Raw genomic sequence first — 142,556 nt, forward strand, 5'->3', positions numbered from 1 at the left:
CCCAAGGGCCTGAAAACATAACTAGTCAAAGTTCATGGCCAATCCATGGATGAGAGGAAGAAACTGCAGAAAACCTGCCAGACAGCATAACATAATAAAGAACCTGAGGAAATTTCAATCTTCTCTGGGTTACTCCAAAAGTAGAAAAAGAAGTGAGATTTGCTGAATAAACAATTCATTGCAAAACTATTCACTGAGATTAGGAGCCAAATAAAAGGAGGGAGAAGGATCCAGAATGGTTTTCAGTACTAGAAGGTATGATGGTATTGGCACAGGAGGAAGGTACTCCCTAGGAGAGATGACAAAGAGGATCTGTCTCCTTATTGGCATTTTCAGAAGCACAACAAGAGGTAAGACTCTAGAAGAAAAATAGAAGCCGTTTTTATCCACAACCTATAGATCCTGGGGCCCTAGAGCTGAGCTGTCACATCTTATTTTTATATCCTACTCCCAGTGTGTGAGTGTTTTACCAAGATGTTTTCTTTTCTCTCATTCCATATTTCCAGCAATTGCTATTGTTCTGCAGGCTCCAAACGGGCCCTGGGAACCCAAGGACGGCATGAAAAGCTGAAGTATGGGAAAAATTGTACCCGGAAAGGGCAGAGCAGGAGGACTGATAGAGGTGACAGAGACTCCAAGGTCTTCTGGAAATAACTATCCCTGATGCAAGAGCTGTACTCAGGCGCAGTGGCACTTCACAGTGAGTTCAAAAAGTGTTTATAACCCTCAGGTACTGAGTGGCTGTGGTTTCACATGCCTGTAATAAGCAGGAGCTAGTGTTAGCCTAGAGTGAACAGAAAAAGGGATGTTTTGTAATTTTTTTTCTCTTTTTGGAGGCTGCTAAGCACACACTGAGTGTTGGGGGTCTCCACTGCTATCTACTTCTTCTCTGGCCATAAAGAATGAGCAAAACCAGCAAACACATGAGAAATTATGTTACTTATTGCAAAGGCTAAACTGAAAAGAGATGATCCAGCTCCAACTCATTTGTGGGGAGCCTAGAGAGTTTAAAAGGGAGACAATTGTAAGTTGGCACAAACTGGGGTATCTTAGAAAAGCATTTGTAGTTTCCACATGGCTGATATATGATTATGTCTGTTTGAGACGGTGTGCTTTAAAAATATCAGATAGCAAAAAAAGGATGATTGGTGTAATCTATTTTAATTATGCTTCATATTTATAGTTATTTCTAAAACTCCATAAAAATTACCAGAAAACAAAACAAAACTGAACTAAAAAGGTTGCTTCCTGTTAGCTGGTAATTAAAACATCCTGATTTGAAACTAAATATAGCCTTTCCTCTAAATTTAGTAACTTTTTGCAAGACTGGGCTCTCTGCACATGTAAATAGAACAATCTAATTGCTCACATTTATTCAAATCCATAATTTGCATTTACTTATGTTAGAAAATAGCAAATGGTTTTGCTTATTTACATGATATATTTTTTAAAATTTTGATTTGTGTCAAGCTATTTTTGGATAAGAATTGGAATTCAATTAAGATGCAGAAAGACAGCATTTTAATTCTACTTTTTATTTGATAGTGGAGCTACCCAGTAGTTGTGCAGGACAGAGAAGCTGATAAAACTGATTTAGCAAGGTAAGGACATAGTATCTGTAGGTGTGAATTGAATTGTTTCTTTTTGGTTCACGTCTCACAAGGTTTTAGAGCTAATAGATCTCAGCCTTTCCAGCCTCACAGTGAGACCAAAGAAAAAAATCTAGTCTTCCTTGGTTTTCCAACTTGCTATGGACTTTGTAGTGCTGTAAGAGCAGTAGTTATTGAATCAAAAGGATAATAAATAATGGATAAATTTAGGAAAACCTCCCAGAACTTCCAGAAAAGGCCGCAAATTGTAGGGAAAGGAGATCTTGGACTTCTGCAAACTTTTTCTAGTCTTTTCACTGGTGACTTACCTCACTTTGCTGGTGTGAGATTCGGCCTTTACTACACTGTGTCAAAACTTCCCATTGATTTCTCAGCTTCATTTTCCAAAAGGAAGGTCCATTTAACTTAAAAGCTAAAAACACAATTAAAAAAACCCCAAACCAGCTATGATTGCACCCCTAGCAGTCCTCCCATTGCTCCTACTCATTTCACATTTAAACAGAAGTTTCAGCAAGAGGCTCCTCTCAGAACAGGACCCGTTCTGAGATCACCAAATGCAGGTTTTTGTTGTATGTTCCTCAAACAATTAGTACCACCTCAGCAGCCATTTCACTGCCCTCCCTGAGCTTCTCAGGATGTCATTAATCCACCTTCTTCTCCTGATTCTCCCTGCTGGCAACCTTTTCTGTTTTATGTTCAGCTGGAGCTCAGGATTTCTTCCACTGTGCTGCCACAACAGGTCACAAAAGGATCCCAAGGGTAAAATCTCCTTGGCCATTTAAGCAGTTGCCCTGTAGCTTTCTTATAGGTAAGGGGCTGCAGCACTGTCTTGGAGAGTCAGAAAAGGATATGGCTGCAGACCAATCCCTCTCACGTCTCCTAAGCAACCACTGAAATAGATGAACAGTTCTTTTCAAAATGGCATAATGATAAAGGGATTTGGCAAAATGCAAATATAATTTCCTGTTGACTGTTAAGGCTCCATAAATGATCTTTAGTTACTGAGCACAGTGGATATGTGTTCTGCAATAAACAGCAAGTATGAAATAACCTCCTTCTCTACTGCAACACAAACTGAGATCACAGATTTCTTGTTCAGCCTGTGTGCACTCATCAGGAGCTGCTATAGAGACAGGCCTTTGTTTCTCAGCTTGACATCCAAAATTTTCTAAGTTTTTAGGGTTTCCATCTTTAAAATTTCTCTGTACACTAATGATGGCTATAGCTTTTTTGGTAGTGGTTTATACTGAAATCTGAGAGTCTTACAAGAAACCCCCTGACACCAGGAGCTGGGATTTTAAGGCAGTTGCTGTGTGTGACAATAATATTACAACCCAGAAAACCCAACACACATTGGGTTTTCTAATAACTCCCTGATCTCCTATGACAAAGGCCATTCCAAATTGACTCAGTTTTATTAGGGACCTTTGAGTTACTCAAATTGTCTTCTGTGATATGTTGAAGTGCAACAATGTAGGGTCTTGCTTGCCATATCCTATAGACTCTGCCTGCTAGGGGTCAGTCTGAAATACAGCCTCTCCTTGCTGCATTAATTTCTCCCTTTCACTGATTTACATGTGAAATTTGAGTTGTAGCACTTGAGTTGTTCCCTGTACCCTCCATTCATCTACAGTTTCTTCCTGAGACTGCCGTCCTATAAAGCCCATGAATCAGTGTTGTGTGCCCATGGTGTCAAAATATCATTATCTACTTACTTTTGCCCCAGCTGCATTCTTCCTGACAGCATGCATTCTCCTAAGCTGTTTTAAAAAGTTGGTTCCATTTTCAAGTTGGAAATACTTGGTATTGTTACAAAAAGATTCTATATAACTATAACTCAAACCATAGGATTTGTCCCAGCATCTCTTAAATTTGCCAGAGAACTGTGTGTGGGGTGATCAGTGGAGTGTGAGCATGGCACTGGGGTCACATGCACTCCTGCCCTCCTCCTCACAAGAGGTTTATACCCCTCTTCTCAGGCAGGACTAGCAGATGTCTGTGTGGTTTGGGCAGATACTTTCCTACGTGATCTTTCTCTTTCCCTAAATTTTTCTGTCATTCTGGTACTCAGCGCCTTTCTTACCCACCCGTAAGAAATGTTGGTGTCTATTTTTTTACATATCTATTTACCCCCCCACCCCCCGCCCCTCCCCCTCAAAAAAACCTCTCTAGTCCTTGTGGGTCTGAAGGAAAACCCAAACCTGATCCAGTGGAAGGATGTTCCTGGAAGCTCCCTCAGGGATACACATGTCCTTTTCTGGCTAGAGATATTTAGGCTCAGAGGGCCAGAAGAAGCAGCAAATTTGGAACTTAAGGTAATGGAACAAATCCATTTTGGATACAAATCTGTGATTTCCAGGCTCTCATGATTTAGGCTGCTGTGGATCAGGCAGACCTTTCAGTCTTAAAAGAAACCTCTTCTCATTCTCTCTTCTCTATGTATGGCTTTTTTGTTTGCTTGCTTGCTTGTTTGTTTGTTTGTTTTCTCCCCCTCTTTGTTTTTTAATTTGGCTCCATTTGTTTAAAACAAGCAAAAGTAATCTTAATGTGGTTCTTGCTCCGCACACCAGTAGGGCTGGGGCTGCTTTTTCTCTCCCCTTACAGTGCTGCCATTGCAGAGAACGGTGGCCAAACACCACAAGAGCACAGAAAAGAGCAATGGGGTGAGGGAGAAGGGCATCTGGCCACACCTGTAACCCTATATGTACATGAACAGCCTCTACTACAATCAGGGTAGAGATAGCAAAAGCTTTCCAGGAACAACCTGCTGGTAAAATGCACTCTGGCAGGAATACAGGATTAGGGGTGAGGGAGAACACAGAGCAGATCTTACATTGCTCCTTGCCATCCTGATTTGTTGCCTCTTGGCATTCCCCCCGTGTCTTCTGACACCTCTTCAAAGACAGTCCCTAGGGCAGGGCCACACCACAGAGCTCTTAGCATGGGGAAAAAGCCCATGGTGGAGGTTGAAGTGAAGAGGCACAATCGCTTCCCATTTCCCAGTACAGTATGTTACAAGGGGCCCTTGCAAAGCTTGGCTGCCTGACAGTTTCATTTGCAAGAGCATTGGCCCCTTTCCAAGCAATTCTTTCAGGTCTCATTGTTTGGGAGGAAACAAACAAGGGGAACAGCACTGGGTGGGCACACCAGAAGAGGGTCTAAATATAGCAGGGCAGCATTAGGGAGCCAGGCTTCTTCGCCAAAGCTTACTCTAAAGATGACCGCTCTGCTAGTCTACAGCAAAGACACCAGTTCTGCTGTAGGCACCCCAGTTACACAGGAGAGGGCTCTCTAGATGTCCCAGTCCTGTTGGCCAGCTACAACAATGCTACACTAACCATAAAAGTTGAAAGCAGCCTGTTAAGCTGAGTAAGTAATTGCAAAGCACAGAGAGAATATAACTGGTTCCAGCCTGAAGTCTTTTGAGTACTTTCTGCTATAATTTACACCCAGTATAACTTCAGCATGAGTCAGGAAATAATGTGAACTACAGATTTAGACAATGAGGTGCCAGAATGAAGGCAAGCCAAGCCCTTTCGACCTATGGCGGAAAGAAGATAACTTTGTGCCACCTTTGCCTGGAGGTGTTGAGACTCAGTAGGATTCAAACTAAATAATTTTGCTGACAGCACTGCAGAGCTGTTGACATTTCTGAAAGCAGAGGAAAAGAGAAAACAAGTGTGCTAAATAAGCTTAAAAACATCTTCTGTAACTGGGCGTATCCCCATAGAAAACACAGCCCACTAGAACAGCCAGGGCACAGGTAAGGAAATGTTAAAGGAGAAACGTGGCTTTTCCTGAGGGACCATATGGAGAGCTTTAATTTTACACATCCTGAGCAAGGGGACACTCAAATCTCAGGCAGAAGGAATTTCCCCACAGAGCTGATTTTCCTGCTCAGTACCTTCAGCATTTGAGAGTACAGTAGAAAAGCAAGTTGTTTTTCCACTTCACCTAGGGGCATGCCTGACCATGAAGAGAGATGTGGCGTGAGGCAGGAAGAAAAAGCCTAGAAGGAAGAGGGGATATGATCAGCCTTGCAGAGAAGACAATAGGAGATCATTTCTGCAGACCCACCAGTGCATTTCCTACAGGGATTTAGCTCAACGAGCAGAAATAAGAAGCAACAAATGTGCCAGAGCCTGCCACTTGCAGGAACACCTGGCCTTGCCTGACACAGCTGCCAGCACTCTCTACCCCTCACAGCTGCCAGCCCTCTTGTTAGAGGTGTTTACAGAGAGGACATGTGGCTTTTGCAAACTTGTATTTCCTCTCTTCCCCTTTTCCTGCCACCAAATCATTCTTTGACCTGTCAGAGAACGAGAGAAGGTGTGAAGCAGCAGACTGTGCTAGCTGAAGACCAGCATCATAGCTGGTGATTCTTCATAGGAACTCTTCCTTGTGCTGGATGTTCAGGCACAATGAAAGGAATCTTAGTTGAAAGCTTGTGCTAAAACAAGATAAGTCTCTCATACAAAAGATGATTCATGCAAGTGATCAAGAGAAGACCTCAGAATAAAGGAGTCAGGTTTTAAGTGACTTTTAAAAATAGCATGTAACAGGCTAGCTTTTATCTCTAAAATAGTAAGCATCCCCTGAGCTATTTGTTGGGGGTTTTATTTCCAACAAAAAAAGATTATTATGAAACAGCCCTTATCTTCTACAGAAAGTGACCAAAATGGATGATTGCTGGCGTGAACCCCTAAACCCACTTCTTTTCTCCCTTCCAGGTTAGTCCTTATAATAGAGATTGATTCTTAGCCCTTAACCTTGAATCACCATTAAAATAATGCAAGGCTGCTGTTTTTATGCAGTTAGGTTAACCTACAACTTCCTTCTCCCATGGCAACATGATTAGCAGAACGGATGATAAGAGAGGCACATTTGGAAGTGGAAATACAGGCAGTGAAGTGGGTGCTGGTGTCAGTGTCCTCTGAGTGGTGGTGAGCTGGGCTAATCAGAAATTATACATGTGGGGTCTTTTACAGAGTGCTACCAATGCTGTTGTTTGGCGGAACTGAGAATATGAGAGACTAATCAGTTTCTTTTTTTTTTTGTATTACAGGCCTCCGGCTCAACAGATTTTTCATTACTCTTAGAACAGTGTTTTTAGGCTAAAGGGCAGTGGAAACTGCAACAAAACCAGCAGGTTGCAAATGTGGAGGAAGAGATTGATACTTGAAACTTTCCTTCTATCTCTCAGGCTGTGGTAGTAAAGCTGCCACATAGTGACAAAGCAAGGGGTAGATAGATCTTCCCCAACTGAGTTTTCTCAGCTCCTAGAGAACCTGTCTGTGCTTGAGAATTCTGATTATCACTTGTATTCACAGGCTGGTAAGACATGAGAAGAAATGGGCTTATGGTTAAGACATTCCCTGTGTTCATAGGTGTAGTTGATGGGGCTTTTTGCTGCGCTATGCAGTCACAATGTAGTTTTAAGAAAGTTGCTTAATTTCTGTGGGCCTCTTTGGTTAGCTGATCAGGTGGAAAAAAGCAGGCAAAACCATTTCCTGGTTTGGTGGGAATCCTTATTGTTGTTATTTACAGTGAGGCAATGTGTTGAAGAAATCACCTCTGTGACACACTACCTTGCTTGTACTCAGCATAAAGTTGCCAGCTGTCTCTTCGAAGTTATCCAAAAAATTGCTGGCAGGATGCTCTCAAAAAGGCCTGTGTGACTTTGGAATGTCTCCATCGGGGAAGGTTTGTGGTCTTCCTGCCTCACCAAATGGGTCATCCCACTGGTAAGATGCCAGAAGGAGGTTCAGACCTTGCCTCTGAGATGAAGGAAGCTTTTGCTAGCTGTGTGGCTTGTCCGATAGATTTTCTTTCTCTGAATGTTTGTTTTACAATACTATCATATATTACTGAGCCATCAATAGAGTTTTACACATAAAGCCTTTCTAAAATGGTCTTTATGTTGTTTAAATAATGAACAGTTGGAGTCCCCAGTCAAGAATTAGAGATCCTCTGTGCTAGATGCTGGACAAACACAGAATTAGGCAGATGTCATGGTTAAATCAAGTTTATGCTCTGAATAAGGGAATGGAGATATGTTCCTCATCCTGTTTCCTGTATGCGAGACATCTCTGAAAGGGCTGTGAACAGTGAGAGAAGGCAATCTGCTTAAAAACAGTTGCATGTTTTGTAGTTGTGCTCCGTATGGTCAGTACTGAATATCATGTTATATCAGCCTACTTAGAATAATTTAGGTTGGAAAAGACCTTTGAGATCTTTGAGTCCAACTGTTAACCCAGCACTGCCAAATCTACCACTAAACCTTGTCCCTAAGTGCCATGTCTTATGTACCTCAGACTTCGCTGCACCCGGGACAATAACCAGGCAGGTGGAATAGGTGGGTCTGCTTGGGACTGGGAGAACAGTCTGCTCCCAATATGTCAGTGACTACATCTAGTCCTCTGGCCCTATGCCCCAAGCTGCAAAGCGGGAGAAGGGTACTTCTCTGGTAGAAGGGGTGTTCCATTTGCTCTCTTCTGGCTGCCTTCTACAACGTGGCTGCTATCACATCGTCATGCAGGCTCATAACTGGAAGCTTCTGGGCAAAGGGCTGTTGTATCCGTGGTTACACTGTCATGTCATGGACAGGCAGCCAGCAGCAAGGAGACTTGGTAGCATGTGTGGGGTGCCCCGTTTGTTTGTACCCGAGGTGCTGGCACCTGCAAAGTAGCTGACAAAACAGTTGCATGGGGCAGAGACATACAGGACAAGGTATGGCAGGATGTAGGTCAAGAAGGTCCTATGGAACGCAAAAAGGGAGGTGAGAGCTGAGGAGGCAGGGCTCATGTGGCTGGGAATGGGTGAAATTAGGAACCAAGAGTGGTAGGTGCCCTGTGACAAGGACCAACCCCATAGTCTGTGGTCCAAAATGTACTCAGAGAAACAAAAGACTCCACACCAGCCTTTGGCTTCACAATACACTCCAGCTTTGGCCACAGAGATGGGAGTAGACAGGAAACTGGGCCGGAGAGGGGCAGGAGAGGAAAGAGAGTATGCTGAGGGGTGGGGAGGGAGGGTGAGCTGGCGTGTCAGAGTCTAACAATGAACCGTCTGTGTCAGGAAAACAGACGTACTCGGCAGGGCTATTTTTAGGGGTTCAGATCTCTCCCTCTCTGAGACTGCCTCCCCCCCCTCTTCTGTGCTGAGTGGCGCCTGGCAGATTGGTGGAGATTTAAAGGCCACAGATAGGAAAGAGCTCAAACACAATGAACGAAATGCAGCAGGGAGGGGAAAGATGGGTGCCCAGAAATAGCCTGTGCGATGCCTCAGCCACGGCCCCCAGCTCTCTGTGGAAGGGGAAGAAATACTTAGACCTAATGGCCAAAGTTTATTCCCCAGCTCTCTGAGTGCTTCTGGTGTCACTGACACCTTTTCTGTGAGAACGGAGAGAACTGTAAAGAACTGTAAAGTCATTACCCGTGCTGTGTTCGTTCACACACAAGGCTGGCTCGCCACATCCGTTCTCAAGCTGAAGGGGGAGCGAGGCATCGCCGATCAGCAGTGAAGTGGGGTGGGAAGGTGCCCCACCTTCCTGTATGAACCTGTGGCCCTTGCTGACAGGGAGGCCTTTGTAACTAACTTAAAATCCTGACCTATATTTACAGGTTCAAAGGGAAGGAATTAAAGTAATTATCATGGGTCATGGCTTCCAGACTTGGGCTGTGGCACTGTGGGGCCACTGGCCATCACACTCTGCATATGGTAGCAGAGACGAGGAAGGAATCTCTGTGGAGAGATGGCTGCTATGAGAACTCTGGTTTGGCTTGGTGTTGCTCTTATTCTGCAGATTCACGTTTTTCTACTTTTTTTTTTTTTTTTTAGGAGGGAGAGAAATTCCCCCTTCTTTTCCAGCTGTTTCAACTTTGAATTCCATTTTGCTTTCCATACTTCTCGCCTGAGAACTTTTACTCTCCAGGTTTGCCTGATCTTGTCTGTGAAAGCTTTTGCATACGGGACACTGGCTCACTCCTTAGCCCTGCTCAGTTGAACTAGTACGGAGACCTGCCCTGCCTCCTGGGTTGCGCAAATCCAGACCTCGTATTTTTTCCTCTCTGGAGAACATCCCCCCTTTCCCTCAGAAAAATCCCTTGGCTCAGCACTGATTCCAGGCTCCGATATGAAGTGCTTTATTTGTAAAGCCTCCCTTGTTTGGCTCCCACTCACCTTGCCTGACCTTCTCCTCCTCCTTCTCCTCCACCTCCTCCTGGCCACATGCTCCCTGGGCAATCCTGTAGCGACCTCCCCTCTGTCCTTTTGCTGAACCTTATCCTGGCATGGGAAGAGCCACCCCTGTAGCCCAGCCTGCCTGGCAAGACCTCTCCTGGAGCACCTCATGTCATCTTTCTCTTGCTGCAGCACACACCTCTTTCACCCTGCTTGCCATGCCATTTCCTTTCTCCAGCTCTCTCTTCCCTCCGTGGGAACGAGAAGCTGGGCAGCAGCACAAGGCAGCAGGGCAGCAAACCTTCAGCATCTGAAAGAGCCTCTGTGAATAAAGTGGGACTACTCCCTGGTTTGTTTCTAGCTTCTCTGTACTTGGGCTTCAAATACTGTTTTTTCAGTTCATGGGTGTGGCAGTCTCTCTGCTTTCCCCACTAGGGTACCACGGTGGTGATAGCTGCTGGTGGGTTCTGCAGCCTGGCTCTGGACACTCAGGGTCCAGGGTCCTGGCTGGGATCAGGGCAGCAGAGCACAGACCCCAGATAACCAAAATGAGATGGAAGCACTCAATTTCTGCAGTGTTCATCAGCCAGCAGGAACCACTTCCATGGCTTCAAAGATGGCACCTCCCTCAGCGGCTGCAGGCAGCTCCTAGAAATGGTGCTTCCAGCTGAAAATGCCTAGTGGCCTGTAATAAATGCCACGGGGCAAGGGTGATGACCCAGCAGTGCTGCTGAGTGCCCATGCTCTGGGCCTGTGGGCCTTGGAGCAGGGCTGTGCAAGGGAGGGGAGGGGGTCCATGCTGCACAGGGTTCTCCTCTGCCCCTGGGGCCAGAACTCCCTCACTGGTGACATGAGGAAGCTTTACTCATGCAGGGTGTGATTTTATTTATTGAATTTATTTATTTATTTAAAAATAAAGCCACCCTCTTTTGAAGATGTTCTGTTCGGATAAACTTGCAAGAGAGGAGTGGAGAAACCATATTTAAGATGAGGGAGGGCAATGGAGATGGGCCAGGAGTGTGATGTAGTGGGTCACCAGGAGAAGGTACAGGTGGACACAGGCCCTGTAAGTGGTGTGACCTCTATCTGATGCAGAGCAATAGAGGAGACCAGCACAGTGAGATTAAACATCTTGTTTGGCTCAGGGAAGGAGGGAGAGAGGGGTCTGCAGCAGGGAGTTCAGGACTTCAAAGAAGATGGTGTGGTTACTCGCCGTGGTGAGCTTGTTCTCTCACCTCTGGTCCAGTGTGGGGACTCAGCCATGTGGGAAAGGGCTGGCGAGTGCAGCAGGACATGCCTCCTCCCTGAGGGGGCTAGGACAGGGCTTTATCTTCCTACAGAAGGCAGCCAGCCACCCAGACAGTGGGAGGATAGCCTGGCAAGTCATCCAGGTCTGAGCGCCCTGTTGTCTGTGTGAGCCGTCTGAAGAGTGGCCCTTGGCAGGCAGGCAGGATGCGCTGCGGCACGCAACGGCTTTGGCAGCACGCCGGTGCGGGGAAGGATCCTGTGCGCTGACTCGACATCAAGGTGCTCTGAGAAGCCCAGAATAAATTCAAGGAAGTTCTAAGTGTTTCATGAGGACTGAGGGTTCCTGAGAACAACCACTGGTCTGGTGGTGAGAGCTCAGTTTTCCTCCTTAGCCTGTGAGTGGAAGCAGAAAGTGGGGAGGTGACAGGCCAGACATCTCTATGACACCTTCTGCATATCATTTCCCCTCAACCCGCCAGGCATCAAGCTGTAAAATGGGGATAATGATGATAATTGCAGTGATAAACTGCACAGTCGGAGTTATAATTGTGCAAGGTCCTTCACTAGGGCTCTTGATGTTTTTTCTTATGTGTGAAGAGGTGCCATCCAACACTGCTAAAGAAAAAAAAAGTCACCATACCAACAGACAGGACCTGAATTGATTTTGACAGTGGTCAGATCTCAGACAGAGGTTTGATTTCTCTGAAATATTACTCTCAAGTGAGTGAGGTGGTGAATTTGCAGAGGGGTTCCTCTGTCCCATGAGAGTACAGAGCCAAGGGTTTTGGAGGCAGGTGGGTTAAAGGAGACCTTTGTCTTATTTCCTGGCCAGTTTTCCTCCAAACCAAAACTACTTTCCTTGTCTTTGGTCTGATTTTTGGTGAAAAGCTGCAATTTCCTGATTTTCTTTTGTTTGTTCATTTTTCCACCCAGACCCATATAGCCACATTTGGCACAGAGTGAGAGAGGGGGTCAGTGAAGCCTTGGTAGAGTTAATTTTGCCTCCCTGGGTATGCTGATGGGCATAACCAGCCCTGTAAAGAAGTATGAATTTCTGGGATAAAAAAATGTGAAGTAAGAGCAAGAAACTGCTCTTATGAGCCAACATGTGTGTGTATTGAAAACTGCACTAGGAAAGCGTTTGTGCGGTGAAAGGGGTGATGACACAGACAAGGCTCAGGACCTGAAGGCAGACCTGGTCCCATTTCCCTTCTTGCTGTACTGAGTCCTTTCAGCTCCTTATCTAAACCCCTTTTTTGGCCAGGGGGAGACTTTTTTGGGAGCTGACTCAAAAGTATGTGAACTGAGATGCCCGGACAGCATCTGTTTCTGCTTGCCGGGGAGGAGGGAGCTGAAGGTTTCCCTCCTTCCCCCTCTCTTCAGTTTCCCAACTCTGCCCCTTTCCTGCACTTCAGCAGCTCCAGCCTGCACCTCTCTATAGGAAGGCAGATCCCGAAGTGACAGAGTCATGTTTGGGGGCAGGAAGGCGCCTTGCAGCGAAGGACTCGGCGAACAGAGGTTTACTGGAGAGGCTCCCGGTCTCTCTGCTCCTCGCCGGACCCTCCCCGGGCCTTTGCCGAGCCGAGGGCTGGCAGAGCAGGAAGCGCCTGCCCGCGCCACGGGCTGCGCCGCCCCGCAGTGATTTCCTCCCAGGCAACCCGTTATCTGTCGACTGTCAGGGCAAATTTTCCCTCTTCCTCCCCCGATCCCCATCCCTGTTCCCCAACTCCTCTCCCCGCCTTCCCTCAGCCTCTCGCTCGCACACACACACACGCACACACACGCACACACACACACGCATTTTACTGCCAAAAACCGTCCTCCGCCCCCCTCCTCAGCTAACTTCCTTTCAGCATTTTTTTGAGCTGGATAATCCTAGGATTTGTAAAACGGGGGAAAGGAGAGAGGCAGTGAGCGGGAGTCAGGACAGGAAGCTGGTTTCTTATTCCTCCAACTGTCCAAAGGCAGGAGGAGGGGAAGGGGGGGAGCCAAAGAGGAGCCTTGTGCATACTCTTCCCCAGTCCCTTTTCATTAGTCTGTTTGAACTTCCAGTCTCCTCCGAAAGCCAAGAGGAGGACGACAAGACTGGGACGCTTTCTGCTGGAAGTGGCGACAGCGCGACTGACGAAACCCAGAAGGTGGCTGTGGAGGGTCCCGGGACTGCGCTGAGGGAACGACGTCCCCCTCACCATCTCCTGCCCCCAACTTGCCAGCTCTGATGCGGGCACCCATCCACCACCCACTTGCCTCTGATGAGAACCCTTCTGGCCTCAGGCTATGATCGCTGCTGCTGCGGGCTGTGGAGCCTCCTCTCGCCCTGACCTTCTGCCACAGGAGCAGCCCAACATCTGGTGGGGATTAATGTTTACTTCTCTGGCTGGACGCTGTACGGGACCCCCGATGTTGCTCCCTGGGAGCGGGACACGGGCGGTGGTCTGAGGAGAAGAGCAAGATTTTTGTCGCCCAGCGTGAGGCCGGGGGGAGGGGGGCAAGGCAGGAGGGGGGTGAACCTCTTTTGGGACTAACCTCATGAAGAACAAGGGAGCCAAACAGAAACTCAAGAGGAAGGGAGCCGCGAGCGCGTTCGGCTGCGACCTGACGGAGTATCTCGAGAGCTCTGGGCAGGATGGTAAATGCTTCTTTATTCTCACTCTGGTTGCAGAAAAGCCAAGCGCGTGTCCCCGTTCTTACTGGTACAACTGCAAACCAGACCTTTCCGAAAGCTAAGGGTTAGACAACGTGGAGCTGGTTTATCCCTGGGAAGTGGAGTCACTGCCCCATTACTCACAATGAATGAACGATCGGAAGATTGCTTTGGTGATGCATCTGCATGACCCTTGCATGAATAATGCTGTGTGTGTGCAAAGGACTGGGCTGGGGCTCTTGGGCTGCCTAAGTGTGTACAAAGACAGTCTGACATTGGCTGTGATGCCCTCTCCCATCTGCCTGGCTGTGGGAGGGAGTAGCAGGCTTTTTGGGAGTCAGGTTTGGAAATCTGAACTGTGCTCAGTGTTGCCACCTCCATGATTTCAAAATCCACCTTAAGTCCATGAGACTAGAATTTTGCAGGGCTGTAGGGAGAAACTGGACTCCAGTACGGTTCCCATGTTGTCCTTGGACTGCTGGATGGAGACAGGAGGGAGACTAGGTTACGGGGTGGAGTACGGTGTGTGGTGCAGGAGGCATCTGAGCTAACATGTTCACCACCCTGCCTGTTGTCTTTCATTCCTTCTCCCCTTGACCTTCATGCTCCCAGGTATTGAATGAGAACACAGTAGCTCAGACAAGAGGTAACTCCAACGAAATAAGAGGGTCATGAGTTTGAAATGGTCAGTCCTTGATAAGGGAAGGAGGAGAACGATTTTTCTTAAAGTGGGTTGGATGACAAGAGAAGAGGTTGTGAGTTTGTCCAGCAGAAAGACCTGCAGTTTAGCAAGAGGGAAAAATAAATGCATGCCTGTTATCCCTGATGTTAGCATTATGATCCAGGTTTAGCATTATGTTCCAATTTGAATTAACCAATTTTACTGATGTCAGGTTATTTCAAGCAAAAAAAGAAAGACTTCTAGCAGCAATGTCAGCTTTGTACAGGGAGAACTGTACAATCAGGTCTTTCATTTGCTGATGAGCATGGCTGATGAAGTGCAGTGTGGAACCACAGTGGCAGAGGGATGGACTACATAGCAGGAGTACTTTCCATTGCACAGTGAAGAGGGCAGTAAATGTATCACTGAGATAAAATGTTATATATATGCATTTACTTAGGTATGGGGGAAAACCAGCCATTCCGTTGCATTGTGGGTTGTCTGTAGCAGGTCCTGTATCTTTTAACTTATATAGCTCTTAACAGCAACTGAATTGAAATGGCAAAAAATAATGGACTTAATGAGCTGATGTCCCTTTGCCTGTGTGAGGTGCAGATAGATAAATTCAGTCCAGTGCTACCATAGATCTGTGGTGGAGGAACTATTTACAGCTGTTTACAGGAGCACTGGAAAAAAACACAGGGAAGGCAGGCACAGGCAGTATATTCTTTTGAAGCAGCAAGGGGGATTTTAAAGGCAAAACCATAGTTACTGCAGTTGAAATTAGGCCAGAAGAGCAAAATCTATTACCTAAAACCCCAAAGTTTTTTAAAAATAGTTTTTTGAGAACAAGAAGGAAGGACATTTTCTCAAATCTCGTTTGTGGCATGGTTCACAGTTCCAATCTACTTATCTTTCCATGCTGAGGAGCAGTGGGGGAGCATAGGAAGTTCCTTTCCTTTATGCAGTACTACTGTTTGCTCAGTAGCACATCCCATTGCCCAGTGCTGTGGGATCTAGAAACGAAAGACTCAGTTGTTATAGGTTTATTGGTAAGTATGTAAGTTAGATGGGTACAATTTGATTCATCAGGATAGGGGGGAAAGAAATTAAAGCATTAGAGATATTTATTTTGTTGGTAGTAGGACTCTCAGGATGAATAGGAATGACCAAAAATGCTGAAGTGATGTCTTGGGAAAAAATGAAGGTTCAGATGTCACCAGGACATCACAAACTTGCCACCTGTAACTATACCAAATTAGAAGAGCATTTAGGGTGTGAGAGATGGTTGATTTGGGGAGAGTTGAATTGTCCTGCTAAGAATTATTTCTGATGACAAGTCAGTGCTCCTGTAAGCAGCAAATTTTGTAGGGACATAAAGCTGTAGCTTTCTCTCTGCCTTACATAGTACTTGTGTTTAACTGGGATGCATGCTCAGGTTGTTCCCTAGGAAGCAATGAAGTTGTAAGACTGTTCATGGTGGGTATCTGGGAGTGATGAGGAGCAGGAGAGCACTTTGGCTGCTGTCCAGCAAACATTTTGTTGTGGACCTTTCTGAAAGCAGGTTTTAAAATGTACCCAGAAGGGTTAACTGGAAAAGAAGATGCTGTGGGCCCAGCAGGACATGAGTCATACTGGTTGTGCTTTCCGTGCTCAGGTTTGCTTTACTCCATCCTGCAGTGCCGTTGTGTGTGACTGGTTGTGCGCAGGCGAGGAGAGGCAGAGGCCTGCTTTGCTGGTGCTGGCCAAGGGAGCACAGGAGGTGGCCAAGGCTGGTGTAGACAATTCAGTTTGGAATTTTCCCCTCTGGGTTAGTACATGACCTTTACAGTTAGGGGGTGCTGCACTACTTGTGCGATGCTTTGCAGAGGAGAGGCACGACTTGAGTCCCTGCATGCTTGCGGTTGTTGACGAGCAGCTTGTGCTTTCTGTAGGGACCTTAGTCCCTGTGTTGTTGCCAAATTCCAGTGGAGAGAATTATATTCTGCTAAAGGTATCAGCATTTCCTCTCCTCTCATTTAACTCTTTAGTAACTTGCTATGGTTCTCTTCAGAGACAGCTGAAGATCCCATTGTCTCCCTTACCAGACACATGTACCTAAGCCTCTGTTAGAAAGAACTTTATGATAATACAATAAAAGCTGCAGCAGAACTACAAAGTATTTAAAAACGATCAAAGAGGAAGACTTTAGCAGGTACAGTGAAGTAGCTCAGGAGCCAAAAATCTAATACAAAGGCTTTAGCCCTAAGTTGATTCTTCAGATCTGACACAGGTCAGTGGTGATGGACAGATGTGGCTGTCTGGTGGCTAGTTAGAAACTCAGATGTGTTGAATTTACTGTGTTTCAAGTCAGTTCCTGTCAGTACTGCATTTGACCCTACTTGGCCTTTTCCTGCTGGCAGTCTCTACACAGACACTGGTCACACTCCTTACGGGGGCAGACTGCTGTCAGTGCACACAAGCATTTAAAATCATGACTCAGGCCACAAAAACCACGACATAAAATCAGTGCTTTGGGTTCTCTGTTTGCTTTCTGTTTTCTGAAACTTTAGTGTGCATCTCAGTTATGTTTTCAAGTCTCTCTTTGGTAAGAGGGCTAGAAACTTGGGGAAAAGGAAACTTCTCTTCCTCCTCACTAAAATTATCAAATAATGGCTTAAATAGCAGCATGTAAGAGGACAAGGTCACATCAGACATAAATGAATGATGGCTGGCAATACCAATGAGTAAAAGGTGTCTAATTTTACGTAGTCCCTCCTGTGTCTCTGCTAGCACTGAATCCACACTGAAGGTAAGTGATCTTTTGGAATAGAAAAGCTTCACTAGAAAGCAGTGTCCATGCCCAGACTTTGGACATGGATAGGCATCCATGCAGAAGGAAGTGAGTACTAATGCCCTCTACTAAAACATTTCACTGTGCCAAACTTTATTGAAATGTACAAGCACAGTGGGGCTAACAGATAATAGTCCTGAAGGATTAACATTAGAGTCACGTTTTGGCCTCTTGATAACCAGCTTGGTTTCCAGAGGAGAAAAACGCATGGTGCCTCTGCTGAAGTCAATGGAAGCTGCACATCAGGCTCTCAGCTCCTGTAATAACAACAGTATAATTTTCTGGTGATGGATGGGCCAGCAGAGAAGTCAAGACACGAGTTTGTGCACCATCTTTAGCTGGGGCAGGACACTCTGAACTGCTTAAGAAAACAGTCACAAAGAATAGTCTTGCTTCTGGTTATATCACAGAAGTGTTGTAAGAGCAGGCTGTTGGAAGAGTCAAAGCTGTTTGAGTGAGAGAAGCTAAATCAAAATGGAGTTTAATATTCCCAGTGCTTCTAACTGTGGGAGATTCAAACAGGGATTTCAGGTATACAGCCAGGTACTACTTCCACTTTTTAAAATGGAAATGCACACAGCATCTATTGTGATGGTAAAAGATGGTCCAGTCTTTTGCATAGGAACTGCTACCGATCTGCACCTAACTTTGCTTCACATGCTTAGAGCCAGGTAGGATTTGGAAAAAGGCTGAATTGTTTGCTTTCTTTGTTTGGTATGCTGGTGTCTCGATGTTGGGCTGGGAGGTGCTACCAGGACTGTATAAAGCCAAGTCTCAGACTTGATGCCTTGTTGTTATGATGCAGGTCAGCTCTGTGTGTCTGAGATTCCCCTATTTGCTGGAGAGTTAATTCTGCTGTTGCTGTACCCCTCTGTGGTTTCTTCTACATCTGTTTCCTGCCTGATGTTGTCTGGTTGGGATGCAATGAGCTCAGCTTTTCCCCTCAGCCCCCTCCCACACTCCCCACAGCTCCCTCAAAGGCTGTCATCCTGAGCCTGCAGCACCCAAAACACTTTCTATCTCTTCATCTGATGCTGCTTATTGGCTTTGTTACTTGCTTTAGAAAAAGGGCTGCTTCATTTGAGAAGTTTTGAAGCCACCAACCCCTTTGTTCTCCCCACTTGAGGCTCCTTCTTGCAAGAGAGAGCAAGGCCAGCCAGCAGCACTCCCTGAGGCTGGGGAGAGAAGAGGAGCTGTTGTCTTCAAACATAGCACAGGGAGACATGTGCAGAAACCCTTAGAAGTCCCTTGGTTGTAGTATGGGGAAGGAGCACACGGCTAGCCCATATGACACTCTTCTATGCTGTGTGGCTGTGCAGTGGCTGCTTCTGCCTTGTCCCAACTGCATTTGAATGAAAGAATAAGGAAAGTTTTCATTTGTCATTAGTGGTCTCAAAAACGTGGTAGCTCTGTCCAGCTCTGGCTCCACAAGCAGGTTCTTAAATGCTTCTGAGAGCTGCAGCAGGCAAAGCCTTTGCTATAGCATAGGCAAGTATTTCTGAGGGAAAGCAGTAACAATAATTCAACAGTAATTTGCTGTGTACAAAGGAGAGGTGGACTTGGATACTGCTTGGCTGTTTGGTACAGCCCCTTCAGCACACTGTCTTCTGCCTGATTTTGTCATCGTGTGTTTCACTGTGAAGCTGCCTTGTCCATACGTGAACAGATAAGGTGGCCTGTCACTCAGGAAAAAAGTATCTTTCTTCAAGAACAGACTCCCTTTGGAGCCAATCATTAAACCTGCTGCACAGATGTGAAGCAGCTTTTCTGGGCCCTGTGGCTTTCCTTTGTCACCCTTGGATGTGTTTTGGGATAAGAGCATGCCGGGATGAGCATGGGGGTGCATGCAAGTCCATAGCACAAGTAAGCGTGTGCCACACAAGGCTGCATTTGAGGTCATTAGGACGTTTTTTAATGCTGCCTTTCTGTAGTGATGTTTCAAAATGAAGGCATGGCCATACTTTTGGGTATGCTTTTGGGTGCTTTTGGTTAGTGATGCACGCAGGAAGTCCTGGGAAAACTGCTGAAGGATCATTAAACGCAAAGTGGAGGAAAAAGACGAGGCTTTTTTTTTTTTTTAAAGTCCCCTTGGAAAAATGAAAATGCCACACGCTCATTTAATCTGCTGCAAAAGAATGAAGAGCTGTATTCATCCCGCTCTCAAAATTAGAAACTGTGGCACTGGGGATTTCTGTCTCAAGAACTGATCAAGCTGAAAAGAAACCTTTTTATGGAGCCAAATTGCTTTCAATCTAGATCTCTTTCCTGACCTACCTCACTATGTGGCTATGCAAACACTTGTCTCCATTCAAGGAAGGAAGTGGCAGGGGGTGGGAGGAGAACAGGACAAGAACAGCTTCTTGGGCTGGCTCAGAAATGCTTTAGTCTTCTTTTTTGTGTGTGTGTGATGTGCTGCTGGGGTCTGATCTACATTTTCACACTGCTCGTGTGCTGGGAAGCCACATGGCCTGCACTCTGTGGGGTCTGCTCCTGGCTCTAGTCATGTAGGCTGTGTGGATATTTAAGGCTGCATCCCCTCATCCTTGTGACAGGAGCAAAAGGGACAGTTGAACTCGGGAGTTTTGGGGGAAAAGAAGTGGGATTACTGTATTATTGTACAGTGAAGGAGAGCTGTGACAGCAGAGCGCTGAGAGCTGAGTACATGTGTTGGCAGGTGGAGGAACTAGGCTGGGCTTTGAGGGGAAGACAGCTCCTTGGCTTTTCAGTGTCTGCCAAAGCATGTCCAGTGGACAAGAGAGGAGAAACTTTGCTGCCAGAATGGATACTGCGGAGGAAATTATTAATAATGTAAATTCTTGCATTTTCTCCACCCTCTCTCACAAGTGGAGCATCACATTTTGAGACCCAGATACCAGCCTCTATGGCAACAAGTGAGAGCAAAAAGACACTGGGAACAACGGGAACAGAAGCCATCTGTTTGCTTCTGTTACTTTGCTGTTCCTTCTTGTTTTGGCTGATGTTTGTGTTACTTCCTCAATCTGTTTCTGGTTCCTGGGACCTGGATCTTTGTGTTTCTGTGGCACAGTGTTACTGTTGTTTAACATTCATGTTGCAAGCTCAGCTCCTTGTTCTGTATTGACTTTCCATTGCTCGCACTGTGTGATTTAGCAGAGAACTCTTGCATGTTGCCTCCTGCTTTACATTTCCCTTACTGAGCACTGCAGGAGGCAGACGTGTGGTTTGCATGCACTGAGCCCCACTTTGATCCTGTCTCCTCCCCCACCCCCTGCAAACAGCATGAATCGCATCTTGCCTGCAGATTCTAGATCAGGACACATATTTTGATTTAGGAAATGTTTTTTCTTTGTTGGTAGCAGCTGATTTCATCTGAACTTGGAAACCAAGGAGTAGGGACTTCACTGCTTGTGGTATCACAGCTCTCAAGGGTTCAGGGAAACAGCTGTAGTGGATGAAACACCAGCAGTGCACAGGGTGAATGTACCACACAGGCTGATCTAGACGTGACGAACAAGTCTTGGAGACCCCCAGGGTCTGGGGTGCTTGGGTCCCAAGCTTTGGTGTAGGCCTGGTTCTAGTTTGGAGAGCTCAGACAGCCTGCATCTGTAACTCGGGCTTTGCATATATGACGCAGTTCTACAGCAGCAACATTTGCTGGCAGTCAGGGCTGTGCCAAAAATTTATGTTCCAGTGTTTCTCCTTTAACGGTAATAAGGGAAATGAAAACAGCCTGTCAGCAATGGTATAACCAGCCCTGCTCTGAAGGACCAGGGTTGGGGTGGCTGTCAGGTTGACTGCCCACATCATGGCTTGGACTGGATCTCTTTCTGGAGGGTGATTAAAGGATGGAGAGCTACCAGCATCTGCCTCCAGTCCTACACCACCAGCAGGGTGCCAGATACACTTGGAACTCTGACATGGAAACCTACGGATACCTTATTGCCATGCAAAGGCTGCTAAATGGCTGCACTGCTGGTTGTTTCAAGGGCTGCCTACTAGTGGCTCCTTCTCATACATTCCCACAGCCTCAAGCCCCAGCTGTCCTTTGTTCGTATGCCAGAGCCTTCAGCTTCTCTGCTGATAACTTCAGTTAATGTGTTTTGCATTGTCAACCAAAAAAAAAAAAAAAAAAAAAAAGAAATCTGCTGTATGTTTACAATGGACACAGATTGAGAACAGTGTAACATAAATTGAATTTAGTGTTAAATGAAATTACATTGTGCAATTGTGCTGACCGTATTATTAACTTTCATACTTAATTCAATAATGTAGACTCTGTTTTCTACATTTATCTGAAACCACAAGCAGATTTTCTGATCTTCTGCACCAGTGTGATTGCAGATGTGAAAGTACTTAACCATGGGCTTAAGAGCTACCTTTTCATCAGATGCTGGGGCCTTTGCATATAATGAAGTTATAGACACCAGTACTAACCTTCAGCTTCACTCAAGTGCCAGATCACCGCTACCCCTGTGAGTGAGAGCAAGGAGTTCAGTCCCTAAGGCTATGAGTCTTTTGGCACATAAGTGGACAGGGAAGTCCCAGTCCTCTTGCTTCACCCCCTGCCTTGAACACATCCCTGCAGCTGGATTAGATTCCCCATTTTCACCCCCATGGAGAGGCCCTTTCAATTTTAACTGCACCAAAAGGGGCAGAACAAAACTCATGCTTTTTGCAGTTGCCTTCAGTTCTTCCACCTCAGTTGCCGCGTTCCCATTTGGGAGCAGCCACCTGGCCTAGGTTCAGACCAGCCTTCCTCCATGCTGGTGTCAGCAGCTGATGACTTGTGTGACAGACCCAGTTCCAGGCAATGTCAGGTTGGCTGACTTAGGTGAGTTAATGTCCATATAGGAAGAGTTACCTTAACAGCAGCAGAAAATGTTACAGAATCACAGAATTACTGAGATGAGCGGGGACTTCTTGAGATTAAGTAGACCAAACCCTCTGCTCAAGCAGGGTCAGCTTGAGCACTGCAGTTGCCCAGGACTGTGTCCAGTTGAATTTTGAATACCTCCACAGATGAAGGCTCCACAACCTCTGTGAGCAAACTGATCCAGCCTCAGATTACCATCAAAGTAAAGAAGTATTGAGTTCAGATGGAGTCTCATGGTTTTTAATTTATGTATCTTGTACTGTCAGTAGGCACAACTGGGAAAAGGCTGGCTCCATTTTCTTCATTCCCTCCCAGCAGGTCTTCATTCACAATGATAGATCCTTTCTGATCCTTCTCTTATATAGGCTGAACAATCCTGGCCTCTCCTCATAGGAGAGATGCTCCAGTCCCTTAATCATCTCTTTGACCCTGAGCTGAACTTGCTCCAGTAAGTCCTTCTTGTACTGTGGAGCCCAGAGCTGGGCACAGGACTCCAGCTGTGGGCTCATCAGTGCTGAGTAGAGGGGAAGGTTCATCTCCCTCAACCTGCTGGCAGCTCACCTCCTAACTCTTCTGATGTTCTTAGTAATCTATACAGTTACTATCAGAGATTTTCCTTGGTATTCCAGTTTTGGCTGGCAATACAATCAATAACTAATGTGCAATCAGGACATTGTAAAGGATCCTTTCTGCCTTGGTTAGTGCTCTTTCTGCCCTTGTTAATGCTCAAAATGAATTGTCTTTTCATAAAGAGCCCCACTTCTTTAATGGTTTCTAAAGTTTTGCTGCCAGTCAGCTCAAATAAATTAATTTATATAATACACTGCTATGCTGTATCTTCTGAAAGTTGTGCAGAGCCTTGGCTTAATAGAAAGTCTACAGAAGATGCTTTGAAGCAGCACACCTTTCTCAGGTGGTGTTTTTAAGAGCTCCTCTCTCCTCCCCCAAAGCCATGGTGCACAGAACCAGGGCATTGAGGCCAAGGTCCTTTCTGCCAAAGCATGTCCAGCAGACTGGAGAGTGAGAAACTTTGCTGCCAAAATGGATACCATGGGGAAATTATTAATAATACAAATCTTGCTTTTTCTCCACCCACTCTCACCAGTGGAGCATCACATTTTGAGTCCCAGATACCAGCCTCTATGGCAACAAGGGAGAGCAGAAACACTGGGAACAAGGGGAGCAGAAGCTGTGTTACATGTACTTCTCCAGCACAGGGATCCAGCAAGGGGAGGGGAAACGTGCATCCCTTTGCAGGATTCTCAGCTGTGTCTGCTGCTCTTAGAAATATGCCCTGAGCAGCTGACTTGGGTTCACAGCAATTTATCTCCAGCTCCTCACTGCCCTCTTCTACACTCAGGGCTCAGCTAACTAAATGCCTTTGGAAATGCTATTATCTCCTGTGCTCTCTGGGGCCAGAAGCAGCGTGGAGATTTATCATCTGGAACAGGAGGCTTTGTTTAGTTCTATAAAGCACAGAAAAATTAAAGGAAGAACACAAAATAAACCCCAAACCAAACACAAAACTCTCTTTAAATCTCATGCCCTTTCTTTGCTCTCTCCAATCTGGGAATGTGCACGTATTTTGTTTTGTAATGTCATTAAATACTGTCACATGAGGAAATTGTTAGAGGAGATATACCTCCATCTCTAAAATAGGGATTGAACATCCAAACGGCCAGGAGACATTCCTGATGTAACTAAGTTGTGTAACTTATTTTCTGAAGAGCATTAGACTGACCAGGTCTCCAATACAAACTTCATTTAAAGGATACCATTGCTGGATTTCACTAAATACAGCAGCATTGGTACTGCCTTTTTACCTGAAAGATGCTGAACACACTCACAGATTTCTATACACGTAGGATGCAAGGCTGAGAATCCAGGCTGGGTCTGTGCCTGAACTCACCATCTATATTCACTGGCTCATCAAAAAATGCTGATTTAGCAGACAGAACACTGGGAGAAAGGGTGTGTGTGTGTGTGTGTGTTTATCTGCAGCTGAATATTTCAGTTGGGATATTTTGGTATCATCGGCGTTCTGCATTTACCATCTCGGCAGTGAACGTGACTGTCAGTCCTGTTGCAGACAAGCAGCTTGGCAGCACAACAGGGCCACCAGCATGTGGAAAACCCTTTGCTCCATGTGCAACTAGTGCTGGTTTTTCTATTCCTCTCTCATTGTGGTGCCGCTGCTAGTGGTGGCAGTCACACCTCGGGAGGTTCAGAGGTGTGATCAGGCAGGGTGAGCCTCCTTCTGGAGCCCTTGCATCTGTGCTGCAATTTGTGTGAAATAAATAAGCTGTCAGTGGGACTGAATTGTTTTCTTTCCTTGTGCAAAATCAGAGAGGGAAACAGCTTCACCAGTTTGCTCTTTCTGTTTTTATCTTCTCAGTGTGCTCCACTTGGTAGTGTATTTTCCTTACCCTTGCTCTGGTCAGGTAATTTCAGATACACGAGAGGCTAAATGAGAACAAACTCTCTTGTGAGATTTATTGCATCTTCTGCTTCTAATCAAGCCAGAAAAATAGAGCAACAGACTTGCTTCTATAATCCTGTTCTCTCCATTCCAGTCCCAACTGGAAACCAGAAGTACAACAAGGAGGAATGCAGCAAAAAAAAAGTTAAGACAAATATCCTGGAATCTCTAAGAAGAGCGTGGGGTTTGGCCTGAGGTGATGGCTCAGGGGTACAGAGGGGGCGTGGAGAATTCTCCCTTCTCTTAAGTGTTTTCAGTTCCCCCTACTTAGTTGTTTTTTTTTTTTTTTGCCTCCCCCTGTCCTCCTCTCCCCGTCTCCCTCCATTTCGATAACTTTATTGCCAGGTTGGCAGTATGCATATGTTGCCAAAGTCAATACATCAAGCTCTGTGCCTAAGGCAGGCTTAGGAGCAGTAAATGAGAAGAGCTGGTCTTGATCCATTGAGTCCATCATTCTTCCCTCCTGGCTCGATAGTGGTTTACATCCTGCTGCCTAAGGCTCGCTGTGTAAAGCCACAAATGGGGGCCGAGTCAGGAAATTCAGTTCCATATCCCAGTAACTTCAGTTTGGGCTCACCCTCCAGACTTGCCAGAACCTAGATGAGGAGTGGAATCCCCTGCAGCCCTGTCTGTAGACCAGGTGGGCGCAGGTGACCCCGTGCCTGCTGTCCCCCTCGGGGTGGCAGGCAGAACATGGTGGTAGAGGCAGCCCTCCATCACTGCTCACAAACATGCTTGAGGCGGAGAGGAACTGATGTGACAAACACAAAGGAGGGCTAGGAGTCCTAATTAGTCCTCATTTCTAGCCTGCTAAAATACCCATCTGTCACTCTGCTGCAATAATGAGATTTGAGAAGATTAGCAGGCTACTATTTAGGCCCCTCAGCATGGCAGCTCAGTAAGGGTGCTGCCATTCAGCTTTAAGCCACACTTGCAGCAATTACACCCTAAGCAGGTTTATGTCTTGTTAGTGCTTGCATGGGAATGGCCCAAAAAAATCTGCTACAGGAATGGGGTGGGTGATTCAGAAGATGGCAAGTGTAGTATCAGCTCAGTCAAGTTGCTGTCTTGGCATCATTGGGGGAAATACTGCCATTTAGGCACATGGTAAAACAAGGACCCCGATACTTTAAAAAAATCCCTGGTTTATCTTTTTCTTTCCTAGGGGATAGTGTCTCTTTTACTTTTTACAGCACATGCTGTGCTGTGTCTTTTCCTTCGCAGAAGCAATTTCTGCTGGAGCTAGGATTTGTTTTTTTATCCAGTGTCCTAAACTGTCACGCAGTGTTGCTCTGCCTGGCTCAACAGCTGCCACCTCCCAGCCTAGAGGTGGGTGGAGTGAGTCTTGTTTTTGCCATTTGTGAAATATTTCAGGATGTAAGGCACTCATTAAATTATTGATGTTAGCTCTTGGGCATTAAACAGACGTGAACTGCAGCTCTGGATCCTGAGGGCTTTAGAGGCTTATCCCTGCCCTAATGATGGTTCCCTACTTGGGATTTTTCATGTATCTCTTACTACAGATTTGAACTCACTGCGGGATGGTGGAAGGATTTAGCAGGTGGACAAAGGGTGACAGCAAGGCTTTTCTTTGCAATATTATATACCTATGAAGCAAATCTAATTGAGCTTTGGTAGAAAAAGAGGAAAGACACACGCATGTTTTCTTTAGGAGAATGGGAAAAATTAGAAAAATGTGTTGCTGCCTCTTGACAGAATGTGTTTGCAGGGTATGAAAAGATTTTGAATAGTTGTGATTCAAGGAGCACTGCAGGTGCACCTGACATCAATTCTTGTGCTTAAGGAAAGATATTTTAGCTTGTAATGTGCCTTATTTCTATCCCTTTCCCCAGTCCTGCCTCCTTGAAAAGTGGCTGGCAGCAATAGTGCTGCTGACTTTACCTCATGGTGGTGGCAGGGTGGAGGTTGGGACGTTCAATGCAGCCTTGTCTCTGCTGTACTTTCAGCTCTTTGGCTGGGCTGTGGTGGTGAAAAACAGGACGTTGGCTGATGTGGGACAAGGAAGGGAAGGCAGCAAGCACGGCACCCTGGGCTGTTGAGATCTCTGGGCAGCTTTGTGGGCTGCTTGCTGGTTCCCAGGGAGCTGCAAACAAAATCCCACGTATGACAGGAAAATCTGCTCCTGGGTTTGACATGGCGTCCCATGTTTGTGTTTGAATGGAAGCGTTCAGGAGGCTTCTCCCTTCACCTCCTCTTGCCCAAGCATTCTCCCCTCTCTGCTTCGGGGCGTTGTGGTGGCACAAAACCCTCCTGTTTGTTATGGGGCAGAAGAAGGGGTGAGGACCATCCCTGACCCCCTTCTCCCCTCAGCAGTTTGCATGGTAATTAGCTCGTCCCTACGAGACAAGCCCACAGCCCAACAGAGCCGCGATTCAGAGGCTGAACAATGTCCAATTATGCCAGCCCTGGGAGCAAGAGGCCACTCCCTGACACGTGGGCTCCATGTCCCTGGCCAGATGGCTCCTCAAACTCCCTTGGCTGGGCCAGTAACGCTGCTGGGGGAATTTGACACGTGTCAGCAGTTTTGGCTGCGTGCTTTCGTGAGCTATCAGCAGCACAGTTGCCTGAAATATTGGGAAGAGCTCTGCGTGTGCCCTAGGCAGTGCTGTCCACTCCGTGCCCCATGCTGAGGCAGTGCTGGTGGCTACAAGGGAACGTGAATGTTCATGTGTGGAGTGAGATTTTGCAGCCTCGGCTTGGCTACCTGTATCCCGCCTCTGGTTTGGTGACCTGCTGGGGATGTCAGCAGCTTCAAAGCAAACCTTTTGCTTTTCCCTTTGCATTCTAGTGCTTGTGCACCAGTGAAGGCTGAATTGCTCAGACTGGAGTTTGAATTGCATGAAGGAGGTGGCAGGCTCTGCTCCTGCCACTGCCTGGCTCAGTGAGAGACCTTAGGGCATGCCTTCTTTTTCCACATCCTACCTCCCTCAGTGATTAAATGATGCTGCTATCATCTTCTTGTTGATGCAAAGCTCCCATTATTGTTGTTATTAAATGGGAAGAGTCTTAGGTGTTTTCATCACCCAGGAAAAAATGTGGGCTCTTGCAGCTCTGAGCTCACGCTGGCTGAGAGTGAGGGCAGGAAAAGACCGGGCTCACCCAGCTTGCCTGTCTCAGCAGGTTCCATACCAAGAGCCTCCGAGGGAGGTGTGAGGAGTACCAGGGTGGCATTACGTACCCAGAGTGCTTCGTTCTGACTTGGTGAGGCTTCTGCCCTGATACGTGACAATTTAGCTTTGAAGAGGACATGACAGCCATTTACCACCTAACCTCTGGTGTTAGGAAATGGAAAAAACAATGCAGCATGTATCTGAAATAGCAGAAGAGATTACCCTAGACTGGAACTTGGCCAGGATGCTTCTGCTAATCTTGCAAAAAAAAAAAAAAAAAAAAAAAGGAAACCTAGCACAAAAAAAAAAAATGCTACAAAGGATTTCTGCAAGACTTCAGTCTTCATTTTATAGTCTCTGATTTAGAAGGGAGAATATGCAATAACCTAGCTTTCCCTTTGCACGCCATGGGACGTGGTTCATTACTGGCTCGTGGATAGGACTGCCCCTTCCAAGTTGCCTGCAGCAACTTCAGTTGATTCTGGTTTTGGGACCAGGCCCAGCCTTAATTTATGGATAGAAGTTAATGATAATGCATCCAAAGAAACAGCTGGGAGGAAAGAAGTGTGGCAGAGAAATGGAAAAGGACACTGGAGGAAATGGATGGGAAAGGGAAATACGGGCAAAAGTGGAATGGAGAAAAGCGTGTGAGGAAATTCCAATATGCTTGAAAGGGAGGAGGTGAAGGTTGGAAAAACTAGTCTGAGGGCAAAACTGACTGTATTGGAACAAATGGAGACTGCTAATGAATGGTAGAAGAGAGAGGGCTGTAAGTGGGAACAAAATTCAAAATCCTGGCAGCTTTGTTAGTAGGGGTAGAACAGAGGAAGAGATACTGTTCTGGGTACAGACAGCTGAAGGATAGACAGGACTAAAGGAATATGCTCACAATGTTGACAGCTCTTGTTATCCAAAACTCCTCTTCCAGATTTTTACCCAAAACTGAGACAGGGCAAGAGATAAAACAATCATTTCAGACTCCTTTCAGCCCTTGAAACAAGCTTGGTTTTATAAAGTGCAAGGAGATGACATTGAGTTACTACACTGCAAGTGGTGCATTTTTTTTCATCAGCTAACTACATTTTTTCATTCCCCTTTTGGCACCTAAGTGATGTTAAAAGGAGCTTCAGTCTCTGATTAGTTCCAAAGTCTATGGATGTGAGCAAGAGAAGCTTTGCCTCGCTTGGATAAGCTTTCAATACCTCACGTTTGAATGTGCTCATTTTCATCACCTGCTGAAGGATGCGGTGCTTCAGCTTCTTTTGCTTTGGAAGCCAGTGCTATGAGTCCAAACTCCTCTGATTTTACAGTCTCCAGCAAGGTCCTGCTTTTAGATCATTCAGTTCATACCCCTTTGAGACACACCTGTGCAAGAACATGAAGTTAGCCTGGAGCCTCTGAAACACATCAGCCATGTACTAAAATCAGGATACAGGTCATGGCCTGAAGCGTGTGGCTCAGCTGTGTTGGCTGTGGAGAGCTGCAAAGGCAAAGAGATGACTGACTTGTACAGCAGTACTGTAGCTATCAAAATGTAAGGAAGTTTGATTAAGTATGATCTCAACACCCTTTTCCTGCAACACCCCTTCTTGTGTTTGCAGAGTGTTTGTTAGTGTCTCAAAACCCTTAGTACAGCAAGATCCAGGAGTCAGAAAGACAAAAGAAACACAGTCCAGAAACCCAATTCCTGGATATATGCCTTTGAGAAATGTATTGCATTAAAAGATTTTTTCTTTGGTTGCTTCCTCTTTCTTGCTTCCTCCAGTCTTCGTTATTCCCAGCAACGACTTTATTTACTTATTTGCTTCTCCCCAAACCACTGGACAGACGGGGGCTTCATCAGGGAGCAGTTTAGCTGGAGTGGGCAAAACAATGGGGCTTTAATCAGGGTGCCTCCCGCAGCCACTGCTGGCCAGAGGTTTCTCTGAATTCCCAACATGGAACAGTTGCCTCTTTCATGAAGTGCCTGTGGGATGAGCACAGGATTGCTACACCCAAAGCATTTTCATGCAGCCACAGCTCTCTGAAAGGAAACGCTGCTGAGGACACCGCCTGCAATGCCCCAAGCTACTGGGGTGACTAGCATGAGAGAGTCTTTCTTCCAGGCCTGGGCTGTGTTTGCCTTCCACATGCAATCTGTGAATAGCTCAAGTCTGGAAAGTGTTTAGGAAAGCATCTAACTTTTCTCTTAAAGGAGGAAAAAAAAAAAAAAGGAGGGAAAAAGAAAAAGAAAACGTCAGGGATAAAGAAATAGTTTCCAGTGACTTGATGCAGTGTGGCCAAACCATTTGTAATAATTTCCTTTACATTCCTTTTATATAGGAAGAATTAGATATGAAATCATGAATCAGGAAGCAGTCATCCTGCCAGCCAGTGACATGTACAGAGAGATCAGAGCAAAGTGAGAAAGACGCAGAACAGCAGGAGACTTGCAAAAACCTTTTTGAGCTCTCTCTTTTTCTTCCTCTTTTTGTTTAGTGTACACATTCATGTAGAACTAACATTTCTGACCCGAAAGAAGCTGCAGGGATCTCCTGCTGTTCCTTGTCTATCCAATGGCAGCCCTAAACCTTCCTGTCTTGATGTGTCTCATCTGTCTGTGTTTCCTGATGTATGTTGCAGTCCCCAGATGTTTGGATACCTGAGTAATCTCAAAAAAGACTATGAAACATTAGGTATTTTTAAATACCCAGCTTTATAGTTGCTTTGTTTAACTTTGCAACATTCTGAACTCATATAAGGCAATAATAAAAATCACTGCTGTTTTCCTTCAAAGTTTTTTGCCATTGGTGCTTCTAAATTTGTGTGCACACAATGGCTTTTGCCTTTGTGCTAGCAAGGTTGTAACATTCCTGTTTCCTGAATTTGTATTTTTCCAATGTTTTTTTTTCAAACCCTCTGTAAATGTTCCTATCAGGACTGCCCAGGCTTTTGTGTAAGAGAGGACCGAGGTTACCCACATGCTACCAAATTGAAGTTAAGAAATTTCCCCAACAAAACCTGAAGTCAGAAGAAATAGACCTTGTGCCTGTTGTCTGCAAAGGTCCATAGGCCCACAAAGTTGACTTGGGTTGCACTTGAGTTTTGCGTATCTCAGAAGCCTGCTTGGATTACACTCTGTGCTCTCACACTGGCCTTTGCTGTGTCTTGGCCAAAGCTGGAGATTAAGATGCCTGTCTGATGTCCTGTTCATTTTGAACTTATTCTTAGATTGCTCTGATCAGGGGTGAATTTGAAGTACAGACGCCTGACTTCAATTTCCCTGAAATACAGGATGTTCAGCTGCAGGATTTTTATCTGAGTCTGTCTCTAGCTTGGCTCCAAGGGAAAGGAGAATAAATACTACAGGCCAGGAGACTACAGATGCAAAAAATTATAGGCTTTGAAATGTCACTAGCTGAGCACATAATAGATATTCTTCACATTTTATGATTAGCTGTTGTGTTCTGTTGGCCAGTGCTGCCTTCCTGATGCAATTTATAAAGGAGTCTCAGGTCAGGGTGAGGCAAGCCAGATTCAGAACTGGATTTCCTGACAACACCACTATCTTTTGCAACTTTTCCTTAGTTTTCTCTGCGCAGGACTAGCTTGCCTGTGTACACCTGACTGTGACTCTCACTCACTTTGCCATCTCCCCTTCCATTCCTATCCAAACATCTGCTTGCATACTGCAAAACCAACTGGTCTGTGAACCAGGCTATGCAGCTGAACCATGCCATCATGCCCAGCATTTCAGATCAAGGGAAGTGCATTATGTGTAGGATTCATACAACTGTCTCCCATGTGTGCCCAGAGCCATCTTAGAAACTGGGATGACCTGAATGCTGCATGTGAAACCAGTCTCTACATGGGGCCATCTGTGCCCAGGGGACCAGGGCACTGGGCTTTAGACCTTGGCAGCTGTATCTGCACTTCATGGATTTGTACTGATGTGTCTCCTTGCAACTCCTTTCATCTGCTGCTCGGGTGGGCCAGAAGCTATGGAGTAGAAGGGGATATGCAGAGCAGTGTGGCAAAGTTGGATGGAGCAGGGCTGTTGGGGACACCAAATATCCAGTTAGGAACATACCCCTTGTCTGTACATTGTGCCACAAGCCTTCCCTATCATGGGCCTCTTGCCACTCCATGTGTCCTTTCAAACACTCCATAACAGAGTCTCGCCATGGGACACAAGCAGTTTAAGGGATTTTCATGCTGTCAGAAAAAAAGTGTCTTCATTTTGTTACTGTGGCACTGAAAGGTTTTTCCAGCACCTTGCAGCCCTCTGACCCCTTGCCTCCATTTCAGCATACTGCCTTTTACCACTGATCTCCTCCTGAAGCACAGCCTGCATGGAATCGGGCCAGCCTCTGACCTCAGTGACAGTAGTATAAATCTGGGTTACTGCAGCCAGCTGGTATGGAAGTACTTCAGCTCTGAATATACAGAAAGTATTCCCAGCCATAAAGGGGCTTATGATTTGGGTTAGTGAAACAGCAGATCAAAAGCAACTTCTGCGTGGTGGGGGTATTTGCAAATCTCTCTTGTGACAAAGTGTTTCTGCAACATCCGCACTTTCCCTGTTACTACCAGAGTGAGCCATGAATTAATTCCAGGGAAGTCCAAGGAATGCACCAGCACTCAACTGCTGCCAAGAATGAAAAAAAGAACCAAATTTTAGGTGGATTTGTCAACAGTAGGTAGACTGTTGTAATCTGCTGTAGTTGACATTGAAGACAGTGGTGCCGTGAGCTCCAAGAGAAGTAGGTTGTGTTGGCCTAGAACACTTCTCAGATTGCTGACAAACTCTTGGTGATGCTGGATATGGATCAGAGGAGTACTCAAGCTGAAAGCTTTGATGACAGTGTCTGGATGGGAGGTTTTGGAGACCTGGAGACAAGGCATTGTCTGTTTTGAGAGCGCTTGACACAGAATGACCTTCCTTAAATGAAACTAAGCTGCAGACAAATATCATCTTTTGTGAGACTTGCAGCAAAATTCCTCTTTGGCCGGGTTCCCTTTTTGCTGTAATTGAAGAAAATTAATTAATATTGGGAAAAAGCATTGTGATAGAAAAAGATTAATTGAACCCGAGAGATGCAGAGCGGAGAGCAGGAAGAGCCTCAGCTCATTCCTACATTGGATCACATCCGTACCATAATGGTTCCCAGGAAAGTGCAATAGAGCAGCGTTGCTCCGGCTTCTCAGGCTGAAACCAAGCACATAATTTCAGAACAACTGAGAGGCCATGACCAAAATTTTGCAGAATATTGGTAGGCAAAGCAGAGAGAGAGAGAGCAGGACAAATGCCCTGAAGCCCTTGAATATCCCCCTTGGTACAAACACTTCAGGTGGGCTGAGGAGCAATGCTAGGGCAACCCTTACTGGGCAGTGCAGGCTAGAACTGTTTCCTGTGGTGGGGCAGACAAATATGGCCCAAGGTTGGTAGTTGACTCAGCTGATTTTCCCCATTCCTCCCAAGAACTCTGCCCTGGGATGTTGTGGCAGCAGGCAGACACATTTTATGGGTAGTTCCCAGAGGTCAGGCAGAGCCTGCTGGGCTTGGCACAGACTCTCCTGCAATCTTACTGGGAACAACATGGGTCAGGAGGGTCCCAGGTCATCTCAGAGCAGTCCTGAGGGCATCTGAGGAGGTCTCTGGGGCAGGATATGCCTGTCCACCCCATCCCTACCCTGACACACATACACTTGGACTTGAGAGAAACCATTTCCACATGGAAGTCAGCAGAGTTAGAACAGTCAAGAGATCTGAGCTCTGACAGCCCTGCAGTCTGTTGGCTCAGGAGGCAGCAGTAATGCATATATCTGAAGCCTTCCTCCAGACAAAGCAGGGAATGTGTCTGAAGGGGTGGATAACCATCCCAATATCCAAGGAGAGCCCTGAGGCCCCAGCATGGTTTTCCTGTCTGCCTGGCAGCATCGGCAGCTGCTGGTTTGGAATAGCCTGCGTGTCCTTGTGTGAGCCAGGGCAGCTGGAGGTGGATTTGTTTTCTGTTGATTTCATGGCAATGTTGCTGCTTCAGGCCACTGCCTTGGTGTGAGGAACAACAACATCCTAGAGGAGACACCCAGTGAACTGCTGACTGCTCCACGGCTGCCCAATCCGCATGCCCAGCGTGGGAAGCGGTCAGACCACCCTGACGGCATCAACAAAGCCATCATGTTTGCTGACATTTCAAGGGAACAGAGAAGGGAACAAAAGCTGGGAACAAACGCTAGGAACAAAAGAATTTGATGCAGTTGAGAGCTGCAGTTAGAAGATATGGGGCTGAATTGTAAATGCCAGATCCAAGTGCCTTTTTGCTGGGGAGGGATTTTAAACCTCTGTCCAGGTCCCAAAGGTGGGGCTTGAGTCTGAATTCCAGGGGAAGAAAATTATGCTGAAAACTGAGTGCGCTGTGAAATCAAAATGAAAGGTTAAAAAAAGAAAACAATGAGTAGCTGAGGAGATGGAGGAAGTAAGTAGACAAGGAATGCAAGAAGTTTGGTGTAACTGATATGTAAACAGTCAGGGCATCTTTTTCAGGGAGTTCAGGCCTCTCCTCACCCCCCTGCTCCCAACCTCCCTTCCCTGAAATGATCAGAAATATTGCAGTTTCTCCCCAGATGACCCCTTAGTAGTGTCTTGCTATTATTGTGGTATTCAGTTATGAGACAACGTTTCAAGAGGAAAAAAAAAGAAAAGAATCATAGAAGTGACACCAAGCCACAAAGCACAGAACCAGTTCCAAACATTCCCAGGCACAGGGCTACTGAAGTCTGGTCTTTTGGCACAAACTGACTTCTAGGACAAACAACCCAAAAGGTTTATCTGACCATCTGATCAGTGATCTCTGATTCAAATCTCCTGAGATTTTAGCCTGTACGTTCTTGTTTAGGGTAGAAGTTTGGGTAGGGAGACTCTTTCTGGTTTGGTGGAAGCTTGGGGGAAATCGATTCTCTTCCAGAAAAACACATCTGTGTGAGGTTTTCAACTCAACTTTTTGGGTCAGTGATTTGGACAAACCAGTTGCAATCTGTGCATGCTTTACCAACTTCTGAATTTTTGAAGGTAAGTTTCTGTTTGCCAGGAGTTGAGATACAAGAAAACTGGCTCTTAACCTTAGGTCTTCCACTGTCTCTGTGCATGATTCAGGTGGCCAAATCCTTTCTGTTTCTCCTGTTTGCACCTATGGGATGAGAACGATCCTTATCCTCTGTTAATTCATGAGTCCTTGCTGAGGGCTTAGATTTTTGCTGACAGAAGCAAAGCACATTTTGTGAGACTGTGCTGGGGTTTTATCCTCACAATGGGGGACGTGACATACAAGCAAGATTTCAAATGAGGGTTTTTTGTGTCCTGAGGGTTGAAAAGCAAGCCATAGGACATTCACCTCCTTTTTTCTCCTTCATTGACAAGAAACACATGCAGTGTTCTGGGCTTCAGCTTGCAAGGAACAGTGCTGCTGTCCTCAGAAGTGTAGAGAGAGGAGCAAACACTAGCCAGGCATCGATGATATCACTCAATGTCCATTAGAGCTGGTTCCTGTTTAGCACTGTACTGTACTCCATCTTCCCCTACCACAAGACTTCCTTTCATCCAGAATTGGACTAAAAAAGGAGAAACTCCCCCTAAATAAAAGTTCTCCAAAAGGTTTTATTACATTAAAAATAATGATAAGGGAGTGAGCATATTTCACCTTCTAAGAGCAGTATATTTGAGTATTTGGTTAAAAAGTTGAACAGAATCCCTTCATTCTGGTGAAACATTTTGAATTTGTGAAATGCACGCTTTCCCACTGGAAAACCTTTCAGCTGGATGGTTTTCAAGTGGCCTTTCTTCCCGCATGCTTTAGTATGCAATTTAAACTCCAGCTGCTGGTTGTGGTTGTCTCTTGCTGTAGCGAGTGCTGGCACTTATGCTTTCCTTTAACACAGCTAACTCTTCCAGGGAATCTTTCTGTGGCTTAAAAGGCATCACCTGATAATGACATGGGAAGGCTGTGAGATGGTTTTGTCTTTGTCTCAGTGGCCAGTGCAGAACCATTCCACTCCGAGTAATCTTCTGACGGATTTTAAGTATCCCGGAAGCCTGCCTCCCACCCTCTCCCTGAGAAAGCAATTCTACATGATACTATGTCTCAGTCTTAGGAGGTTTTCCCTACTCTTTAATATCCTCTCACAGTTTCATTCACTCATAACTACAACGCCTTGATCGCCAAGAAAAAGCTGTTTCCCTTGGTGGTATTCCCACCCTGTGCAGACCTCTCCTGTGTGCCTTCGTTTCTCTCCTGGTCACTGGGACCAGCTGTGCCTATTTACCACCAGCACTTTGTTCTTCCTTGCTCGTTAATCCCTGTAGGTCATTAGAGTTTCTGCTCCTTTTCTCTTCCTCCTCCCCATATGCCCCATGGTATCCTGTTTTCCTTGTAACTGTAGCCACACTGCAGGGCTGAAAGACTCAAGGATTTTTCCATTAATAATCCCCACGCCCTTTTCCTGGTCAGTACACTGCTTAAGAGGGATTGAGGTAATTCATGAATAGCAGGCTGTACTTAAAGAGGGGGAGAGAGGAACGGGAAGATGTGGTGTCATCAATGGGCAGTTTTGCTCCCGGAGCAGCTCGTTGTGCCCCATCCCACTGTTGTGTGTGAGCCCTGGCACAGCTCCAGCTGCGGGGGGCACACCTTCCATGTCCAGGAATGCTTACTTCAGTGTCAGCACTGCAAGTTTCAGCAGCGCTGGCCAACTCCTGCTGTGAGAACGTAGGTGGGATTTTTTCCTTTGCGTCTTACACCCTCACCAGCCGTTAAGATTTTGCAATTGCACCTTGAGTAAGAATTTCTTCTTGTGAGGAAAACTAAGTCCCAGTTCACTCTCTTGCAGCTCTGCTGGCTTTGCCAGACTTGGGGCCACATCTGCTGTTGACTACAGTTGCATACAGCTGGAATAATTTTGTTGGCCTCTGTGCCAATCTATGGACAGAAATTGGAAGTGTAGTTCTTTGCTTAGTTACTACAGTGTCACAGGAAGGTGACTAGGCCACAGATAGGAAAAGAAGGAGAAAATTACATTATAACAATATATTTTATTGAAATATACCTGTGGTTCATCCCAGAGGAGCAGTAGTTCTAGAGAGGTCTGTTAAGGGACAGGCCCTATTCTGGTTACTTCTGTGCACCCATAGTGAACACCCTCCCCACCTCACCTGTTTGGCTACAGTGGTATGGATGTGGTATGGAAAATGCTGGGGGACTCTAACTTCCCCATCATGGGAAACCCTTCCTTGCTGGGGTTCATGTCCTAAGGGGACCCAACTCTTTTCTCTGTGCAGGAGGCCATGGGACCCTCGTGGCTGAAATCCTGGGGAGGGCAGGCAGCACTGTTGCCCTGACTGGCTGTGCTCCTTACCCTCTGCCCTGCTGTGTGTCCCTGTAGCCACAGGCTCCCTGACTGTTTCTTACACTGTGCAGCAAACTGCAGACCTCCTGGTGGGAGATGGGACAAGCCCATCGCCTCCTCTAATGGGACAAATGCAAACTTTGAATACCATGGGCTGGCGGAGGCCTGAAATGATGTCTGGTTAGGTTTCCCCCTCTCTGCTGTGGCAGTGGCACACACAATGGCAATCTGTGAAGCTGAAGTGATTCAGCTTGGTGTGAGCTGTGTTCTGCAATCGTCGCCCATTTTCTCCGCTGTTGGTGAAACAGTGCTGGCAGTGGTAGTGATTCCTCCATTTGAGAGAATAAAAAAGAAGGCAATAGTCTGGTGTAAAGGTCTTGGCATTTCCCACAGCTTATGACAGCCCTGCTGGAACGCAGGGGCTGTGGCTGTAGCTATTCTTTTGTGAGCTTACATTCCTTAGCAGTGGGAAATCAGCAGCTGTAATTAGTCTCTGATGTTCTCTGCTAATAAGTGATTTTCTGGTACTTGCAAATACCAGCATCCCTAAGACATAACTGTATTGTTTTGACCTCTTATCTCTTCTCTCTCCTCCTCATTGAGAGGGACCCCAGATGTTCTCCAAGACTGCTTGGGAAAAAAACCATCCAGCCCTGCTCCTCCCTGTTACATCCCTTTCTCCAGTACCATTTTTTTTTTTTCCCAGCCACTGTGTAGGAAAATGGTTCCTGCTAGTCCTCATGGAAAAGGACACAGATGCCATCAGGAAACCCATTTGCTTTAGGAGGAAGAGGGGCCTGACATCAACAGGAAGAGCTGTGCAGCAGAGCTGCTCCTGCCTCTGAAAGAGGGGGGCCTTGAAAACAATGTCAGCTCGCAGTTTAGGACTGGCCAGCAGGAAACGCATGCACCCTGGTGTTTGCTGTGCAGAGGAAATGATAAGCACTACCTGGCCTGACTTGGAGCAGAGATAGCATGGGGGGAAAAAAACTGGGGGGAAGGGGAGTGGGAAAGTTGTTTTTCTTCATACTGGTTCAGAGCCTGTCCTTTGCAAAATGGAAAACAAAATAAAGAGTGAAATATGGAATATATCAGGAATCCGTTGGGGGGCTTGGAAATCGAGGAGCACAATTGCCCAGTGATTAGAATTACTACTTTAGTAACTGTTTGATATTGGTTTTTTTCCATTGTTAGCACTGAGAATGACCCTCAGTTTGATAACCCCTGGCATGCATATTTATTGAGAGGTGAAGGGAGCAAGAGGCTTGTATCCCCTGTGGAACTGGGAGGATTTTTTGTGGAGGAAAGACATGGGGACAATGCTACCACTGGGAGCAGAGGGGCCTTGGGAGTACAAATAGAAGTATTGTATAGATGGATATCTTTCCTGACTTGTTCTTACTAGGTGAGGGGATAGAAGCCTTCTTGAGAATAAGGAGATACCATAATGCTGAATATTTTATTCAGCTTTGTTTCTTTTCCTCTTTTACTAGGGTCTTTAAGAGCAAAATTGTGCCTCCTTTCATCACTAACCATCTGACAGAGCTAGTTTCTATTTCTGGTGCCCTTACACCTCTGGCAGACAGTTACAGAGGTACAGTCCCTGTAGCTCAGCCTTGGAGAAACCATTCCATGTGCTCTGGGTGCATCTCAGTAGTTGTGTGCTGACATCCTGAGGTGGAGGTGGGCAGACACAAACAGCATGGCAGGAAGTATTCTAAACAATCCCAGCCCAGCATCATCCTCTAGAAGGCTGTGAGGCATTGGGACACCATCTGCAAATGTTGTTCTGCCTCCTCTGCTGTCCTTGATGATTCTCTCAGGCTCTGGAGAGCGAGCAAACTGCCCTCTTGCAACATATGTGAGCACTGATGTGCCACAAGGCTGGCAGATGGAGCAGTGCTGTGCTCCCTGCTGTTTCTGAAAGAAGCCCTGAAGGAGTAGCACCACATCCTGATTTTTGAGCCTGGCTACTCAGCAGCTTTTTTTTGAGCTCTTTGCCCTCCCTGGTGTATGGAAAGGAGAACAAGACCCTTGCGGTCACAGCTGTAAGAGTACACTTTAGAGTACTGCAGCTCCTGAAGATGGAAAGGTGTAGCCAATATGACCCATATCCCATGGGCTGCCCTTCTTCACTAAACTGCTGAGTGAAACCAATCCACTGAGACTGGTTCTGGACTTGCTGGTGTAGATGTCCATGCTTGCTTGAGGAACAGCCCCCCAGACCAACAGCTTTCCTTGGCTGTAAGTGCTTCACCCAGCAGAGCCTTCAGCACAGTAGCAACAAGCAGGGCAATGCTTCAACAAGAAAGAGCACCAGCATGTAATGATGTATCCCCCAGACCTATGACATTGGCCTAGCATGACTTTTGTGTCTTTTGACTTTGTTAGGCTTTGACTGACACCTCATTAAAACCCAGCTGTTTCTCTAAGCAGAATTTCCTGGTAATGCACATGAAACCTCTCACACGCACACAATCACAAACAAATATAGTTGTACATGTAAAAATACATTCATTGTGTATACGTATGCATACACACTGATATATACATTTATTGATGTGTAGAGTTATGTGTGTCTGACCAGGTGCTGCTTCTGGCAGAATTTTCTCCATGTTTTTTGGACACACAAGTTGAGCCCACAGACTGGGCACTACAAGGGATGGGTAGAACAGCACCTCGTTACACCAGGAAAACATCAGCAATCCAAGTCACCCACAGCTTAATCCTCTTCAAATAAAGACTGACCTGTTTTCAGCTTCTTCTGAGCAGGGCTGGGAGGAGCATTTCTAAGTGACCTTCCACTGCCAGCAGAAGTCTTAATTCTCCACTTTGTTGAACCTCACACCATCATTTTGTGCTCCTGTAAAGCTGGTGAAAATGCTTCTATCGTTCGTATACACCTCCTTTGCTAGTATATGCATGTCACAGTAAAAGGTAAGAGGGTGTAGAACAAATTGATCTTATTTTCTTTTGTGAAAAATACTGATGAGTCCAATGGGATTTTTTGTATGTTTCTTTGGGTCAGGCTCAGGCAACCTGGCAATGAAAACAGTCTAAATATATGCTCAGCAACTGAGCAAAGATGGAATGGATTTGATGCTGCTTGGCTACAAATTATAATGACTGATTATTGCTAGTGCCTTTGCATGTTTGTTTTCAATCAGATTGACATCATAAAGCCTTATTTACTCTTTCTCGAAAGTCTGTTTTCATTTGCCTTTCACTTCTCATTTGCAGCCATTACAGGATTGCATTTAGGCTCCTCATCTGTCTGCCTGTGATATGTAATGATCCTCAGCGATTTTTCCTGCTCTTTGCCCTAAATTGTTGACTGTCTGTAAAACAGCCCATTTGGAATAACCTCTGGAAATTGCTGTACTGCTCTTCACTAGGAGAGCCCTAGAGGCAAGATCAGTGAGAGGCCTGAGTGAAAGAACATTGCTGCATAACCTAGTGTCAGTCTGCATCAGTCCATCAGTGTGACGGAGGGCAAAAGAAAAAGAAGGGAGAAGATATAAGTAAGTGCTGTGAGATTCAGCCATGCCAGTTTTCTTCCACATGAGAGCTTGGTCCAGGACCAGCTTCTCTGTTACTTTGTGCCTTGCTACCAAACGATAACCTGGGCTCTCAGTGCAGTGATGGGCCCCTGTTCTCCCTTTCGTACACCTGAGCTTGTTGGCAGTGCCATCCTGAGTTAGCTGGCACAGCTGGATGTGTGCTTTAAAGCTTTGGAGTGGCTGTCATGTATGCTTGTGGATGACTTGCTGTGTGGCAGGCATGGTAGGAGAACCATGAGTGCTGACAGACCTCCATCCCATCTTTGCACGTTTGAAGGGACAACAGAAATTTCCTGGGAAAGAGCAGCAGAGAGAACTGCAGAGCAGCCCACTTTGCTGCAGCACCAGTGTTCAAGAGATAACAACCCAGTTCCTTGCTTCATCCTGTCTCTTCCCCAGCCTTCCAATAGCATTTATTTGAGAATTAGTTGCTTTGTTACCACCATGCCATCACTACGAAAGTGGAGCAAGGATCTGTCAAACAGTGAGATAACATGACAGAGCAGCACAAAAACTGCAGGCAAATTCCATGTCCTCTAGAGAATGCTACAGATTTTGGTGTATGGAGATGGTGTTTGTGAAAGGCACAGTACAAAAGACTTCAAAACTCTTTAATTAGTAGCTGGTATTTTTCAGGTGCACATCAAGATCTAAGCACTCAGAATCTCTTTCTAATAGCCCCAAAAGTCTGCCTTATAAAGAGAAACCTGGAATCCCTATTGCCTGGCACACTAGGGTCCAAGTTGAAAAGGACCAAGGGACAAACTAACGCTGACAGCCAGGTATGGAGCATTGATCCCCTTGAATTGCTGTTCTCCTGATTCTAGGATCCTAAGAATCCCATTTAGGAATCTCAAAGTGTCAAGGAAGATTTTGGTTTCTACACCCTTATAACAGTCAAGAAGCATGTATTAAAGCTTACAAGTTGCCTCTATAGTAATTTTGGGACTGTAAGAAACTGAGCAGGTGTGCATCAGCTGGCAGGCTCAGGTAAAAGATGGAGACTGTGCTTGTTTTTTAACTTTCTTCTGAAGCTCTTGTAAATGAAAACATGTAGATCAAAATGTGCTGAGAGGAGGAAAAAACTTATGGAGTCCATATATTTTTGTTGCTTTGTTGTCAGCAGTTAAGTGGGTTAGCACGGCTTACATTGGTTTCTAGGCTTAGGAGGAGAGCAGAAGAAGGAAGGAAAGGATGATACAGAAAATGTGACATAAGCTTGTTTATCGATCTGGATGAAAGACAGCAGGCTCTCAAGAGACTTCAGATGAAGTGTACATTACTGGCTTTCCATCCCAGCACCCAACACTTACCTGGACTCTTCCCTGGCAGGCTGCTTCTCCCAGCTCCCTTGAGCTGCAGCATTGCATTGCCCCACTCCTGCATTCCATCAGCTGATGCAGCCTTTGGATTTGTTAGTGTTTTTAGTACATGTCACCAGAATTGAGGTTAATGGCAGAATTCCTGTCTCACAGCTTCTGTATAATCACAGTATCTTGGCATTTACCAAGACAGAGGTCAATTCATTATGTGCAGCTTCAAAAATATTCTGATATTTTCTATACTTACACCTGAGTCCATTTCCAGACACAGCATAAATTGTCCAGTTACTCCTATCTCCAGAATTATTTGTCCTAGTTGTTTGTGCTGTGGTAAAAAAAAATGCTGCACAATATCCACCCTAATCTGCCATGGATCAGGGTTGTTAGGATTCAAATGGTTAGCTGAGGACGTGCCCAGCTCATTGACCTGCCATGCTGAACCTGAGCTGCTCTTTTCTGTGGTGGTTGTACCACAGAGTCATAAAAATTAGGAGTGGAGATATCCTGTTCTGTTATCTGGTCTTTTTTTTTGCCGGAAATTCTCAGCAGGATGTTTTCCTAACAAAACTATTCTAGTTTTTAATACAACCTCTTTCAAAAGTGCCTGCGTGACAGAATTTGCCAGCTATGTCAAGGTAAAGTCACATTTCAGAGGGGCACAGTGACCGCCGGGGCTGAGAGTCAGCATTCAGTGTCTGCTTTGGCAGTGCTTTCTCTTAGGCTTTCTTTGATGTGTGTTGTCTATGAGCTGGCCAGGTCTGCCACGGGCTTTTTCATGCCTGCTTCAAACATCACAGTTATCAGATCTGCTCTGGAAAATCAGGTGTTCCTACATGTGTTATGTAGATACGTTAGATGTAAGCTGGGTATAATATCAATGGGAAAAAAAAATCCTTGATGGTGGTGCCATTGACTTCATTCAAACTCACAGCTGAGCCTGCAGGTTGTGTTGAAACGCGTGTGTTTGAAATCAGAATGCCACATCCCAAGCAGCACTCAGTGTTTCCACTTCCCACACAGGCCATGGAGGGTGATGGCTCGCAGCATCTGAGAGATTTGAGATCTGTTTTTCCTACATCTTTGCCCACCAAATCACAACCGTGCACAGGATGGTGCTTTCATCACAGGGAATGGTGCTGTTGTGATAACCTTTGTGACATTGCAGGGGCATTTCCCACAGAAATAGAGGGGAAAAAATACATGAAATGTGTGACTTATACAGGGAATCAGTTGTGCTGTCCATGTGGACAGGATCACCTTGGTACCAACCATTCATCCTTTCAAACTGTGTTTATGGCAGCTAAGGGAGAAAAGACGAGGTGGATTGTAAGAAGTTGGTTTGTTTTTATGCCTGTTGGGTGGTGTTTAGCTGTCTCATGCTGTTTAAATACAGGTGTGTGTGTGTATGGAGGGGTTGTGGCAGCTTAGCCACAGCTAACAGCCAAATTCAACACTGGAATTTGAGAGTGAGACAGGTTTTGGTATTTTTTTTTTTGATTCTGTAAAATGAATTTAGTGAAAAGTATGCACAAACATCCTGGAGACTGAAGCTCTTTGTCCTTTTAGCAGTTATGTCCTGACAGGGCAAACCATCCCCTTTCCCAGCTCTGCCAACTTCATCTCTGAGCAGGAGAGACCCTCTTCAGGGATTTTGGGTGCTGTGGTCCCTTCCATTCCTGACTGCCACTGACAAGGAGGCAGTGGAAGGCAAAGGAAATGTTACATGGTGGGAAGGCAGGATTTATGCTTACCTGCCACTGGTTAGGGCTGTGCACTGGGAGAAAATCTGGTATCATAACTGATGTGCTGCACCAGGCCTCGGGTGAGCTGCAGGGAGGAGAGCACAGTTTGATCTGCTCTGGCATCTGTTTCTCAACCAACCTTATGCCTAGTGCAAATCAGGCAATGTCAGCAAAAAAGAAAAAAAAAATAGTGAATCAGCTTAAAAACTCGTGATTTACAGTAGAAAGTCAGGAAATGCAGAAAAATATCATATCAGAGATACTGACAATCAAGTATGTTGCCATTTGTACAATGTTGTTCCTTTCCTGTGATTAGAAGACCAGCTTAATATATTAGTTTGTTCTGTTTTGTCATTTTTTTGTACAAAATAACTCTTGCTTAGTACAGACTGAAACACTTCTTCAAAGGAAATATTTCCTATTTTAGTCATTTAAGTTGAAATGAGAGACTTTTGACCTTTATTGTCATGGTATTGACATAGCATGATAGGAAGCATGCGCTACTATTGAGGGTAATTGAAGACAATTAAAAAAAATACTAATGAATAACAAAACTAAAATGATGAAATAAAAATGCCTACAACTTTTTTTTTTTTTTTTTTTTTTTTTTTATGATGCAGGATTCATTGTGGGGAGAAACTAAAAAAAAATCCAAGCTATCTCCTGCAAGTCAAAAATCAAAAAGTTGGTGTTCCAGGTGAAATGAAAGGTCTGCATTTATCCTCCCAGAACTTGAACTAAAATTAAACTAAAATTAGAGAGGACATGAAACCTCCACCATGTGGCAGAAACCAGCTACCAAGGAGGCCCTGAGTATCTCTTGTCACCAGTGCTGATCCTTACAAGGAGTTCTCTGAGAAAATAACAGAAGGATAAAGTGAAAAATTAAGCCTGCTGCTATTCAGTGCAGTTCAGTGCAGTGTACCCTAAACACATGACCCAGTCCAGGTTAGCTAACTTACTATCTAACTGGGCACTCTTCACACTGACTGGTTAGGGTGTCTGACTTAGCAACCTCCTCCCTGGTGTCCTTCTGTAGCCCATGGAGACTCAGAGTTTCTTCTAGAAGGTGGCACTGAAAGTCACAGGATATTGCCTGCATCTCCTGCTGGACCAGCGTCTTCCTTGCTTTTTGCGGCCTTTGGTGGGAGGCCAGGTGGCCATCTTCCCACTGGTCCTTAGGTGGGGTCACTCCCTCTGTTCTTAGTGACTTCTCCTTCTTGGGGATTTAAATAGGGACATGCTTAAAGGCCTCCACAGATTAGATCAAAAATGCTCAGTCCAATGCCAGATGAAGCCTTTGTCAGGCAGGCAAAGAATGAGCACCTTGCTTGCTGGTGGGGAGGTTTGGTGGGTGGCAGCACCATGGCTGGGAAGGGACAGGAGAAGGGAGAGCCAGCAGTGCTGGGAGGAGAGAATTTCAGCACCCATTGCTGCCACTGGAAGCTGGAGGGATCAGAAGGAGGATGATGTGGTGCCTTACCCAGCAAGAGTGGCAGATGTGTAAAGAAGGTGGCATGAGCTGTTGTCTTGGAAAAGTCCCTGGTGAAGGTGAATTTCTGTGTACACTGAACTTGGAGGTGATATCCAGTGAGAGTGGAACAAGTTACTGCGACTGCCCTTCTGGTTTATTTTTGTCTAGGGGAAGAGAAGTATTGTCTTTTGTGTGCAGTATGTTTATAACTCAATTTCCCTTCTGACTGATGCCTTGCTCCACGCTCTCTTGTCCTCCTCCATCTGGTTTCTATTGTAGTTTTAAATGAGGACAGTTTGGCTGTCTGGCAGAACAAGCGGGGTCTGTGTGACACCAGCTGCCCCTTCCAGCTTCTAAGCCTTGTAGGCTTCCAGCACAGTTTTAATTATAGGAATGTCAAGATTGGACTCCCTCCCCCCCTACTCCTTTCTGTGCCTGCACGTACAGCCCCTGCTGCAAATCCCCATCCAAGTCTGATCTTCCTTTGGGAGAGACCCAGCCCTGTGATTTACATGCCCTGTAACTCCGATGGAGACCTGCTGTAAAGCACATGCTAGAGCCTGTACCTTCCTGCACTGAGGGTTGATCCCAGGCTCAGTTCATCAGGAGCCACGTCAGAAATAATCCAACCAGCTCAGAAACTCCTGGAAATGGGAGAGAGCTGCTCACTGCTGCTCTAACCTCACCACCCCCAAGAGCCCAAAAGGCCAAGCTTTGTAGGAGATCAGAGCTGCTCAGGAATGCCAGAGCTACAGGTTCTGCTCAAAGAAAACATTTATTGTGCTCTAGTTCCATACAAGCTCTGAATTTAGGGGCTTGATTTGAAGGAAGTTGATGCAGTCCCTTCACTTCCAGCGATCTGAGGTCTGTAAGTTGCAAGTGAAAAGTGTCCTATGTGGGATTGGTTTTTTTGATATCAGAAAACCACCACAATTTTTGGCATAACTGGCTGCTTCTCTTCCTATGAGCCAAAGACCTGGTGTGGCAGAAAATCTTGTACATGATGAGTGAAGGGCACTGGCAGAGATATGTGACAAGCCCAGGGCTGGAAAAGCAAGGAAGAGTGCAGAGCTGCAGTAATAGGTACTGGCAGAGATCAGTGCATATTGTCTATTTGCTGTCTATAGGTTGTCTCTGCTGTGGAGTTTTTACCCACTTTTAAACATGAATTTTATACATTTGCTACAGATTGCTCCCCTCAGGCCCCTGTTTTTTGCATACCAGTCCTCAACAGATGGGTCTAGCCTTCTCTGGTTTCTGTATAGGGGGTTTGCTTACCTGCCTGAGGCCTCTTGACCTAATTTACTCCAAGGAAATGTAGAACTCAGCCAAAAATATGGTGTGATTTAATAGGTCTTACTTTCAAGAGGTCAAATTAGTCACAACAAACATCAGTATCTGCATTTTTAGTTGGTTTTCTTATTCTTAACACTGAGGTTTTAAAAAGTATCTAATAAAGGATGCTTTGTGCAGGGACCCCATTTTTTTGGCAGCCAGGCACCATCATATGAGGCTTGTCTCCATGAAAGACTGTTAACCTTTAAACAAACCTTGTCATGTGGCTGGTTGTGATCAAATATGTTTTCTGTTCAATTAATTCGTCTTTTTTTCAGGTTGTGTGGAGTTCAGTGGTTTCTATTCTCTCACCCAAGTATATCTGAGGTGGACATGGATCTGCCTAACTTTCATTTTTCCTGGTAACATGTCATTTATTCCAAGACCCGTACCAAGAAGGAAATCTTAATATGCCATATATGCATAGCTTCTCCTATAAAGATGTTAAAGTCTGATTTTCCAGAAATGGAGATGAGGCTTGAAGTAATTTGTCTTTCCCTTTTTTTTATTTTTAGCATTCTCATCATCATACGATCTGAGTTCCCTACTGCAGTTCCAGATAATCAGAACTTACTCAGAGATAGGAAGGTCCTCTTTTTTTGATGTGTCACTTGGACTTTTCTTGGCAGGATATTAAGGAAATTTCGTACTTCTCTTTTTTGCTCTTTCTCCTTCTACACCATTTAGTCTGCATAGGAAGAAGGTGTTGCATGCACTGAAAGGAATGCTTCCCCAGTTCTTTCCTTTCTGAAAGGCACTGATGCTCCTTCTCCTCAAAAGTCCTTGAGGAGACAATACAATAACTCTGATACCGTGGTGGACAAAGCTTTGACTCTGTAGACTTCACCTGTTCTCTTGGCAATTTCATGGTTTCACGAACACTGTTGTAGGCTTAAGGCCTCTGCTGTGAGCTCCGCCCAACAACTTGAGGGGCTCGAAAATCAGCACAAGGGCTTTGAGTGTGACACAGCATGACCAATGTACCTGTGTTATGAGTCCCTGCTCAAAGACCCCACAAAGTCAATTTTTCCCTCTTGTTTTGAAGAAGCTCCTTTGACTGAGAAGAATAAGTCTGTTTGGACTGTTCGGGCTTCCAAGTAATCACTGGGACTTTGTGTACTCCTGCATTTGGGTTGGCCAAAAGACAAGAGAAGGGACACACAAAAGGACTTCTTCTTTACTTCCCTCAGTAAGTCAGGAGGCAGAAGGGCAGCACTTCCCTGACTGACTGGTTCAGCAGTAGCATGTCACCGAGGTGGGTGCCAGTTTGGAGCTGTTCTCACCAGAGCCTGTGCCCTGCACTGCTTGGTAGGGACAAATCCACCCATGAGCTGGCTCTGGCCTCAGTGACTCCCATGAGAAATAAAAGGATGTAGCAACAGTTTTTTGTTCATGCTGTTGGTGGAGTGCTGTCTTTGGATGCCATCTGATGAAGCACGTGTTAATATGTCGTTATAGTCCTGAACTCTGAGCAGAAGAACTCAGGGAAGGTCCAGCCAGAGGCATTGTCTTTAGGGTGTCACAAAGATGCAGTAATTGCTATGCCTGGCTTTCCAGTCAAATCTATGGCTTAGTTGGTTTTCTTCCATACAGCTTTTGAAATGTGCAGTGCAGCAGAGTCAGCATTTCAGCTGGGAACTTCTGACTTGTGCATTTGCTGACTTTTGTGCCTATGGCTGTGTGAAGCATTGCATTAAATACACAGTAGTTTCTAGCACCTAATAAGGAAGGGCTTTCTTACTGTTATTGTTATAGCTTGGGTTGTTATAGTACTGGGGACAGGGAGGCTTGATCTGACCAAGAGAATGGGGAGTTCTTATACCTATATAATGGGGAAAAAATAAACATATACTTTGGGTCCAAGTCTGGATGTAAATGTTGTGCCTCAGGCTCCTCTCAGCTTTAAGACTGGTTAAGTCTTTGTCTAGTTATGCTGATGGAGTTCTTTTGAAGCCGATGTCAGGTTTTGCCAGTGTGCAGATCTAGTCAATATTTGAACTTTATACCCCCTCAGTGGGATTTATGAGCACTAAACTGTGGGTATGTAGGCTTATATGGAAGTGCAAATGCTCCTCTGATTTTTATCCAAGCCAATGAGACCTTTTGGCACAATTCAGCGAGGCTGGAGCTCTATATTGGGGAGGGTGGAGGTTCCCAGGACCTCATGCCTTAAGGCATGCTTTCAATTAGAATGAAAGAGCTTATTTTCTTTTATTTTTGAAGGAAAAGAAAAAGGAAGAGAGGGAAACCCTACCTTTCTTTCCACTATGTTACTGTGACTTCAGGGTCAGTCATTGTCACATGTCAATGAGCATTGCATGGCACAAGCACAGCATATCCTCATGGCCACTTTGCAGGGGTTATTTTTGGTTTGTCCTGTATTTCTCCCATTGCTGTACCCTTCCCTGCATCCACAGAGAGCCTCTGCTGTTTTTTCATGGAACTGTCTCCTGTGTGGTGACTTGTGGAAGCTGTCAGCATGTATTCATTGGACATCTTGCTTTGCTTTCCTCTCGTAGTCCCTTACGTGCTGAAGAGCTGTGCGGAGTTCATTGAGACTCATGGCATTGTGGACGGGATCTACCGCCTCTCGGGAGTGACATCCAACATACAGAAGTTGAGGTAAGGGCCACGTGTGTGAGTGTCAGAGGGATTCAGGGACATCACTCAGTACCTATGTGGCGTTAGTCCCTCAGGTACCGACTGTGGCCAACAGAGCTCCACACTGATGCAGAAGATAAACTGCCTTTGAAGTTGGTAACAGAGAAAGATAACGTTTTAGGGATTAGCCCAAATAACCTTAATCTCCAACTGCATCTGTTAATGGGTAAGGCATGGAGGGTCTCAGCACAAATGCTGAGTTGCTCTCTCTCACTTTGAGACAAAGCAATTTCTTTATATCAGTTTGAGGTCCACTCCCTATGTTAGGGGTAATGGAGACTAATTGAAACCTCAGGGCCTGAACTTGGGACACAATCTGGGCCAGTCTGCAGAGACATCTCTGCTTTGCCATTTGTTTTTTCTCTAGCTGTAAACGAGTACTTAGGGTGGAGTACTGGCCTGCTACAGCTCTTATTCACCCATATTGTTATGCTTCCATATTGTTTCAGACAAGAGTTTGTTTCTGACCAATGTCCAGATCTGACAAGGGAAGTTTACCTCCAGGACATCCACTGTGTGGGGTCACTCTGCAAGCTGTACTTCAGGGAACTGCCCAACCCTCTCCTCACTTATGAGCTCTACAAGAAATTCACGGTGAGACCCTTGGCTGTTCTTGTTCCTCTCCAGCAGTGTGGATGTGCTGCAGATTCCTCCATGACAGCTGTTTGGGATTCACTCCAGTGTCCTGGCTTCTGGTGCATCTATCCGTATAAACACTTCTCAGTGCTCTTCCCTTCTCATCTCGTGTTGGCTCTCTTTCCCTATCCTTGTTTCTTTTCACCATTTCATGTTTATTTCTCTCAGTTTGTCTGCTGTTTCCTCCCCTTCCTCTTGCTCATTTTTTCACTGCATTGCTTCCCCACTGCCTCTCTTTCTCCCTGCTGTGCATCTCCTCCCAGCACTACTAATTCTCTTTCTTTTCCTCATTACTGTCCATCACTGAGAGTCTTCTGGGTTACCTGGGGCTTGTGATCATAATCACAAGCGTGCAGTTTCCTTGTCCCTGTCCCTCCAGCTGTCCCTGACACCTGCACAAACTGATTGCCCAGCCCATGTGTAAAGCATCAACTTTTCTGCATCTGTCACATTTTTCATGCTGTTTGTAGGACTGCAAATGATGGTACTGGTTATGCCAGATATGGCATATCAGGTCCATCACGATCACGTTATAAATACAAATGGCAGAGGAACGTGGCAACTGGCCAAGCAGAAATCTCTAACTTTGTTTAAAGAGATTACAATTCAAAGAGTAGTTACTTGATTCTGGAAAACAGCCATAGATTTTACATGGATACAGTTGGAGCTTAGGAGCAGACTGCGGGGGAGCAGAAATATAAGACCACAAAGCCTGAATTTTTAAGAGACTTGGCTAATTTTCATGACAGATAATTTTTATTAAAAGGTGGCACAGCAAGCTATGCTTGTTATTAAAGCTGCATGTTTCTTACCTCTCTAAATCCACTTTCAGTTTTTTATGACACCAACAAATTTAATCCCATCATTGAGGCTGAAATCTTGCGTGCTGAAGGTATGCACTTGCAGCTAAAAGAATTCACCAGCTTCTTAAGATAACTGGGGTGAGGGATGGGAAAGATTGTTTTCTCAGCATTAGAAACATCCATCCTTTGTTAAGAATTTCTGTCATCCTACTCTTTCCCATTTGCTGGGAGGAGGAGGCGACAGCCATTGCCAAAAATGTCAGATGTTGCAGAGAAGAAGTTGTGCAAAATCAGGTGTTACTGTCTGAGTTGCCACTATCCTGAATCAAGCACTTCCAAGTGATGCTGCTGTGGCACAGGAGGCACTGAGAGAGAGGCACGGGGTCCTCACAAGGAGGTGCTCTCTAAAGACTCCCTGTTGCCTGCTCTGGGAAGAGGCATCAGTGCAAGGGGTGCTTGCTGTGGGGCAAAGCCAGACGGGACCAGCCAAGCAGGAACCTGCTACAAGAAGTCAGGTGGCTGTTAGGGACACAGCTGTGCTGGGGATCATGGGGTGGGGAGTGGCTCACTGTGCTGCCTGACAGACATGCAATAATGTTAGGTGTCTCGCTGTTCCAATGCCAAATTTTAAGTAAGATTGGTCTTTGTTTCAAGGTGATGTATAGTCGAATCTTCAGGGAAAATCCCGAGCAGATTTGAAAAATTGACCTGTATCCTCAGGATATAAGGATTCTGAGGGTATAGGATAGGATTGCTGGAGAGAGTCAGGATGAATAGGATCTTGAAAATACAGGGTATCATTCAACCATTCACTGTAACTGATGAGTCTCATTCTTGTTGAAGCTATTCGGCTGGTGTCTTCCTGGCTATCACTACTGATTTATGAAAGAAAAAATGCTCTAAAGGAAACATGAAGATTTAGAGGGAGACTTTTTTTAGGAAAGAATGCTTGCTGAAAAGTGCAGTTTTGGGATGATGACTTGCAGATTTTCAGTAGATACATTTGGTAAATAGCTTTATTCAAAAACAAAAGGGAAAACATTTCTTTAACTGAGTGTTTCTTTTACAAGTACTTTCTAAGGGAAATGTTTCAACATTACATCAACACATTTATCTTACATAGAATGTCTTTTAGAAAAGGGTTAAATAGTTCCAAATTTCAATTATAATTTCTCAAACTAATGTTTGGGTGTGATGCTTTTGGTCAACCTTGAACAGTTGCTTTCTATAATCTCATGCCAGCTCCCCAAAATGTTAACACTTTGGGTTGACCAAAAAGTTTTTTTTTAAAAATCTCTGGCTTTTCAGTTTGTCCACTTAGCCACAAAATCCATTGTTCATGTAAGCCTGCTCAGTAGTGATTTATAATTCATAACCCAGCTGACAGGAAGCACAGTCAGATACCAGGAGGAAAGAAAGAAAAAAGACCAATTCCCCAAGGAGCAGAAAACCCACGAGGAGCGTGTGTGTGTGTGGGGTGTCTGAACAGGGAACAGTGGCAGCTGTATCTCAGCAGACGAGTGCTGGTAAGAATAAAGAACACATGCTAATCCCAGTCTGACTCAGCCAGAGCTGTCTCTGAGTTGGGATAGGCTGCACTTTGAATCACCAGAGTGATTCAGAAATTTTTGTCTAAGAATTTTGTCAAATTCTTAATGACTAGGGAGGGGTTAGCCTTTTGGTCATCACTGTGTCAACTTCGCAGGTGTAACATCCTGGTCATGACCTCACTGGCTATAAATTTTTGCCAGATGATTGCCATCTTGTATCCTAGTGATGGATGCTTGCTTCTCAGGACAGATAAGTTGACTCGGCTTGGCTTGTTGTAGCCTGCGCATAGGGGGACCAAGAACTCCCTCAGAGCAAATCAGCTCTAGGAGGCCAAGCCTGCCTTCTCTCCCTGGACTTCATTCCACTTGTTAACCAGGGCTTATGAATTGTGCACTCCCAGAATCACTGGTGGAGTAAAAAAAAATCCTAAATGGCATAAATTCATACCATGATGAACAGATATGCCATAAATGCATATCCACAGTTTTGGAGGGCTCCTCAGATTTCAAAGGCACAGTTTGTATGGGTCAGACATGTGGCTCAGAGGACTGAGTGGGCTGACCTCAGAGAAGCTGGTATTTGCTTGCTGTCTAATCATTAGGTCTTTGAGACCTGGAAGACTGAATATGGGAATGAAAATGCACACTGGGGGCGAAAATACTGCGTACAATCTAGTTGAAATCTAATGCTTTAGGTGTACCAGTTAAAGTTTTTATTTCTCTCCATATCCATCTTTGGACAAGGCTCTTCAACTGGAAACATTGTATAAAGATTACAAGAGCTTTTATATGTAGGATTTGTGGGATTTTTTTTTTTAGAAGAGCTATAGCTATGTGTAAAAAGCACTAGAAGGAGTTAACCTGCCTTTAATTTGGGCAAAACAAATACACGTGCATCTCATATATACCTAACTAGTGAGCTCGCTTGTTTTGATCTGCCGTCACTTCTCTGGCCTTGAAACTGGCAATGTTTGGTTTGCTGGTGGTTGTTGATGAGAAGTGGACTGGAGGGAAAAGGACAGTGACAAAACCAGCGGTGGTAGCATCATCATGGTGGGTGCTGTAGTGACTGCTGCAAGAAGATGCTTCTCTAGTGGTGGCTGGTAATTTCAGCTTGATGATGTTTAAGCAACGGGTGTCTTGGGAAGGGTTGTTTCCTCCCTTCCTTCCCTTCCCTGGCAGTGCTGACATCTGTCTGGAGGCACAGCTTGTGCTGGCAGCGTGGGTCGCAGCACCTTGCTTTGAACTCGCTCCAAACTCCAGTGGCAGTAGGGTGGGTAGGAGGTTCCCAGACAGTCATGGACTGTTTGAACTCGCTGGTGGCTTGTCCTCCCCCAGCACAAATATTGAAAGGGAATAGCTGAACAGATGAATACCAATGCAGTGAACTCCTAGGAATGCTGACAAAGCTTATCATGGCTCTCTAAGCTCTTGGTCTGTAGAGATTTGCTCAAGACTGAGATGTATAACCTTGATTCTGTCTAACCCTGAGTATAAGAACTTATTAATCTGCTGGACAGGGATTCTGCTAAGGCTTCTTCCATCATAAGAGGTGCAAACCCATACAAACAATCCCCTCAGCTATGTTCTTATGACAGTCAAAATATTGCTTATTTTGAAGAATATGGAACATGTATATCATGTTCTCATAACACAGAGCTTTTATTTTTACAGGTTATTTTTGGGGGGTGTCATTGCTTTTTACTTTTTCCATTATTTTCACTTCTCTCTTTCCCCTCTCTTTCTATCTCACCCATCACTGCCCAAGTTAAAAAAAGGTAAAAGAACCAAAAAAATAGCCCACAAAAAGCAAAGCAAAATCAAAACAAATCAACACAAGCCAACCCCCCCCATTATTCGTAATTGAAGGTCTAAGTCCTTAAATGCCTCTCTCCCGTAAATACTGACCACCATGTCTGAATGTCTGGGGGTGGTGTGCTGAGACATGGAATAACAGTTCAGGAAATCTCTGCTGTGATGGGGACACAAAGAAACTTCTTCTTCCAGAAGCTCTGTAGGGTAACAAGAGAGCATTCCCTCTGAGACAGGGTGTCTCATGTGGCCCTTCTTATCCCTCTTCCTTTTCCCCTGAGTCCATTGCCAGGGTGTACTGTTCCCTTGTATCCCTGCAGGAAGCAGTATCACGCTTCCCCGAGGACGAGCAGCTGGCACGAATTCAAAATGTCATCCAGGAGCTCCCACCATCACATTACAGGTAAGAACATGTCCATAGAGGTGCTGAGGATCAGCGTGGTGACCCTCACCAGGAATATTGCCCAAAATAGCTCTGGGATTCATTTCCAGAAATCAATTTCCGAAAGCTGACTCACCATTTCCAAATCTGGCAACAATTTATCTGGCATTTAAATATCATTGAACAAACCCTTGTTAGAGACAGAACAGCATCTCCCTGCTGCAGTCTTATCATCCTCCGTCCCCAGGTATGACCCCTGTGGCACCCTTGGCCAGTGTCCTGGGTGTGGTAAGGAGAAGATGATCTGATGGAGGTGCTTGAGCAAGAGCTAAGAGCTTTTGCAGCATCCCACTCCCTCTTCCACCCATCTCCCGTCTCCTTTGCTCCCATCATGCTGAGGACACTTGTTTCGTGCCCCACCCTGGGCCACCCCAGAGCACAGCTGTTCAGGTGTTCACTGCCACCCCTTGCAAATGCTGGTGCTGTGTATCCTCTGCCCCACGGGGTCTGTTGTGCCATTGCAGACGCTTGGGGAGGGGACAGGGCTGGCTCTGAGCCTTGCTGTCCCAGCAGGCAGGCAGTGGTAACGTGACACATTTTTCTTTCTTTGTGTGAAACCACTGCAGAACATTGGAATACCTGATCAAGCACCTGACTCACCTGGCCTCCTTCAGCAACATGACCAACATGCACACCAGAAACCTGGCCTTGGTGTGGGCTCCAAATCTCCTCAGGTACTGCAGAGATTCCTCTGACCCAGAGCACCGTGCTGAGCTCCAAGGGGAGCGCCAGCATCTGAGCCTGAAGACTCATCACTGGAGGGAAATGCAGACAGAGAAAAGCTGAACAACTAAAGGGCAGAGCAGAGCAGAGCAAACAGCTTTTCTTCCACGTTGAATAATCTAAGGTTTTACTGCCAGCATCCAAGGAAGCTTGTGGGTTTCTTATTAAAAAAAAAGTTGTTGTTTGCAAGTTGAGCATAGATTTAAAAATGAGGAGTTAACTCATCACTTGGGAATGTTAATGACATTTTCGATGGTGCCAGTGTTTCTGCAGCAGGGCAGGGAGAGACAGCAAGGATCAGAAGGGAGAGAAACAGGGCAGTAATACTACAGACCTGTTCCCAGATCTGCTTGTGCGGAAGTGAGATGAGCTTGCTAGGCTTGAAATGGCAGCCAGTGTCAGATCTCAAGAGCACCAGCTAGTTTTTCATGTTTGTTATGCCTGGCACTCTGCTGTGAAGAAGCCTGGATTAGTTGCAGGCAGAGGTTTGGCTGCTATGTTGTACAGCTAAGCAGAACAAGGAAAAATAGCATCTGGGAAAAAAAAAAATTGTATCTTGTCAAAATTCCCTTTCCATCCATCCAATACCCCTGTATGTAGAGGAATGAACTATGCAGGGAGAGTCCAGGACTGCAGCTGGGCAGGAGAGGGGTGATGGCAGAGCTGGTGGAGAGAGCCCTGGGCTGGCAGAGGACATTGGCTAGAGAGGTACAGGCCTGAAAAGCATTCTCTAAAGAGTTATCTCCACCTTCTAAATCACAAAAATGGCAGAGCAGGTTCTGAAAATGAATCAAATGTTCACTCTATTGAATATTGTAAAGTGGGCCTTCACTACCAAGACATTTTCATTCTAGCATCTGTCCTTGTCAAAAAAAAAGAAGTCTGTTTCCCTTTGCAATCTTTCGTAAGTACAAGTCACAGGGAGGAAAAGAAAGGAGCAAGCAATGCAACTGCAGTCTCCTTACAGGGTTATCCTCTTGGCAATGCCCCAAGCTCTTATCTAACACACCAGTCATTAACTTTACAAAGGATCCATTGCCCAGAGATAATTTCTTCAGCAACACTTCGGCATGTCAAGATAAGGAATGTTTCTTTGCTGAGAGCAAGATTGAGAATGTGGGGGCACAGGGGGGGCAGAGAAGAGACTATTGGGGCACAGGGCAAAGTATTGAAGAAATTGGCATGGGGAAGACCTGAGCAGGGTCTAAGGGATTTCGCTGAAAGATGATTGAAGCATTGAGTAGGGATTTAGAAGCAGCATTTGAAGGCTTGTGTGTTGTCTTTCAGGCCCAGCCTCGAAATAGCTAAAATAGGAAAAAGGAGAGAGAAGAATGGAGCTTGAGAGTCACAGTTTTACCTGCTGAAGAATGTAAAAGCTAAGTAGGGAAAATAACACATTCAGGAAAGGAGTAACAGAGGTGGCAAAGAAAACAGGGAAAATAATTTTTAAAAGAGTGAAAAGAAAAAGAAAGGATGAGAGCCTGTGGGGGAAGGAGAGCAAGAGGTACAGCAGGAGTGGGGAAATCATCCCTGTTGCCTTGCTTGCAGGAAGAAATCTGGTCTGTCCTTGCCAGGGGCTTTGTGTGGCAATGCTCACTACTGGTACACCTCTTTCCTCATGCAGGTCAAAGGAGATTGAGGCAGTAGGCTGCAATGGGGATGCAGCTTTCCTGGAGGTGCGAGTGCAGCAACTGGTGATCGAGTTCATCCTGAACCACGTGGATCAGATCTTCAGCAACAACAGGAAAGCCAGCTCTGCAGAGAACATTGGTAGCAACCTCCCAGACCCACTTCCCATGTCACTTGCTATGTAGTTCACCTCTCCCTTCAACTAATGTTCCAAGCACAGTAACCCTTGTTATCAGCACAGACTTCCCCAAAGACACCTTGAGCCCAATAGCTCATTACTCGTGTCTTCTTCATGCCTATCTTCAACATTCTCTTTTTGAATACTAGCCTCCTTCAGTGTTTTCTCTGGTTGCCTTATGTCTCATTTTTTGTGTGATCTCATGTGGCTGAACCCTATCCCCAAAAGGAAGACCACCTGATTGATTCTCAGTCTTGGTCTAAGCTTTCTCTCTAAGTCCATCAGCCACAGTCTCAGCTCTTTCCTCAGGTTCCCCCAGTCCTCATACCAACAATACCTGCCCTGCAGCCACCATTTCCACCCAAGTCAGAAGTCACACTCCCGGTAAAAAAATTAATCTTGCATTCCAAAAACTTATATCTTGTTCCTGAGAACATTTTATAAAAGAGATTTATTTTTTTCCTGGGACATCAACAGTTTTCAGAGATGCTGATTTTGCTGTTTAGCGATGGTTTTGTTGGCAAAGATTGGGAAGTGAGAAGGCATGGATCTACAGTGACCTCACATAATTTCAGAAATACACACCTTTTGGTTTTACACACTCGGAAGATCTGTGATACCTTCAGAACTTAATTCTCCTGGTTCCTGCACAATCCACCTTTCTGCTTTGCAGCCCTGTGTCAGCTCATTCTGCCCTCCTTTACCTTAACATGGCTTTGCCACTGCCCCCATAAACAGATACTTTCAGTTCCCTGGGCTATCAGTGATACTGCTTTCTCTGGCCCTGAAATGAAACAGAAAGTTGGAAGTAATGCTGGTTTTTAGAACAATCTCCTTCCTGGAACAAGACAAGGAGAAAGATGTGGAAGTGAGAGAAAGATCTAGGCACCAAATTGGGATCAGGGGCTGAACTGCTTCAAAACTAGGGGAGGGTGGGGGTGGGATGGAGGAAGGGAGTGAGGGAGGAGAAAAGGGAATGTGTCCTGGTGCTTTTCAGAGACACCTCCTTCACACAGAAGTGTCCACAGCAGAGGAAGCAAATCCACACAACACAGCCTTTGGCTGGCAAGCATGGCCCCTGCTGGGAGTGTACTCAGATGGATAAGGTTGCTGGGGAGCTGAAAGGCTTATCTGACAAAAAGCCTTTCTCCCTGCACGTGCCACTTCTTTCTCCCCTCCACAGGAGACGTTCCAGTCAAACAAAGTCATGAAGCTCTTGCTCTCTTCTCTCCTCACCCCAGGCTGGAATGTATTTTCTTGCTTTTCAGAGAGCACATCAGTTGTGAAAAGTTTGACCCTCCCCTCGGTCTCCCTGCCAATGAAACTGGTGAGCCTAGAAGAAGCACAGGCACGGAGTCTGTCTGCATCCCACCCTGCTCGGAAAGAGAGGAGAGAGAACAGCTTGCCTGAAATTGTGCCTGTAATTGGGTCCCTCTTCCACACAGTTGTTGACCTTCCTGACAGCAAGTAAGTGCCAAGAGGAGTGTAAAGTGCAAACAAAAAAGTGCAGGTTCCCCAGTGTGATTGGGAATGATCCTTTTGCTAACGTGATACCCGCACACCTGCACTCACCTGAATCCACAGCCACTATCCAAAGAAAATTCTGTGTCCTTCTCAAAAGAGACAGAGCTGCTCCTGAGAACTCTTGCAGCTGCTGGGTTCATAACTTCTCTAGTTCTCATCTCTCCATCAGGGCAGAACCTCACAGACCTCCTGCAGGATGAATGAATTGTATTTGCATACTTGTGCCAGCTCAGAATTTGGCTAAACACGGGATGAGCATGGAGCAGGTTGGGGCACAGCTCATCTACAAGTTCCACCTGCTGGTGGCTGGTCCAGGGCACGCCTGGTGCCACTGACCTGCTCCAGCATCTTCATTCTCCTGATTCCTGTGCAATTACAGCCAAGCAGGAAGGCTGATTTTGACTCCCAGCATGGAGAGATATTTATGTAGTGGCACCTATGCCAGCTATGTCTATGCCAGGAGAAGAGTCCAATTTCAGCTGAGGTTGCTGCAGTTGTTGGCACAGCTGCCCAGAATAAGTATTTATCTATTGGTCTATCTAACTGTTAATATACAGCCACTCTACTGCTTGGGTCTGATAGATTATAGCCTCTGCAGCAGGAGGCTCATTAATCTACTGACCCAGAAAGCACCAGAACAAAGATATTTGTTGGCACTTGATATATTAAAGCAAAAAGGAGTCATCTAACAGAATACTGGCAAGACAATAGCCAGCTTAAGACAAAAGGATGTATTGCCCCTCTAGAGTGCCTTCTCCTTTCTCATTTGAAAAGTCCTATCCCCAGGATATTAATCCCCTCTGTAGGACTGATTTGTACTTTTCTGAGTACTGATCAGAAAGAAAAAGCAAAAATATGGGGATAGAAAGCCCAGTGTGGAGAGCAAGACAGGGAGATAAGAGAATTCTTGCTCTGAAAGAGGGGAGATTGAAGGAGGAGTCAGAATGAGTATGAAGGAAGTGAAATAGAGCTTCATGCAGAAGTACGTATCCAAGAAAAAGATTGCGTTAGAATGAGCAGCTTCTTTCTGCATAAAGCTGGGATTTCCAAAGAGACACAGGGAACTGGTGTCCCACTTCCTCTGACAGTTATGAGAAATTGATTTAGTTCCCTTAAGCCTCCTCCTGTTTGCTTAGTACATTATACTTTCATATGAATATATAACACCTGTGATTAAATTAATGTTGGCCTGAGAAGCTTTAATAGCTAGTTTTCATTAAGGAATAATTTTATTTTTGCCATAAGACATGGTCTTTAAAGCATAACTTTGTGCACTGAGCAATAGTACCGGTTCCATCAGTTCTCTGGAATTTATCATACATTGTGTCATTAAAACCTGTTAAAAAGACACTTTTTATTTGCTGTATTGCAGGATAGCTTGAGCCTTGGAAACCTCTCCTTTCTGGAGACAAGCATGGTTGATTGCTCAATCACTGTTGCGGTAGAATGATGCCAGAGCCAGCTATCTGAAGGCTTAGGTGTCTTTCCATCCATGGAATGGTTAAATCAGCAGTACAGATAAATCACTTAGAGAGTGATTGCTACCTCTATAGCCAACAAGGGTTGGTTGTATAGCTATGCCTTGCATGCTTTAGAATTAAAAGAGGTGTGAGAAGAAAGAAATGGAATGTGTTGAGGGGAGACAGCTCAGAGGCCTTTGGAGGGTATTAAAAAGGTAAAAGTCTCTAAAGTTTGGTGACCACCTGAGCCTTCTTTCCTTCCAGGAGGAAATTATCAACCAAGTCCAAGAAATGGAAGTCAATATTTAATTTGGGCCGCTCTGGCTCAGAATCAAAGTCCAAACTGAGTCGAAATGGGAGTGTCTTTGTAAGGGCACAGAAGCTCTCTGGTAAGAACACATTTTCCAGCTGAGTGTTTCTCTCTGAAGCTCTCTCTTGTGTGTTGGTAGTATGGGGCAACCTGTAGCCACTTGCCACTAATGCCATAGACTTGAGATCCTCTAATGGGGTTGTGCTTGTTACCTGTTTTCATGCACATCTCTTTTTCCTGTGATGGCAAGAAACACCCTTTCAGGAGGATTTGACAGACAGCTACAGTAAATAGTGCATTTTGGTACCTGATAAATGGGCTCCTGTTGTCCAGCTGTTGAGTTTGGGGACTAGGAAATGTTTATGGGTTAGTCCATTTTCCCAGCCCAGCCAGTCTCTGCCTCCTAAGGCTCATTACATGGCACTGGGTGAATGGCTGTCCTTCTAGGCTGTCCTTCCACTAAAGGGCAGTAAAGAACCAACTGCATTTAGTGTCTTTGTGAAAAACTAGGCACCAGGAGTGCCTACAGCTCTGGCTCTCAGCACTCTGAGGGAAGCCATTGCTTTTGCAGAATTTACAAGAGAGAAGTTGTCTTTTCTCCTGGCTGTAATCCCAAGTTGTAACCTCTCCTGAGCTGCAATCTCTTGAACACTCTGCTTCCTAGAAGATCACATGGCAGTGCCAGTTCCCAGTGTTAAAAAATGATGACTCAAGCTCTAAAAATCATGAACTTGACTTAAAAGTAATCACATTTTTAAAAAGAAAGCATGCCCTTTTAATTTGAATTCATAAAGAAATGTTTTGGGTTTATATGTACTAGATTTTTTTAGTATCTCCATGCCAAGGAATTTACTTTCTACAGGGATATATTATTTATATAATCTCATTACTCCAGGAGCTGGTGTTTGCAGGACCACTGCCTAACATTGCAAGACTTAAAATAAAATAGTTAATGTTAGCAACATTAGCTATCACTTCATATAAGAGTGGCTGTATTCGGATCAGAAATCCAAGTGCTGGATCCAGTTCTTTTTGGACTGCTGCCTTCCCCATGTTTTGCATGTACATATGGCTTCACACAGGGTGCTCGTGACAGACTTCAAAATAGCTCTCGATCCTATTTTGATCATGGGATCACCTCCTCACCTTGATAAGGAACACTCTGTCTCAAAATAGTGCTAACCCAAGGAGGCCCAGGAATGACGGCAGCCCCAGTGGTCGTGGAGGCTGAGCCTTGTTCCAAGGACAGAACTGAGTGACAGGGGGCTGGACATTTTCACCAGCAGGAACACACAAATGCACAGCCACGAGCAGAGTTTTCAGCACTGAAGCAGTGTTTTCAGAAGCAGACCTTTTGTGCTGCTGTGTTACACTTCTCAGTGCTCTCTGCTTACACCCTAAAGTGAGGGAACAGACGAAGTTGCTGCTGGAACTCAGCACATGCTTTAGCACAGCTTGAGTCTGTGCACACAAATCTGTGACTCGCATAAATTGTGACTTACACAGCTCCCCAGCTTGAATTCTGTTCCTCCTGGAAAGCAGAAACACTGCTCAAGACATCATGTCCTATGAACGTAAAAAGTAGCCAGGACTCCATATAAATGTAAAAGGTAGCTGGTGTTTCTCCTATGGTCATGTGAGAGTCAGGGCTAGAAGCCTCAATTATGTAAACAAATGAAGTCCAACAAGCCTGCTCACTTTCTGCTTTACCTACTTTGTGCAACTCTGTAAACAGCAAACTTAACTCCCAGACATTTTCCAGATCTCCATGGACTGTTTTTGGGCTGCCAGAGACTAACTTGTCTTCCTTGCCAGCTACGTTTCCCCACCTCCCTTCCTTTTTCAGAGCAGTAACAGCTACAAGCTTCCAAAACCTCTCAGGAACAGACCTGTAGAGTGTATAGTAACAAACGACAGCTTGTTTCTGGACAAGCAAGTCCAGTGAGGATGGCCAGCAAAATAGGTCACTTACTGCCCTCAGAAATTTCCTGGAGTTCTTGCTGGAGGCAGGGTATGCTCACATCAGCAAAAGAGCTGGGAGTGCAACGTAAAAATAACCCAACATTTGCTATCAGCAATGAGAGGTGAGAAGGCATTTATGTCAGTTTAGTTAAAAAGCACCCCACAACCAATAGCCTGACTAAGTTGGGAAGGGGAGTGGCACATGACAGCTTTGGGGATGCTTAACTGCTTCAGAGTGGAGGTGGTGTTGACTGGCTGGGTTAAGTATAGCTCTCCACATGTCCAGCAGGTGCAAAGCTGTTGTTAGCACTAGCAGATCCCCAGCTGTGTGGACAAGTGTTGTGGGTAATAAGCCATGTGGTGTAGATACATGGGGGAATGCTTGGAAATGGAAAATGTCTGCCTGGCATGCCTGTCTATATGTATGCAGCCTTTGATCTTTATGGGCTGAAGCCTGCAAAGGCACAGGATCTGATACCTGCTTCTAAAACTCTTTTTCCACAGAAAAAGCAACTATTCGGCCTGCAAAAAGCATGGACTCGTTGTGTTCCCTGCCAGTGGAAGGTGAGACACCCCTAGCCTATACTCTAAGGGGGAAGGATTGCAGCTCTGCATTTTCAGCAGCATGGATCACAGAATCACAGAATGGTTTGGGCTGGAAAAGGCTTTAAAGGTCTCCTAGTTCCAACCCCCTGCCATGGGCAGGGACACCTTCCACAAGACCGGGTTGCTCAATGCCCATCCAACCTGGCCTTGAACACTGCCAGGGATGAGGCATCCACAGCTTCTCTGGACAGCCTGTGCCAGGGCCTCACCAGCCTCAGTGGATGCTGCAGTCTGTGTCTGTCTCACCATGTTGTGTATCTTCATATGCTTATGCCATGGCTGCTGATGTGTGCCCCCACCTCTGTGTGCATGCCTTTTTGACTCTTTTCTGTGTTGTTTATCTCAGTGCACCCACCTGAGAACTACCACGGTGTTTAGCTGCATCTTTATTGGCAGTTGGATTGCTTTGATTTCTTTCTTGGTTATTCTGGGCACAAAAAATCCCATTCGCAGATGAAAAAGGCTTACAATAAGCTAACAAATCCTGGTGTGTGCATTGTGGGCAGTATGTATGTGGGCAGTATGTATGTGGGCAGTATGTAGCCCTAGACTTGGCTGCATCTGATAGAGAAGGGTGTCTAATAAAGCTGATTTCCACTGGAGGGCATTCAATCCAGTGCTGCCTGCCCATTTTGAAGGAGGCCCTAGGGCTAGAGCATAGAAGGTCTTCAGTACATAGTGTCTCCATCTATCTGGGGAGATGTGAGTGTTCACCAGGGCAGGACTCATCCCTGGAGGGATTGAGGAGGGCTCCTCACAGAGGAAGTTTGTTTGCTAGTGCTTTGCTTCGCACTGACTTGCTCCTGTGTTCCTCCTCTAGGGGAGGATGACAAAAGCAGGTTCAAACGGTCAGTGACTACTGGAGGATTCTTTGTTCCCACGAAGATACGGACAGGAGGCACAGGCAGCTCATATGACCTCAGCAAGGAGAATGAGTGGGAGCGAGAAGGATCTGCCATGGGGGCCAAAGGAAGTTCAGAGCTGGCTGGGGAGAAAGGTCCTCCCTGGACACCACAGGTGAAGTCACCCCCTGAGCAGCTGAAGGTTTTCCGGGTAGCAGAGGATGCTGAAAATGAGCAGACCTCAGCCAAAGGAGTGCTCATGTTCTACACCTCTGAAACAGCCACCAAGTCAGGCTTTCCGAGCAGCCTCTTTCCCTTGGAGGCCTCCCCTCGTCACCAGAGGAAAGCCCTGAACATCTCGGAGCCATTTGCTGTCTCTGTCCCACTGAGGGTATCCGCAGTCATCAGCACCAACAGCACACCCTGCCGCATGCCCACCAAGGAGAAACATTCCCTTTCCAGTCTAGAGGAGCTGTCTTCTCTGGTGGAGAGCACAAGCCCCTCTGCTCTGGAGGCAGGGACCCACACAAGGACAGAGCAGGCAGCAGAGCGCAAGGAGAAACAGTCGGGGCCAACTCTGCCAGTGGCAGCATCCAGAGGTAAATTGTCTTAAGGAGAGGGATATGGATCCTCAGTCGGGCTGCTGGAAGTGCCCTGCAGCTTGCTGGTGTGGAGGTTTCTCCAGCCTGGCTTGTGGCAGGAAAGAGACCAACCTGTAGCAGGGTGGGTGTTGACTCTGACAGCAGGCCAGGGTGGTGCTTGTTGCAGCAAGGAGTCTGGGGAGGTGGGTGACCTCCCAGAAATGTCTGGGTGTGCCTGGAGGGGGCTCTTCAGCTTTGTTAGTTGGTGTTGGCTCTTAGCAGCACTGCTTTGTCCCAGGGCACAAGTTCTCACTCTCAAATAGTTACATTGTTCGTTTGTGTTTCTGATCCAGGCTCTCCTCCTGAGGAGCTGGTGGCAGCCAGGAAACCTGAATCCTCGGAAACTCCACAGCCAGCGGCAGAAAATCAGGAGATATGTGGGCAAAGCAGCTGCACAAGCAGCACCAGCAGCCCTCAGCAGTCCTCAGAGCAGAGTCCCACCTTGGAGCAAACACCAGCTTTGGAGTTCTGTAAGGGGCCACTCCCAGCAGACAAAGCAGAGCAGGGACAGCTCAAGGTGAAGGATGTCTCCTCAGAAGGCAGCTGTGACCAGCAGGAGACTGAGATGGCTAAGACAGAAGAAGGATCGCGCCTAAGAGATGTGGTAAGGAGGAAGGCATGAGAAAGGTGGGGGACCATGTCGTGGTAGTGACTGGGAGGTTGTTTAAAGTTTCATTGTGTGTCTGTAGTTGGGAAAACTCAGTCTGTGACTTAGGCAAAGCAGCACCAAGACTTGACCATGGGCTGATTTACTTCACTTCTATGAAGTCACCATGTGGTGATTTACCTTTATGTAACTACCTACTGTCCCCTTTTGGTCATCTTTTCCAGTAACTGTACAATTTCAGTCTGTACCATCTGTCTGCTCTGAGACTCTCCAGATGTGAGACTGTCCGGATGTCTGACCATTTTGACCCGTGGTCTCTGAATTCCCCTTCTAATTTTGCTGTCTCATTTGTCCTGGGCAGCCTGAACAGTCCTTTTTACTTCCATTCTCTACACACAATTTTATTTTTTAAATTCTTACTATTTTTTGCCTCCTCTGTATCTCTAGCAAAGCCTTTTCACCAAGTTTCTTACAGCGATACTCATCTCTGGACAGCTATTTAAAGATCTGTTGGCATAGCTCCTTGAATAGATTATTCATTCGAGTTTGTGTGCAGTTTGGGAATGCATATTCTCTGGCAAGGCCAAGTGAGCCTGAATGGGAATTGCTGAGAAATGGGCTGGAACATTCCAGCTACTCATTCAGCTCACTATTTCAGTGTATCTGTCCAGGCCTCCTTTTGGCTGCACCTCAGACCTTCTCCTCCATAAACCCACTTGTTTATAGATGTATTTTCTTCCTTGAACTGGTAGCAGTCTGTGTGTCTGTGTTTCTGTACCTGTGAGTGTGCTCATCCAGGAGCCTGGCTGTTCTGGGAGGGCTGCTTGGGGAAAATGGAGGGGTATTTATTGGAAGTTGTGAGCTCCCAGGTGATGGCATTTCTTCTGTTTTTCAGACTGAGGAGGACCTGGCGAATGCCCTTCTAGACCCACTGTGGCCAGAGATACAGCAGGAACTGAAAATTATAGAACCTGAAGAGGAGCTCTTGCTCTTGCCAGCAGCTATCCCCAAGACAAGCCCAGTTTCTGAATCCTCTTCTCCAGTACAAACAGAAAGTCTTTCCTCTGGCCCAGGGCAGAGTACAACACTCGCTGAGCAGAAATCTGAAAGCAGAGCATCACAGATAACTCAGGTGCCTTTATTTGGTGGCAGTGGCGTGGAGCAACAAGACAGCCTCCCCAGCTGCCAGTCTGATGCAGTTGCACAGCAGAGTGGTGCTTCAGCCCTACCCAAACTGGGCGCTCTTCCAACAAGCACAGCCACTCCAAAGAACCACCACTCAGTGGTGGACAGCAGGAGTGAATGTCTCGCTCCTACCCTCGACTGGAAGCTTCATGGTCAATCAGAATTTAGTGAGATTGCCCCAAGTGATGGATTTTCTTGTTCCAAAGGAGCATGTCCAGAATCAGGGAAAGAAAAAGATAGCACTTGCCAGCTGCAGAGGGAAAAGGATGGTCTTACCAGAGTCCAGACTCAGAGGGAGAAGCATGAGATAATGACTACTGATGAAAGGGACACATTCTCCTCCAAGGCACTGAGTGGAGCTGGAATCCAGGAGGTGAAGGAAGGCAGTACTATTAGCAGAACCCAGGATGCTGGTGACCAGGATGATGAGGATGCCTGGACAGATAATGTGCAGAGCTTAGAACTTGTGGAGCCATGGGAGGATCACCAGTGGGTTACAAGCCCTCTCCATTCCCCCACTTTTAAAGACTTTCAGGAGAAAATGACACAGGAGTTTCACCCACAGAGCCAGAGAGCAGAGACAAGCCTTTCCCTTAGACCACGGTTCAGTCGCAGCCTCTCCCTGGACAGTAAAGACACAGTGCTGAGTCTGTGGACTACCCCCTTCTCTTTCATAGATGCCACTGACCAGCAGCAACCATGCAGTGACATTCTGCATTCAGGGACTTGTGAGCTGCCCAAAACACAACCCATGTCCCCCTCTAGTTTGGGTAAAGCTCTGCAAGGTGGGAATGGCCCAAGTCCTCCAGATGAACCTTCAAAACCTGAGTACCCTCTTATCAGGGAGAAAGCACCAGCTGAGAAAGCAGGACCCTCCAGAGTCCTTCCTTCAGAGACAGACGAAAAGAAAGTGCATGTGAGTAAAGAAAACCCTTGGAGCTCAAAGTTGTCCTTGCCACACCAAAATAGCCCAGGCGGTTCTTCACAGACAAAGAACACAAAGGAGGAGTTATCCATCTCTCAGGACACTGCCCTGGGAGGAGAGACTGTCACCAAAGCATTGTGTTCTGCTGCTGAGTCACAACTGAGTAATAAAGGTGAAGAAACACCTCGCAAAGTAAAGACCAGGCCTTCATCCCTCAACCTGGATTCACTCCTCCCAGCCCCAGATTTCTTCACATTTGAGAGCCTGTCCATGCCATCTGCCCCTGGGAACCTCCTGTATGGGCAGAAGGAAGTAAAAAGCAGTGATTCTGTCCCATCCCTGCCGACACACTGCCCTGCTGCCAGTAGAGGTGTTCCCTGGGGGTCTCGTTTCAATGCCCCCGTGGATCTAGACTTGGATTACCTAGCAGTGGCCCATGCCACCACTGGCCGTCGTAACTCTGCCCCGGTCAGCGTGTCAGCAGTCAGGACCTCCTTCATGATTAAGATGTGCCAGGCTAGAGCGGTGCCTGTGATACCGCCCAAGATTCAGTACACCCAGATCCCCCAGCCCCTGCAGGCTCAGAACACTGCTCCAGCTGCTGAGAAGAAGGAAGCAGAAGCCAAGCAGGCCATCAGGCAAGCTCCACGGGTGGCATGGAGCCACCTGGAGGCCCCCAAGAGCCCGCTGACAGAGAAGAAAGCCAAAGCAGAGAAAGAAAACAGTGACCCGGCTCAAAAGGACTCAGCCTGTCCTTGGCATGGCAGCCTTGGCTCTCCACTGGAGCCGTCTCAGTCCAGTCATCACCCTGCTCTGGATGCCCCTGTTCTGCGCCGAAAGCGCACCTCTGGTGGGGAGACAGCTGGAGATAACCCACAGTCTTCAAAGATAGAGAGGCCATCGGGGTTCTCCAAACCTTCCTACAGATCTAGGCCTGGGAGGCCCCAGAGTCTGATTCTCTTCAGTCCCCCTTTCCCCATCATGGACCACCCCAGCTCCTCAGCAGACTCCAGGGTGTTGTTGTCACCCATCAGGAGCCCCACTCAGACCACCTCTCTGAGCCCCATTTGTGGCGATCTGTCTGACCCTGCGCGGACAACGCCTGAAGGGGTGACGCTGCGGAACAAAATGACCATCCCCAAGAATGGCCAGAGACTGGAGACCTCTACCAGCTGCTTCTACCAGCCCCAGAGGCGCTCTGTGATACTGGATGGACGAAGTGGGAGGCAGATTGAGTAGCAGCTGTTTCTCCTATTCTTTTTCTGTGATGGTTGGAGTGGGAGTGTCCAAGACCAACTCTGTTGCCATTTTGCTGTTGTTATGACTATTCTCTGCAAGATGGACCTGAATCCTTTATGGTTTCCTGCAAAGCTTTTGCTATGGAAGGTCACAGTATCTTTGTCGTGCTTTTTGTTCCCCTTGTCTCCCCTGCCCAGTTCCTCACTGTCTGGTTTTTTTGGTAAGCCGGTCCCAGGGAACTTGCATTTCTCACACCTATTTTCTAACAAGCCCTGTGAAATTCTCATCCTCCCTATGGAAAAAAGGAAAAGTAAATCTCTGTATAATTAGAAAATAGGGCTGAGAGGAAACACTCTTACAAAGCACTGCAGCCCAGGATGCAGGGGCAAAACATCTGCTGAGGAGCTAAGTCCAGATGTTTGGGAACTCCTACCATTGTTTCCCAGACACCAATGAAGGACTTTCTGATTAATCAGTGTAAATAAACAGTGCAGGAGGCTGGGGATAGCTGATGAGGAAGGTGAAGCTGGCATGAGCAAATCACACAGGGAGTGAGACACCCAAGGATGTTCCACTGATAAACATACAACCTGAAGAGACTGCCTCCAGCTCTCTCCTTGCAACAAAGGAGATGCTCTTTCCAGCATGTGCAAGGGCTGGAATGAAAGCAGCTGGACAGGAAATGCCTAGCTGTTCTTTTAGTCTTCCAAGTCTTGCTCATGAGTTTTGTGTGCTCAGTCACACCTTCCTGGGGCACACGAGATCCGTGTGGCTGAGGAATGAGTGTGCAGCTGGCTTCCCAGTGGTAGAGACCCCTCAGGCTGATAGCAATGAAAGCCAAGGCAAGGTCATAACAAAGGCCAGTATCAACTATTTTCATCATTGCTTAAAGCCAGATGACACCTCTGCAGCTATCTCCAGCTGAGCTCCACACTGCCAACAGCAGACAAAAGCAAGAGGATCTTCTTATCTCTACATCCTTGGGCTACTGCCCTCTTGCACCCTGACTGACATACCTTTGACCCTTGGTCTTTCATTGCCACTGTGTGGCATGTCCCCAGGTGCTTCTTCTCCATTTAAACTTCCTCTCCTATGATTTTACACTGTTTCTTTGAGAGCGTGGCTGGTTGCCACCTCCCTGGACCTCAGTGCTTTCAGATTGATTAAGAGTATGGTAAAGAGGATGATTTGTGGGACTGCAGAACTGATCATGAACAAGTCCTGAGAGGGGGATTTGAAGTGAATTAAACTCTCTCCTGAAGGGAACATTAATGTTACAGGCAAATACACGTTCAGATATGCAACAGCTGCCGTGGGAATAGAATTAAAGCTTCCTTTATAAAGCCTCTAACTCTGCATTCACCACAGGCTCATCTATTGCCTGATCTATGGCTGTGGGCGATGGCAAAGTCAGATACAGCCTGTGCTGTCTCTGCAATTTAAGTGTCACTGGTGACTACGGAGGAGATGGGAACACAGTTGCTGCCAGCACTGAGATTGTCCCTGTAATGTGCTTGCAGGGGCCATCATTCCTGGAAATGTCTGAGTCCGTAGGCCCTCAGATGGGTACGATGGGCTGTAGTTTAAGCAGTAAACTGTTAGGAGGTGCTATAGCCATCACAATGAGTGTCAGCCAGAATTTCCCCAAAGATGTGAGTTTAGGGCTTTGTTTTCTGAAGCACTGGCAATTTCCAATGGTTAGTAAACTCAACCCATGAGCTTCTAGTCTGTACTGACTGTGTCACTTTATTAGTGCCATTGTGGCTGGAGGGCCCTGAGCCCCCCCATACAGGGCTCTCTCTGAACTCTTTGATTGCTAAAGGAGAGATATACTGGAGTATTTTTGAGAATTCTGGGCCTACAAATGCAACCGATGTATCTTCAGCAGAATTTTCTCCTTCCATATCCGAAGGGAATGTGAAAAAACATGAGGGCTTTTCCTTGTCACCAGCTGCAGTCTTTGACCCTCCCCACTGCACTCTTTATTTGTGTATAGTGCCACATGGGAACAGAGCAGAAAACTAAGTCCCTGCTGTCAGTTTTGTTGAGGGAGATTACTAAACCAGATGAGAGCCTGGAGTTCTTGTTTGGGTCCATGTTCTCTCACAGGCAGCAGCCTATGCTTTACCTAGGCAAGCTGTGGACAGCAGGCCCAGAATATGCCGCTTCATGACAATTGTATTATTCTACTCCCAGACCATAATATGCCTGTGCAGCCTCTTATTAAAACTAGGGAATTTCCAGTTCTTCCTGCTCCTCATAGTTAGCACAGCTCCACACTGCATTTACATGGCACTGCCTCATGAGAAAGCTTTTAATCACTGTGGCTGGCTTAATGACAAAGGGAAGGTGTGATACGAGGTGTTGTGGTAAGGTTTTAGAGGAAGTAAAATTTGTGGAAATGATGTCCAGTTTTTTTTGGCATCAACAAAATAGTTTACTTTGGGCAAGGACTTACAGTCTCTCAGTTCCTAGAAGTTTTGACTGCCAAGGCACCTGGAAGGGAGCTAGAGAAGCTCACGAAGTAATGCATCAAACAGAAAAGAAAATGTGATGAAACCTTGGCATGTTAAAACAATTTTTTTCCCCTCCTTATTCTCGTATAAGCTGATCTATGAACAAAAAATGAGGTCTGGCAATTTGTATATAATACACTGTCTCAACTCTTAACAGCATTCCAATAAGTAATAGTGCTTTTGGCAAAAGTGGTGAAACTCCTGCAAGAGAAAATTATTAGAAATCTTTACTTGATATTAAAGATCAGCCTCAACTAAAATCTGTATCCAGACTATACTTTTTAAGGGTGTTTAAGAATCTGAACTCAGATCTGGGTCCTGGATTTTGATTAAGCAGAGATGCTGTAATAATATCTCTATTTTGTAGCTTGATCCCATTTCTTATCTACAATTTCATCTCCAGCCTTCAGCTGATGTATCAAGAACACTTAAAGTAAAGTCCCAGGTCCTGCAGAGATGAAAGCATGTTCTTGGTTGCAAGGTGCCCTGTTGTGCAGGTGTCATCGTTCCTCACTCCAGACTCAGCCTTCTGCAGAGCCTGTAAAGCTTGGTGATGGATCCATGCTGATACTGGCACCTGCAGTCACCTGAAGGACCAGAGCTTGGGAGTTGGACAGGACCAGAAGACAGATGCCATCTCCCATTGAATGGTGCTGCCTGGGTGGCAGGAGCTTCCTGAGATCCAGCTTTACTAAGCTATCCCCAGTGTCAGTTTCGGGGTCAGACCTGATCTCTTTAAGAAAGGATTTTCTTCTTTCTTGTGGTTTTTCTTCTTAGTTTTCGATTTGTTTTCTATTGTTTTTGTTTTTTGGGGGGTTTAGTTTCTGTTTTTCCTTTGTTTATCTGTGAAGCATTATGAAGAGGGATAGATCAGATTTATGGGAGACAAGTCTGGCCCAAGAGAGCCAAGCTAGTTTTTCTTGGTATTACTGAAAGGACCTTCCTAAATAGACTGGCTCATCATCTGCAGCTCCACAAGGATCACTTCAGAGACCCTGCAGTACATTTCAATTCTCCTGAGACTGTGAAAAGTAAAGGCTATTCCCCAGTTTGCAGATGGCCCCAGTATCAGACATGACAAAATATCACCAGCATGTGTTGCTTGTGAACTTTTACCAGTGGAAAGCAAGTGAGTAAATTTCACTTATTCTTCCCATGTAGTCAGAGGGTTGGTGCAGCTTCTCTTAAACATAGTTCAGAGGGAGAGGGCTGAGCTGGCAAAGGTGAGAATCCCTGATGGAAAGGAGGGGCATGGATAATGTTAGCTCATGTGGGAGCTGCCTCACTGGCAGGAGAGGAAACAGAAATGAAGATTGTATTTTACCTTATAAATGCCAGTCCTCTGGGCTGTCCATCTCATGCTATCACTGCAGAAAGACTGAAGTGCTTAATTCTTTTGCCTTTAGAGTTTCAGAGGAACTTAGGTCTGTATTAGAGAGCATCCATCTACAACGTTTTCCCCCATCCGGAGTCCAAATGGTGCAATCAATATCTTTTTTTCTTTCTTTATGGATTCTGAAACGCCTGTAATGGTGAATATTTTTTAAATTTATATATATATATATAAAAGATCATTCTATATAAATGTATTAAAAAGGAAGTGTAATTAAAATGAAGGAATTTCCTAAATAGTATTTTACACATCTGTGATACTTGGGCTGATGCATGGGACTGTTTTCTGCTGCTACGTTTGCAGCACTGAGAGTGTGAGATAAATGGCTTTTTGCCCACAGATTAGCTAATTAGTTCTGGTTAATCTGTGGTGGGCAGAAGGCCTGAATCTGCCTTCCTCAGAAGGATCTTGCCCTGGGAAGGAAGTGACAAGATCAGGGGAGACCAGAGTTCAAGGGTTGATTTAGCTTTCCACCACAAGCTTTTCCCCAGTCCTTGAAAATGCAAGCAATCTACTGAAGCATATACCACCTTTCAGGCATGCCCAGGTTTTGCAGTTGTCCCTTTTGCTTCTCTCCATCTCTAGAAAAAAAAGAATAAAAATCTCTAGGGGTGGGGGGAGAAGCTGCAGCTGATCCCGATTTCGTTTAACCTGTGCTTGCCCCTAATTGATGTAAAGGCTTGGTGATAAGTAATGCTGCTCCAAGTAAGGAATGGAAAACTTCCCATTGAGTTCAACTGGAGATGGAGTAGGACTTCAACAGCCCCAGAAAGGAAGGATGGCAGAAGGCAAGAACTTTCTGAGGGTTCCATGCAGCAGTCTAGACCTTGGATCTTGTGCTTGCAGCCACTAGTCCCCTTTGAAATACTATTTGCTGCCAGGTCAAGAGAAGGGCTGGAAGCTGGACACTATGAAGAGGACTGTCTCCATCCCATGGGCCCTGGTTTGTGATTATTTTTCTTGCTAGCTCTGATGAATTGCAGTTTTGTTAAGCTTTTTTCTCTGTGTGGACTTGCCTGCCTCTGTGCCTGATTGTTTAAAAAAAGAAAAGAAAAACAACAGCCACAAAAGAAAGATGTTTTGCCAGGTCTCAGCCATGAGATTAAACTGGAGTTTTTATAAAAACAGATCTGTGCCCTAGTGATGTTTTGTAACATTTTATTATTTTTCTGGATTTGATTTATGAATGCAGTGCAAATGCTTTTGTCATCCTCTGATATGGAGTTTGAGCCCCTCTTTTGTTTTGTGAGTGGCCAGGGCACTGATCTGGGTTTGTGCGGGCTTTGATGGTGGGGATTAAAGGTTAGGGCCTGACCACACACTCTTCTGATTGGAGGTTATGGGAACTGCACTTGCTTTGCAGCTCTGAAAATGAAGTGAGGGCTGGGAGATTTCTGTAGAATTAATGGTATCTGAAATGCTTTAAAATTTTCAAAGGTAAAATTGTCTTTTTTCTTACCATTTCTAGTTCTACCGGGCTGAAGTTTCAGTGGTGTGCTACCATGTCCTCCCATTTAGCACACCTGCAGAATTCTGCCTTGCCTGTGATAATGCAGAGCAACTCAGAGTAGAGTATGGAAAAACTTTGTGATCCCAGTGCTTGTACAGCAGAAGCCAAGCTGGAACAGGAGAAGTTACTATGAAGGCCTCTGGTGCATCATGTATGCACTTCTGTTGATTTGTAAAGGACAAGCAAGAACTTAAACAAATTATGAATTTAGTTCCTTGGCTCTCACTGACCCAGTCTCTGAGCTGTAGCATGGAAGCAAGTATTGTTATTATGTGTCTCTAATTCCATCCTGGGAACACAGAGAGAAAAAAAAGAGGGGTGTTCTTGTGCTTGTAGCCTCAGTGGACATATCTGCAGCACAGCTTGCTCTGTGTTCTCCCTAAAAGGCAGATGAATCATCAGGTTAAATTAAATATTTTTTTCCTACTCAGCTGCTGAACTCAGGGCTTGACTCCCTTTCCTACCTCCTTCATGACTTCAGTTTCCCTTTAGGAAAATGCCTGGGTTGTGCTTCCTGCTTACCATGGCAACTGGCACACAAATTGAGAGAGAAAACCATGTTTGTTGGAGTCTGGAATTGTTGTTAGCCAGAGCCAATTATTACTGCTGTATGAGAACCAGTATTTTCCTATTCTTTGTGCCACAGAGTCTAGCAGTGGCTTGGCCATAACGCAAGGGGAGAATTGCAGACTGCCCCACAGCATTCCCATGGTTATGAAAATTAGGCAAAAGGCTCATGCTCCAGTCAGCACTGTGCCCTAAATCACGGTGCTTAAACATATGGAAATGCTTGAACACAATTTCAGCCAGTTTCTTTTGCCTGCCTGACTCAGGGCAATGCCCTGTGTAGGTTGTATTGGAAGCCACAGCTACAACATCTTGGATACTTTCAGCTAAGCCAAAACCAGGATTAAGCAAATTCCCACCCTGGCTGTTAACCAGGAGTCAACCTAGCCCAGTGCCAAGGAGCATTTGACACTGGTATCTCATGCATCCTCACTGCAACACAAAAGTCCAGCAGCTCTGGGCACCAGGACATCCCACTGGTATCCCACTGGATGGGGCTAAAGGTCAGCTGGCAGCAAAGGGGAGGCAGGCAGTGTGGGGAAGGGAGACTGGCACAAGGCACCACCACCAACAAAAAGAACAGAATCATAACAGCCAAGATGGAGAAAGGCAGTGACATTTCTGAGTTCATATTCCATCTGAGTAGGATAAAGTTTTCAAAGAACATGCCTCACCACAAGGGTAAAGGATGAACAGTTTCAGAGTTAAGGATTAGAAATGAATGGGATCTGCAAAGCTCAGAGGTGCCCAAGTCCTGCTGCCCTCGGAAGTTAGACACAGTGTGAGTGTTAAAACTAATGTTTGCCTCACTCCATAATTAAACAGGGTAGGTATTTTCTTATGTTTTATTAGCAGACTGCAGTGTGAGATGAACTACGTTTTGCAAACCTAGACAACTCCTAGGAATTACATTTGCAATTTGGGTCCAGATCCATCTTAAAATGGGACCTGTTTTCTTCCATAGCACATCTGCTGCAGAGGGTACACCTCTCTGTCATTTAAATCCCTTATCTGAAAAGACCAGGAAATATTTGAATTCAGTGAGAGGAAATGACTTCCAAAAAAACTTTGTGGCTGCTTAAGAAAGAACCACAAGGTACAAAAACATGGGAACAACCAGAGCTGGAGAAAGGAGAATAACACACATGATGATTATTAAACAGAGGAAGTTTCCAGATAAGTAAAACTCAAAAAACTCCACACCCAGCTATAAGATTGAGTTGAACCAGTCTGAAGAATATCAGGCAACATTTCATAACAATCAGGAAGAATAAATCAGAAAAAATGTGTGCTCACAAACCGCTTTACTTTTTTTTTGCACTGTGAGGTAATTTACTTTAAACACCAAGGGTCAGACAGTGTACAAGGACTAGGCTGGTTATTTACAGGGATTTTTTGAAGTGACTTGGCTTTACAGTCTCCGGCCTCTGTGCCAGCCACTGGACCCTGGTAAAGGTGAGCGTTGCTTTGGGAAAAATAGAGAAGTCCTGCATTGGCTCACAGTTAGCAACAGCTCTGGGTAGCCAGAGCAGCTCACTGCTCATCACTTGTCTCTCTTGCAGGGTTTATCTTCACTAGTTGATGCCTGAGGTGGCCACCTAAAAACAGAGGCTAGACAAGAATAAGAGAATAAAAGGAGGTATTTGTCTGAAGGGCCTTCAAAGGTACACCCTGGGCAGTCAAAAGGCTACACCCACGATGGGCCCTGGGTCACGGGTTCTTCACACTTTTATAAGTTTGGTCCATTTGCATATCAGGGTGAATTCTCCAATTATAACTTCAGTTAATGATGTAATTACCCCAAGTTTGCCCCCCCCCTTCTCTAGGCTTTAGTTTACACATTTTGGGACCTGGTGTCCTTGAAGAGCAAACCTGGAGAGGCTTGTTATGTCTAACCAGCATGAGAGAACTGCAGCTAACAGGCCACAAGGAACTTCAGAGTTACACACCAGGCAGCACAGGATTTGAAAAATAGAAAAGTTAAAACCTAAGGCATCATAGTGATCATACGAGAACTGCACGTGCCCTTGCCTATGATGTAATTTCACCTCCTGAGGAGGTCAGGAACACCCTCACCTTTTTTCCTGTTGAGGATAACCCCCCAGCAGTCATATTCCACTCCTCCTGAAGCAGGATCTCCTAAAGATAGATGCCTGAGATTACAGGGAGAGCTCTTGCAGGAGGTTCCCAGCATACCACACGTTGCAGGGGCTTTCCCCAGTTGCCAAGGAGGGCAGGGCTGCCAAGGGTTGGCTTTGTTTATGAGTTAGTTTTACGTGATTGGTCCCGATAAACATTTGCTTGGCATGACTCCCTGCTGTAAGGAATGTGAAAAACTAGGATACCAGGGCAGTGAGCAGGAAAGGGAATAAATCACCCATGCCAGAGGATACTGACCACCACTGGCAGCCTGGTTCCCAGTTTTCCCAATGAGGTGGGTAACCAAATGCAAGTATGGCACATAATGGCCATTGTATGTTGTAAGGAAACCAGCAAGGTAAAGAAAAGCAGGGACTGAAAGAGTTTGTGCAAAGAGGTCTCCTGCAGAAGTGAGGGGAAGGGAGGAAGGGGTAGGAAAACCTGTTGGAAAAATGGGGTCAAGGCAAAAAATACACAAAGGCAGCCCCACATTGCCGCATTGCCTGAAGGAACAGAGACCTTCAGTACTGCCAGCCACAAACATTCGGCAGTGTGAAAAACACCAGGTTACGTTTCTGTGTGTGTGGGAGGGGAGCAGCTGAGGGTTTGGGATTCTTTCTGGATTGGAGTATATGCCACTCCATCAATTATGAACAGAGGATGCTTCTCAGTGAGACTCTTGATTTCTCAGAGCTGGGAATATTGCAATAAATTAATAATCTAAAAATACATTTGGTAACTCCATGGGAGAATTGAAGAGAGAGAGAGAGAGAACTGTGAATATTCACACCTACAGAGAATAAATACACAGAGCAAATCTGCAAACAAACCATACGACTTCCACCTGGGGCATTTTTTTTTCTTCATCCTGTCTTAGCAGGATGTCTTAGTCCAGCAGTTTTCATGCACACATGCCTACAGCCTGCTCTGAAGACCACATACATCCATGCCTTCAGGAAGCAATCCAAACAGCTGAGACTGACCAGGATTTCTTTACAAGTCTCAGCTGACACATAAACCTGATCACCACCATTCCTGTCAAAGACTCCATCCCCTCCTCACCCTTTCCCTGGCACCCCAGGTAAGGAACTTGCAGAGGCTGGAATCAGCCTTCAGAAGCATGGCTTTTTCTGATTTTTCAGCAGGAATTTTTAAATATCCTGCTCAACATCATTCTGTCATCAGTCCAATCTCCTCCTACCCCCTTAGTTGAGGCAGATAAAACTTGGTTTTTCTGGATGCACTGTGGCATGTTTGACCCTTCTGCACAGATCCACCATTGCCTGGATCACTTGGTCACAGCTTTTATTTTTTTAGTACACAAATAATGAAGTGCACTGGGAGGGAAAGGCTTAAGAAGCAGAAAGCAAATTTGAAGAACCCAAACCCAAATTGACTTGAGCTGCCATTTATGTTATAGGTCAATGGTATCACTTGCAACTGTTTGGGGCAGTTAATACTGCAATAGTCTATTTAAAGTAGTCTCAGTTTCTCTTCTCCTTCAAAATCCTGCAGCATTTTCCTCTGTATTAAATGCAGTGCTGTAATCATACCACATTTAGATGTCACAGAAAGGATCTAGGTCTGAGGAAGAAGACCAGAGGAGGAAAATAGTATTTGATCGTACCTGCTTCTGTGGTCCTCCAGTTTTCTCCAGGCTGAATGTCCAGTGACATCCATATTCAGAAGGGCTTACTAGCCTCTAGAATATCCCACAGCCACTTGTTTCACCCATTTGCAGAGCTGCTTCAGTTTCAGAAACAACTCAAGCAAGAGGCCCTTATGCAGGGGGGCAGCTATCCACAACAGCTGCCATGACCAAGAGTTGCTGGAGGGTTTGGCTGAGCAAGGACAGGTCTCTGTGCCTGCCATGTCCTTCCTGCCCCATCCCCATCCCCATCCCCCTCCTCTCCTCTCCTTGCCTCGCCTCGCCTCGCCTCTAAACCAGGTGAGTGGCTGATCTGTGAGGATTGTCAGTTCTGAAGGCACAGTCACACAGAAAACTTTGTCTGTGTTGCAGGGACCCATTTCTTCCTCAAGCTCTTTGCCCTTATATCTGCCTCCTTCTCTCCCCCAGCACTCTGGCCCGGAACTATTCGGCTGCTGAGTCTCTGGAGCACGCTGCATCCTGGTGCTTTACCCTCTCTGTTACAGCATGTTAAAGCCTGACATTGTCCTGCCCCACATGTCCCAGACACAGACCTTTATTATTTACCCTTTCCAAAGACACAACCTTGAACAAGAGAAAAAAATCGCTTCCCTTTCTTTTTAATTAGTATTTTGGTGAATATACAAAAACAAAGAATCAAGGCAGATGGCAAGCATCAGGACCTGAACCAGTACATCTTTGGAAGAGGCTTCATCTCAAAACGCTCTGTGGAGGAGCACATTTCTCACAATACGTTTAACTAATGAAGCATTCACTAGGAAAGACACCAGCTCAGTCTGGGCCAAAGTAAACAGCCTTTATTGAACTGAGTGAGAACTGCAAGTACTGATGCAAGGACTGGGTTTGGTTCAGTTAGCTCCTTGCTTGCATTTTTCACAAGAGTTACTCACTGCCATTATTTGCCGTTTGTCCTACCTGATCCGGGGATGTGGAAGGGGAATGATGCAGGGGATGTGACCATATACACACAGGTAGCTGAAGCAAGAAGCACAGTAAACTAGGAGCATGGGACAGCCACTTTTGTAAAGGCAACTACAGCACAGAACCCCTTGTAGTCTGCACAAATTCTAGCCCGTAGGTGTATGAAATCTTGTGTGAAGTACATAACAGTTTTTTTGAGGAAGTTGCTTGTTAGCAAGTGGAGCTTTTCCTGGACTGGCACTTCTGAAGGTAGGAGCACATGCAGTAGTTTCATCAAAGACAGGAGGTAGGCTTGAATATAGGCAGCATATTGCTGAGGAGTGAGCTAGCCTTTTATTGGGCTTGACTAGCAACAGACTTTTTATCTGTGCCATGTTTTTATCGCTGACACACATCAATGCTCAGAGAATCTGCCTTATTCTAAGGCAAGGGTGACAGAGACCAGCAAGAGAAGTTGAACAGTAAAATATAATAGAGAGGTCTGCAGTCTTCTCCCTTGCAGCATCCATCCTTATTGCTCACAGGAGGTTACAGTTTTGCTCACACAGCCCTTGCTGAAGCATTATAATTTAAATTCAAACTAATTTTAGAGAGACATTTTTCTGGAGCAAGTGTTTCTTTTCTGATGTCATCAGAGAACAAATCAGATCACTTTTTTCCTTATGCTCCAGGATTTCTTGCACAGTGAAAAAAGAATTGTACCTCAGCCAGGAGGCATTAAGGCTGCAGAACAAGGGGCAAAGCACGGACACGAAGATTCTTTCCTGCAGTCATCAGTTCTTTGTGTCAAGTTTATGGGGGGGCAAAAGTATATATGGGAGAGGTGGTGGGAAAACTTCAAATCTTCCATGGCCCAAGGAGAGTGGAACAGAAGACAAACACATGCAGATTCACGTGGCTCTTCAGGACAGCACTGAGGACGCTGGGCCTTCAGTATTCAATCCCACTCCAGTAGAACATGGTACCAAGGAGGACACAGAACTGAAACAACAATACTGTTAAGTTTCTCTGCTCCCTATTTCCTGCTTTCCACCTCTCCCCCAGCCCCATTTAGTCCAACTGGTTGGAGAGATTAACAGAAATTCTTGAAAAGCAAAGCCTGTTCAGGCAGAGGAAGCTTAAAGTTTTTTATCTGCACAGAAACAACCCAGCAAAGAAAGAAGATATGTGCAGCTATAACTATTTGACTGTATCGCTCATCTCACTGGGGATTATCTGTCATGAAGCTGCTGAACCCTGAGTACTTAATACACTCATACAAAATCTTTGAACTACAAACCGAATTATCTATCATGATTACTGCTTAGATGATCCAATACCCTTCACAAAGAAGTATCTGCAAGGTGTGTTTGCTGTGTTGTATTGCTGAGATGGCAGCAGGTCGCAGCAGGCCATGGCAGGCTGGAAGGCCATCTAGTTCCTCACCTCTGGAAGCCAGAATGGAGGGGAACTTGTAAATGTGGCTGTTAGTGGAGCAGGCTACAGGCAGATTTGTGATGAATGAATGACGATAATCTATGGACATTTTAAATGCGTAAGTCCCGTCATCCACCTCCACCCAGCTGGGTGTGGAACAGCAAGAGAAGAGAAGAGGAAATAAAGGCAAATATTAAGTACTTACAGTCCAGCAGAGGATGGCAAAGCCAAACCAGGCAACACCCCAGGCATGTGTGTTCACTGGCCCAGAAATAGCATCATAACAACCCTGAAAGACAACCAGGAATGACTCAACACCAGTGCTGAGCCTGCACTGTGAGGCGACAAGCTTATTCACCCCTGAGAGAGACTTAGGTGGCATGGTGGCATGCTCCTCTCCTACTGCAATTTGGGTAGCTCAGAGGGTCTCAAAAACCAAGCCAGAGCTACACTGCTATTGCAACTTGCTGATAACTCACCTGTTTCTGGCTCCAGATACATAGACCCACCTCAAACACTTCAAGGACAACTTCCTGTGCCATTCACTTGCCAAGTACACTTAGATAACCAAACACAGTTGACAGAGAATTGACCTCCAGAATCAAGAACCTGAAGGCAAATTTGGAAGCTTGAATGCCTTCTAGAAATGCAAGCTAGTACAGAAGCTGATGCTCATGACCCAGCAACCTAGTGAACAGGACACTCTGGTCAACTGAAAAGTTCTTCCTTGAGGAGGGGTACTGATGATTTGCTCACTTGTATTGTATACACTCATCCCTGGGCTAAGTTTGATTTAGCTACTGTCCATCTACATGTTAGAGATGTCACTTCTTACAAGTGGCTTGGGAGATTTCTCTCTCTATCAGGAAAGCCTCTATGCTAAAAAAAATTCCTGTCCTGTGTTCAGCAACATGGTCAGGACTCTACAGGCATTTCTTCTCCTCCAGAAAGCTTTTGAACACCTGTAGCTTACAGTGAAGGAGAAAGGCTATTCACAGTTTCTTTCCCTTCCAGCAAGGCACTTTTGACTGACATATGTTAACTGGAAAAAGCAGAGATGATCTTACATTGCTGTTATAGTAGCCAGGCACTCCAAGTTTGCAGCCATCAAGGTTGACGGGAAGCCCTTGTGTATCCAGGACGCAGCAATTCCGTGGCCAGGGGTAGTCGGCATCGTTGTGTGTGTCGCGGAAGGCAGACGTGTACTCCTGCCAGTCAGAGGGGCCCAGCACCCCACAGCAATGGTTCTGCAGGGAGAGAGGAGGGAAAGGTCTTTGTGGGCCCAGGTCACAGCCCTGCACATGTCAGGATGCCAGTTAGGCATTAATCACCAATTTATGGGAGAGATTTTTGAAGTGCCTGTCTTTGACAGTCTGTCGTCTGATAAATGAGCTAAAGGGGGAGTGTGTCAGAACTTTCTTTAGGGTTCAAGGCAGATGCCTTGATCCTCTTTGTTATCCAGCAGCCCCAACGAGGACTTGAAATTCCAGGCCTGCAGAGCATTTAGTAATTAGCAACTTTTCAGTGTTGTTATTACCTGAAGCATGAGTTTATCCCATGTGTTTGTGAGCTCTTTGTCACTGTTATTGGCTGGCTCTGTCTTCTGATATCCCTCCAGCATTTGCTTCAGGAAGACACCTGGAGTGTGCTACAGAAAAAAAAACCCAGCAAAGAAAAACGCAGAAACTATGTAAATAGGCGGTCATATAAAGCAAATACAAGGTTATTTGGGGAGGGTTTGTTTTCTTGTTTCAGTGTCCTGCTGGAGAACAGGAATGTTGCTTCTCCTCCAGTTTACACATGAGAGAATAAAGAGCAGGATTTGAGGGGCAGGAGCAACAAAGATGAAGATCTCAAGCAGGCACTACCAGATGTAGATCCCAACGGATGTGCAGAAGCTATGGATTGCATCTGGTATGTTGGAACTAAAGCACCACAAACCATTTCCATCCCCACAGTATCTCCAACAATCCATGTAATCTTTCCCTCTCCAGTAACACTGCGTGGGGCAACGCTGAAGATTTGTCTTCTGTGTGTATGATAGATTAATCAGTCTGTAGCTGAAAGACTAAACACTGTATTGATGATTCAGCTAATCCACACTATTATTTCCTTAACTACAAGGCTGTAAACATTTTAAAATGTTAGAAATAACAAAACTATGTCAGAAAGAACAAAGTTATTTCTTTGATTAGAATAATGATGTTGGAGTTTTTTCTTGTGGGGCTGTCTTCTGCTCAGCAGTAGTCCTGTGAGTTTACACCGTATTACCACATTTACTACACTGAACAGGATGACTGTGTGCCCTAGAACTTGTGTTTCCCAGCCCAGTTAAAAGAATACACGAGGGAAGAAATACTCACGGAGTCTTGGTAGGTCGCTGCTGTGATGCAAGAAGCCATTTCAAATGCAAAAGTGATCAGCATCAGAATGATGTACTGGGGGACAAAGAGAGCAGAATTAGTTCTTGGAGAAGCAGTCCAGTATTTTTTTTCCAAGATTAAGATGGAAACCCTGCTTGATGCAAAGATGGCCAGGCTATCATATTCCCCTCTGCCCTCTCTGTGCTCCTAAATGTTCAGGTAGCCCTTCCCTGTGCTTGTTTCAATTTGCAATCTACTTTCTTGAAGGTGAATGACTGGAATTGTCCTCCATCTCACAGACAAGATTTCATCAGAACCTCTTGGCATTAAGACTACCCTGCCTCCACGGAAAATACTTTGTCCTTTTCTTTGTTGCGTCTCATTGGCAACCCATGTTTGTGTCATGTGTCCTCCTTCCACTTCCACTTGCCAGCTATAAGCTTTTCAGCAGGCAGCTGTTCAGTCCTAGCAGGAGATTGTACTTTGGGGAAACAGAAGGTGAAACTTAGGGTGTCAGTCAAATCCCCCTGAATTTTCATAATCAGATTTCCTGGACGCTCCTACATTGTAACCAAAGATCCTTCATGAAAACAGATTCCAAGGGTCACCTCTCATATTCTCTTTCACACTTTCTTTTCCCTTTCCAACATAATCCCTTTGACATTTTCCATATTCCTTTTGGAGCTCTCATGTCTGTTCCTCCTCCCACATTTTATAATGTTCTTCTCTGATTTAAGGCATGTTTTTCCTACTTACCCCAGCTTCTGTCCCTTCTACCCTCTCATATATCTTAAACCAGAGCCTTGGGTGTCAGCCAAGACACCAAAATTCAGAGTTAAGGGAATTCTATTTCCTCAGCTGTTTGCTGGCATATTCCCTGGCCCAACAATTCAGACCTCCGAGTGCCTCTTGTCTAAAACAGACACCCTACAACCCCACAGTCATCCACGAGAGAGCTCATTCCAGAGTTTTCGTCCCTACCCTTCATTATTGCAAGCACCAATTAAGTTTTGCTACTGTCAAACTAAAGGACTAAGTAAGACATTGTACAGAGATTTGTCCACATCTTAACATTGTCCCTGGCTTATCCAAACCTCTGTCCCCACCCCTATAATTTCTGCCTGACTGCTGATGTCTTGTGTTCCTGATTGCCCCCATATTTGGTATCCTGACACTTACTAATGCCTTGTACAGAAGTCATTACCTATCAGCTCCTAAACTGAATAGTGTATGACAGCTGAAAAGCAGTACGGGGTGGGGAGAAACAAGCTATATGTGATTGCACAAGTGCTCCTGCATTGCTTCAGGGCAAGGTCAGGGTCAAGCCAGTCAAACCTCCACTGTGGCTATCTCCATTAGTTCCCTCAGCCGGGTTCAGGAGCTTCTCGTGCATGTGTCTTCACAGGAGACACCTTCTGGGACACCACAGCCATGAGCAAGAAGAACCTTTGTCTCCTTATCAGTAAAAAAGCTGTCTTTGCTCATTGGTTGATTCCCAAGGTGACCAGGGACACTAAGGCAGCATTTGTTCAGTTGGGCAGCAATAGGAAGGCAAACTTTGCAACACTTACCACCAGCAGCAAGGTCCTGCTGGCCTTAATGACTCCAATAATACCAATGATAGACAGAGCAAAGAGTGCAAGGCCAACAAAGATGCCAATCCAGGCAGCAGCGTAGATTCCATTGTTTGCTGTGGCTTTCAGGAGAGGGTAGGGACCATGGGGGCTAGACACAACGTAGATACACTCTGCTGTCAGGGCAATGCCGCACATCTGGGAAGCACAAGAAATCCATTAGATCAAGCTTCACCAAAGAAATAGCAAAGACAGAAACAGGTGTAGAGTGCTTTCTTTCATTCAACTTCCTGCCAAATGGGAGCTACCCAAGTCCTCCTCTGCCCACCTGTACAATCTCTTGTATTGGGACTTCACAGAAGAATTGCAGGCAAATCTCACCCAGCCTTGATCTGAGAAGTCAGGCCTAGGACTTGAGGATGTTAAGAAAGAATGAACACAACCATTCCATCACTATATGGAGAGAGGTGGCTGGAAAAATGTTGGTCTGCTCCTGCTGACAGTTCTAAGGCTTTTCCCCTAGAACCCATCTTGGTATTGTGGATCAGCCCCTGCTGTCCCTTTCCCACCCAACTGATCATCTAGGACAGCTCTCCTTATCCTCTTCTCTCAGGGTTTACTGGACTGTTTATGTGTAGACTTGACATGTGAAGAAAGAGAACTGCTGTTTTGAGAAGTGTCATACTGGAAGGAGGCCTCCACCCATACTTGTTCCACTTCACTTACCCCAATGACCACATTCCCAAAGACTAACAGACCCTGCAAGATGCGTACGCAATCATCACTTTTTGCCATCTTTAATTCTTCATGCAACCTAGAAAAAAACCAAATACAGTCTTCAGTTAGACCACTGGTACAGTATGCTTCACTCAGAAACACAAATTATCCATGTGGAAAAGGATAGGCAGAACTTGCCAGCCTGTCTGTACACCTCCCATCCCTTGCTTTATAGTAGTTTCAGAGAAGACACCTCCCCAAGTGTTAATCTGGTAACTCAAACTCTCCCTGATACTTGAGCTACAGAAGACTGGGACCACTTTGGGGGCAGCTGGTGTCTTCAGCTCCCCTTTGGGTAGGATTTTCATCATCACAACAGGACTCATGACAACCTCAGCTCATGGTATTTCATTTCTTTCTGGCCGAAAACACCCGCTACATTTAGATGGACATGGGACAAGTTCAGCACCCTCACCTCACCCCTATTCCAAAGGAGCCAGCGTTACTCCAGGGCATGCTGTCTTGGGCCATTTTGACCAGCGCTACCATGGGACTTAACTGGTCACCACGGTGCTCTGGCTGTATCCCACACACATCCAGCATAGGGCTTTGCTAAGGGTAGCCCCATCTCCCACCCATGCTGGGAACAGGAGCTGAGTCCCCCAAGTCAGGTGTGAGGGAGGAAGGGAAGGAGGGAGGGAGCAGCTCAGGTTGCAGCTGGCTCATGGGAGCCAGGCCAAGTAGAATTCCTACCAAATTCCTGAGAGTGCTATATCCTGTAGTCTGGAGTCAGGTGCCCTGCATCAAATTCATCCCCTTCCAGAGAGAGCAGCATAAAGGCATCAGTCAGAGGTGCGAGACCTCTTGCAGAAAGAAGCTCAGACACCAGGGCCCACCAAGTTTTTCTTTCAAAGGGATGGAGCACACATGTGCATGGAGAGGGAGAGGGAAAAAACCCCAACCCTGAGACAACTGCATTTGCCAGGTGGTTAAGAAAATATAGGAAATATGTATAGAAAAATACAGGAAAGAAAGGCTGAAGTGAGCCCAGCTTGAGCAGACAACAGGAAAAACTCCTTGAACATCCTTCCTCTGCCAGAGTACCTGCACTTGTGCCTCTTTTGCTGGGGTCACTGACTTCACAATTCTTCAAAGAAGCTGTTGGGAAATATGAGCAGACAAAGGCGTCATCGAAGGGGAGCTTTCTGAGGAACAGGGCATTGTGAGACCTCTCTAACAACACTACCTCCTGCCTCCTCAGCAGCTGCCCCTTTTGGGGTATGCAGGACTTCCAACAGTGACAGATGAAAACCAGGCACTTCCCACCACTCTTTCTGCAGTGATTTGAGAGTTAGGCATGCAGACATCTCCAGTGCTCTCACCATCATACCAGCAGAGTGCCTAAGTATTTTTGCATGATAGCACATGTGGGAATCTTTTAATGATATGTGGCCATTATTTTAAAGTTGAGAAGCCATTTTTAGTCCCACCCAGGTGTTTGGAGGCCAGACAAGTATACATGAAACAGTATGGCTCTGTATTTGAAAACGGCAGGCTCATGAGGTCGACCTGAATCTCTGTCCCTGCCAAACTTCCTGACCAGCCAGGGTATCCAGGGGGTTACATAAAACTGTCTCGCAAGTCAAATCTGGGTCTGGGCAATGTTCAGCCATGTGTTCTATGGTACAGCACTGCAGAGTCTGCTAAACCTAAGATGAATCCTGGTCCTCCACTCATCTGAAAGCTGGAGAGACCACTGCCTGGCTCATGGACCTATGTGTTGCGAACTCCAGAGATTTTAAAAAAACATTTAGTTATTGCCATCTAAGAGACATCACAAGCCAGGCAGCAGTCCAAAAAGCAAGGAACTCTTTCCTGTTTGAATGCAGGCACTTGAACTCTGACTGCTACATGGAGAAGCAGGTCTGGTCCAGTTGCTGTGTATAAACCAAGGCTGAGTGTGTTACCCAATGTTCAGTGTAATAACAGCACTCACACCTTGCATGTGGGCTGTCCATCCAGCCCAAGCTCTTGCCTCTCCACAAGCTGGCTTTCTTCTCCTCCTTGGCAGACATAACTTGGCTCATTCCTGCCTCCCCTCAGGCAAGTTTTATTGCAGCCACATTAGCTGGAGAAAGCAAACCCCTTCTCCTGGCGTGAACCCACCTCCTGTGGGCCACTGTGGTTGTGCGGAAAGCTGGACACAGTCGCCACCACAGGTATCAGCTGGAAAATGGCAAATTTCCAGACAAGCTAAGGTTCTCCAGTACCTTAACTAAGTTCAATGGGATTGCAGCACAGGGAGAAGCAGAGAGGTCAGGAAGAAGAAAAGGGAAGGAAAAAAGGATTTACTCTAGACCTAAAAAAACGCACTGTAGCCATATTTCTATGAATTTTCCCTCTGCCTCCCAGTGATTGGTGCTGAAAGTGTTCATTTCTTGGTGTCCACTTTATTAACCTCTGCCACATGTGGCAACCCCTTGTCTGACCCCTTCTCCCTTGCAGATGGTCCAGGATCACCATCAGCAATGAGAGACCAGGCAGGTGCTCCAAGGCCATGACAACAGCTGGGCAGCTGGAGAGCCAATCCTCCAACATGTCCCAGAGGAGAAACTGTGGGAGATTTGGAGCTTTCCACCTGCTCCTCATGCCTCAGAGGTGAGCTGCGTTTAGCCAGAGTGGGTCGCACAGCACTTGGCACAGGTACACGACTCCAGAGACACGAGGCAAACTTGGCTGGCATGCCCGAGGCAAGCTGTGCACAGATGTGGCTCACAGGCACCCCCAGGTATGGGCAGCCCTCCTCCCAAGCCCCAGAGACACAGGTGTCAGCAGCCTCTGCCTGCAGACACAAATGCATTTGGAGGTAGAGGGACCTTCTTCTTGGGCTTGTTCAGATTAGTTTTATGACCCAAATGCAGTTTCCTGGGGCTTCAGGGAAACCCCTGAAGAAACTGGAGCTTCAGCTGCAACTGTTATCCAAAAGTTCCACATAAGAAGGCAGCCAGGTCCTGGAATTTCAGCCTTGACCTGGTGTTTCTCTCAAGGTTTCTAGAAACCTTGCAATTTAGGTGTGACCTATCTAGGTCTGAGGTATTCAATGACCACTACCAAAGACTTTGCTCCATGCTCTAAGCAGCTTTGGAAAGGTGCCTGTTGCTCTCGTACAAAAAACCCCTATGTCCCTCCTGAGGCACATACTTCGTATTCTTCCTGACATTCTGGTCACAACCAGTACAACTGGTTGTAACTTCTCCCCTCTCCTCTCCCCTCACACCCCCAAAACACCCCTGACACTCATGGGGGGCCAGCTGAGCCTGCCAGAACCCAGGAGAAGGGTAGCCTTGCCTCCCCCTGGTACCCCACAAGCTGCATGCAATCTATTATTTCCATGCTCTTGAAGCTTTCTTGACCTCCCCTCCCTTCCTTTACTCTCAGTGGCTTTCTGAGACCCTCAGCACAACTGTGGGACATGAAAAGGAAGCTCCTTTCTGCAGAGGTTGGCTTCTGCCCTTGTATTTTAGGTGATAACCTCATGCAGACTTTGAAAGGAAGCTCTTCTGGCAACAATTCCTGGATTCAAGTGGGATTTGGGGTCTGTTGTGCACCCCTCACACACATTGGGCTGGTCTTTTGAAGCCTCCACATCCTATTCTATAGGCTGGGACAGGATTTCAGTGGCCTTACAGATGAATTGCCCTTCTTAGCCTAGCTCTACTCCATCTCTAGCCAAAAAACCCAATGGATAATAGTTCATTTGGCATTGCCCAACACAGAACCAGGTGTCATTTTGATCACCTTGCATTTTGTGCTAGTTGTCAAGCACTGTGACAAAGGGACATCCCAAAACATCTCTGTGAGCATCATTTGCTTCTACACCCTGCTCCTGGAGGTTTCTTAGCATGGTGGTGGGGCTTGCAAGGGCTTCACATCACTACTTGCTACCTCTCCTTCCCTCAGCGTCCCTGTGCAGGGCATTGCGTTCCCATGTCCTGGTGCAAGGAGGCAGAGACAAAGGATGCATTTGTTTTATGACTCACGGGCTCTGCACGCCTTGGCTGAAGGGCTCTGCACCACTCGAGCGCAGCTGAGCAAACCCGGCTGCGCAACGGCAGAATCCTGCTCCCTGCCTGTGCAGCCCTGCGGGGAGGAAGCCTGGGCACCACCCCTCCTGTCCAAGCCCAACTGGAGAGCGTGTCCCTACAGGCAGGAGCGAGATGCCTGGGCTAGCCCTGGGGTGCTGATGGAAGGAAGTCATCCAGGCGGAACCGCTGCTGGAGGTGCTGCGCCAAGGCCAGCGCCGGTGCCACAGACCTGCCCACACCCGGACCTCCTGTGGACCCTGATGCATCAAGCAATAAACTTACTTTTGTGTTTTTCTAAATTGGTTATAATGGAAAATTTAGCACCTATGGGGCTTAAAAAGAAGGTATTTCCCAAGTGCTTGGGACACCTTCAGAATTAAACAGTTTCTAAGAGGATGTAATTTAATATGTTTATGATGAATAGCTTGAACTCCACTGTAAGAAGCCAAATGTTTTACAAATGTCAGTTCAGCAGTTGTTTACTTATTTTAAAGCAAACATCTCCAGTGGACACAAACCCATGCACTCCTCCTGCCCTTCTGGACTTTTCCCAATGCTCTACCTCCCCTGAAATGCAGCCACCTCTCACAGAAAACTGCTTGTGTGCTACGAGTCAACCACACTCAGAAATGGAAGAGGCAGACAGTTATTTTGTGCTACCAGGGGAGAAAAATAAAGCAAATACAAAGCTCAGCATCAAGCAGGGGTCACTGACTAATTAAGTTTCCTTTCGAAGAGAGTGCTATGAAATGAAGCCTGTGTGAACAGTGGTGTGGCTGGTAAATCATCAAGCATAATTACCTCGGAAATAGAGCTGGGAGGTAGTTTTTTCCTCTCTCCTTTATTAGTTCAGCACAGCCAAAACAAGAGGGTTTTTTTTAACTTTCCTATTTTCACAAGTGAGGGGGAATTACAAGGTTCTTCTTCCTGTACAACAATTCTTCTTTTTTTTTTTTTTTTAACACTCAGATTTACAACATATTTAATTTTTCCATTCCCTCCTCCTCAGTCTTTAGGAGAAAAAATATGAAAGAAATTAAAAGAGCCATAGAGAAGACACAGCCTGAGGTAAGAAAAATGAAATACTTAATAATTTCCTGCAGTTAACCTTATCCAGGTACCAGACTCCCACACACCAAACAGTCCAGGGACTAAAATAAAAAACCTTAAACATAAGAGCTGTCTTTTCTCCTAATAGACACTTACGGTTCACATGCCTCATTAAAAGGAAGATGACAACCAAAGCAAGGCACTCACCGCTCTCTTCTTGTGATGCTTCCCAGCAGAAATCCCAACCCACCTGCAAAGCTGAAAAGGCCGCTTTCTCCCACCTCTGCTGCTCTTTAAAGAGCCCAGGTTGCTTGAGGAACGTGCTGTGTGATTGGTGGGGTGCCCATCACATGAGGAAAACTTTTTTTCTAGCCAAACCTGTTCCCCGGTCCTCCTAGGACCAGAGGGTGTCTCTGTGATTCTTAGATCATATCGGAATGCCGTTGTGCCGAAAACACAAAGCTTTAAAGAATTTCTATTATTATACTCTCAAAAGGGTGGATGAGTGAGTCACTCATACGAGGTACTTGAACTTTAAAGAGGATGGGCAAGTTGGAAGGACGTAAATATACAAGGATTGCTGGATCACTGTTTGAACGTAAGTATAAGAAGAATGTACTGAATAGAAAAAGAAAGTAAATTAAAGTTTAATGTTTCCATTTAATAATGTTGCATGGGCAAGATCCAGTGGTTTGGGTTGGATCCATTTTCATTTTACTTAGCTTGGGATTTTTTTTGGAAGCAGAAGTGTAAGTGTTGGCTACTCTGCAAGACACTGGATAACGTGAAAAGTGGGGAGACTATTCCATTTCCTTGGGCACTCTGGATTTTTCACATAGTCCTATTAAGACTGAGCAAAGTCAAGAACAGATATATAGATTAATTGGCCTGTGATGAACTGAGAATGGCTAAGGCTGAGGAACACAGCAGAAAAGGAATGTCTCTCACCTTCCTCTCCCTCACTCATTCCAGCACAAGTCTGCCAAAAGTCATGATTCACTTTACTGGAGCCTTGAACATGTCTGGCAAAAGCACAGGTGGTTGTGCTTGTTCTTCATCTGCTGATGCAAAAGCCAGCCAAATAAATAATGGGCTTGGGAAGGGTAGTGGGAGTTCCATGATGTTAGAGCCTTTCACAAATCAAAAACAAACACAAAAATAACATGTGTATGTCCTATTGGTGGCCATCCTGGCAAATATTTTGTGTGCAATTAGTGAGCAATAGTTCTAATGTCTTATGGATCCCTTGGTACTTGTGGACAACTGAAGAGAGAGCCCGCTCTCCCATGAGATCTGTGTGAGATTTAACCCTGAACAAAGGACAGTACTTTTGGCCTTTCCAGTTCCACGAGGTATCACAGCCATAAGCAAAAGAAGACCCAGCCATTGCAGCCAGCCTGATCTAGTAGAAAGGGACAAGAAAGTAGTCCCTTGGGTCCTCAAGCATACAGATGTAGATTTGTCTAGATTTAAATGACTCAGACCTCCTTGCCCACTATTTGTGCTCCCTACAACACATGAAGTCTATTTTGGTACAGTTGCCACCCCATATTTTGGCAATGCTGGTGGGACCAGGTGTTTCACACCAGCTGCTGTCCTGGGCTCTAGGAAGGCAGGCTCCCATCATCGTTGCTGGACATTGAGAGCAGCTGGCAGGGGAAAAAGCAGTGCATCCATCTCCTGAGCATCAGAGCCTGGCTGACCTTGGGGCAATGACTAGACAAAAGCTTGCCGTGGCAAGACACCCCATCACATCTCACTTGGGAGGAGAAAAGAGGCAGCAACTGTGGAAATACTGTCTTGGGAAAACAAGATGAGGACAGAGGAGAGAGGGAAAGGGAAGCTGGCAGTGAAATTCATAGCCAATCACCAGCACTGGGAGAGAACCGTGGTGCAGCTGAGCTCTTGCAGCTCTATAGCCCTGTCCAGGACACTGCTAAAAGCTGTAAGAGTGAATCCTTGTTTGGGCTGGAAGAGTGGGTTACGCTGGAGTGGGTGGTGGTCACTCCTCAGCTGCTGTCACCATTTGGCTCTCACAGTTTGTTAATCTGGTTTAGAATCTGGGTAAGAGTATTTTTTATAATCTCAGGAGAGAAATTTGATATAGGGAAGGAGAGGGTTGGGATGGGGGTTTTGTTTGTTTCTTTGCACGTCTTTTGGTGTGTGCCAACAAGGTCGGACTATGAGTTTACATGAATGTCTGTGCAGAGCAGAGGGTCTGACAGACACCTAGGCTGGGGAGGGAGCACTGTGGGGCTGACAAGCCTGTGTTAGGAAGCCCAGGTGTCCCCATGGGTATCTCCAGTGGGGTGCCTGCAGCTGTTTTAGCCTCCTCTGTCTGTGCTGGCCTACTTCAGATGGACCAACAGTTCTATACAGCCAGACCCATACATTTGTGCAAGCTCTCATGCTTGTGAAAGCTCCAGACTCCTGAATGTGCACACCCCCCACAGAGCCATACGTACACACATGTATGTGCACATTTACAAACCCATACAGGCACGTGCTTTCCTTGTGTATGCACACACAGGTCCACATATATGCACACCTCTGCTGCATGTGAGTTAAAGGCAAAGCGGGACTTGGGAGTGAAGACACGCTGCCATTTGGGGTTTCATCTGGAGGCCACAGCCTGGCCTGTTTTTGGGTGGAGGTGGAAAATGAAATTTCTCAGGAGATCTATCACTTGGTTATTGCAACGTGCTCAGTGGGTGACAGGGCAAACTTAGAACATGCCTGCCACAAAGTATGCTGTGTTTATTCAAAATTGGCATGGAAGGCATGCTGGAGGATGCCCAAAGTTGCTGAAAAGGGCTGATTAGATATTAATTCCAGTGTGTTGGTTCCACTCTTCACCTCCAAGAACACTTTCTCACCTTCCTGAGTCCTTTGACTTTCTTCTCTTCATAGCATGGAAATAATGATTTAAGGCTAAGATAATATGAGAGGGAGGAATTAGGGAGGGAGTGAGCACACGGGGAGGAAAAGGAGCTTGTGGTCAAAGTAGCAGACTCCCAAGAGTCATCTCTGTGACCCCCTGATGTCAGTGTCATGACGGAGCCACTGCCATCCATTAGCAGGAAGGCTACTGATGCATTTGTGGTGTTCCACGGTAAGATCAAAGCTCATGGTTGAGGGATAGTGCTTAGGAAATCCCTCATCCCTACTAGTGTGGCTTCAGTGTTGGCCAAGCCATGCTCCCATGCAGAGGTTCAGCTTGACACACACTGCCTGTTTGTCCCAGGGAGGGGACTTTTTTCATGATTGTCCCTCCAGTACACAGTGGCAAGTTCACAGCAGCACTGCAGGGACTGAAGCCAAGCATCCCTGTTGCAGCATGCTGCAAAAGTGGTGCCCATGAGTGGAAGGGTTGCCACCTTTCCTGGCAGAGTCCCAACCTCACTGGCTGCATCAGCAACTTCCTTCTGAAGGCACTGCTCCCAGTGGCCCCAGCCCCAATTCCTGCCACCCAGCTTTGCTCCTGCATTCCCAGGAGGGCTGCGAACAGCTGCTTCCCAGTCCGCAGTTTGACCTTCCTTCTCTGGGCCAGATTTGGGTTTGAGGCTTGTGTCTGCCACCCAAGCCCTCCACGTGCCATGGCTGGGAGCCAGCTCCTCCCTGGAGTAGAAGGGAATTCCTAATGGCTGCACAGGAGGTGAGGATGCAGGCGGTGGGGGACAGATGTCCACTGGGCCTCTTGGGTTTGCAGCTGGCCTGGCCTCCTGCCAGCCTTGCCTCCTGCCTCCCCAGTTGAGTTGTGTCTTTCGCTACCACTGCCTCCCCCTTTCGACAACATTTTTGCCCTTTTTTGCCACTTCTATACCTCACAACCCCAAGAGAGAGGAATAACTGGGGGGTGCAGAGAATAAATATGTGAACACCACCTAGTGAGATCAGGGGAGAGCAACTCTGTCTCTGAAATTGTTTACCAAACAGTGCTGAGTGTGGGGAGACAAATGGCATACCAGGAGCAACAACCATGGGCTAATTATAGTGGCTTAGGATAAACCACCAGGCCACTGGGCTGGCTGCCCCAGCTAAACCTGCAAACATATAGGCTGAAAAGCAGAACTGTATATATATATTTAGTATGATGTGGAATGCACTCAGTAACTTCTTTCTAAAACGTCTGCTACCTTGGCGAAGAGTGCTACAGAGAACTCAGATACAAGCATTTTTGTGATGCTGGTTATCCTGGTGTTTTGCATTTAGCAATGAATATGGCATTGCACTCTTCATTCCTAAGAAGAGTGCTATAGGGCACACTCTCAAGGACTGGGTTTTATTCATATTTTGGGTTCGGAGAGGGATGAACCTTATCTTTCTAATTTTGTAGAGTAGCTTTATTTATGAGCTTATAACCGTGTCTGTATTTTGTTGTGATTAAAACTTGCAATTTCTTGTGTAAAGCCCAAGCTACTGGAATAATGAGATTGCAAGAAAATCTCTACTTCCAACCTTTCAGAAGAGAATGTTTCTCCTGACATGTGAGCAAGCAGAAAGGACAAACAACTTGGAGGAAGGTGCTCTGTCTGGTAAGGAACTGAGGTCAGGCACGGAACTGCTTCCCCAGGGAGTTTTGGGCTAGTGCTCATAGTGATATTTGCACGTGTGGGTAAAGGCAGTAACAAATTAAATCTTGGTACCCTGCTGCTAACAATTTGACCAGCTGCTTTTGCTCCCTTTCTCACTGGTCTCAACCCAAAAGCTTAGAGAAGTAGTGGATTCTCATAAAGATTAATCTCTACTGGCTAGTAGAGATTAATACTACTGTTAATAAAGAAGACCCTCAGGGTGCCTTCTTGTGCTCACTGAGAGAGATTTGGGCTCTAAGTTTCACCCTAAGGATGTCTCTTACTCTGCTGACTACGAAGGAAACTTGTAGGAGAGCCTCAACAAAGGCCCGAGGCCAATTTCTGCAAAGGAAAATCCAGACTGAAGTATCTGCATCTTAGAGCTGCTGGTCTCACCCAGGTCCTTCAGCAACCTACAGGTCACAGTTTTGTACACACAAAACCCAGAAGGTAAAATAAGCACGGAGGAGCATGGGAGAGTGCAGAGGTCAAGCCCTGCCCTGACTCCCCTCCCACCAGCAGGAGTTTCTCCTGGCAGGGACGGGGAGCCAAGCCCAAGAGTGACGCTCCACAGCCAACGCCTTTGATGGCATGAACGGGCCAGTGAACAGGACATGGTGTTCTCTTGCATCTCATCTTCACATGAGGGCAGGCCAGCTCATTCTGAAGAGAAGCCTGGCCACAGGGAATCATAGAATGGTTTGGGTTGGAAGGGACCTTAAAGATCATCTAGTTCTGACCCTCCTGCCCTGGGCAGGGATGCTGCTCACTAGACTAAGTTGCTCAGAGCCCCATCCAGCCCAGCCTTGAACACTTCCAGGGATGGGGCACCCACAATTTCTCTGGGCAGCCTGTTCCAGTGCTTCACCACCCTCCGAGTAAAGAATTTTTTCCTAACATGTAAATCTAACCCTGCCTTCTTTCAGTTTGAAGCTATCGCCTCTTGTCCTATCAGTCCCTGCTCATATAAAAAGTCTCTCTCCCTCCTTTTTATAAGCCCCTTTATAAGTACTGGAAGCCTACAATGAGGTTTCCCCTAAGCCTTCTCAAGCTGAAAAACCCCAACTCTCTCAGCCTGTCTTCATAGGAGAGGAGCTCACAGGGAAGGCTCACAGGATGATAGAAATCTCACTGTGCCTTGGCAAAGGATTGCCTGGGATTTGCAGAGATCTTTAGCAGGAGAAAAGACTTTTGAGAAGGCAGAATTTTTCTGCTTGTCTTTTAGATAGCTTCTTTAAAAGGCTGACAATGTCCAGGGAAGGTCTGCTAGACAGTGTCTCTGTATTGCTCTTGGTTATGAATTTGAGGGCTTCCTGGCCTCTGAAAGACTGCATATGTCAGTGTCAATACAGCCATTAGGATGCGGTCCCAGATCCTGAATGGCCTTGGCACTATCATGGTCCTTTACTATTGCTAGTTCAGTTGAGTTTCCCCTAACAGACTGGGAACAAGCTGTTCTTTCTGGATCTAGTGACTGCACTGTTCTTGCTGATGGTTAAAAACCTCTCCTTCAAAATCTGCTCTGTCAGTCATGAGCCACAACATGCTCCAAAGAAGAGGTCTTGTTTGGGAACCTTTACTGCTTGTTTGCAAGGGGCCAAAGAAACTTGTTCACATTAATTGATTCCAGCTTATTATTGAAGGGTATTTGGGGATACCTCATTCCTCCCAAACCTGCTTGCCTCCACTGCATTAGCTGCTTCTGATGCCGTAAAGGGCTGGCAGTGGAGCACTGCCATCTACATATGGTTGCCTGTCAGTACCCAGTTTCCAACACATTTGCTGCAAGCATATGTCCCATTTAACTCAGCATTTCCACCATCCACCCTGCCAGAGGGCTGGAGCACCCAGCAGAAAAAGGGAGGACAGTCAGTTAAAGCTGCATCACAAGAGTCTTGGCAGCGGGAGGAAAGGGGAATAGCAGAGGGGTGTTGGCTGGTGCAGCACTGTGATGGAAATAAATAGCACTTGCCTCGGGCGAGTTTATAGTGCTCCCGGGGTGACAGCCTCTGCCTTGGCAAGGGTGTGGTTGATGTCTCATACCGACTCATTGCTTTGACACAACTGCAGGCACTGTCCAATATTCTTCTACTGAAACTCCTTCTAGGTTTCAGTACCTAACTGGAAAATGCTCTGAGAAATCTGTGAGACTCCTGGGGTTTGACCCAGTCAAGCCTGTACTCAGCTGTACCTGGGTTTTAGTTTCAGGTGGTCGACGGATGGGCTTGTGCTTTGGGCCATCCAGTCCTTTTACATGGATCTTTTCGACTCTGCTTGTAGGTACCTCCATGGCGGGATGTAAACGCATGCCTCTGAATGGCCTTTAGTGAAGGCTCAGCCGGTCTGTGCTGCCCTCTCATGGGCACACGTAGGAAAGGTAACGTTTCATTCTTCGTGTTCTTAGTGCTCTTAGTTCAGGATGCTTTTTAACCTGCTACCCAAACACCGTTTTTCCACGTGATTTCTGAAAAGCCAGGAAGGCTTAGAACAACTACTGAGAGGTCTATGGAAGGTAACTAGGAAAAGTTATTCTATCTGTAGTTGTGCTGGACCCTGCTCAGCGTTACCTTTCTAAAGGACTTTGCTCTTCATTTACAAAGATTTAAACATCTAATGGGGCAAAAAGTAGGGAGATGTTGCTCCCAACAACAGGCTAAACTTCTTCCAGATGCACTCCTATCTGCCATGGGAAACATATATTGATATCATGGCATTACACCATGGTCAAGGAATCTCTCAAGACAGCTCTGTTATGCTACCAAGGATTCAGACAACAGGGCCAAAAGCTGGGTTCTCCAACGGGCAGTGTTTGCTTTCAGTACTGTGGCGTTTCAGCAAACTGGCAATGCTGTCCTTCACTGAATCTCCTTGCAAGGAGGCAGGATACTATCCTAGACCCATGGGTATGCTTAAACAACAGTGGGATAGAGCTGGCATCGATCTGCTCTTCAAAGCGACTGTGGTGTTCATGATGTTTATGTAAATCGGAGTCACTGTTAAAAACCTTTGAGTCTCTGACCTTTTGCCTGCATGCAATTTAGCTTTCCCCCTAATGTCTACTCATCTGTCCAAACTCCAAAAGCTCCTCAAGGTGGGAACTGTTTTTCTTCAAAGGCTGGTGTGACATGTGTTTTTTCCATTAACAAACAACTGCAGTATTACACAGGCCTTTATTCACCCATTTCCTGGTTTATGCTGAGGGACAGGAAGGAGGAAGGACAGAGGTCACCTCTTTTCCTTACAAACTCTCTGATCCTAACATGGATCCTGCCTCCTAGTTAATAATAATTTTTAAGGTTGGACCACATGATTCTAAGTAAGACATTTGCCTTCAAGGCTTGCAAGTTTATAGTGAAGTTTCCATGGCAAGTGTAAACTGAGAGTTGCACTCCCTTAGCTACAATGCTTCCCTTTTTATTTTGAGAGCTGTACTAGATAGCTGTGCACCTTCATAAGTCCGGCTCTGTGCAGCCCCATGTTCCTCCACCTCTCGCCTCTTCAATGAGTGACAATGAAAAAGATGCTCATTTTAGTCTCAAAGTAACAACGTCAAAAAAGAAAATCAGTTGATCTCATTGTTTCTTTCCTGGTATTATTTCACTGCAGTTTATGAGATGACACCAGCAGTTTCTCCTCTTTTCTGCCCTGGAACACAGTTTACCCTGGACCCCTGGATGAATAAGCCATGGAGACGTCCTTCCTAGTGCTTGAGAACAATAAAGTCTGTAACAAAGTAGGATGAGCTCTTCCCACCTGTGAGAGGAGTTGCATGGGGAACTGAGATGACAGCCTTGAGGGAGAAGAGCCACTCCATTCATTCATTCATTCCAGGAATTTCTAAAACAGACCAACTACTGTGGTGTCTGCAGTCAATTTTCAGTGTTGAATTATAGATACAGAAATCTCTTGCATCTGCTTCACCTAAATTCCTCTGTTCTGCAGTGACATTCCAGCCCACCACCTTTCTCCAGAAGATGATGAATGACTACTCATCCAATCCACATCTCTTCAACAACTCAAGGTTCTTCTTTTCATTACTGTATGTCAAACTATGGCTGTGAGCTTTTGGTGATGCTGCTACATCAGTGTTGTCCATAAGGACAGTCCCCAAAAAAAAGGAATGCAGCCATGGACATTAATGACCTTAAGGGAATGTTTCTTCATTTTCTCCTGCATTTCATCTGGATGAAAGAATGGTCAAGAGAAGCTTTCCCTGGAATAAAACCTGGAGGCATGTCAGACAGGGTTTGATCAATTTGCCCTGGTATATTCCCTCTCCAAGCACGTCAACATTCTCCAGGCTTCAGCCAGAGCTCTCTTTAGCTAAGCTCTTTGTTGGACTTTACCCAGAGGTTATTTTCTTCCATTTCAGACATGAAAGCAGTTGCTGCTGCCTACTATGAGTTCCACATGATTGTGAAACTTTGAAATCAATGGCATTTAACTAGCTTAAAGTTGGTGTGTATGCAGCAATGATTCATATCCAGTGAGTCACAATAAAATGTCTCATGCTATAAGTAGCTGCCCATTGAAAGGAGATCTTGCCTGTGCCCTCCATCTAAGAACCAGAGCAGAGGCTGTGTGAACTTTTCAAAGGATTTTTAATCAGCTGTTACAACATTTTTTTCCCCCATTGGTTAGAGCAGTACACAGGCAACTTTAATATTGCTTGGGGCAGCTGAGTCATTTTAAGTTCCATACAGAGATGGCAGAAAAAGAAACTGATGTTTTGGTCCAAGAGACCTATTTTACAGGGAGTACACTTTCCTCCTGATTGGCTCCTCTGCATTCTGCCTCTTGATGAGCACAAAGTTCACAACAGAAACAGTCTGGGTACCATAAGATCATGCCATTTGGCAGATGAACTGGGTGTTGCACCTCTGTGCTTGTTCATGGATGAATAAAAAAATCTCTTCCTTGAAAATAATGCGCTTTCTCAGTACCCAGCTCATACTACAGAGGAATCATCCTTGGGAACTACAAACTGCCTCCAACTTCCACACCTTCCACTTCATGACTTATCCACTAGAAGTACACTGAAATACACAGGTGTGGCAAAAAAAAACCCCAAACCACCCTTTTTAAAAGAATGCACTTCAGTGCACAGCCATTTCCCTTGTGGAGAGGAGAAAGAGCAAACAGCAGCTGTTAGTCACGTTGCTTAGCACTCTGGAGGGCATTCAAACGTACTGTGACTAGTGTCCTATAAGGACTTATATGGAATAGTTTCGGTTACACACGAGGAACTGCTAATTCCTTCTGAGCACTCAAGGCAAGAAATTTAATGACAGTTTAATGCCATGTTGATAAATTTCCACTTAGGAAGAAGTAAGGATCCAGTGTTTTTGGAAAGCAATTGTGGAAAAGGGACAGTCGCTCTGGAATTAAGACTACAGTAAAAGTTTCCATTTTAAATCTAACTTTTCTTCTTTTCTTCAGCACAGAAAAGCCTTCTTATACACAAACAGTGGTGCCTTAATGTGAAGTAGATTTTTTCTAGAACTAGACTGTATTCTTCAGAAGAATTATGAAGTAGGTCAAAAAAGACAGCTGTGTGACACTACCTTAAACACAGTAATCTGCAAACGTCCTGGAGGATGCTTTTTTTGTTTTCATAAAATTCAGTTCCATCATCTGAGAGGCTTGAGGTGAAGGAAGTGACATTTCTCCTTAGCTCATGATAAGTTCCCCAAGATTTCTGGTCAAAGTCCTTGCTCAGAGATGATATATACCCGCCTCCCCCTCCAAGTCTGTGAAAGCTGAAGGATTGTCCTTGGCCCACTGCCTTCCCCAGTCTCATGCCATCTACACATGCCAACTCCAGGCCCACAGAGCTTGTCCTGGGTACAGCCTCATTCATTTCTACACAACTGCGGCTCCTCAAAGGAGAGAGACCTCTCCCTAGTGGAAGGACAAAACAGAAAACACTTTTCCTCTTTCCTGAGAAACAAAGACACATGCTCTCTCTTATGGGTACTGGGGAGGACTTCTTGCTACCACACAGCAACTTTGTCAGCATGAGATCAGGTGGCCAGGCCACCAAAGAAAAATTGTTGCCCTGAGATTACTGAGGAATACTGGGTACGGCCTCTCTTGCAAAACTTCTGTCATCTGTACGAAGAATGCTTTCCAGCTCATTTCAACCTATCTGAAAGAAGAATTAAGGCTCTTCCCTTGCATAACTCCCTTAATACTGACATGAAGTTGAAGGCATATACTTATAGTCTGAGAACATATTACAGGTAAAAAGCTTCTTGTAAGTAAAAGAGAACAACAAAATGCAATACCCAAATGACAGAAGCAGGAAATACACAGTGAAGGCTGTACCCCAAGGCACCCTAATCCTGTTCTACAACAAAATTCAAAGACATGTCAGCTTCTCCATCTCCTGGGACAATGTGCTGACAAATGACCATAGAGATGAGAAGGCTTCAGACACTATCTTCATCTTCCATACACTTCCTGTTTCACAGAGATACATTAGGACAGGGCACGTATACATGTTTTTCAGCCTGATACATTTTTGGTCAAGAATCTGTAAGCAGACCAATCTCAGATTCTCAGTGTCAGATTCTTCCAGCTGGAGGTAAGTAGGTATTTCAAAAGCATCTCACTGCTGCAGTGGGACCTAGATGCCTAACTCTACACTAAAACTCTTATAAAACCAATGCAGATTTAATATGAATCTTGAGCCATCTTTAGGCTTGCAAACAGCCTTGGAAAAAGTCCCTGCCCTATGAATGATAGGGGTGCTTACCTGCCTTTAATCTGGAAACACATGAGTTAACTGATCCTTCTTGAGAAACTCAGTTAGAAAGGAAACTCATCTCACACATGGAATTTGTATGCCAAATACTTGCCCCCTGTTATTCCCAGACTCTTGGCGCCCAAGCTGTGCTGTGGAGAATCACAAAACCTAATCATCATACATTATTTTTTTAAAAATAGATAGATGGAAGTTTTTATGGTGCTCTCTTCATAGCCATAGAGACAGTCACTTGGGAATACACTACCATTCATCAGGAAATTACAGCACTTGCCTAAAAAAGAGAAAAGCCTGCAGTGACATAAAAACTTTTTCTGGCATCTACTGCACATATACAATCTATTAAGCCAAAATAACAGTATGCTCTGTTGCACATTTTCAATAATTGTCAGGCAAGAGACAAGAAGAAGAAACAAAAAGTTTTTTTACAGGGTAGAAACAGACACTTGGGTAGTATGAAAACAAGGATTGCAAGTGTTTCAAAAATCAGGAGCAGTTCAAATGATGTGTTTGTGAAATGTACCTTGACTCTTAATTCTCTGGGCTACCAGGGCTTGGTTTTGGTTTGTTTGGTTTTATTCACCTCCCACATTCCTGAGTGACAATGTCTTCTGAATGCATAAAGGGTGTGTGCAGCTGTTGCTTTACTGTTCTGGTTTTACACTGTGCTTACAGTGACACAGGCAGGGCAACCCCAAAAAGTACAGTGATCAGTGTCCAGCAGGGATGATTAAGGGTGAGACAGATGCATCCAGTGTGTGGAAGAGGCAGAGAGATAGCTTCTTGCATGAGAGGAGCTCTGGGGGCAGCCTGAAAGCCCAGACCCAAACTATCAAAGTATTAGATGGGCATTGGTGCTGCTGCATCACTGGACACAGTAAGCCACCAATGCAGCATGAAAAAAGAAGGCTGTGGGCTGTCCAGGGCTGCTTTTTAATTCTACTTGCTTTCGTCCTTGCATTGTCTGAGCTGTGAGGTTTCTCTGCACAGAAAGACAGAGTCTGGAGTGGCCTAAATATGGGATTTATGCATTTATATGCCTAGAAGTTCAGCAGGCCTGCCTCTTCAAGATGTGCCATATGTGCATGCAGGTCCACACGCTTAGATCTCAGTTTGTGATTCCAAACCAATACTTTGTTGCAGGATTTCAACCCAAGGGGAAGCACAAGCATACAAAACAGAGAAACCAGGCAAGAGACAGACAAGCAGACATTTCCAAGTTATTGGCAATGACTACATGGTGCTGTGAAGGCATGGTGTGGCAATACCACAACAGCAAGGTCAGTAGGGGCGAAAAGGAGTGCACAAGCCCTCTTCTATAGAAACACCTACACATCTTTGTTCTCCTCCGGTTCTGCTTCCCTGGCATTTATCATAGACTGCACCTGGGCAAAAGGAAAAGGAGAAGGGTCATTTGGGAGCTTATTTCCTTTCACACCGATGTCCAGAACTGACCTTGCCATTCCTCTCGAGGTTTTGCATTCAGTACACCATGAACCCAGCAGCAAACCTCAAAGATGGTGCCTCTCCTGACTGACTAGAGGGTAATGAAGGAAGAGACTCACTCTTTTTCTTTGCTTTCTTTCTTCTAACCTCCTCCTTCTCCCAAGAAACAACCCACACTTCTAACTCACTCCCAAACTATTGTCTCACTTCACTGACTTTGAATTACCTGTGTTTTAATACCCTGCAGGATCAGCAGAGACAGCTCTCCTGAATAGGGGGGTGTGGGCAGAAGCGTTCCCTCCCAGAGGCAGCTAGAGAAGGGTTACAGAGATATCTCTGTCATTAAGCTTCCCTCACCTCTCAGGTAATTCCAGGGCACATTCATCCCATTCTTCCCCCACCCTCCCATACCTTTCCTCCCTCTCTTCTTAGAGCACACATGGTCCCTTGCACCCCAGGCACTCTGCTGCTGCCTGTGCTTTCCCTCCTCCCAAGACAGCAGACACAGAGTCAGAGAAACAGTCCTAGGCTGACCATGATTCTGGTGTGCTCAGCAAAGCTGACCCTGTCCCCACTGAGCCCCAGCAAGGCACCATACCTCCTGCAATATGAACTGCAAGGGGTCATCAGGCTTATGGAACACCAGTTTTTCTGTGAGCTCCTGAGACAGAGACAGACAGAAGGAAAGAATTATTGAACCTTGGATAGATGGTTGGCTGTTCCTGTACCAAGGTCATCTGCATTTTAAAAAGCAAGAATCTCTTTCAGACACCAAAGATGTTCAAGGGTCCTTTTCTACTGCTTTTTCTTAAATATATGCTTAAGAAAGCACTGGACAAGGAGGGATCTGGGGAAGAGATAATTTGGTTCAGGCTAACTTTAGGCCAAGCTTCTCATGTAAGCCTCTGGAAGGAGATGAGAAATACGTGTTTCACCTGAAATATCTGCAGAATTTTATGTTCCTCCACATAATTCATGGCGACTTGATAGGGGTCTCCAAATGCCTCTGGATTCTCCAATGATTCAAATGTAATCTCTGCTGCAGTCAACACAGTCTCAACCGTGTTACTGCCATCCTGTGTGGAGTCAGAGGTGTACATCTTGAAACCTGGAAGTTCACCCACAGGTGATCTGATCTCAGGTGAGCTTTCCCTGGATGCAGACTATGCTATGAGCAGGAATGGGTCCTCAGAACCCGGTGGTTTCTTGACAGTCAGCTGGCTTGCAGACACTGCCAATTCCACTAGAGATGGCTGGGCTGCAGATGCTGGTGTTTCCAAATCAGGTGAGTCATCCAGTGATGGTGGGGATTCAACTGTAGGTGTGTGGTCCTCAGGTGGTTCAGCAGCTGGTGGTATGCAGATTCCTCCACTTCAGATTCCGAATGATCATTGAACGCTTGCTAAAATATTTAGCAGATAAAGAACAAAAGTATTTTAAACATCTATCTCCACAGACTAGACACAGCACATTACTTCATCCTTCTGCAAAGATGCTGCAGCCACACTTAAAGCATGCATTGATATGGTTTATTTCTGTGACTGGCCCCACCTGCACCTTCTGCATGATCCCAGGAACTCCAGCTCAGGCCCAGGTCTTCAGAACCTGTCTGAACTATGCAGCAGCTGTGTCTGTGCCTGATCTTCACCTGCTGACTAGTTTTCCTAGTGTGACTCTGAGTGTATATTCTAGGTAGTTTTGTGTCTATGGAAGTCCCTTGGATGGATCCCAGACCCGACTAATGACTTTTCCTTGCCTGGGACTGTTGGTAAGCCCTCTCATGTGCACCTTGCCTGCACTGTGGTTGCCCTCGGCTCCTGCTTGGTGCAGCTCCAGGTTTGCTCCCTGACAACAGCAGCTGCAATTTGTGCAGGCTTTATCCATCTACCCCTTGAGCAGCTGCCCGTGGACTGTGCTGTGTCCATGCCCCATACTCCCATTCCCAGAGCTGTGACTGAGTGCAGGCAGTCCTGCCCTGTTTCTTCCTCCCATCCCTTGTCCCGGTTGCTGCACTGTTGCCGGAAGCGGAGTTCTGGGGGAGGACCGAGGGGGGAGCAGGACCTGCGCCCACGCCCGCAATTGGGAAGGAGAGTGTTGTTCCTGGGGACGACGGGTGCAAGGCGCTTCGTGCGGAAGGGAGGCAGTGGGAGGCCGGGCAGGGTTGCTCGGGGGCGAGGCGAAGCGGGGCGGTGCAGCCACGGAAGCGCGGGGGAGCGGCTCCCGGCCGGGGCTCTCCCTCACCTGCTCCCGGCTCTGCAGGGAAAGGCTGGGGGCGCTTCGCCCCCGCCGTCGCCGATCCTTTTTGCTGCTCGCCGCTCGCCGTAGCCAGAGGAGGAAAGCCGCGGCGGTTGCCGGGGAAACCGCCGTCACGTGCCTCGGCGAGCGGTGCCGCCGGTGTCACGTGGGCGCTGAGGGCCGCGCGGCCATCTTGGGTGAGGGCGGGAGCGCCGGGTGGGGGCGGTGGGAATCTCAGAGCTAATCGGTGGGAAAAGACCTCCGAGATCATCGAATTCAGCTGGTGACCGAACGCCACCATGGCAGCCGGACTATGGCACTAGCTGCCTTGTCCAGTCTTTCCTTAAACATGCCCAGGGACGGTGACTCCACCACCTCCTTGGGCAACCCATTCCAGTGTCTAATCACCCTTTCTCTGAAGAAATTCTTCGTGATGTCCAACCTAAACCTCCCCTGGCACAGCTTAAGGCTGTGCCTTCCTGTCCTGTTGCTTGTTGTCCGGGAGAAGAGACCATCCCCCACCTAGCTACAGCCTCCTTTCAGGTGGTTGTAGAGAATGATAAGGTTCCCCCTGAGCTTCCTTTCTTCCAGGCTAAGCATCCCCCAGCTTCATCAGCTGCTCCTTGTAGGACTTGTGCTCCAAACCCTTCACCAGCTCCATTGCCCTTCTCTGGACTTGCTCCAGCACCTAAAATGTCTTGTAGTGAGGGGCCCAGAAGTGGGCTCAACTCGAAAGACAGAACTTGAGGTGTGGCTTCACCAGTGCTGAGTACAGGGGGACAATCACTGCCCAGCTGTTATAAACGAGGCTTGGACTTTTTGAGTGGAGTAAAAGTCTGCTCATTTAATAAAAAGAAAACCAGGAGCGGAGACTCGAGGTAAGCCCGAGTCCCACTTGACAACCCAGAAAACACAAACAGTGCGAGGCGCAGGGCGTTCAAATTCCTCAGAAAAACCCCCGGGTGGGCTGAGCCCCGGGGCAGTTTTTATAGTCTCTCTTGATGTTGTGATTGGTGCAGCTCAGGTCCTCCCTCATCGGTGTTCAGTTCCGTCAGTCTCTGGGGCGTCGAGTGATTGGTTTGCCCCCTAACCAATAATTCCCCAAAATGTTTACATCATAATTATTAAGTCATCTTAAGAACATTCTAGAACATTCTCCTCTTTTCTTAGACCCATTACTTCCCCCCATTGGTGTCAGCATCTAGTGGGCACATAGCAACCTTACACCCGTACAGTCGCAATAACAGTTAACTCATTAACTGCATATCCCCAATCTTTTAACAAGCAACTTTTAACTTCTTCTCAACCAAAAAAACCCTTTTAACCATTTATTACACTGCTCCTGCTGGTCACACAATTCATGATACAGGCCAGGATGCCATTGCTGGTGGCACCTGGCACTGGCCTTGGTCTTGGCTCTGGCGCTGGTTCTGGTCTTGGTCCTGGTGGCTGCCCCCTAACCTGTGTTATTCTTCCCCTCAAAGCAGCCAGAGGGGTTTCCTGGTGTGTGCCAGAGCCAGTGAACCATCTGTGGGGGCTCCCTTGGCAGAGGGAGGGTTGCGGGGGTTGCCCATAGCCCAGCCTGCCGCTGGGCTTTCATTTTGCAGGGAGCTGAGTTACTTCTCTGTGAGTTCCAGTGTCCTTTTGGCCTTGCCACGCTCCTGCGAGGGGTGCAGAAAAGCCCAGGGTAGCCATTTGCTGTCATTGGCCCTGTTAGTAAGTGCCACTGTAGTGAGAAGGCCTGAAGGAGAAGGGCAGAGAGAAGCTGTGCATGGAGGGGCAGATGGAAAAGGACATGTCAAATAACTTGTAAAGGGAAGCACGGAAGCAAGAGGTAGGGTAGTAGAGTGCTGAGAGAAGTATTTCCATGCACATTGATGTGAGAGGTACTTGCTCCTGTGCTCAGTGTTACACAGATCCAGATAGTTAGTGTTCTGTGTGATGAACTTCGTCAGAAAAAGCAAATAAACAGACTGGCAGTTTTCCCCAAAGAGGAGATGAAAGGAATAAAGATAAAAGCTGTGCTGGGTTACCACAGTAACCAGCTTCTGACATATTCTGGTTCATGCTTCAGTCTGACAAGAGCTGGGCTTTAAACAACTGGCTGGAACTGCCATGGGGGCTTATGGAGGTGAGAGGGAGGGAGATACAGGACTTCAAAAGCTGTTCTAAACTTACAGATGTCACTTCCATTTGGAGCTGTCCACTTTGTGTGTGTTTTTCAGGTTATGCCACTGGCCTTTTAAGAGAAACAGCTGCCCCACTGCTCCAGTACTAGGTTCATGACAGTGCTGTCCCTATCCTCAGCCACACTGACCACTCAGATCATCTTGCACTGGAGCACTGCTGTTTGCACTCACGGGATGCCAGGTCATTACTCCTCTGAGCCCTTCTTGCCTCTCCCACTTTTCCATGTGACAGTGATGGTTCCAGACAGCATGGGACTGCTGGCTTTTTGTAACTGCTGCTACAGTTTTATCTGAAGGAAGCATCTTGATATCAGTTGTGTGTAAGGGTGGTTGTGTGCTGAGACATCCCAGTGCTGTGTTCTCCACAGCATGACTCCCTGCAGAACTTCTCTCATGGGTTTCTCCTTTCTATCCTTTACTGGACGGGACTAAGCAGTTCTCAGCTGCCTGCTGGCTTCATATAATGTCATGCTGTGGGTAAATCTCGAGCCCCATGTGTTCCTTTCATCTGTGCCTCATTGGTAAACAGCAGATCTCTCCATTTCCAACCCCACTCCCTACTGCAGGGTTCTGGCTGCTGGGTCTGGAAAGCTAGGATTTTGCACGAGGAAGTAAGATGAATGACTCTATTAAATAAACATCACTGCTCTGTTTATTCTTTCAAAAGAACAGATTTAAAAAAGCAGAAGATGCATTTTAAACGCATTAAAAATTCTGAGCAAAATAATGCCTTAAATACAATGCTCATATAAGATAAATCACTTGGCTTTTTTCTACACAGGCACATGGAAGGCAAAAACGTATTATTATATCATTATTTATATGGCACCATATGCTAAGTCTGGAACTTAAAGACTTTGAAATAAATAAGAAAACACCAGCTGCAGATTAGCAATACACTCCTTTATTGGGAGTCACTGTGTAACTGTGGCTATCACTCCTGCTGTTAAGTTAAAACTTAAATAAATTGTCAGAGAAATAAGATAGCCATTAGAGATTCAGTGTCTGTCTCCTGGGGATGCTTTTTCTAACAGCTGTAACAAAGACCTGCTGCTGGTTTTGTCCTATGTCTGTAGTAACTCACTGCATTTGTCCCTGCAGTATCGCACAGTTGTTCAGTAGAGATGGTTGAGCTGCTCACTATAAATAATGTTGGTTAACAATGCGGCCCCTTTTGGGTTAATAAATTATGCTCAAACCACTCTTGAGCGTCTTTGATTGGTTTCTTGCAAGTCTGCAGTGGAGAGTTGGAAGAAATCACTTTCCACAGTCTGTTTACTTTGAATATTTCTTCTTATTTTATTGAGCTGTAAATATACATATATAATAGCCAAATCCTGAAAATGCCTATCTCAAATTCTGGTCGCTTCATCCACTACTTGAAAATCGTAATGAGATGCATGGGATGAAACATATCAGCAAATTTAAATGTCATTGCTTAAAGGGCCAGAGGGCCTTGGTCAGCACCAGGCTGGGGAATTTGTCCCCCTCCTTTGTGCGGGAGTTGCTGTCAGAAGCCAGGGTTTCCCCCGGGCTGAGGTTGGTGGCCGGAGCAGGGAGCTCACGATCCATGAGCTGCAGCAGCCCAGTCAATACCCGTGGCTGGGGCCCTTGTGGTTCCCTGCATGCTGCAGCCCCAAGACTCTCTGACCTGTGGTTTTGCACAGTTGCAGCCAGATGTAGTTAAAGCCTTCCTGAGGTCTGGTGAGCAAAGAGCAGCTTTAGGTCATGGAGCAATGATCAAAAAAACCAGGCTGTGAGACAGAGGCTTGGGGTCCTTGGAGAGACATCTCTGCTCATCTGTGTCCTGACCGATGACTCTGTGGGGTCATGAGGTTGCCCTGCACGTTGGTTCCTTACCTGTATGGTGGGTTAATTGTTCTGCCCTCCATCCAGAGGGTTTTTAAAAAACCCACCAGGCTGTGAGGAGAGCAGGTGTTAGTGCAAGAGAGTGGAGAAAGCCAGCTTGGGGTGCATGGGGAAGAGAGGTGGCTGGGGCTGCTGATTTGCACCCAAACTGCTCCTGTACCTGCAGACTTTGATGTGGGTGTGCTTCTGGAACCGATGTTGAGGAGGAGACTGCACCCCGGTGTCTGCGCTTGTACAGGTAGCGCTGAGTGTGTGCTGGCAAATGCAGCTCTTCCCCCAGCGCTTCCTGCAGCCCGGGCTGTGCCCGCATTTCCCAGCAGAGAGCAGCAGAGCCTCGTAGCTGCTCGCAGGGGCTCGGAGTGTGGCGGCCTCCGAGACCTTCTGGCGGCGCTTGCCTCCACAAAGCACAGCAGTAAACCTTCGCTGAGCTCGCAGGCACATGTCAGGCCTGTCAAGAGCATTGGTGAGGGCAAACAGAAAACACATGCTCCCGATTTCGAAGATTCAGGGCTTTCCTGAAAACCGAGATGTTTGCAGAAATCAGAGAAACCTTTCTTGAAGGGGTGTTCAAATTGTCTTTGTGCTCAAAGTTTGCCAAAAGGGAGTGTCCTAAGTATGGCTTCAGAAAATGGGGAGATACTTCCAACAGGTTAAGCAAACCTCTTTCGTAGATGACTGGCACAGACTAGGTAAACCCCTCGAGGTCTCCTTTAATCCAGTCTTTGGTAACGCAGGAAAGAGACATGTTATTAGCTTCTGTGTTCGGGAATATTTGCTTTGGAAACCTGTTTAGCCTACCTTAGATTTAACCCTTTCTGTTAAAAATAAAGTTTCAGCTGTCTCTTTTTCCATCATGTGTAATGTCACCATGAATGTTACTGGTGATAAAGATGAACAAAAAAAGTGGGATACTGTTTCTTTGCCAAGGTGTCAAAACTAATTAATCTGTGTCTAGTTTAGATAACATTCTCAAGGAAAACAAGACTTTGTTCCCTGTTTAGAAATTTACCTGCTGTTTCCTGGACATTTAAATAAATCAAATTTGGGAGTATATTAGATACTCCTCAGCAGCATTAACTGGGGCAAGTTCTGTCATTCCTTATTTGTGCCATTCTAGTTCCTGAAACTATTATGGTTTTATACGTTGTCTTGGAAAATAATCACAGACCTTCTGGGAGGCCCAGTCCTTGTAAGGCAGAAGGTTTCATTTTTGTCTCACCATCACATGGCATGAGAGTGAGGGGGTACTGTGTTCTGGCTGAAGTCCACAGTGAACCTTCATCCAATCCTGTCTCCATTAGCTGTGAAACTCCTGAAGGAAGGAAGAGTCCAGGCATGAAGTTCACCTGAGGGAATGGTGCCTGTGGAGGATGCTGGGCATAAGGACAGCAGCTGGGTACTGGGAAGACTCAGGTTTGCCTTTGTTCTCCATCCTGTGAACACTGCCTCATTGCTGGGCTCCCTTCCGCTGTGAGCCCATCCCTGGCATTGGAACAGGGAGGCAGGTATGGAACTGGGTTGTGGAAGGCAAGTGTATCACGTAGTGACAGCAAGACCCTGGATAACCCTGTCAGTAGGCCCCTGTTGAAGAGGCTGTAATCCACAGATGGTTGTGAGTTGGCTTTCTGCATTCCTCAAAGCCTTGTGGCCAGAGAACCCTCTTTATCCTCTCTTCCCCACACCCCCTTATTTGGCCTGTATGCCAAGCTAATTTAAAATATGATGCAGACCACCTAAGCAGCCCTGGGGTCACTCAGCTGGCCTCCACAGCCTCCCACCACTCACCGTAGGTAGGAGCTGTCCTTCCTTACTGATGCAAATGATGCTTTATCTCTGAATCCTAGCTGTACATGGGAAAGGTGCAATTAGCTGCTGCAAGGAGCCAGGCTTGTCTGCCTTCCCTTGTTTAACAGAGGCTTTAATTAAAGACCCCCTGATGCTAGAAAGGCACATTAATTATTCATCTGAAAACATTTACATAGAGTCCCCTCTTTCCCTTCTTCAATAAATTATCAACTTCACGTCTCCATAATTCATCGAAATGACTAAAAATACATTGTCTCAGCCTCCATCACCTCCCTTTTCACTTTGTCTATTCCAACTGTGATGGGTTCAGTATCTTAATGTGAAGGTCTCCTACTGCTCTTAAGAAAAAGGGAGGATGGAAGACAAGGGGGAGAGGGAGAGTGAAAGATTTGTCCCTTGATGGTAGTGATGCAGATGGCAGTAATTTTTGGTTTTTTCTTTCCCACAAAACTGGCATGATCCTGAGATTTGAAAAAGCTCATTGACTATTTCTAATGAGCAAAAATCCACTGAGAGCAGGAGAAAAAATGTTTCCAGGGACAGAAGAGGTCTGGGTTTAGATGATTTCTATGCTCAGATGTAGACAGCCTGTGTAATCCTTAGCCCAGCAGTTAATCTCCCTAGATCACCGCTGTACCTCACCTGTAGACCAGGCCAACAATTCCCTCTCTGCCTGGTAGAGGGATGCTGCTTTATTAATTATAAGCTGTTCCAATATAGGTGTGTGAAAGAGGAAAAAGCAGAGAAGCTTAGGCAGAGGGAGAAGTTTTGCAGCAATTCACAACAAAGATGTCACTGCAGGCATAACTGAGGGGAAATTCCCTGCAAATGGTTTTCTCCAATGCATTTCACTTTGTGACAAAGTGAACCATCACATGAGGAGATAAACAGTCCCCTGAGGGCTTGTTTGTACATGGGGAGTTAAGACAAATTAGTGTGAAGTGTGAGGTAATGTGCAGAAGTTGAAGTGCGCTTAACCTCTGTGTGAGGGCTCTGATACAGGAGGAAAATGGCCACGGTTCACTATGGTGACTAAACAAAAGCAAAGCAAAGGTCACTTTATCTCCAGTTATCCATACAGGGCTTAACATGCTTTCATGTGCACTCATTTCACGTCTTTGGTAATTTACCTTAACTTTCATGAATGTTCTAATCTGCAGGGATTGGAGAAGTGTGTGCTCCACCTGACTCTGAATAACTACTGTTCCTGAAAAAACAGGAGCGGTCTTGGTGCCTACAGGAATCAGACCCGATGTGCTCTCCTGGGAGCAGGGGGAGCCAGATGGAAGCTGCAAACAGGTGATCTTCTAGGATGATGGGTGGAAGGGGGCAGGATGGATACTGACAGCTTTCTTGGGATGTGGTCAAAGAGGGCATCAGAGAATGAACCAGGAAAAGAGTGCTGACTTCAGTGGAGTTGGCCTACTTACCTTTAAAGGTTCAGTATTTTCAGAGGGAAATGAAAAGGTTTATTTTTGGTCCTGAGCACACACAGGGGCTGAATCTGAGACTAAAAATGGGGTGGAACTGATTACAAAGAGAGTGATATACTTATCTGAAGCATTACTCTATTGACTTCTGTGTTGTTTTTTTTTCTTTCTCTTGCCCTTGTTGCTGTTTTAGATGGACTGTCCTGGCTCAGCAGTGAATAACATGGTGATGAAACCCTTGTCCGACCATGAGGATATGTCTAAGCCTTGGACACTTCAGTCTTAGAGCTAAGGGACTAGAAACCCTTCCCACATTCAATACATTGATTAAATTTACTAAGATATAAATATCATCTATTTCTTACCAATTAAATTATAGTTCAGATTATGTTATTAAGGGATCTGAATTAACATTCTTCTGGACTAAGAGAAGCATGTTTTTGCAGGCAGTAGTTAAAAGCTCCCATCCTTTTCTTCCATCTAAGGAAATTGGATTAAAATTTTCTCTAGTGAAGTTTTTTAGCACTCATACTGTCTATGGAGACCCGTTAAAAATTGTCCAGGCTATGGCTCTCATCCAAACGTGCGTAAGTATCAGTCTTGAGATACCTCACTCACAATCCAGCCTTTGCTGTTAAATTTGTATCGGCCTTAACATGCTTTGAAGTAATAATCAGTGCTGTGTCTCCAGAGGGATAGGACAATATGTAATTGGCTTAAACAGAAGGAAGATCTCGTTAGACATTAAGAAGCCTTTACTAATGGTACAGTAATTAAGCACAGGAATAAATGACTCGGGGCCTTCTGCCTGTAGAGAAGTTTGGATGAACACACTGAATCTTGTCTTCTCCCACAAGAAAAGCAGAGATCATTCTTTGCAGTTTCTTTCAACTTTGTTTTCTATGATTCTGCATAAGTCCACCAAGTTTTCTTGCCAAAAGTGGCAATAGCAGCATTTTCACTGCCACTGCGTTGTCATTGAAAATGCTGCCCCATCAGTGCCCCAGCGGAAGAACAGGCTGAAATAACAGAATGCCAGTGAGCATCCTTTCTTTCCAAGCTGGCAGAAGCAAGCCATTCTGGAAGGTAGTGTACATCTCCCATAACCCATGCTCCAGCTTCCTTGGTTGAGCCAAATTGTCTTCCCTGCTTGTCAAATGGGAGAAGTGTTAACACTGTAATTAGAAACATTAAAGCAATCAAAATGAGCATACAGGCATAATTAAGGCACTATTGGTTTATGTCCCCTGCAGGCATTCTTTTAGAATAAATGACTTTTTGGTTTAATTTAAGCCTCTTCCAAAACATCACTAAAACAAAGGGGGAGTTCCTATCCATGTTTTCACCAGTAAAACGACTTAGTTTTCGATCTCATAACCTAGTTTATACTGGTAAAATTTCCCTGCAATGACAAAATCTAGAGGGTATTGCTGATAAAGAGCTTAGCTTGAAAAGAATATCTTGGGTCTGGACAACAAGAATCAAAGAGGAGCAAGAGAGGCTTAACTGGCTCTGGATCAAGCCCTTCATAAAAGAGGAATTAGCTGTGCTGTGCCAGTGTTGGACATGATGTTATGAAAGTGACATTTTTTCCTGAGAAGGAAAGGTACACAGAATAATTAACAAGGCTGGAAGAGTGTTTTCCAACCTGTGTGGGTGAAGAAAGGAGAGATGAAGATCAGGATCATCTAGTGGGTATGGAGGAGTTGCAACTGTTCTGCCCCTCTGTAAGACTGGAGTGGTGCACTATGAAAGAGGCTGAGCCCCACTCATGGTGCTCACTGGGTTAAGCCTTGGAGAAGTAGGTGTTCGGCTCTGACTTGCTAAGGCTGAGCTGTCTGCAAAAAGTAGCCACAGCCTGTATAACTGGAAGAGATGGGCTCAGCACCGTGTGTGCATATGTATGGGGCGTAGTTAGGGTGCTGACAAAGAAGCACAATTGCCGCCCATTGGAAAAGTGCTGCCTCTTGGTTCCTCATTCTGCCATAGGAATACTTTTTCTTGTGAGCCTGGTAGTTGTAATTGCCAATTCAGCCCAAGAAAAGGGGCTCAGGGTTACCCATGGCTCAAGGCAGAGTTGCTTGCACACAATGGCTTAGTAAAGAATGGGAATATGCACATCTGAATGTGTGAATATTTGCTGGCTGGCTTCAGCTCACTGGAAGGTTGAGCAACTGGAGAACTGACAGGTGGACTTTATTTGAGGTTGATGTTAACCTTCCCACTGGTGGGAGGTTACAGTGTCTACTGAGTATTCCTAGTGGTCTGGGAAAAATATTCAAATTTGACCATCTCTGCAGGATCCTACAACATGTTCTCAGAAATGTCTTCCTCATGTCCAGTCTTCCCTGTTTTATTGAACGTAAGGTCTTTGATTTATCCTCTGATGAGATCCCATGCAAACCCTCAGTTGGGCTGGTATAGGTGAGAAACATAACAGAGCCAGCTAATGGTGGTGCAGATGGAAGGACATGACCACTTTCTTTGAGGACCTGTCTTCCTGACAGGGTTAACAACGCCCCTGCTAGAACCATGGGGTCACTGTCCCACTCATGGCTATTCCAGACTCAGCTGTTTGCCCATGAGCCAGAAGAGTGACAGCTCACAGTTGGCATCTCCCACCACTGGTGCCTGGACTTGGCATCTGTGAGCTGCAGGCTAAACTCATCATGTGTTCCTTCATGCAGGTAACATGACAAACAACAGGTACTGCAGGGTACTGCTGCAGCTTCCTGGTCCTAGCACTGCCCTCACAGGTACCAAGTGCCATCCATCAGGATCTGAGTGTCCCTGTGCTGGACAGCTGAGAAGAGATGATCAGTGTAAGCCACAGAGGTAAATAACAGACACAGCCTGAGTTTCATTATAGTTCTTCATGCTAAAAACGAGTCATGGTAAGAGTCAATAGGTGTACCCTTCCTCCCCAAAACTGACTAAGCAAGAGGTTCAGGGATGTGAGGGTAAATTTTTTGGCTTATATTTGAGCATGCACATGAAGATTAGAACTGTGGAAATGACATTTGTCTTTGCTCACTCTAGCTCCGGCTAAGATACCTGCAGTCATAGAATGACTGGAGCAAGCAGCTCCCTTATCCCAGAGCCTTGCCCTGTTAGTGAGGCTGCTGCTTCCCCTGCTTGCTTGGCTTAGGTTGCCTGAGTTAAGATTGCTGAAGTTCCTGGATAGGGAAGGAAGCCCAGGAGAACCTTTATGCTGGAGAATCTCCTGCAGCACCTCTGCAGAGGGGCACGGATGCACTCCTCTACCTCAATTATTTTTGTCCCCTGTCCCCAGTGAGTGTTGCCACAGCTGATGTGCCATCTGTACAGAGCAGACTGATGGCCCTTTCCCTTGCCCCACGCCCTCTGCAGAGGCAAAGGGCTGGCAACTGGCTGCAACAGACATGCTGAAGGACAAGGTGAACGTCACAGGCAGCACCAAGAAAATCCATCCGAAATCTTGCTCCATATGGGGCAGTACAGTTCCAGCTGTTCAGCCTTCGGAGTAAGCTGGCTCTGAAGCTGCTGCTACCCTGGCTGTAATGCTAGGCAAGCACAGTCCCATCAGAGCTGCTGAATTGGGGGAAAGCAGCAGGGGTAGCAGCATCACGCTGGTACCAGGAATCTCGTGATGCTATTGCTCCCCATGATTATGCTGTTAACAGCCAAGCAGGGTGGAGTTTAATGAGCAAAGGTAGATGAGAAAAGGAAAACAACTGAGACAAATGATGTTTAAATGTGATGGCTCATTAAACAAAAGCTCTCTGCTATGTTTCTTTCCTTGGTAGCAACAAAAGGGACAATGGCCATAAGTAAAAGGCAACCCACTGACAACAGGAAGGATTTATAGAAAGTAACACACTTAATTTAGCTGCTCCAGCACGAATGAGCAGAGATATTTTGCATCAAGTAACTCAAGAGAAGGGTTTTGCAATGTCTTTGCATGAGGCAGAGTGCTCTTTTCTGCCCAAACCCTAGTCGCTTCTTGCTATTTGAATATCAAGGACCAGTCCTGCTTTTCTTCATATCTGAATTCCTGTTGTCTTCAGCAGATGTTTTGCAGTGCAGAAGTCAGTGCAGCGTGGGCTGAGGGTCTCATACCAATGCGTCAACCATCCTGTCTGGCCTGACTATTTCCCCCTTTTTTGCCAAAGCCTTAGTATTGATTCTGTAGTAGATTGCCTTTCAGCTTTCCAACAACATGTGAGAAAAGATCTCCATAATGTTCATCTGTCTTACAAGGCAAATAGCTACTCTGCATTTGTATAAATCATGGAACTGTGTGTGATTTTATGCCCGAAGAAAAAGATGCGATCTATCTTATTGAAGTTCCTATTGTGTTACTTATGAGACTGGTGAAGGCAATAGTCCTCAGGCATGAAATACCTGATCCCCCAGGAGCTCCCGCCATTAAGCTCTTGAGCTGAGAAGTTGGCCTTGCAATCCAGCAAGAGTGGAGATGGGGCCCTAGACTTCTTTGCCAGTCCAAAACGTGTCAGCAATGAGAAAGACTGAGTACATGATCACTTCTGATGTTAGCATATCTTGGATAGCAAGAGAATGATGTCTTTACTGCTCTTTTCTTGTTCTCTGCCTGGGCAACTCAGCCTTATCAGAAATTACATTGTCCAGTACTGGAAAATTTAGTCATTTGGATTCTGTAGAAAGTATGCTGCTACATCTCTCCATAACAAAAAACAGCAACTTAGGAGCAGATGCAGAGAGATGAGATTTAAACCCCCATTCACTGGCCTTTTTGAAGGTCATGTGCCAAGGAACTAACACAGATTCTAGTATTCCTGTTGAAATGGTGGTGCATGACAGCAGTGGTTTTGTTGGTTGTGTTCTGCACGTGACTGTGCTGACATCGTAAACCACAGTAAAACAGATAACTTTGTTCTGTCTGATGGAACAGAAGGTCTTCTGTCTCCCAAATGTCATTTGATCCAAGAGGGATTGAACTGATTTGAAAGCAGTTTTCATCAACACCCTCTCTGTTCCAAGGGAGGAGCTTGCACCGTTGGAACTACCTATTCACAAATCTCATGGGAAGGCAGCCAGCAAAATGCAGTGTCCATACAGAAAGTGCTTATTGGTTAAGGGATGGCGGCTCTGTGGACAGGAGAAATGCTGCTGAGACAATTTATCTACAGTGAGGAGTTTAAACATTCAGTTCTCACTTCCATACCACTGCATCTCCTACTTAGTGGATGTCAAAATGTTGCAGTTGAGCAACATCTTATTTTTTGCATAGAAATCAATGGTCTGATTGATTGCCCTCAGACTGATTTTTGCTCAAAATTGCTGAAGCCCCATTACCTGGATGACATGAGTCAGAGAAATTAAAGTCTCACTGATTATGATGTTATAAAGCAATCTGAGTCTGCAAAAGAATAGCCTGCGTATTTGATATCAGGACATGTCATGTTTGCAATTGACACTTTGAAGGCAGATACCTAATGTTAGTCAGAGCAAGCTACAAGAAAAACAAAACACGACAATAAGGCAAGGCCAACGGGATATGCAGTGACTGAAGCATGTTTCACCTTAGAATCTGGCAGTGAGTGAATTTCCAAAACTTCTTACTGACAGCAAGATTTTCCTCCAGCTGCATTGCCTAAGAGCAGGTATGTGGAAAGTTCTGACAATGCAGTCAGCAGAGATCCAGTCAATGCAGGAGGTGCAGATTGGAGAGTTGTGTTGCTCGTGTTAGACACAGTAGACACAGCTGATGGGCTGAATGGCTCTCCAGAGCCTGCAGCCTGCATTAACTCCTTTTCTGTTGACTGTAAGCAAACATTTGGCCCCAAGTTCACATGTAGGTACCTGCAGTCCAGGCAGCCACATCACACAGGCGCTGCGAGTACACACAGTTCTTCTCACTCCTGAGCTGCAAACCTCACCTTGGTGTGTACCATGTCAGTCAATAACAATAGCAAGCAGCTGGAAAAGGTGGTTGCCAAAGAATAACCTCCAATTCCCTGGGAATAATATCAGTTTAGTGTTTAAGATCAGTCCTTTCACTTTATTTCACACCGTAAGGATGTAGAAAGTATTTGGAAACTGAGTCGTGAGTTGGAATGTCTTCTGAAGGATATGTTCACAAGGCATTCAATCCCAGAAGCCAAGAATGTATAAGTGTATATATAAATGTCTTTTTCTGAAACCTTTTGCCCACCCTGTCTACCTTATAAATGACTTCTTCTCTTGACTTTGCTCTGATGGATTTCCTAGAGTTTTCTTAGTTCTTTCTGGGTGGCCTCTCTCCAGTTTCACATCTACTGATGACCACATTTTCTTCCTGTGTCTATTGAAGGCAGTGACTGCTATATCTGTTCCAAAACAGTTCCCCATGGACAGACCCAGGGAGCTTCTCATGACAAACAGCAATTTCATGTTCATACACATTATGCTGACATGTAAACCCACCAAGGATGACCAGAAGAAATGGGACCTGACTGTTTTCATAAATTTCCTCAAGTGCCTGGTGGGTGGCAGAACATGCTCTTGCCAATGACCTCTGAGACTGCGGTATAAAATTAACCTAAAGTATCTAAAAAGCAACAAGAGGGGAAGGATGTATTTTATGTCAATTCAGTCAAAAAGGCCTCAGAATTAGTTGCCTGAAGTGTTTGGGAAAGCTGACAAAGTATAATAGCACAGAGACTATTTTCTTGCTTCTCAGCAAAGACAGCATTAATCGTCTGGGCTTAATATAGCTTTCCACATGCCAACTGGGTGCAAAATTATGGCTGGTATTAGAAAACCACTTACCATGTGGACAGGCTTAAAGTGCAATAAGCTGTGGGGTGTGGATGCAGATGGAGTATGTCTAAGGACAAACAGTGACCTTGAGGATTGTATGCCATGTCTCTGGAGACATAGTGTCTCTTCATTATGAACCCTGACAGACATGGAGCTCTTCATCAGTGGTGGGACAAGGAAGGACTTAGATTTGGAGCCAGGCTTGAATTTTGCAGTCCAGGTATACCTAGAGAAGTTTGAGCACGAGAGATTCACTGGAATGGGTTGTATACACTATTATAATATCTGCATTCATAATATATAGGCCAATATACATCAAGAGTGTGTCAGAGAGAGAATCCACAGCTCTGGATGTTTGCAAGAACAGCATGTATAGAAAAACCCCATCCTTTTCTGTGCCCATGGCTTGATTGGTGTGTTTTTTGCAAATAGCTATGCTTATTTTGGTAGAAAAGGAGCAGAAATATGACTCTCTCATCTGAGACTTTGTCTTAGCACTTGAAGAATGCAGAGTATATCAAATAAGGTCAAACCCTTTCACACCTGGCATTGTAACATCTGTACAACACAGCTTAGAGATTGTTGTTCTGGTAGTACTACCTAGTAAAGTGGGCTCTATGGCACAGTGCTTATATAACACTCCTTTTTTCTGTGCATGAATTGTGTCTCGATCCTGTTTTTCTCCCAGTAGATTTTTCTCAAAAGTTATTAATAAACAATTTTAAGTAATAAATTACAGGTTTTGCAATGCATTCTTTGTTGGCCTCCTTGGTTATGCAGCAATCTGTCTTGGTGGTCTCTGATGAGAGGATTAATTTTAAGAGCATGATAATAAATATACTGGTGTTAAAATCTTTGCTAAAATTAGGAGACATTCAGCCCAGTATTTCTGTAGCTATCCAGACGCCGACATACAACATCATCACACAGAGTGAGTCGAGCAGAAGGCTGATTCATGGATCAGGATTTTTGATAATTAACCAACACTAGTATTTAGGTAATTATGTCTGTACAGGATGTTATGACATCTTTATCTTACGTGTAGTGCCAGTTACTGAGACAGCTTCTTTTTATAACTAAAATATACCTTTCCTGCCTGAAAACATTATGATAATTGTGGGAACGTCTCTTATTATTGAGCCACCTGCCACTTGATGAAAGTGACAGAGCTCAGCTTGTGTGAATTAATGCTGAAAGCACAGAGGAGACTACCTATGGCTCCTCATCTGACTACTGGAAGCATGAAAGGTGTGGCAGCAGGGCTGGAACTGAAAGAAGCAACTAAAAAGAAGGGGAAGTGAGTACATCCCAGCATTTCCAGCTGTTATATTCTCTTGTTAGTGGCCAAGATGACTGCCACGGAGACCCACTAAGCTGAGGGGCTGATCCATGTCTCGCCTCCTAGCTGGAAAAGGGGCCCCAGGGAAATGGATATTGTGCCACTGCTTGGCAATTGCACCCATGTGGAGGTAGGAGCATCCTTTAATGCTGCACACGGCCTGGTGAAAACCCCTCTGCTGGCCACAGCAGGAAAGGGAGGGTTGACTTCACAAAAAGCAGCTGCTGTGCACTTAATGTGTCATGTTGTCATTACCAGGTGTGTTGATTTTTAGTTATAAAAATCTTTTAGTTTAGTTATTTTGGGGATCCACTTTCCTTCCCAGCCTGAAACTGGGAAACATAGCTGTGCTCCTCACTGCTAGGCCACCGTTTGGTCTGTGGATGGAAGTCCAGCCCTTTGTCCAGACCACAGAAACACACTGATCTCTGACCCTCTCACTGGCAGTCTTCCAACAAACTCTGTCCCATGTTCAGATTTGGAGAGAAGTAGCCTTAATTGCCTGCCAGACCTCTGATGCACACCTTGCAAAATCTGCTGGGGTCTATCTGAATGACTAAATAACAGGGCACAAGGTGCTTTCTCTAGCTGGAGTGTTGTAGCTGTGCTGGTGTTCACCTGAACCCTGGTGGTTCAAGGCTGCTCACTGTGCTTCTTCCACTGGCTGATGCCTCATCATTCCTGCTTCCTTCTTCATTTTCCCTTCCATCCCCATGGCAGGAAAGACTCCTTGGCTTTTAGGTGGGGGGAGATCACGGCAGATGTGTGTTCTCCTTTGAGACTTGCCCACTGCTTGGCTTAATTAATCCTGACACATTGCAGTTGCTGTTACGGAAGAAATGTCAAGAGAAATTAGACCAGCTGGTAGCATGAAAACTGGGGAAGCATGGTACCTCACTTTCCTGGAGAAGTTTGATTTGCTTTCCTGGTAGGGGCTGTGGGGAACTGGATGGCTGTGAGCAGAAGAGGCTGACCTGTGTCACCTGCTCTTGCCACAGTCCCCTTGCACTGAGATCCACTGAAAGGACAGCAAAGACCCAAACAAACCAAGCAGGAGACCTAACCAACAGCAAATGATGTGGCTGGGCTTTCATGAGAGCTGGGACAGCCCTGAGATTGGGCTTGGCTTAGGGTCCTGGTTACCTGAAGCATAAGGCTGTGAGGAGCTCTGGGGCTTTTTTGAGCTCCTCAAGGAGGAGAGAAGCACTACTGAGTTGCTTCTTTATCTTCTTTTATTCTATGAGCACCTTTAGCAGCTGTTTCTCACCATTCCCTTCGCCTTTATATCTATTTACTTGAATGTTTTCATATACCAACCAATCAGCAGCTTTCATGCTTTTTTTCCCCCTTATATGTTGATGTTTCATTAGAGCACTGCATCTGATCTCTTTCATTTCTGCAGTGATCTGATTTAATAAAATGAGAAGCTAGTCTAATAATGCACAGTGCAGCTGCACAATGTGGATGCATTGTGAGTGCATATATCTCCCTGTATGAACATCTCCTCTGTGCTCCTCTGTGGCACATCAGCTTGTAAGTCTGCAGATGCCACAAGCCTGGAAGAGAATTGCAGTTGCAGGGAACTGGCTTTGACACTTAAATATGGCCCAAAGTTCAGGAGCATTTTTTGTGCTGTCTTAAGGATGCATGCAAGTAAAATTTCATCTCTGCTTGATAATTGACAAAAAAATCTCTTTGTTCTACCAGACAGGCACTTACTTGCCAAGGGCATGTGACTTGTATTTAAATATTAAGAACAAGACCTTGCCATGGCATGGTATCTCTAGCTTGAGAAGCTCAGAAGTAAGTTTGGCTTCTAGTAGTGTAAAAGGAATATTTCTCTCCTGTTTTGAACACATAGATTGCACATCCTATTGCAGTGTTGGAGATCTCACTCCTGATTTCTACGCTGGGCTCAGTTCAGGAGTGCTCCTCTGGGACTCCTCTGGGGAGTGGGTCATGAGCTGTGCTGCACCAAGAAGCAGAGAAGAGACTAGGGACTGAGAGAGGAGACAGAGAGGAGGAAGAAAAAGGATGGTTTTGTGAGGGCCATGCCGCTCCTTAAGGGACAAAGGCCTGGCTGCAGCAGATGTTTTGGTAGCTGTGATGGCAGTAGCTTCTCTGCACTGTCAGGGCTTTTGCACTGCACCAGCAAGTTCCAAGCTCAGGGGTTGGTCTAGTCACAGGGTTATCCAGGCCAGGAGGTTATAGGAGGCAGCAAGACAGTCATGGTCTCTTGCCTGCTATACCTATTTGTGCAAAAGAAAGCTGGGCTATTGTTGGCCAGTGACAGCCCTTCTGATCTGCAGCAATCAGTGCATCATGCTTGCTCTGTGTCAGCCAAAGCTCAGCTGCTCCCTGAGAGATCAGGACTTGTGCACTGTGTCCCTCATCCCCATCCTACTCCATACTCCTCTAAAGGTCACAGCATTGCTTATTCTCTCTCTGTCTTGTGGTCAGGGCAAAGAGGGGTGTTCTGTTATGCTTTGGAAGACTTGGTTTGTGGAAACAAGCCCTTGTCTCTCACTTTGGGCTTGATCTGAAGTCTAGTGCACATATCCAAGGTGTAAGAGGGCAAAGGGAATGGAATTTGAGGGCTCTGAGAAGCATGGCTCAGATATCAGTCCCTGACCCCACGTCCATTCATTTTCCATTCGCTATACTACCTTCAAGAAGTGTTAGAGTCCTAGAGATTGCTAGACTGACTATCACCAGGCTGCACAAAATGCTTGCTGTCTGTGGTAACAGAAGGTCTTCCTGGCCTCTGAGTTTCCAATGAATTTATACAATTTAAACAATAAGAACTGATAGAAACTGTACATGCAAATCTGTGTAATACCTGTGTAATGCTTGTGTAAGGCTTACGATTGTTAGAATTAGACCAGGATAGGTTAAGAAAAGAAAAACTAGAATTGTGTGTTAATCTTATTGCTCAGTTAACAAATATAATCCACAGTTCTGTAAGAAAAAATATATGGAGCATATAGAACATATAGAAGAAGCTGGTTTTGCCTGCTGTTGCTGCTGCTGCTTGGCTTTATAATGTAAACCCCTTTGAACTCTGCCTTCAAGAAAGCTATGAGACTATGAAATAAAGAACTTAGCAGAACAGCAGCCTCCTCTGCTGTTTTACCCTGGTCTGAGAAGGAAGGGTACCCCATCAAAAGCTCAACAAATGGTAGGCATCACTGCTCCATGGGTCCTAGCATCCATTTCCTTCTTGGGAAAACTTGAGGAACTGTGAGCGTGGTAAGCAGCCTCACAGCCTTGTGTGGAGGGGGGTGTGTGTTTGCATGGTGCGGATCATGCTGCAGGAGGCGGGAATTCACCTCTGCCTGGCTCTCTCTGTACATATCAGGCCACTGCCTGAGCTGGGGCTGTCTCATGCTGAGAGAGGTGCACATGCAAGGTCTGCTCTGGGTTTTTTTTGCACAAATCACATGTATTTCACTGACAAAGACCGCCCACAACTTAGAAAGGGACGGCCAGTTTAAGTATTTTTAACACAAGCACAAGGGCCCCATGGTGTTGAAAGGATGGCTGTCCCAACTCACTGGCACTGCTGCCCTGTTAGAAATTGCCAGCCCTGCACAATCTGCTGGGGAAGCTGTTCAAGTTTCCCTCCCTGTTTCAAGTTGTGCAAAATCCTCGAGCTTAGCTCACATCAACCATTTTGATGGCTTCAAATAATGTGTTTAATCCATGGCTCAGATTTGGGAGGTTCCTGTGGACTGGTCTCCCAGCAGTGCTGTGTAGGCTCCATCCCTGCAGGGGCAAGGAGAAGATACTGAAGTACATCTGCTCTTCCACTGGCATGGCTGAATCTGAGGGAAGGCAACTCTTCATCGCCTGAGGCCTTTCTCACTCACAGCCTTACTCTGGGTTAGTTAAAGCATCACAATCCTCTCCCTGAGCTCTCTCATGTTAGTCTAAAAGTGTTTTACGTCTGCTTTTTAAATCATAATTTCCTTACAGGCTTAACTTGGATCATCATAAGCTTTTCTCAATCCTGTAGAGTACAAGCGAAGTCAGGAGGGGCTTCAACTAAATGCATATTACACTAGCACAATTTTAAGGGTAGGCAAGCTCTGAGAAACGTGACTGAAGACATGTGAGTATTCACAGCCATTAAAGTCAAAATAAATACAGTGTGGGTGACCTAATAGATTCAAACAGTCAATGCAGTAGCAGGAACTGCTGTTGATGTCCATGACCAAAGAAAGACAAAGTTCATTGAAAGAAATAAAAAAGTATAATCACTCTGCATTATTCACCCAATCACAGTTTCTTCTGAGGGAAACCAAGCTGTTAATGTCTGAAACAGGGGAAAGCAAAGCAAGAAGTGCAATGGAAATGGAAACCAAGTATTTTTTCATGTTTTAGCTACTGGACTAAACTATTAAACACGTTTGCTCAGGATGGAAGCATGTGAGATATGAAGCTCTTGGGCAGGAACAGTGGTACACAAAGACACTCCTGGGGCTTTTTGTTTTGGCTCTGAAAGGTGCTCCAAGGATGGTTTTCACTGGACCCACTTGAAGGAAGGAGAGACACCCCCATCCTTTCCTGTAGGACTGCAGGTGGTAGGAATAGAAGGACTGGCACCTGACTGGGTCTGGAGGGAAGACTTACTGCTGGTTCTGCTGTCCTCATACTCATGCTCTTGAATAAACCACTAGAAGTTAACTATCATTAGTGTCTCAACAAATTACAAAAAGGTTTGGGGACCTGCTCCTTTGGGGACTTTAGTAAACCTGGACCTTATTAGACATCTTTTAGAAAGTCAGTGAAGTCTTTGCACATTTACTTCAATGTTATTAATTTACAAGGGCTACTCAGTTAAGAGAGCCCACTAACTTTTAAAACTTTAGTTACTTACACTGCTTCTTGGAGAAGGATTTTCTTGGAGCGTGATGATGATAAGCTTAGGCATTACAAATCCTCTTGCTGCTTTTGTCAACAGGCAGCCTGAGAGCATTAATCAGAGAGATGCACACTTCCCAGCAGTGGCTTTGCTCCAGCTCCCTGCCGCTTCCCTGCCCTGGGGTACGGCCCTGCGAAGCACCAGCTTCCCTCCGAGTCTGGAGGAGCTCTGCACACTGGCTTTTACCAGGGCTGGGCATCCCATTTGAAAGGCAGCAGGAAATTGGGATGCTTCTCATGACCCCTTTTTAGGCAGCAGGCAAGACAAGGCTGTGTTTGCCTCAAAAGCAAAACACTCTCCCCAAAGCGTGCATTTTGGCTCAAGGCAATTTTGTCACACCATGCCTGTCTCCAGTGCATGAAGCTTCATCAGGGCAAGATAAGAGGTACACTTGGGCTTCAAAGCATGCTCCAAATCACTTTCCAGACAAGTGAAAAATTGCAGTTCAACTTACTGCTGCAGAGAAGGGAAATGGGAGCGCAGTGTGAGGAGGACTGGGAGTTTTCTGACCTCCAAGCCCTCCAGATCACCTTTAGGGATGTCCCAAATGCTCCTTGTTTGTCTAGGAGCCTCCAAGTCATTTCAGGCCAAGTCAGTCATGCAGCTCTGTGTTACTCTCATGGCAAATGTGGTAGGTAAATGCTGCTGCTACTCCTGGGAGGTGCTGGTGTACATTAATGGTATGAGGAACTTGGCACAATTTCTGCCCTACCCTAGCCCAGGGTGTTATTTTTCCCTGTGGCACTGCTGCAAGTGAGATTTATCAAGGATGATTTTCTCATTCCCTATAGTTACTGAGATTTTGCTCTGGGCACTTGGTGAATCCCCATCTCCCTGGTGTGCAGACATTGCGGGTGCATGAAGTGAGAAGTTTGAACCCACCTGGCAGACTGGGACAAGTCCTTCCTCCATGATGGACTCACTGAGACAGTGCTGGGGAAGGTGAATCTGTCAACTAACTGCATATGGGCAAGAAAGCCACTGTCTTGGGCAGTGAGAAAGAAGGGTAGCATCATCTGCCTGAACGGGCAGATATTAGACGCATGGAGAGTTTGACACAGGTTGGGTAGCAGGGAATTGTTGCACATTTTGACCCTTTGTCCAGTGTCTGCCTGTCTGGCTACTCAGACTTCTTTCTGTGTTATTCAGAGCATTATGCTGTGTATTGACATTTGCCTTCTTTGAAAGCTGCAGGGAGAGGATTACCCACTGCTTTCCTATGTGGAAAATGCCAATAATGAAATTGAATGCAGTGGGTTCTTCCTTCACTAAGAGCTTCACAAGCATGTCATAAGCATATTGGTAGCCTTTGCTGCCCTGAAAGGGTTTGCTTCTTGAAGCAAATTGATTTTCCCTCTGAGTCAACATGAAAGCAAAGTTTTTTAGCTCTGACTATTCTACAGGTGCTTGTGCAAAATCTAATGAATGTGTTAATGTTCATGCAAGGATGTTGCTAGGAAACTTGCAACAGCTAAATGAGGAAATGCTGCTAATAGAGGCAAGTGGAAGGGCCTCAAAGTTTTCCTTTGCAGTCCTGCTGATGGTTGTTGTTATATAAACAGGGCCAGCTGTGACACTGTGTTGGGCCATCATCTGGTGACAGCAGGTCTGCTTAAAAAGCAGTAAAAATTAAAAAAGTTTAAAAAGGCTTGACTCTTGTGGTGGGGTTTTGATGTTCTTCCATCCCAGATAAACTTTACTACACTATCTACTTCTGTAAAGGGTGGGTAAGTGCCTTCTCTCTCGATGTGCTAGTGAGGACTTTGCTCTGCCTTGTTTCACAGTGCCTATTTGACACTCACTGGTGACCAATCTGAACCAGCCTGTGCAGACCCATCTAAGACCCAAGCTTGGGCAGTGCTTTCCCAGTCAGCCTGAAAAGTTTTGTGACGTCTAGAGCACTGAGGGAGGTGATTTTTGCCTCTTACCTTTGTCTGTCTCCAGTGGGCCTCTTGGAGTTTAATTCAGCTCAAAGATGATACTGAATGAGAGATTTTCTTCTCCTCTTTGTGGTGTTAAGATGCCTATAGAACCCAAGGGATGGAAAGTTAGCAGGGACTGCTAATATCTTATGTTTGGAAGAGACCAAAAAACTTTTGGCTTGGATTGCCTGTGGGCACACTTAAATGATCTTCCCAAGTTTACCCCTCTTGCCTTTCCCTCCTAATGGCACATTATTTCTGTAACAAGTGTTGCTCCTCCTGCCATTACTAACCCTAAGGAGGAGCCCATTTTTCTTCTTCCAAAGGCTAGAGAGTGCTGAGCTTGTTCTCTTTTGGAGAAACATTAAATTGTATATGTTATGTACTTTCCTGCTGCGGAAGTTAGGGCTGGCAATCCTGGCTTGCTCCCAGCTGAAGCTGTGACATTCTGCTTTAGCTTTTCTTCCAGCTTCTTCAGTACGTAATACTTCTCTTCATGTCATCACTTGTTGCATTAATTTCTATCTTTTATTTTTTTAGAAACAGCTAGGGAAAGAAACCCAACCAGCTAAAGAAAGTAACAAAACTCCAGCAGCAAAGGTTTTCTTTGGATGTAACTGCTTGTTCTCTTGGCTAAGAGTGACCTGCAGGTGCCAGCTGTCAGCTGAAAAGTCTTTGCTGTGGTGTGATGTGTGGATGGAGTCAAGTTGCATGCCAGGTAAGCTTTTTTTGGAATGAGTTGACAAGGGAGTTGTTCCTAATGTGTCCTGAAGTACAGCTTGTTTATGTGGCTCATCCTGAAGAAGCCCTGATAACTTTTTAGCCCATTGCATGCCAACTGCTGGGAAAAACCCCCCAAACCCTGGAATAATGTAGTGAATTTAAAATGTTGTTTGGAAGAATTCTTTCCTCCCGGGCTCCATAGTGTTCAGATCCAGAGATTCTTTTTTTTTTTTTTTTTTTTTTTTTAATCTTGAAGGCTTTGCAAAAGATTATCTGATATATTTTTTTCATCTCTTAGCTGATCTAATAAAAATTAATTCCTTTCCTTGGAAACGTTGTCTCAACTACAGCCTAAAGAGTTCACAACTACAACAATACTACTCCTGTGAACAAAGTTGCCTCCATTTCAATGAATCCAACTGTGTAGAATTCAAAAGGAATTAGCTGTGCAATCATTTAAAAATTACTCAAATGCATTTCTATGCAGAGAAAGTCATAGCATTAAAATCTCGAGTCTTTTCAGGACTTGTGTCCCCTTTGTGCAGCTGGGAATTGCCCTTCCCTAATAGCATGAGGCTCCTTTTTCTATCCCTTCACAACCACCAGGCATTAAAGATGAGAGAGTTTTTGTTGTACAGGGTTTTTATGTCTAGAAAAGCATTACTTGCCCAAGGCTGAATCTGAATTTTGTCTGTCCTATGTGGGGATAGTTTGGGGAGAAATGCCTTTGAAACTGGTGAGTTATTTGTAACAGTAGAATACATCTTGGTGAGGATGGATTAATGGGTAGAGTACAGCTGAGCTGGTGAAAGGTACATGATTAATTCAGTTTTGACAGGACTGTATAATTTATAGCCTGGATCACACTTTCAATTAGGCATATCACATACTTTATTTCTACAACTGTAGAGCCTAGGAATACCAAACCCAAATGTCAGCCAAAGTGTGCTCAGTGCTGCACACAAACAGAAGTACAGAAATAAAGGTACAATGTGAAAGAGAAAGAGCACACCTGAATAATGTTGAGACCATTTTGGGAGGCAATCCTGCTCACTAGTGAAATATTGAACTGTTGAAGTTTTCAGGCTTAATGACTACCCAACTATTTCCATAAATGTCCCAGTTTCTGTCTTTGCAGCCATTCCTTCATGGAGGCCAAGTTTGATTCCAAGGAGAAGTAAGCTGAGAGGGCAGAACAAGCATTGCAGAGGCAGATGTCCAGTGATGCTGTAGATGATGTGGGGTTTGGGTGCCAGGGTCACCAGAGTTTTACTCATGAGGGATGTGTGAGTTCCTGCCTTCTGGTGAGCTGAAACTGTAAGACAGAACTATAGAAGAGAAGGGGAATTTGCCTGTAAAGGAAGAGGTCTATCCCAGGCAGGAACAGGTTAATGTGTCTTGCTGTAGACATGACCAAAGTGATGAGGAAAGCTAGCTAGGCTGGAGCTTCTGGTTTCTATAAGGACATTAGCTGCCCTTGCTGTGGGCCTGTCTCTCAACATCAAACAGCCTAGGGAAAGCAGGCTCAAAATGGACTCCGGCCCCTCTACACTGTGGGGGAGGACCCCCTGCCAATGACTGTGAAGTGGATGTCAGTCAAAACCCCATGTTGCTGTTGTGACACTGAAGACCTTGCTGTCCTACCTGTAGGGCTTGCAAGGCTTCTGTAGGATCTCTGCTGTGCACCTCAGTCACACCTTGGGGCTGCTGCTCACTGCAGAGCTTGTGTTCCCCTTGTTAGTGATTTCGGAAGTATCGCTGCATAAATCAATATGCAGGAAACTAACTTAGTGTCTCTGCCAGGTGTCTGTTTTCCTGTAGCCTTCCCCAGTATTTCAGACTGGATTAGTAATGAGCAGAGAGCTATATTTGTGTGGAAGTGAGATGCCAGCTCCTTAAGGATTCATATATTGGGCTGCAGGCCAAGGAATGTTTTGGCCCTTGATTGCACATTACTTGCTGCATTTACTTAATCAAATAGGGAAGCTTTTAAACTTTCAATCCAACAACATGAATACATTATAGTATAGTCCTCTGATTTTCTTACTAGCAACATGTCAGTAATGAAAATAGGACTAAGGAGGAGAGGATCAACAGTGTAGTTTGTCTGAGTCACTCTGGCATCCAGGTATGGATAAGGACTGTGCTCTTGTCTTTTTCATAACATCCAGATCCATTTTATGAGATGCCTCAGAAAAATCTGGTTTGTAGCTGTTTGATTTCCTAGAGAAAGCCAGCTGCTTTTTTTCTCTTATGGGAGAGGGATTCATTCTTGGAGATGACACCTCCTAGAAATCATTATAGAAAATAGTATCCGTGGTAACTGGAGCTGATATTTCTATACTCAGAAGAAATCTGTGCCGTCTTAAACTGGGAGTTGATTGGATGGGGGAGGATAACTTCAGAAAAAGGCTGCTTTGAACCACTAGAGAGTCGGATCAGGAGGCCATGTGAGGTGCTCAAATGTAACTTTACAGGCCAGTAAATACAACCTTACACACAAGTGTAAGCCCAGCCCCAAATTCAGTAGCACCTGCATCATCTTTCAAATGGTGGTATGTCCAGTGAAATTTTTTGGCCCTTTCCTGTCCTACATGCACTTTAAGTTGTTAAATTGTGTTTGTGCAGATACTACTCTGAGAACACTTGCTTTGGTTAGCATGCCCTGTTATGCGAATAAGCTTTCTGATTATTTGGATGATTTGTCATTCTCTACTGATTAAATTGGATTGAGCTCAAGTACTGGTTGAGGCAGGGATGTAGAGGCCTTGATTCATTCCCACATGATAACAAGGAGAAGCTTGGTAAGCTGGGCTTCTTCAGCCTGGAGGAGAGGGGATAGGGGAACAGGCACCTGTCTTCCAATACATATGTGAAAGTCATAAAGAAAATGGAGGTAGACCCTTTTTACTGAGGACAATTAGTGGAAGAGCTCAGAGAAGTTTTGGAGTTTGTGTCCTTGTAGATTTTGAAGAATTGACTGGTCAGAGGTCCAAGCAATCTAGTCTGAATTAAATCCTGACCCTGCTGAAATTGTTAATTTGCTAATTATTTTTTTGAAGTGAGGGGTATTTGGTTTTTTGATTACTTTTGCTAAAGTTAGTTGCCTCATAGACAACACTTTTCCTTCAAAGCTTTAAGAAAAAGCCTCTCAAAATTTTCTATATTTGAGAAGCTCAAATATAGAAGCTGAACTGGAATCTCTTGACAAAAAGATGCAATGTGAGGAAAAAACAGTTTTGGTAGAATTTCAGCTGAAAAACTTGGTTCAGGTCTGTGCTCACTTTCAGATGTTTCCAGGCAAAGTGAACAACACTGGGGGCAGTAACTAGGACTCCTCAGAATTATTTCATATTCATATTCTAGTTGCACCCAAGGGCCCACTGGTAATGATGCCCCCCATAGGTTGGTCCACATGCCTTTGAAGAATAGGCAGATGAAGAAAAAAGTGAATTTTTTATTAAGGGCTTAATTTAGCTAAATTGAGTTGAGTCTGTGCTACCACACTGAAAACTCCAGTTGGTTTCCTAAACGTCTGATCCCCTGTAGTCCTCTAGCTGGTTTTGAAGTACTCTGTGTTCCCCCAGCAGAACACGCTCTCTCTGGCTGACCAACCCACAACTGCTACTACTTTGTATCTTTTTGGGAGCCCCTGTTTTCAAAAAGACAAACTCAGACGAGGTCATGTGCTCCCTGCTCCTCATATTGATACAGAAGAGAGAAATGCAGGCATGGTGTGATAACAGAGGCCTTGAAAAAGGGACAGAGGATGCAGTGCAAATGAGAGGCATGGGGTGATGACAAAAGAGGTGCAGGATACCAACGTAGACATCAGCTCTACAACCAGCTCACTAGTAATCAGATAAAGAAATGGGGACATGAGAGCTGGACAAAACAAGTATTAAAAAAGAAAAAAAAAAAGAACAAAATTCAATATACGTAAAAATTCTCCATGTGTAGTAAATCTGGATGCAGTGTGGACTTGAAGGCCAAAGAAAGAGGAATGAAATATAAAATGTTGCTAAAAAAATGTATAAACCCTGCTCCATACGGATCTTAGATGGAGAAGGAAGTGTATATCAGCATTATGTTCTTCCCTGCAAAGAGAAAGATGGGTTGTTTGCCGGGAAGCGTGGAAACTGATTTCAACTGGTTTATTACCCAGATTTTTTCCAGATAATAGTCTTTATTTTTTCTCCTCTAATAATTAGGTCTAGGTAAATGGTATTTGTTAATTAGACTTTTATGATTTCAATTTCATGAACAGTAAATTCCTAGGTTTGCATATAATACTTGTTTCTTTATTGTCTGTAAGCAAGAGTTTGAGTGCAACTGTAGCACTCAGCAGAATCACAGAATCATTTAGGCTGGAGAAGACCTCCAAGATCATTGAGTCCAACCTTGACTGAACAATTCTGTCAGCTACACCATGGCTCAATGTGCCACATTCAACTGTTTTTAGAACACCTCTGGAGTGGTGACTCCACCACTTCCCTGGGCAGCCCATTCCAATACTCGACAACCCTTTCTGTGTAAGGGACATCTTCCTGATATCCAACCTGAACCTCCCCTGGCACAGCTTAAGGCTGTGTCCTCTTCTGTCACCGGTTGCCTAAGAGAAGAGACTGATCCCCACCTGGCTACAGCCTCCTTTCAGGGAGTTGTAGAGAGTGATACGGTCACCCCTGGGCCTCCTTTTCTCCAGGCTAAACACCCCCATCTCCCTCAGCCACTCCTCATCGGACTCACTCTCTAGACTGTTCCCCAGCTCTGTTGCCCTTCTCTGGGCACTCTCCAGCACCCCAATGTCCCTCTTGCTGTGAGAGGCCCAGAAGTGGACACAGGACTTGAGGTGTGGCCTCACCAGTGCTGAGTACAGGGGAACAATCACTGCCTTGCTCCTGTGGTCACTCTATTTCTGACACAGGCCAGGATGCCATTATAAGGTGGCCCTCTTGGCCACTTGGGCACACACTGGCTCATGTGCAGCCACTGTTGACCAGCACCCCCAGGTCCTTTTCTGCTGGGCAGCTTTCTGACCACTCTTCCCCCAGCCTGTAGCGCTGCCTGGGGTTGTTGTGGCCAACGTGCAGGACCCAGCACTTGGCCTTGTGAGCAGGTGAGTGATAGCCATGAAAAAAATAAAAAAGAAGCAATGAATAAAAGAAGTAATAACTTCCTTAGGCCTCCGGCATGAGACATTCTCCTGCCTTCCAACTTGCAGTATTCCGTAAGACCAAGCTCCTCTTGTGATGTTTTCTGGAGAAGCTGGCAAGTGAGACATACTGCAGTCTGCTGCCAACCACAGGTCAATGGGCACTCGGGGAAATTTTCCTCTAAGGCAGTAATCGAGCAGACTTTTAAGTTACTGCCTCTTCTAGTCCAGTCCTGAACTCAATGATGCATCTTTATTTCCTTTCTCTTGATGTGAGAGAGACCCTGTTATGATTCCTGGAGATTTGTTTTCTGCATGCAGGAGCTATGCTCAGTCTTGGCTGTACTGCAGCAACAGCTAAAACCCTGAAATGCTTTTGTTGGTGTGACCTGTTCAGTCCCAGACCATTTTGCTAAAATAAGCAAAAAGAAAGGCAACTGGTGTAGTGTGTTTTGTATTGCTGAGCGAGGCACCTTGCTGATTCCGCTGCTCTCATTTCTCATACTGTAACCATCTTTGTTGAAAGCATTCATTGCCATTCACCTTTAGGAATTTAATTTGCATAATCATTTTTTCTTGCAGGGCTTTGGAATTGGCTGATCTGGACTCTCTACTTCAAAATATCTTAACTGTGCTTTTCAATATGCACACAATGCTGTGAGCTAGAACAAAACGATCTTGTTGTGTTACCATAGAGACTTCCAGGGTCTAAGAAGGGTTCCTGCTTGAAATCGGACTGTTAAAGGGACAAGGGCTGTTAAAATTTGATGAAGGGCTTAATCCTTGACCAGGCAGTGGTATAAATCAGTGCCACCAGGGTGAAATGAACTGGCAGTCCCCATGCAGTGCTTTACAGACAACACTCTTCAATCCAACTGGTCCAAAAGGGGCTGTCATCTTGGTAGACTCAAGGGAAAAAGAAAAAAAATAAAAGAGGTGGAGGGAGCAGGGGAAAGGTCTGGGACATTAACTTGGAAATCCTGAATCACTTCATGCTTTTCCTTCATTTTCCCCCCACCTCTTTTGATTTGAGTTCTAATTAAAAAGCTTTCCTTTGCACTTAGACAACTCAACTTTGCTTTTCAAGCATACATTTTTTAAACACAGCTAAATGAAGGCAGGCATGAGGGAAGGTGCAGGGCTGACAACTCTGCTCTGGAGACTGAAGTCCTGCATTCACAATTAAAGGCAAGTAGTTGGACTATAGCTGCATTCCTGTGTTGTCCCAGTGAAAACAAGATTTGGACTGAGAGGACACTACCTTCTATGATCCTGTAGAGTTTTTAGTGTTGGTGCTGTAATTGCCAGTTATAATGATTATTCTGTGCAATGGAGGGAAGAGAAAATGCCTTGCTCTATACATAAAGGGAAGCAGAAATTGGTTGGGAGTAGATTCAGTAACAAAACCTTCTGTCATTTGTCTTTACTTAGGACTACAGTGTCTGGGCTGCTTGTGTGAGCATCAAAAGAGTGCCTAAGAATCCTACTTGCCAACTAATTTAAAAGCTCTAGCAAAATGGAGTGGGAGGCTGTACTCTGACCCATATCAAGTTAATTGGTGTTGACCCTGGAGTTAAAATTCCTAAATGGGCATTAGAAAGAGCACTGGTGAACATGTCTTGAAAATTCACCTTTTGTCATTATCTGACAGTGGTGGGAGGTGCAGATCTGCGTTATGTTATACATGGAGCTGTTTTTTCCTCTCCTACAGTGGCTGTTGATTCAGTCCCATAGAACATCCTGGCTCTCAAGGCTGGTGAAGACAGAGTTTAATCTTTCCTGCTGTCCTTAAGTCAGCTCTGATGACTTCTTGCTCTGGCTTAAATCCTGGCTCTGATGGACTCACCTGATGACTGTTTCATTATGTAAAGAGCACTGTAGTGTCTCTAGGACAAGACAGTTCTGCTCCCTGTCTTTTTGCTGTGAAGCAAATCCTTTCTAGTCCAGGCAAATGTGAATTATGTACACCCTGCCTTGCACAGGAATCCATGTCATATTGTGCCAAAGCAGTGTGTTCAACAGAGCTAAATTTGTGCACATTCAAGACACTCTTAACTCTTCAGGTGCCATGTACTCTCATAAATACTGTGTGGGCCATGACTAGCACTAGGCAACAGCAAGAAATGCTGTCACTAATAGCTTGGGAACTTGCATTCCTGTCAGCAGTGATTTAGAGGATGGTTTAGACTTTTTGCAGGACAGATGAAAGGGAGATCATCTGGCATGGGCTCTGGGCAGCTTCCCAGCAGCATAGCAAATGCTGCAACAAGGAGAGGCTTGAGTCTGAAGTGGAGCAGGGGCAATTAGAAATGTTAGCCAGCAGGTCATGTCAAAGTGCAAGCTTAGTTTTGTTCTGATACTACTTCATTCTTATGTTGCTTCTAAACAGAAGACTTCGTTTGCTTCCACATGGCTGCCGAGATTTTTTAGGAGTCACCCTTGGGATGCCATTGGCTCCCTGTGTTGAGGGATTAAGTCAGACTCGGAAGACACTGAGCACTTGTCCCATGAAAACACTGGCAGGTGGGGTGAGGTGTATTTAACAGCTACTTCAGTGTGGTGGCAATAGGTACCATCATTCTTTATAGGGGAGAAACCTTGCCCAAATTGACCTTTAGGCTAGTAACATGTATCCCCCTCATTATTGCGTCGGTCACCTCTCTCACCCATGGGCACGTTGCACTGTGGATACCAAAGATCTGAGCCCTCTCCTCCGTCAGTCCAACAGAGATGCTTTGCTCAGCTGCAGAGTAACATAGACAGTACTGTGGTCCCTGAGCCAAGCAATCATCTGCAACTGGAAACAGCCATGAATGTATTAGAGAGATACCTACATTGCTCTGTGGGCTTGGAAAGCTGGTGTTTGCTGCATGTGGAACTTTCTGTCCTGTTCCCTCCAGACTGCTCTGTATATCCTCAGGGTTTTCACCATTACCTGGGATATCTCTGGCCTTTGTAGGTAACTTACTGGATTTAAAGTTATTTTTGCAAGTTATTCATACAGGCACCATTAGTGATACCAAAATTAGGAGAAGTGGCCATATGTCCACTGGCACAACGATTTTAGCCTCTTGTTTTCCTGGATTCCTTATCCATTTTCATTCCTCATTGGAAAAGCAAGTAAGTGGCTGAAAAGCATTATGCATAGTTACTAGTTGCCAGTGAAGATCAAAGAGTTAAGAAATGCAGAAGACTGCAATATCTTTTATTAGATCAGCAGATGTAACAAGGAAAAAAACAGATGAGTTTTCAAGCATGGAAGCTCTTCTTCAGGTCAATGTGCCCAAAAGCATGTTGGTATTTTCAGCTACATCAGCTGGTCTAGTAAAAGTTATTGCTTCTCCATAGAAGTTATTGCCCCTCACATATCTTTAGACCATCACAGCCACAGCAACACTGCTACTAAACAAGATTCTCAAAGACCCATTTTGTATCGCAACTGCAGGAATACATCCACATGAGTCCTAACTTTAGTGTATTTCTTCTCAATTTTGTCATCTATTTATTTTCTGTCACAGCTGCGTGTAATAAATTCTTTCAGCAGTTCTGGGGAAAAAAAAGAAGAGTGATTGATTTCCATTTTCTGAGCTTTATGGGGTGTGCTACTTAGAAGAGTTGTCATTACCACCATTTGCTGGTGTTTAGTGGAAGATTTAATTCACCTACTGAAATGATTTGGGGAAATCTGTCGATGTACAATTTAGAAATTTCTTACGTAAATGGCAGCATTATGAAATGCTTTTATGTGGACACAGCATCCCCTGTTTCCTGACGGGGTGGCAGCATGTGTCTGACAGGGTACAATGGACAGTTGTTAACCACAGCAAGAACAGCGTGTCCAAAGAAAAGGTTTAGTCAGAGCCTTGGGGACCAGTTTGTATAAAACATGTCTGCATGGGCAGGATTTGGGGGAGTGAGTGAGAGATGAAGGATTTCAAAATGTTGAATAAAAAGCTTTGGTTTTGTAGACATCAGAACGCTTAGGGGACTTTGGGCAGGAGAAGAGGGGAGGGAAGAGGATTTTGTAGCTGATGAGGTTTGCTTTTACTGTGGGAACAGCCAGGGAAAACTCAGGAGATGTGAAAACATGCAGAGAGTTGACAAGATTGTGGATTATCTCAAAGCGCATTGGGACGCTCCAGGATAGACAGGAATTGCATGTGTGGGGTACATAGAAATTTATTTATTCCCCACACTACTGGTGGAAAGGAGCACCTTGCAGTGCAGTAAGCAAAATCAGCGTGTCACAGGTACTACGGGCCTGTGATGAAGAAACCAGACAGACCCGTGTGCCCATGAGGGTTGAAAGGTCTAGGGGAAGCAGTGTCTCAACCCAGCTCCTGGAGTTTGGCTGTATGGCTCCCTTCCCATGAAGTGGGGACAGCAGGGAGAGATGGCTCTTGATGTGTGGGTCAAACTGGTTTTGGAGAAAGAAACGACGCAGTGGCCTACTTCAGTGCTGAGAAGTTTGAAAGTACGCCTAATCCACCCGGGTTTCCATGGACACATCCACTCCTGCCATCTGGCATCGAAGGAGTGCGGAAATTTGTTTGTTTTTTCAGGGCTGGTTTCCCTCAGATATTCCTGAGGTCTCACTATGTGGCTGACATGCAGGCATAGGCCATTGCTGTGACAGGGATCAGGTTATCCTGACCAGCACGTGGACTGGGCTCACCCCAAAGCCTACGCTGGCAGTGCATTGGATTCACAGCACCTGCAGTGGACTGCGCCTGATGCTGGACAGCGAGGGCATGTGAGAGTAAGCCAGTAAATACCCACCTCTCCCAGTGCTGATGCTCCTGCTTGTTCCACTATGCAGGCTTTCAAAAACACAAACCTTTACACTTGGGACAGTATTTCCACATAACCAGTCCTGTGGCCAGTAGAAAAAAAATCTGTGATAGATGAGTTGACAGGGTTATTCCTGTTTCTTCTTCTGTTTAGTGACCTCTGTTTTGTATACACAGGTGTTCAGCAAAATAAATCAAGGGTTTTGTTTGAATTAGTTTTATTGAAAAGCTACAGACATAGTTAATTTGGTGTATCTTTGAAGGGCTGTCATATTTCTTCTCAGATAGGATTAAAACAGTTCAATCTGCAAGCTCTATTTCCTCTGTCAAAGGGAGATAACCAATTCCACAGACTGAAGTTATTAATGATCAACTGAGTGAATTTTATCCATCTCTTTATATCTTGGAAGGACACCTCACTGAAGCTGATTTTGATCAATTTGTAAGCAATGTCACCTTCAATAAATTCCCATCTGACAATAGATAACCCAGTAACAAGCTGGGAGACAGCAATGGTGATGTAAGACCTGGCACCTATTGCAGCCCTTGAACCCAACTGCATCCCCACTGGGTTTTTAGAGCCATGTTAAGGCAAAAGGGGAAAAAAAAAAGTAGAATAATCCTGGAAAAAAGCTTTCTTTTCAAATTTGACTCACAAAGATGTTTTTCATTGAGACATGAGAATTACATTACTTATCATAATTCTTTCAAAACAAAAAGGTGGGAGCAGTTTCTTCCTTTTTTTTTTCCTTCTTTTTATTTTTTTTTCCTTTCCTTGCCCAGCCTAGCATGCACAATCTTGGAAGTATCTTGGATGTTCAGTTTAAGGATCCTGTGTGTGTTCTTCTGAGCAGTGTAGCACAACTGAGTCCTGTAGTGGTTATCTGCCAGCATTTGACACCTGGGATATGGCAAAGCATATCTCTTCTATCCATGATGTGCTATTCCATTGATGCCAAGGAAGAGGTATAGACACTCACTGGTGGGAAAATAGACTGCTAGAGCAACAAATAGCTGTGCTCATAGCTCTAGTATCCAACTGGCTGGAGTGTGCTGCACTGACTGGATAAATGGTTGGCATAAGCCTAACATTTTGGGGAAGGCTCAAGGACAACTAAAGTGTAAATTCGGAGTTCCAGGAACAGTATCTCCTCGTCCACGTCCTCTCTGTACAATCTGCAAGCTATTTTTGGAAGTGGTGATAAGGTGAAGAGGGAGCCAGAGTGAGAGGACTGACTGGTGCATCTGAAGATTATTATTCCCTGTGGCTGCTCCATCCTTCTGGAGTGTGGCCACAGATTGTTCTTGCAATTGCTGCAAGAAGCAGCTAAAGTCACTTGCTGTGTCACTGTGGTTTGTAGGTATGGTACAGTATCTGGTGTGCTGACGAGATCTGAAAGCTGATTAAAATACTCCCTGCTCCTAGCAGCTTGCATCAGGAGGGAGTAATTTGGGTCCATTTTGGGCAGAAATGCTTTCTCTGACTACCAGGCTCTGGATTCACATAATGCTCACTGCACTTTTTAGGAAGCACATTAATTCATCCACTGTACAGGGTGAACTGATCTTTGCTGTTTACCTGCCAGCTGATGCACAGCAGGATGCAAGGAACAGTCCAAAGTGAGCTGGGATGGCATTTGCTAAATGCAGGGTGTCCTTATACTAAAAAGCACACTTATTTCCATTAGGTTAAGACAGCTTCTGAGTCTTGGCAGATCAGGAAGGCAGTGCGGCACTCCTAGGGAGAATATGCAATTTTTCTTGTTTTCATTTGATTTGTCTTTGCATCTTTTCATTCTTGGAAGTGATCTGTAGGTGTAAGGGTAGTGGCAGGCCATTGTGCCCAACATGCTCTGTGCTCTCTGCCCTTGACTTTGATGAAGGAGGTTATGTTTGGCAAGAAACATTCATGGGCCTTCATTGTAGGTGAATGTGTGGACATACCCATTGTATTCCTCCAGGTGGTCACTGTGCGTATGCCCAAGGATGGGGGTTTCCTGGAACTGCTTCTGATCATAAAATCATCATGTTCCTTTGTCCTTTTGCTTGATGAAAAATACAGCAGGTCAGCTGGAGGAAAGAGAAGTGGTCTGAGGGAGTCTGAGAAAACTTCAGTTCCCATATTGCCACAGAATAAGGGGAACAGCTGGGCTGCGACTCTCCCTTCGATGCTTTTCTGAAGTGTTATGCTTCAGCTGCTTGAGCTTTTGCCAAGAGCTGACCTTAATGGAGCAAAACCCTCTTTTAGCCTGCTTGCCATGGCAGGGCTGGAGTGATGGGTGCTTTGCAAGAGCGCTAGAACTGTCAGACCACCCGTATTGTCAGGTTTCATGTCTGAGAACATGCAGCCTGCACCCAACAAACCTGGAAAGAGACTGGAGGGTACATCCCCTGAGTCACCATGTGGCGCCTTCTCGCCTCTCTCTGCCACCACTTGCTGAATGAAATTGAAGCTTATGTGGCAGGCAGCAATTTTGCTGCCTGATAAGGGTAGGTCAACTGTTGCTCCTTATAAACAGAGTTAGTACTTTTATTTCAGAACCAAGATAATCGGTAAACCTGGACTGCTGGGGTGATGTTTTTGCCTAGTCCTCTTGTAGAAGTGTGTCAAAGCTTGACGCTGGGCAAGGCAGAGCTTAATCTAGGCTGGTGAGATGGTAGTTAGCTTGCCACATACTGTTTTCATGGGCACCAGCTTGCTTTTTTTCATGTTGCTTAAAGCAATTTCTGTTTTGATACCCCCGAGGCTTTTCCTTGCCATTTTCACTCCAAGGCACAGCTCTCCCCCACCCCTTTCACAGGGGTAGTGCAGCCATGTAAAGGGTCAGAACACCTTTTCAAGCAACCGAGGAGGCAGAAACCTGAACAGTGCTGAGCAATAGGGTAATCTGGGCAGGGGGATGCTCCCAGGGACTGTGATTGGGAAGGAGGTTGGGAGAAACATCACAAGGTGGATTTGCTGCCTGCAGGATGCAAAGGCTGCATAGCTGTGCTTTGGTGGGGAGGAAACTTTGGGTAGGGGAATGAAGCAATTGGACATTTGACAGAATTGTTAGGGGGTTTTCCTTGCCAAACTGCTTACTTTCACAAAGCAAAATTACCGTGATCAGACTTGGACAGGGAGCTGGCTGTGCGTGAGGAATCAGTCTGTGCAAGCTTTCTGCTTTGATCCTTTCCCCAGATGATCACCCTAAATTCATAAAGGGCCCCTTTCCTCCTTTCCCACCCTCTACATACACACTTGATGTGTGCTGATTTCCAACTGATTAATTTTTCTGTGTAGCCTTAAGGACTGCAATGTGACAGTGACACAAGCTTGTGACACAACTTGTTGGCGATTCCTGTATGACATACTATTGCAGTTCCCCAACTCCAAGAACTGCCTCACACCCTTTAGAGATACCTTGGTCGATTTTGTAGGAGTGCTGAATGCTCGTGTTTCCCAGACTCCTGAATGGCAGAGTTAGGGTGGTTCATACCTTTGCAGTGTTTATACTGTGCGCTGCAGTGGTGACCAGTCCCATGCAGCCCATCCCAAATATTTTGCTGTGTGCTGCCGCTGTCGTCTTCAATGCAGCTGTAGGCAGGCTCTGGAAAGAAGAAGCCCCCACGCTGCCGCGATGATCCGGAGGAGCTGTGGGGGTGCAATCTCCAGCCCTGCGCTGGACCGCACCTCCTCACCCCGGCCCATGTAGCATCCCTACGGATGCAGCGGCGCCGGGTTGGCGGGGAAGGGGAGGAGGGGGAACCCCCAATTTGTGCGGAGAGAGGCGGAGGGTGGTGGGACGTGCCGCTGCGCGCCGGGACGGTGCCACGCGGGGGGTGACAGCCGCAGCCCGGCGGGTTGCGGGGGCGGCTCGGGGCCGCCAGGCTGCGCTCTCGGTCCGGCCGCCGCGCCTGCCGCCCTCCCCGGGCGACCGGGGCTTGGGGCACGGCGGAGCCTCGCCGCGAGCGGGCGGTCCCGGGACGGCGGCGGCGGCGGCACCACCGGCGGCGGCACCTGCGGCGGCGGGGAAAGGCAGGGCTCGGCGGCCCGCTCCGCGCCCCTCGCCCGGCCCGGCATGACGCGGCGGCGCCCCGGCGGCGGCGGGAGGTGGGTGCCGGCAGCCCTGGCCGCGCTCCTGGCCCTGAGAGGTGAGTGCTGCTCGGGCGGAGCGGGGCGCGGCAGCCGCGCACGGGGCATCGCCCCGGGGCCGCGGGGTCGCCGCCGCCGGTGCCACGGCGGTGCCCCGCTCGTGGGGAAGTTTTGATTGCGGTCCCGCCGGTGATGCTCGGGAATGCGGCGGCGGGCGAGTGCTTTTGCAGGCAGGCGTGGGGAAAGAGCGCTGCTCTGCTCCGCTCCTTCTGCTGCCTCCGCTGCACCATCCTTCCTACTGTTCTTATATATACATAGTCTATTTATTTTTTTTACGGTGCTGTAAAACTTGCTTTAAACTGGGCTTCACGTTAGGCTCAGTTGTCTGGGCCTAGCCCCTTGGTGAGCTCACCTGTGTGGAAAACTCTGGTCTGTCCCTCAGG

General features: G+C 45.8%; 3 protein-coding genes and 1 non-coding gene across 5 annotated transcripts in view; 2 read left to right on the forward strand and 2 right to left on the reverse strand.

The window, feature by feature from the left end:
• Window positions 1-12,725: 12,725 nt before the first annotated feature.
• ARHGAP31 (Rho GTPase activating protein 31) lies at window positions 12,726-73,224 on the forward strand. The gene is made up of 12 exons (XM_010395974.4): window positions 12,726-13,668; window positions 48,973-49,075; window positions 49,564-49,708; window positions 54,236-54,318; window positions 54,924-55,031; window positions 56,705-56,850; window positions 58,156-58,354; window positions 60,136-60,260; window positions 62,648-62,707; window positions 63,570-64,190; window positions 64,526-64,836; window positions 65,735-73,224. Exons 1-12 carry the CDS (start codon window positions 13,569-13,571, stop codon window positions 68,186-68,188), a joined length of 4,455 nt encoding a protein of 1,484 aa, XP_010394276.1. The 5' UTR covers window positions 12,726-13,568; the 3' UTR covers window positions 68,189-73,224.
• A 5,341-nt stretch (window positions 73,225-78,565) lies between these two features.
• UPK1B (uroplakin 1B) lies at window positions 78,566-90,502 on the reverse strand. Of its 2 annotated transcripts, XM_019283710.2 has the most exons (9): window positions 90,316-90,502; window positions 86,078-86,131; window positions 84,983-85,070; window positions 84,254-84,454; window positions 82,683-82,757; window positions 81,857-81,967; window positions 81,387-81,566; window positions 80,525-80,608; window positions 78,566-79,884 (listed from the first exon to the last, which is right to left on the reverse strand). In XM_019283710.2, the coding sequence occupies exons 3-9, from the start codon at window positions 85,049-85,051 to the stop codon at window positions 79,834-79,836; spliced, it is 771 nt and encodes a 256-aa protein (XP_019139255.1). In that variant the 5' UTR covers window positions 85,052-85,070; window positions 86,078-86,131; window positions 90,316-90,502; the 3' UTR covers window positions 78,566-79,833. The 2 variants fall into 2 exon arrangements, with proteins under 2 accessions (XP_019139255.1, XP_010394279.1); XM_010395977.3 differs by lacking the exon at window positions 86,078-86,131.
• Window positions 90,503-99,266: 8,764 nt separating this feature from the next.
• On the reverse strand, window positions 99,267-105,232 carry LOC104687058. The gene is made up of 4 exons (XR_005603762.1): window positions 105,136-105,232; window positions 103,830-104,296; window positions 103,493-103,555; window positions 99,267-102,833 (listed from the first exon to the last, which is right to left on the reverse strand). It is a non-coding gene; the product is annotated as an uncharacterized LOC104687058 (transcript).
• A 36,846-nt stretch (window positions 105,233-142,078) lies between these two features.
• The window catches only part of IGSF11 (immunoglobulin superfamily member 11), a 105,562-nt gene continuing 105,084 nt past the window's right edge, over window positions 142,079-142,556 (forward strand). The window contains 1 exon segment of the mRNA XM_039558881.1: window positions 142,079-142,172. Within this exon segment, the coding sequence (XP_039414815.1) occupies window positions 142,100-142,172 (73 nt within the window). The 5' untranslated portion in view covers window positions 142,079-142,099.

Source organism: Corvus cornix, chromosome 1 (assembly GCF_000738735.6).
Source record: "Corvus cornix cornix isolate S_Up_H32 chromosome 1, ASM73873v5, whole genome shotgun sequence".
NCBI lineage: Eukaryota > Metazoa > Chordata > Aves > Passeriformes > Corvidae > Corvus > Corvus cornix.

What these genes read in the sequence shown, in the direction of transcription:
- ARHGAP31 (XM_010395974.4), top strand. Translation starts at nt 13,569, where the DNA reads ATGAAGAACAAGGGAGCCAAACAGAAACTCAAGAGGAAGGGAGCCGCG. An exon ending in AGCTCTACAAGAAATTCACG is followed by an intron (nt 49,709 to 54,235) that starts GTGAGACCCTTG and finishes GTATCCCTGCAG; the next exon opens with GAAGCAGTATCACGCTTCCC. An exon ending in GTTGACCTTCCTGACAGCAA is followed by an intron (nt 58,355 to 60,135) that starts GTAAGTGCCAAG and finishes CTTTCCTTCCAG; the next exon opens with GAGGAAATTATCAACCAAGT.
- UPK1B (XM_010395977.3), bottom strand. Translation starts at nt 85,051, where the DNA reads ATGGCAAAAAGTGATGATTGCGTACGCATCTTGCAGGGTCTGTTAGTC. An exon ending in TTGGGAATGTGGTCATTGGG is followed by an intron (nt 84,455 to 84,982) that starts GTAAGTGAAGTG and finishes TGTGCTTCCCAG; the next exon opens with ATGTGCGGCATTGCCCTGAC. An exon ending in TTGCCATCCTCTGCTGGACT is followed by an intron (nt 79,885 to 80,524) that starts GTAAGTACTTAA and finishes TTGTTGTTTCAG; the next exon opens with TTCTGTGTCCTCCTTGGTAC.